Source organism: Trachemys scripta, chromosome 3 (genome assembly GCF_013100865.1).
Source record: "Trachemys scripta elegans isolate TJP31775 chromosome 3, CAS_Tse_1.0, whole genome shotgun sequence".
In the NCBI taxonomy this organism is placed as follows: domain Eukaryota; kingdom Metazoa; phylum Chordata; order Testudines; family Emydidae; genus Trachemys; species Trachemys scripta.
Genome location: NC_048300.1, coordinates 76,967,403 through 77,111,113, shown reverse-complemented (window position 1 = coordinate 77,111,113; position 143,711 = coordinate 76,967,403). Strand labels below are relative to the sequence as shown.

Below are 143,711 nucleotides of genomic sequence, written 5' to 3'. Positions count from 1 at the left end.
TATATCCACTTCTTCGGATGCATCCGAAGAAGTGGGCTGTAGTCCACGAAAGCTTATGCTCTAATAAATTTGTTAGTCTCTAAGGTGCCACAAGTACTCCTGTTCTTCTTTTTGCGGATACAGACTAACACGGCTGTTACTCTGAAACTTATAAAAATCTTCACATCCACACATAAAAACAGCTAACTCTGAAATGTTCAAATGCCAGTGTGAATATGAGATTAGCAACATCTGGATTAACCACTAGTGCCTTTCTGCTGCTGCCTTGGATGCCTCGTGGTGGTTTCTCAAGAGTTCCAACAACCTTTCTTGTTGGGCAAGAAGCATGAGCTAGGTGTTCTGTTTGGGCTCCATGTTGCAACAACAGTTTGAAAATGATCAAGTGGACTTAATGGGAAACCAAGGGAAGGGAAGGGAAAGAGACCAGTCTCTGCACTTCAAGGACTGCCCATGCACTCCTGGCATAGCTTCCTCATGCACCATGGAGCCAGTCAGGAGTGCCAGGGACAGCACTGACTCCTTGGCACAGAATGAGTGGGCAACACATCTGGTGCAGAGCCATAATCTCCTCACATAGGACAATCTACAAACAGCCCTCCCTTTCCCTCTCTCCCACTTTAACATTGTCACTGAATCTCCCCCTCACAGAACCTTCTTCCTCCTTTCCCCTATCTCACTACACACCCCACTCACTCGTCTCATACCCCCTGCTGTCCAGTTTGCCTCCAGGCTTCATAGATATTATTCACTTTTTTAAAAAATTGAATATCTATTTCCTTTTCATTACAACAGCTACATCTCACACTTTCCTATCCAGGAAGTTTACTTGGTAGGTTTGCCTATATAGTTGATAGCTAAACCAAACAACAATTGCGAATTAAGGGCCAGATTCACCAGTGCTGTCCTGGTGATTCATAGCAACTGTAAATCCAGTTTAACTGGTCACTATGCTCTGGCTGCTTTGCGCTGCTCCTACAGTGGCAGAAAGCAGTTGAAGTATACTAGTGAATATGGTCCTAAAACATTTCATTTTAATGCTTTAAAGTTGGTACTACATATCTTACCTCATTAGAAACATTATATAGTTACGAGCCTCTTTGGGTTTCTTGTTTAGTGTTCATGTATGAAATTTTTAATATTTAAATCAAAAAGAAATTCCCAGACAAAAATCTTTGTTAAGATAGAGTTAAAACTGAGAGAACATATCAGTAATTTAATGTTAAAATACGTTACAGGGATGTTGTAATTATCCCCAGAACAAATATAATAAACTTTAGAAATTCAGAGTTAAGGTTAAACTTAAATGAAATCCAATCAAGTTGGAAATGTACAGTTAAGTCACCCGCTGAACCTTAATTCTGCCCTGTAGTGACATCATGAGAGAATTAAAAAACAAAATTAATATGTTTTTAAAAAATCAGTTTAATTTAAACTAGGATCACAAATATATTAATCATGATTGCATGGTGTTACTAAAGGGCAGAGTTAAGGCTGTTTGGGTGCCTTAACTTTGTTAGGTCATTAGGTAGGTGCTGGGAAAGAAAAGAAGGAATAGGAGGGAAGGGGGAGTAATCGGATACATTGGGAGTACTTGCATACCTTCCGGAGATGGCTCCATGAATGCCTCCCAGGCTCAAGGTGGGAGAAGCGTTTTTACCAACAGGAAGAGAAGGGAAGAGGGAATAAGTGGGACTGGCTGGGTCATGGATACCAAAGTATCTTATATTGGGCAACCAAAAACTAAGGCACCTCAAATTAATATCCTCATCCATAAGAGACTATATTATTCACAAGGGTGGAATTTCATTTCATGTTTATGAACATATCTGAAGATGAAAAGCTCCTGAACTAGAATCAGAATTTTGGAGAAATTCAGATTTACAGCCTAACTTTGTCACTTAGGCCTATCTCTAAAATGAGCTGACAAGAGTTAAAGACTTAGGGTATGTCTACACTGTCCACGTTTGTCAAGAAAAATAAAAAAATTCCCTTTTCGCTCAAAATTAGCTACAATTATTTTTCTGTTTGTCCATTGATCTGAAAAATCAATTATTCACTCAGTTCTAGATGTAAGCTAACCGCACATTATACAGTTACTGCTTTTGTTGCAAATATTGTGCATCTGCACTTGAGTTCCATATTAGCTATTTTGATGCCCTTACTATCCAATGGGAGCATGGGCAGCACACGAATGCTCCCATTGGGGAGGCTAGACCCCCAGCCCCTATTAAATAGTCCCTTCCACCACAGCCCTGCCCCCTCCGCCCCCCTTCACTCACCAATGCCATGAGCCCCACCCCCCCACAGCTGGAGGGGCCCCATCCCGGCCAAACCAACCCAACCCCCCCCGGCAGCTTTCTGACCCCTGGGCCACCAGCCCCCGAGTGCCAGCCCCAGAGCACCAGCCCAACTCCTGGGCCACCTTCTGGCCCCCAGTGCGCTTGCCCAACCCCCGGGCCACTGGCTAGCCTCCCTGACTCCCGGGCTGCCAGCCAGCCAGCCCTGAGCTACCCCCTGTCCTGAGCCGCCCGCCGACTGAGCCCCAGCTCCATGCCACCAGCCTCAGCTGAGCCCCCACTGGCTTCAGGAGAGGGGGAGCCAGGGCGGAGCCACGGCCTGGGCTAGAGGAGGCCTATGATACCCGCCGCCCATGAATGGGAGGTAATGTGTCTGTTGGCTAGAGGTTCCCAGACGTGAGCATGATGTTTCATCAAGTCACTTCACAACCATTAAGAAAGTGGTACATAAACCAATGAAGTTTGGGAAGCACTGAGCTAGAATACAAGTCTGGGAGTGAGGAGATCTTAATTCTCACCTTTGTAGAGTGCGCTGAAGTCCAGGGATGAAAGGTGTAGTGTAAGTGCAAAGAATTGTTAATCAATCATTTAATATAGGGTTGCCAGGCGTCTGGTTTTCAACTGGAACGCCCGGTCGAAAAGGGACCATGGCGGCTCCAGTCAGCACTGCTGATCGGGCTGCTGAAAGTCCAGTCAGTGGCGCAGTGGCCTCAGTTGGGAACTGAGGCCAATGAGAGCTGTGGAGGCAGCACCTGTGGCCGTGGGCAGCGCGCAGAGCTGCCTGGCTGCACCTCCACCTAGGAGCCAGACATGCAGGCCACTCTGGGAGCTGCCTAAGGTAAGCGCCACCCAGAGCCCGCACCCCAACCCACTGCCCCATGTCGGAACCCCTTCCCGCACCCTAACTCCCTCCCAGAGCCCACACCCCTTACCCCCTCCTGCACTCCAACCCCCTGTCCCAGCCCTGAGTGCCTTCCTGCACCTAAACTCCCTCCCAGAGCCCACACTCCCTCCCGCACCCCAACCCTCAGTTCCAGCCCTGAGCGCCCTCCCGCGCCCTCCCACACCCTCACTCCTTTCCAGAGCCCACACCCAACACCCCGTCCTGCACCCCATTCCTCTGTCCCAGCCCTAAGCCCTCTCCTGCACCCCAAACCCCTCATCCCCAGCCCCACCCCGAAGCCCGCAACCCCTGCCCCAGCCCAGTGAAAGTGAGTGAGGGTGGGTAGGGGCGGCTCTATGTTTTTTGCCGCCCCAAGCACAGCAGTCAGGCTGTCTTCGGTGGCATGCCTGCGGGAGGTCCACTGGTCAAGCGGATTCGGCAACGTTTCTGCGGGTGATCTGCCAGTCCCGCACCTTCAGCATACCCGCCACCGAATTGCCGCCGAACCCGCGGGACCGGCAGACCTCCAGCAGGCATACCGCCAAAGGCGGCCTGACTGCCGCCCTCACAGGGACCGGCACGCCGGCCCCCCGCGGCTTGCCGCCCCAGGCACGTGCTTGCTGCGCTGGTGCCTGGAGCCGCCCCTGAGGGTGGGGGAATAGAGTGAATGAGGGCGGTGCCTTGGGAATGGGGGGGCCTCAGGGAAGGAAAGGGGCCTTGGGGAAGGGTGGGACAAGGGTGTTCAGTTTTGTGCAATTAGAAAGTTGGCAATCCTAATTTAATATTGCTTTCAAATTATTTTCCACCACTCTTCCCTCCCACCAGCTCTCCATAGCAGAGACAATCGTGGGCAAGAATGTAATGCAAAATGCAGGATAAAAAAAAAATGCAACAGCTAACTAAAGAAGTTTTCCCAGGCCAGTCATCTGAAGGTTCCAAAGCCCAGAATCTGTTGAATATAAATATAGATTCATTAAAATGCATTACAGCTGCTTCCCCTAGTAAAAGTACAGTCATCAGGAACAGAGGATAAGCAGTTGGCTGTGCTAGAATGATAACTGAGCAAGTATCCAGACACTTTAAGGCATGAGTAAATTGAGTCCTCTGCCAGGACACGTGGCAAATCAGCAGAGAAGCCACATCATGGAAAATTGAGCTAAGTATCAGGGAAAGAAATTTCTTATCACAAGCTTGTGTAAATGGAAGTTTCATTGTGAAAGAGCCAGAGGAGTTTTCATTACAGGGAGGGAGGAAACGTTTTTTTGTCTTTTTAAAATGCTGATGTTTTTCATAGAAAAGGCTCATTTGAAATGCATTGAGCAAGGGCTTCAAAAGGGGGTTTGTTTGTTTCATTTTACTTAATTGTGCTGTGCTTGCAGGAATATCGCATGGTTTGTTCCATTCTACTGTCATCAGTGAAGATATGGCCTATTAAAACAGTATGGAACACAGCTGTGTTAATTAAACCTTCTAGTCTGATTTGGTATGAAATAGGACTCAGGGGAGAGCCAGAACTCAAGATCTAGGGCCTTCTGGAGGCTGATGTTCTCTTTAGTGGTTTCTCAGACTCCGTAAACTCCTGCTTTTTAAAAAGCAGCCTGCCTAAATTGCTTCCATGACAAACTTTCATTTTGCTTTTGTTTTTACTGTTTTCATTACTGCTAATTAACATAGCTAAAGAGGATGATGCCTAGATTTCTTCCTTCTTTTTAACAGTTTGTATAACGGAAGAAAAGCAGCTCTCTTATCCGTCTGCACAGGGCAAGGAACAGCCTCAGCAAGGGTAGCAAGGACAGAGACGGGCCAAAACCAAATTCCACATCCTTGTTAGGATCCAAGTTTGCAGCTCAAGCCTCTTTTTCTAATGGGCCAGATCTGTCCATGAGACATGCATGCCATGAACTCCAGGAAAGTTCAGTCTGTATCCCAACACTCCATTGCTAGTCCCAGGTGGTAGCAATAGCGGAAAAATATGAAGAGAAAAAAGGCTAGTGTAAGCCTACGGCCCACAGATTGGATCCATGTGGGTGTACGCTGTGTTCACTTAGAGCCCCATTGATGTGTGTGGGGCTCTGTGCAGACCTGAGATCCACCTGAGAAGAGTTCATTGCAGGGTCAGGGCTTAAATCACCACTCTCTGGACTTAAAAGAGGCATCTAGGAATTTGACTTGGAAAAGACAAAGAAATTCTGTAAGAGATTAAATCATGTTTCTCGGATCCTGAAGTGTGATATTCTTTATAAAAAACACTCCAAATACAAATGCATAACTTAATTGTTATAAAAAACTTGCAATACAATCTAAATTAAAACTGCTGACTTATTGTATATAATGCCGTGAACACCACGTGATGAGAATGGTATAAAAGCCCAGAGGGATCGACTTGCAACTTGAACGCTGATCAGCCAGTTACCCTAGACACAGAAGACATGAGCATGGATGATGGAATGTTTATGATGCTGAACTGCTGTCTATTACCTCGGCATAAAAACCTAAAGCAATACACAGTCCCAGGTGCTGAATGCCTTCAGTTCCCAGTGACTTTGGGCAGTCTCCTCCTGTGAACAAGTTGTACATAAATTCCTGAATTTTGGATTGTTATGGGCACTGAAGTCCAAAGGAAATATGGTCCAGTGGTTAGGGCACTAGTCTAGGCCTTCAGAGACCCAGTTCATTTCTCTGCTCTGCTACAGACTTCCTGTATGACCTTGGGCAAGTCACTTAGCCTCTCTTTGACTTATTTTCCAACCTGTAGAAGGGGGATAATAGTATTTTCGTACCTCACATTAAAGATTGTAATGTGATCAGATACTATGTAATAAAGGCCATATAAGTACCTAAGACAGAAGTCCAAAGCGTTTCAGCTAGTCTAATAGGAAACTGTGCTTCTGTATCTAAGGCTATGGCTACACTATGAGGCTTTTAGCGACACAGCCGTGCCACTAAAAGGCACGCAGTGTAGCTTCTGTTTGTGAGCAGGAGAGCTCTCCTGCTGACAAAAAACATCCACCCCCCATGAGTGGCAGTGGCTTTGTCGGCAGGAGAGCATTCCTGCCGACAAAGCACTGTTCACACCGGCGGTTTTTGTCGGTAAAACTTGTTGTTCAGGGGGGTTAACACTGTGACGGGTTGGATCACAGAAATTCCCTTGGGAGCTGCCACCCGATGTGCAAAGACTACCCCTGCTTCTGTTTTCCCTGCCAGCTCAGGACTCCAGCACCCTGTCTTGCTGAGCCAGACACTCCCGTCTGGCTCCAGACACAGACCCAGGGTCTGAATCACTTGTCCCAAAGCTGCAAGTTTACCTGAAAACAGCTCACAGAAGTGTGCTTGTCTTTATCACTCAGATGCCCAACTCCCAATGGGGTCTAAACCCAGATAAATCCGTTTTACCCTGCATAAAGCTTATGCAGGGCAAACTCATAAATTGTTCGCACTCTATAACACTGATAGAGAGATATGCCCAGTTGTTTGCTCCCTCAGGTATTAATACATACTCTGAGTAAATTACTAAATAAAAAGTGATTTTATTAAATACAGACAGTAGGATTTAAGTGGTTCCAAGTAGTAACAGACAGAACAAAGTAAGTCACCAAGCAAAATAAAATAAAATGCGCAAATCTATGTCTAATCAAACTGAATACAGATAATCTCACCCTCAGAGATGCTTCAGTAAGTTTTTTCTCAGACTGGACAGCTTCCAGGCCTGGGCACAATTCTTTCCCCTGGTACAGCTCTTGTTGCAGCTCAGGTGATAGCTAGGGGATTCTTCATGATGGCTCCTCCCTCCCTTGTTCTCTTCCACCCCTTTATATATCTTTTGCATAAGGCGGGAACCCTTTGTCCCTCTGGGTTTCCACCCCCCCTCACTGGAAAAGCACCAGGTTAAAGATGGATTCCAGTTCAGGTGACATGATCACATGTCACTGCAAGACTTCATTACTCACTTGCCAGCACACACATATACAGGAAGACTCACAGGTAAATACAGCCATCTGCAGACAATGGGAGTCATCAAGATTCCAAACCATCCTTAATGGCCCATCCTTTACATAATTACAATAGGCCCTCAGAGTTATGTTTTATATTTCTAATTTTAGATACAAGAGTGGTACATTTCTACAAATAGGATGATCACACTCAGTAGATTATGAGCTTTGTAATGATACCTTATAAGAGACCTTTTGCATAAAGCATATCCCAGTTACATTATATTCACTTATATTTTTATAAAACCATATAGACTGCACAACGTCACAAACACCCCGCCCTGAACAACAAAAGTTTTGCTGAAGAATTGCTGATGTAGACAAACCCTAAAACCAATTCCAGTTAGAAGCTCTCTGCCTTTGCCCTAGGTGCATTAGCTCAACAGCATCTAATAATAATTAAAGCATTTTTGTCAGTAAATTAGCAGACATAACTTGAATGCAGCTATGCAAATCAGGTGATCCAATTTCTTTATGCAGTAAAGAGCCAATTCTGCAAACACTTAAGGCCATGCTTCACTGTAAGCACACATGTTTGCAGGATCCAGGCCTAACTTCTCTGAGTACAACTACACTTTAAACAAAATGCCCAAATAAATCTGTTAGTCTTTAAAGTGCCACCGGACTCCTCGTTGTTTTTGTGGATACAGACTAACACGGCTACCCCTCTGATACAAAATACACGTCTGTACTTCTTGTGCCTCAAAGGCTAGATGACAATAATAAATGGAGCTGTCTAAGCAAGATTTAGTCATACTTTTTCCTCTGCGCTACACTAAGACAAATAGAAGTAACATGGAAGGTGCTTAAAGATCAAAAGACCTGCTAAAGCATATTCCATGCACAAAAGTCCAATAATTGATGGGGTGGTGGGAGCGTGGGTTGTGGATTTGTTGCAATGGAGCCATCAGTGTGACTGGCTGAAATATCAGTCATCAACTGCTATGGGAGCCCATACAGAAAAGTAACAACTACCAGAATATGAAAATATTCCTTTGACTACAGCCATTGAACAGTCAGTGACTTTTTTTTTTTTTTTTTAAGTTTTAATCAGTCTTAGCTTCATGCTTGGCTAGCAAAGCACAAACTGATCATTAACTACATGTAATGAATGACTGATTTCTAAAGGATTTCTGTTTAATGTTATATATTTCCAAATGGCTTTATATCTATGTACCACCATTACACATACAACCTAGTGAATCCCATTTAAGAATTAGAGCCCAAACAAGGACAAACTTGTAGGTTATCTGCCCATAAACATGCTGCTCAGAGGAGTCAGAGCTGATAAACTGTCTGTAGCTGAATCCTGCGTTCTGATTGAACTCCTCACAATTTAACTACTAATAAACTGGAGTAACATCACTCCGGATCATAGTGGGTCGAAGCTTGTAGTCCTTAATCAACATTCCCAGTTAAGTCAGTGGGCGTTTGCCTGCATAAAGCCTGAGTCAGGATCTCCTGATTTCTCCCATATTCCCCAGGAGCATATTTTGACAGTTGCAACTCCCCCCTCTTTTTTTTTTTTTTTACAGTAACTGATTAATAACAACCCCAGAGTTCAATGTTGCTGCAGCGACAATATCAAATATCAGGTACATTTTCTTCAGCGGTTTAAAAATGTCTGCAGCTGGAATATGCCAGTGGGGATTCACTTGGCCTCTTTATAGACATCAGCTAATAAAAGGAAGGAATAGATTTCAAAACAATAAAGTCTCCTGACTCTCAGTGCTGTGCTTAGTCACAAGAGCATCCTTCCCCTCTGACTTAAGGCCCACAAGACGTAAGGAGTGGACACTGACTCAAAGGAGTGCGGTGATGGAACTATATTTACAGGACATAAGTATTTCCTAGGTGCCCTGCTGCCTTGCTAACGTGATTAAAAGCATGAATTGTAGAAAACACCCAATATTCTTCTAGGGTCTGATTCTTTCATGGAAGACACTGGGAGTTTGATGGCTAACTTCCATGGAAGCAAGCCTAGACAAATACTTTGCAAATGGCAGCTATACTGATAAGCACAAATATAAGAGACTATATATGTATTTACACAGCCTGGGTTCTTTGGAAATTGCCTTGTGAATGGGGACAAAATAAAAGCTGTGGATTCAAACCTTGTCACAAGACCTTTCAAGCAGGCAGAGAACTTCTAGGTTGTCCTAGTTAGGGAATTTTTCAGGAAACTGTTATGAGCTGGGTGAAACCTTGTTATGGGTTGAGCTAAAACCTCCTTCAAATTAATGTATGGACATGCCCGTAACTTAAGACAGTAGTGAGACAGTTAAGGAGCCACACCTAAAACAAAGCCTAATAGGTATGTCTACAAGGCAACTAGACACCTGCGGCTGGCCTGTGCCAGCCAGCTCAGGCTCGCAGGGCTCCGGCTGCGGGGCCGTTTCATTGCTATGTAGATGTCTGGGCTTGGGTTGGAGACCAGGTTCTAGGATCCTGGGAGGGAGGAGGATCTCAGAGCTCTGGCTCCAGCCTGAGCCTGAAAGTCTACACAGCAATAAAACAGCCCCAGGTTTTAATTTGCTGTGTAGACATACTCTTAGAATCTACCCAGACACCAGCACCCCGTGGACAGGAGGGGTTCCACTGGTTTTGTGAGCAGGTGTGTAGGAGATGGGTCTGTAAAAAAGACAAGCTGGAAACAGTGAGAGGGAGAGGAGAAAGAGAGCTAAGCAACAGCCTGTAAGGACAGCATGACCCTGGGAAAAGCTAGAGAGAGAGCTTTGGGATATTATGTTGACTAAAAGAACAGGAGTACTTGTGGCACCTTAGAGACTAACAAATTTATTAGAGCATAAGCTTTCGTGGACTACAGCCCACTTCTGCGGATGCATATAGAGTGGGAAGCTTGGGAAAGTAAGCTAAGAAACTGGTCCTTTTGTTCTGGGTTCCTCCTACCTTTGGAGAAGCAGGACTTTGTACATACAGTAAACAAGATTGCAAAGCAAATACCAGACTCTATCAATTTCTGCTTCCACGAGGAACGCTCAAAAAGGGGTAACATGGCTTTCCCATAAAAAATGTCAATGAATCAAAAGCATTATGGGAAATGACTGATTTTTGAAGGATTTCTCAACTCAAAAAAAGTTTTGAAATGGTCAAGCCAGGATTTTTTTGAGATTTCCCAGTTCAAAATCACTTTTTGTTTTTAAATTTGAACTAATTATATAGTAAAAAAAAAAAAGGGGGGGGGGATGAATAGCCAAATACAAAAAAATAATTGACCTGAACCAACTTTTTTTTTGCTTGTCAGTTTGCAAAAATTTGAGATTTTGATTTTTGTCCCATTTTGAGACAAGACGCTTTTTTGAAATTTGAATATTTTCTCGCTACAGGAAAAATGTTTCCCACTCAGCTCTACATCTAGCCTGCCTTTTGGAGGGGAGTTATTTTATCTGATGAAGTGTAATTGGTGACAGATTGCCTGCTTCCTGAGCAGGATTATTTTACAGGGGCAAGCTACACCAATACACCCAGGTTTAAATCCATATAACACTGTCCACACACAAAGCTGCACCAGGTTACTAAATCTGATTAATATCACACTTTTAGCTAAACTGGTGCAACTTCTACATTTAGACAAGACCTAAATTAATATGACTCCAATCCTGAGGCCATTGAAGTCAATAGGAAAACTCTTGTAGACTTCAGTGAGAGCAGGATCAGGCCCTAGCTAAGAAAGTGCCAAGGACACACACAAAAAAAACCAAAAAAACAACCCCAACCACCACCACCACCTAGGATGACCAGACAGCAAATGTGAAAAATCGAGACAAGGGTGGGGGGGTAATAGGAGCCTATATAAGAAAAAGACCTAAAAATCGAGACTGTCCCTATAAAATCGGGATATCTGGTCACCCTACCACCACCACCAAACAGTAAGCAGATGTTATCTGACTGAATGAGAAAGGATGGAAGAATCGGAATGAAGCCACGGTATACAGAGTCCAGATGTGAACATTAAATTAATTCCCATTAAGCGGGGCACCTGTTTCATAGTTGTATGTGTATAGCAGAGGTTGCCTTATTAATCAAGAGAAAGTGAGTGCGTCAGCAAAATCTAATATGTCATTGTGTGTGCATAGATTTCTTGTAGAGATAGCTTGGTAAACTTTCACAGCATGCTAAAAAAAAAAGTAGACACTAGAAGAAAAAGAAGTAGTAATTCTTGTTCAAGTCCTAATTTAATTTCATAGTAAGTAGAAAGAATATCCCACTACACTGAAAGCATCAAGTTACTGGTATCTGTTTCCAGTTATAAAACACTGAAGAAAATCTGTTAATATAATCAGGGAAGGACTGTGCTCTACTCGGACACACTGGCAGCTTAGAATCAGATCGTAACATTGCAGTCAGTAAAGCTACAGATATACTTGTACTTATACTGGCCACGGTTACAATACTTACCTTTTACTGTATACTTAAGTGTGATCAGTAAAGCCCTGTTAACTTGAGATTTTTCATACCACATAGTGAGAGACTGTTTTCTCAGACTGGGGCCAGGTATACACTGGAAAAGGTTGGCCCCCGATAAGGCCATATTGACAAAACCTCCTCAGGTAGACACAGCTTATACCAGCAAAAAAGTGTTTATTCTAGGAGAGCGTATACCAGTTTCCAGAACAAAATAAGCTACACTGGCCAAAGCACTTTTATGCCAGCATAACTGCATCTATACCGGGGCTTCTGTTAGAATTTAAAAAAAATAGCGACATTACAGTACCAGCAAAAGCTTCTAGCATAGACCTGGCCTGGAAAGTAATCATTATGTATTATGTGCTTGCTAATGATTTCAGACAGACAAGGCTGCCCTCTGCTGCATGGACTAGACAAGTGCACACCACACGATCCATTGTCTACAACCCAGCTTTACAACAGTGGTCCCCAACCTTTCTGTTGCAATAGCATATTCATGTTTCCAGAAAAGTGTGGTGGTCGCTGGATGACCAGCCGCCAAAATGCCACCGAGAAGCGGTGTCATCAAGAACTGTCGCCGCCGAAATGCCGCCGAGAAGCAGCATTGGCCATGTACACTGGCCAAACCGGACAGTCTCTACGCAAAAGGATAAATGGACACAAATCAGATGTCAAGAATTATAACATTCAAAAACCAGTTGGAGAACACTTCAGTCTCACTGGTCACTTGATTACAGACCTAAAAGTTGCAATATTACAACAAAAAAACTTCAAAAACAGACTCCGAGAGACTGATGAATTGGAATTAATTTCCAAATTGGACACCATTAAATTAGGCTTGAATAAAGACTGGGAGTGAATGGGTCATTACACAAAGTAAAACTATTTCCCCATGTTTATTTTTCCCCCCTACAGTTCCTCACACCTTCTTGTCAACTGCTGGAAATGGGCCATTTTGATTACCACTACAAAAAGTTTTTTTTCTCTCCTGCTGGTAATAGCTCACCTTAACTGTTCACTCTCATTATAGTCTGTATGGTAACACCCATTGTTTCATGTTCTCTGTGTACATATATATCTTCCTACTGTATTTTCCACTGCATGCATCCGATGAAGTGGGTTTTAGCCCACAAAAGCTTATGCTCAAATAAATTTGTTAGTCTCTTCGGTGCCACAAGTACTCCTGTTCTTTTTACAAGTGCTTCAGTTTCAATTAGCCCAGAGGTCCCCAAACTGGCATCTGTGAACCACTGATGGTTTGTGAAGCCCTTTCTGCTAGTCCAGGGAGAGCTACTGGTCATACAGTGCTGGCTTTCCTCCCTTCCAGCTAAAAGAGAAAAAATATTGGGAAGAAGATGAACTGAAGATCAATAGTGGACAGTCTGATTAACATTTTTTCACAAAGGACAAAACACTTCTAACACATTGTGCAGATAAAAATACATCAATCCTTTCATTTTCAGTGTAAGCAATTGCTGTAGTTGCCACTGGGTACTTATGTGATTGCAGATGGGATGGGACATGTCCATGAGACAGTCTCTATTAAGGTATGGAGCTGCATTGGCATTAGCAACAGTGGGAAATTTCAGGGGTAATCTAGTGTAGACAAGGCCTAAAAAGCTGGAGCACTATTTTTCAATCACTGTTCTGACACAGTTGGCCCTTGGTCACAATCACCAGGCAAACTGTGTTAGAAACCCATTTGTCCATAAATGAGCATAAGCAATCTCCAAAGGTGATGTGGCCCTCAATGATAAATCTCATAGTATTTTCTTAGGCCTTGATTCAGCAAAGCATGTGCTTAAGTCTCACTGATTTCAATGGGAATTAAGCATGGGCTGAAGATGAGGTATGTGTCTGAGTGCTTGACTGCCCTGGGGCCAAAGACAGAAACAAATGCCACAAAGTAACCTCACAAGAGAGTTTCTGATAGTTTGCTATTCCAATAGTAAAACAGGATACAAATGCAAATTGTCACTTAAATTCTACCTTCAGAGCTATTTTATTTGTTGCTAATAGATCAGTCAAAAAAGGAGTTTACAGTTTCCCTGCATGCCGTCCTCTGTCCCTATATCAGTTCGTTCAGGCATAGTACCAGTCACATCTCAGAGATCACACTACCACATGACATTAAGAAGTTACTCGTATTTCCATTGAAGTTAATGGGATTTTTGCCATTGACTTCAATGCAAGCAACAGAAGTCATGCAGATACAGCAGATGAAATCTATGTAAGGCAGTAATACCCATCAATGTCTACAGCATTATTATGAATGCTGGTAACAATGTCGTAGCAGTCTGAATTTCACAGTTGCCAGCCCAAAGTCGTTACAGGGACATGTACTACCCAGAGTCTTAAGTTCCAAACCATGTGTTCCTACTACTTGAGCAAGCAATTATCTTCATTAGCAGGAGATATATCTTATATATACACAACTATTGCAGCAGATCTGACATTCCTTCCAAGAGGGGGCAGCAGTACACATTGGCAAGTATACTGTATGCTTTCCAGCAGGGTGTGGATGGATTATAGTTTTTATTCCATTACCTATTCATAGACTAATAGATTTTAAGGCCAGAAGGGATAATTATGATCATCTGGTCTGACCTCTTGCATAACACAGGGCATAGAATTCCACCCAGTGTTTTTTCCATCAAACCTCCACCTGGTTGAGTTAAAGAATCTAACACATCCCTAGGTAATTCCATTGGTTAATTACCCTCCCTGTAAAAAAAATTGCCCTTCATTTCCTGCCTGAAGTTGTCTAGCTTCAGCTTTCACCCATTCAATCTTGTTATGTCTTTATTTGCTAGATTAAAGAGCCCTGTAACAGGTTGTGCTACTCACTGGTCAGACACCTCCTTGGGGCTTATGTGGGGATTAGCGCTCAACCAGTCTGACACCCCTTCCTTCAGTTGCTCACCCCATGCTCTCTCTCTGGACTCTGGTTGCTCCCTGTTTCTGGCTTGGCCTTCTGGCCAGGTCACTATAGTTTTCACCTTCTAGGGTATCAAAGTCCCACTGGACGAACCATCTCAGGCAGTCTTCAAATCCACTGCCCTGACTATGCTACTTCCCCAGTGACTGGTAGGAGAACTTGGGCCCAATCAGTAGTACAGGTTCCAGCCAGGGGACCCTACAATCAGCAGCCAACGTCTGCACAACCTCCAACCCTGCTGCTCTTTCCCTGGGCTGCTTCTTACTCTTTCTCCCACAGGTTTTCTTCTCCACCCTTCTGGGTAACTCTTCCCTCAAGGCCTAGATCCCAGGGTGTCTCTCTTTCCTGGGTTTTCCTCCTTTTCCCTCTTTAAGACCAGAGAGTGACTGCCAACTTCCGCATTGCAACCACCTCTTGCACTCTGCTTCCTGGATTAATACTTGCTCAGCCTGCCTCTGCCCAGATGGGTTTCACCATCAATTAGAGTTTATCAGCTGTGGCTCACCTCCAGGTGCAGCCTGCCACATGGTTAGTTGGCCTTTTTTTCCTACTCAGGCCTGGTATGCGGTAGACACCCCATTATAAGCCCTCTACTATAAGAAATCTCCCCATATAAGTACTGCTAGGCCATGATCCAGTCACCTCTTAATCTTCTCTTGGATAAACAAAATAGAATGAGCATCTTCAATCTCTCACTGTAAAGCAAGTTCTCCAGCCCTCACATCATTACGGTAGCTCTTTTCTGAACCCCTTTCCAGTTTGTCAAGATTTTTTTAAAAGCAGGACACCAGAACTGAACATAGTATTTCAGTAATGGTTTCACTCAGGTTGTATACAAAGGTAATACCATTTCCCCACTCCTCCTTGATATTCCCCCGTCTTATACAGCCAAAGATCGTGTTAGCTCTCTTAGCTACTGCATCACACTTTAAAGGCATACAAGGTAATAATCTTTTTCTTCATATATTATCATTTCTTAATCTTGGATGAACCAGACACACCCTTCCCACTCTATCTCACTGCTTTAGGACTGAAAGGTGAAATTCATTTGCGTGCAGAGAGCTACCACATGTCTATGCATCACTTACATCCCATTTAAGCCTTCAGGCCTTGCCCCGGCTCTCTTCACAGGGTGAATTTCACCAGGAACGAGGAAAGAATTCCTTTAAAAACATCCTTCCATTCTGGCTATCATGATCCAGATCAATTTAACAACTCTGTCTCCACTGCATTAGGTAAAGATTATGAAGCAAAACTAATTGATCTTCAATATCAGTTACTTTTGACAGAATGGTGAAGATCATTACTGTGTCTAAATCCCTGTCTTTTATACAATGAATATTATAATGCCAAAATTGTAGAGAGGTCACGAAAGAGACAGAGTAGAAATTAGGAGCCCTTTTTTTATTTATAATTTGTTTAAAATTCTTGCTGGTTTTTCCAACATTGTCAGAAGTATTGGAATTAATGAAACTGGTCTGAAGTAAAATATCTGATAAGCATCTTCTCCTCTGTAGAGAGGGTAAATGCATGTCATTTTCCAATTAACTCTTCCTCTAAGCCATTATGTTGATCAAATAAGTGAATAAGTAAAAGGAATGTAAATTCTAGAAAGAGCTAATTTAATTCATTCAGAGGCTATGGCTCTACTTCAATAAACACTTACAGTAGGCTGTGTAATTAAAATTGTAGTGTGACAAATAAATACAACTAGAATAATCAAACAAGGAGGAGTTGTGCGTGGAGAGAAAAGTTTCTTGGGCCCTGACTTTCAGACAGTAAATTATAGTAATAGAGGTCTAGTTATGAGTTTGTATTTTACAGGCGAGTATGTAGGACAGGATAGATGTGTGGCCTAGCTTGGGAAGTGAGACAGGGAAATGGTGTTTTGGGTCAGTTTTGAGGACAGTTACTTTACAGGGTATTTCTGGACTTTCTGACATTTAGGGTTTGTCGAAGCACAGCATTCTAACTGCCTGTCTTTCGTACATTTGATTTTAACTCTAACTGTGGGCTAGATTATCCCTAGCCCTTACAAGACCACAGAGGTGGGGAGGAGGGGAGTAAGGAGCCTTTCCACCTTACATGACCAAAGTAATGGATTTTTAGAACTGTGGTCCCTGAGCTCAAAGGAGTACATGGGATGCAGAGAAACTGCTCTTTGCTTGGGAGCAATTCTCCCAAAAGGGGATGGGGACTAGACCTATGGATCTGTCCCATATGCACTGGCTAGCAGAGCTAGTTGGCCTCATACAGGAGGGAGTGTGCAGCACCCTTTAAATCCCAACGGGACCACTGTGAACATCTAGTCTGACCTCATATATACCACAGGCCACAGAACTTCCCCAAAATGATTCCTAGAGGAGCTCTGTTAGAAAAACAGCCCATCTTGATTCAAAAATTATCAATGAAGCAGAATTCACCGTGACTCTTGATAAATTGCTCCAATGGTTAATTACTCCCACTGGTAAAAATTACCCCTTATTTCCAGTCTGAATTTGTCTAGCTTCAACTTCCAGCCATTGGATCATGCTAAACTTTCTCTGCTAGACTGAAGAGCCCATTATTAAATATTTGTTCCATAGGTAGGTGCTGATAGACTGTAATCAAGTCACTCCTTAACCTTCTCTTTGTTAAACTAAGTAGATTAAGCTCCGTGAGTTTATTAATATAACTCTTGTCTTTTAATCCTTTAATCATTCTGGTGGGTCTTCTCTGTACCCTCTGCAATTTCTCAACAGCCTTCTTGAATTGTGGACACCAGAACTGGACACAGGATTCCAGCATGGTTGCACCAGTGTCAAATACAGAGGTAAAATAACCTCTCTACTCCTATTTGAGATTCCCTTTTATGCATCCAAGGTTCACATTGGCAGCTCATGATAATCAGGGATATTCTGGGGTAAATGGGGATATTCTGGAGTGAATAGTTATTTAAATGATAACAGACTTTAAGCAAAAAGGAGTGGTTGTTCACAGCCACAGCAGGAGTGGCCATTGGGTGAGAATATACTAGGCAGCACCTACGTGCTGATTGTCTATTCACTTGCATCATTTAGATATGAGCAAATAAACTACAGCAAACTAAGGCCACTTTACTTCTAAATGAGAGTGTCCATACAGAGATTTAATGCACTTTAATTAATGCACTTTTACCTCACAACTTTAGTTATTTCATCTTGACTTTCCTGAGCAGCCCCATGTAGTCACACCCTGAGCATTGTCTACAGCCGCCACTAGTGGAGAAATAATCAGGAGTCCGGTGGCACTTTAAAGACTAACAGATTTATTTGGGCATAAATCTGTTAGTCTTTAAGGTGCCACCGGACTCCTCATTGTTCAGACTAATACAGCTACCCCTCTGATAGTGGAGAAATGTAAACATACCCCCATTGTTCCTTCTACTTTTTTTTTTTTTTTTTTTGGCTTATGACCTTATTTATACACTGAATAGTGTAGATCAGGTGTCACACATCCTCATTAGCATTTAGACACATCAGTCTTCTAACCAAATAGTCTTATTCAATTAGCACAGCTGAAATAGATTTCTTTCCATTAGCAGTTGTTGAATCACAATCCGCCTTTACCTCTGAATGACACCATCCACATAGGGATTTAATGCACTTTATCTAATGACTTTCATTTCATTTTCACTTTTCTGAATGTCTCCTCCTAGACAAGCTGTCAGGCATTTTGCCCATGGTGTTGTCTAGCCCCTTTTAGAGATGGGTTATACAAATGCCTGAATCCTGTTCACCCTCCAAACACAACTGTTATTGTTACTTCCTGTGAAGTTGCACTGGTGATGAATTATGGGTCCTAGTTTTCCTACCACAGATGAAGCCTAGAGGAAAGATTTTGCTGACACAGGGGTGAGGTCTGGTCTACACTTAAAATATAGGTCAATATAGCTATGCCACTCAGGTACATGAACAATCCACACTTCTGAGCACTGTGGCTATGCCATCTTGATCCCCAGTGTAGATGCAGCTAGGTCAACAGAAGAATGCTTCTGTTAGCTTCGCTACTGTCAATCAGGGAGGTAGTGGTGGTCCAACCCATGGAGAAACCCTTTCCCCTTCCACTGGCATAGGCTGTGGTGACACTATGGGCAGGTCTACACTACGGGACTAAGTCGACCCAAATTACGCAACTCCAGCTACGTGAATAACGTAGCTTAGGTTGACTTATTGCGGTGTCTACACCATACTAGGTTGACGGGAGAAACTCTCCTGTTGGCTTACCTTATGCTTCTCATTCCAGTGGAGTACCGGAGTCGATGGGAGAGTGATCAGTGGTCTAAGACCCGCTAAATCGATCCCTGGTGGATCGATTACCACACATCGATCTCCCGATAAGTGAAGACACTAGCATGTGACTACGCTAGCATAGCTACGGCTGTAAACTAAGCCAGCATAGCAGTATAGTGTAGAATAGACATACCCTGTGTCACACTAAACTAGAGGTGCCAAACAAAGGTACTCTTAATTTGCTAATGCAGTTGCTGCAGTTTTGCACACAAATCAGGTACTTGCAAAGAGTTCATTTTAAAAAGGCAGAAAAGCAGTGGTTCTGGAAGTGTCCCTGCATCATTTCTTCCCAGTGAGTTTTGCTGAATGCAACCGAAATTTACTAACTAAACCCCCAGTCCAGCCAAGCACTTCAACACAATTAACTCTGAGCCCACAAGTAGTCCTATAGACTTCAGTGGGATTATTTATGTGCTTAAATTTAAGCACACACTTAAGTGCTTTGCTGGATGGAGGCCTGAAAGATTATTACAAAATGGGCTGTCTTCTGTCTTTGATTTTTATGCAAACTTCTATTGTCATCTTTCCCCTTCAAAGCCAGCTGGAGAGAAGCGGCGCTTTGAAGGGGAAAGCGCCACTTCTCTCCGGCCGCTGGCTGCGCGGCTGCCCCTGCTCCTCCTGAGTCCTCCGGCCCATGCTCGCAGGGCTGCCTTCTGAAAGGGACTTAGAGCTGCAGGCCAGGGCCCCGGACCCCCTTAGCCCAGGGCCCTAAAGCCCCTGCATTCTGGGTGGGCCTGCCTGCGGAGGGGGAGGGGAGGGAGAGGGAGCTCCCAGAATTACAGCGATGGGGGCAGTGCCACGCTGTGCAGAGCCGCCTGCACACCCCCTGCACCAAACAAGAGCTGCCCCAGGTAAGTGTTCTGCACCTCCTGCCTGCCCCAGCCCTGAGCCTCCTCCCACACCCCCACCCTGAGCACCCTCCCGCACCCTAACTCCCTCCCAGATCCCACACCCTGAGCGCCCTCCCACACCCTAACTCCCTCCCAGACCCTGCACCACCAGCCCTGAGCCCCAGAGGTAAGCCAGGGGCACCTCCCCACCACAGTACAGTACAGCATATAATGCCTTTTGTCTGCCCCCCAAAAATTTCCTTGGAACCTAACCCCCCGCATTTACATTAAATCTTATGGGAAAATTGGATTAGTTTAACATCGTTTCACTTAAAGTTGCATTTTTCAGGAACATAACTACAATGTAAAGCGAGGCGTTACTGTACTGTCCTAAACAGTGCAACCATACTGTTCGCCACCTGGCCCAACCACTTCATTCTTAAGTTCCTTCAGAACTCTTGGTTGTATACCATGGTAGCCCTGGTGACTTGTTGCTCTTTATCTTACCAGTTTGTTCCTCTCCTCTTCTGACAATTCATTTCATCTAAAGTGTAGCACTGAGGTAGTAGGCATCTCTCCAATATCTTCTGTAGTGAAGACTGATATAAACAAATTATTTAGCTTCTCGGTAAGGATTTTATCTTCCTTAATGGAAGTAGTCCCTAGTAGTCCTATGCATTCACCAATTTTCTGGCAGAATTCCTGCTTCTGACATACATTAAAAATGTGTCTTTTTGATCTTCATTTGTTTGCTCTTTGCCTTCCTCATTTCTGTTACCCCCTATTGTTTATGCTTTCTATTGGCTTCACCGGGGTTGGTGTCACGGAGTATTGGGGAACTCAGGGCCCTGCACCCCCGGCTTCCTGCGATTCACCATGACTCTCAGCCAGCCAGTAAAGCAGAAGGTTTATTTGGATGACAGGAATACAGTCCAAGACAGGTCTTGCAGGCACAGACAACAGGGCCCCCCTCAGTTAGGTCCAGCTTGGGGTCCCAGGGCATCCCAGCCCACCCCCCTTTGGGGGGTCAGAGCCATCTCTGCCTCCCAGCCATCTCTCCAGCCCGCTTCCAGCCCTCTGCCTTCAGCGACCCCTCCCACCGCCTTTGTTCAGTTTCCCGGGCCAAGGTGTCACCTGGCCTCCAACCCCTTCCTGGGTTCTCATGTTACACGCTCAGGTATTCGCCTTCGGGCAGACTCCCAAACCCATCCCCCAATGCAGACTATCCTAGCCACACTCCCCTGTCAGCATTCACAGACCACAGTAAGAACAGGCCCAGTTCGTCACAGTTGGATTACCATTTTCTGAAAAATGCCTATTGAAATAACCTCTTGAAACTTATCACTTAATCATATTGGGTTTTATTTCCCAGCTTCCTTTTTGGTTTAAGGATTGTGTTTGCATTCTATGACTGTTATGGAATGGTTAAGAATAATAATTTTACATTCCTTAATATTGAGTTTAGAGCCCATTAGAGCAGCTTCTACTTTTTTTTTAAATCTCCCTTTCCAACATTTAGTGTCAGAGTCCTACATTTTCTTCTTGCAGGATGTTGAACATAATTACTTTGTGGTCACTATTATTTAGTGACACGACTACAGTTACTTCTTGAATCCATGCTTGTGCATAACTTAGAACTATGTTGAGAACAGCCTCTACTCAATTCTAGAACTAGCTGATCCAAGAAACAATCACTTACGATGCTGAGAAATTGTTTCTCTAAACTGTATCCTGTTATGTCAATTGCCTAGTCTGTATGCAAGTAACTGAAGTGATACATTATTTAGTTGCCTCTTTCATCTACCTCAAAAGTGTGATCCAAGGCCCGCTGAAATCACTGGAAGTCTTGCTATCCACATCAATAAGCTTTGGATAAGGTCCTCAATAGCTTTTTTCTGATCAGGAGGCTGGTTCAACATTTCTATTCCCCTACTACAACACTTCTATTCATATGACTAGGAATTTGTATCCATACAAAGTCTAGTATATGGTCTCTCCACTCAGAAATGTTACGGCATTAAAGTATCTGAAACACATCAACTCCCATGAGTAAAAATGTCTTGACTATATGCAGACATTCACAATTTTATCAAAGCAGCTAAAGGAATTATCGAATTTTACACACAATGGCCTCTCAAAATGAAAAAATTCTAACAACAGAAATATGATTACTCCACTCCAAACCACCAAAATTGCAAAATTAGTATATCACCTGAATAGTTAATCCAAATACTAAACTAAAAATTGAACAATACTCTTCCTACCTGCATTTTGTTTTAGGAAAAGAAAAGTGCTACCTAACAGTAGTGTAAGCAAATCTGAAATTTTATTTATTAAAAAGGGACTTTCAAAATATGTTTATTTTAATCATAACTATTTCAATTAGCGTACAAAGTGTGCATTCAATTTAATTTATACATCACTTTTCTCAGCCATAATTTATTTTGCCCTACATAAATTCTCAGTCGTGACTTAAACAGAATCACAAGGTACAAAATATCAATGATACCTAAAGTGGTTTAGACAGCCCAAACTCCATATGCAAAAATTAGTGTAAATTTATAGCAGCCAAGCAAATACAAGATTTGGTCAACAAAATCAAATGAAAGCCTGGACTTTCTGATCTGCTAAAGCCACTGGGCAGATTCTGCCTCTTATATCGGGTGCTTCCCAACCTCTGGCATAAAGAGGGAGCATATCAGGGGAAGGCTGGAGTCACATCAGGAACAGGAGAGGATGTGGCAGAGCTGAGGTCCACTACACTCAATCCTCTGCTGGCAGTAAGGAATTTACATCAGCAGCAACAACAGCATCAATTAGAAGAGGACACCCCTCCTACTCTATATTATTGGGAAGCTCTGAATCATGGTGCTGCAACCCAGCTCCTTACAGCAAGCCCTCAGATACAGTGAAGAATCAGAGCCTTAATATTTAGTCTGTTGAACTGCGACAAATTCAAATGAGCTTTAAGTCAATTATTCTGTACTCCTAAATGAAAGTGTTATCTTCAGGAGTGGGGTGGAAAAAAAGATACAGAATATTTACCATTAAAAATAATAACCATAAAGGATGCTCTTTGGTTCTCTTTTATAACCAATATGAAAATGTTTCCCAAACTCATTAAGGCTGATCATTTACCATGCACTGGTGTGTGTTTCAAAGAACATATCAGCTATAAAAATAAAAACCCCACCAAACTGCCCTGGTGGATTCTGCTTTTCAGGGTAATGCAATGAAATAACCCCAGAACATGGATTTAAGAGGAATATTTGCCTGAGCAGTAACTCTCATTGTCCTAATTTGGCATAAAAGAAATACAATTATTTTAGTGGCCTTCAATTGCTTTCAACTAACTTAGACCATGGAACTGGTTCTTAGAGTGCATTTTTACAGTGTGTTTTTCATGAGACTTCAGTGCTGTCCAAGAGTCACCAGTGTGAGAACGAGCCATTAAATAAAGAGATGGAAATGTAGAAAAAAGGCTGGCTCTATATAATCAGCTATTCACTTGCTTTTACTAGTTACATGTTTTGCTACTACATGCTTTTATAAGGTGTCTATCACCACAAGTTGCTGAAGTTTCACTTAAAAGAGACAAGTTTAAAAGTGCACAAGTATGATTCTCATTTATGCCCAGTAAGAGCCTATTACGATTCTAATACAAAATTATTTGTAACAATACTGTTTTCTCAAGATTAAGAAGATAGAAGGTTACAAGAAGAGGAAACTGAGAAAAATCAGAAGACTGGGCAATGGTTTGAGTCTATAGTAAATTGCAAATTATTTTCAGAGACCTATATAGAATGAGATAGTAGTCACTGTTCAGATCCAAGTGAAGGGGCATCTACATAAAATACCCATGAAACTGGCACTCTAGTTGGCAGTCTCTGTAGTGAAACCAAGTAGATCAAAAATCTTATTTCTGGCTGTGGTCCCTTCTACAACAGGGATAACGGACATTGGCAGGATAGTGTATCTGTGGGGTGGATAAAGGATTTCAGATTTTCAGTGTAATCAAGCACATGTACTATAATTTGGTGTTTGAAGAGGGGGAAGGTTGTAAAAAGAGTGAAACAGGTAATTTTTATAATGAATTACTGTACTGTAGAAAGCAACACTAACAAATTTGCAGTAACAGCCATGTGGTATCTGTTTTTAAGAACTACATAAGCGTCATTCTCTTTAAGAAAAACGTTTCTTCCTGTCTCTACCATCCATGCCCTTGCACAAGTGAAGCTGGAATGTAGTCTCATAAACATGAAGTAGTACTTTAATGATGACCTTCCTCCAATTCGCACAACTCAGTCTCATTTATGTTTTGAAACAAGAAGCCCTCTGTACTATGGTTTCTACAGGGACATAGGGGATAGAAATGTAGTTATACCCAGAGCTCAATAAACTAGGGGGTGGGAGGAGAGGTGTGTGTGCGTGTGTGTGTCCCACTCCTGCTCCCACTGAAGTCAGCAGAAAACCAAAGTAAATACATAACATTAAAAAATTATCTCAGTTGCAATCATCTTAGGTGTTCTTTCTAACAGTAGGTAGAGCATTTCTTCAGGGAGGTAGGATTTTTAAGTTGACAATGCCCTTTTGCTAAACTAGGTAAGGAAATATTTTCTTTTTTAATAACATCTTTAATCTGAGAATCTTTTTTTGAAGAGACTACGCGCTCTCTGTAGTGCTGATTGCCTGTCTTGTTGTCAAGCAAATCTCTGCTTAAAGACTACCAGAGCGTGAATTCTGCAAATCCATAGAATTTACTCATGTTTGAAAGGTGGATGAGCTTCACAAAGAACCACACTCATGGAATGCTTCAAGTAAACCTAGCAATTATACTCCTTCGGGAATATGTTAATTTTTTTAAATCACACAAATTCAAAATGTGATTAGAGATTATATTTTACTGCTATATGTAGTACAAGTATGTAGATATTTCACTAATATTTTATTTGACCCAAAACAGAATGTAAAACATCACAACAGAGGCCATTAATGGGGAAAGGAGACATGCAATATAAGATTATATGACCCCAATGCTTTTTCTCCTTAATTATTTGATTTTTCTTTCCCTTCCTTGTCTCCAGATTTGGTTCATGAGTCTTTAGCTAAAACAAGGCTGCAGGTGGAATTTTGCAGCTTTCAGGGATTTGGAAAAGATTTACAAAATATATCTTCATAGACAACATTATTGATAAGTACACTGTAGACTTTTGAAGAGAACACACAGGTTTCATTTATACTACAGAAGTTGTACTTTCAGGATTTACACGTATCAGTCTTGAAGCATTTCTCAGCTCCTGTAGTTGTTTAGCTGGCTTTCCAACCCCTTCCTCAAACCTTTTCTCCACAACAGGAAGGACAGTTTCATAAAGAAAAGATGCATTCTGCCTGATGAATGCTTTCTTCTCAGGGTCCTGTTCACACCGTAAACTGTAATCGACATGCTGGACAGCCACAAGGATGATCTCCACTAGGCTTTCCAGTAGAACCATGTGCAGCTCTGGAAAATACAGCTTGAGTGCTTCCTCCAAGAAGGCCATAGTCTGCTTGGTAAAAGCCACCACAGTGTAGCTAAGGTTCACCCAGCAGTCATCACCAGTGTATTGGTCAAAACTGCTCATCCCACAGCTCCTCATCTCCTCTCTGAGTTTCCCCAGAGCCTCTGGGGTCATCAGGTTCATCCTTCTCCACATCTCTTCAGAGTTGCGATGCTTGGTGGCTTCAATGATGATATCCTTGTAGCTCTGCAAAGCTCCTTTGATATCCTTCACCAACAGGGCATGAATGATGAAAGTGAGGTCCAGCCCAATCTCGCTGAGCTGCTTGCAGTGCTCCTTCGCTACCTTCAATAATAAAATTTATTAATATTTATCTGGATATCTTATACCCTAAATGTTTTACAGACTAATTTAGTTAATCACCATGTTACCCTCAAAAGTAACAGCCCTATTTTATAGATATGAAAAATAAGGCAGAGATTAAATGTGTCTTAAAAAAAAAAAAAAAAAAGAAACTGATTTTATATATTTATGTTAGAAATGCAGATCTTTTCTGCCACAGAACACTATGGACAACTAGAGCAGTAATAGAATCATGTCATAAGAGCCGGAAAGCTAGGCAATTAAGTAATAATGGATTTTTAGTATTTTTTAAAAAACTTTTGTTAATCCATATTAAAATCCAATCCAATAAACTCTTTGGAGAAAGGCATATTCATATTTTAACAAATAAACCTTATCCCTTTAATTAAGATGTGAACGAGCTGACAACCACTGCAATCTCCAATCAGTCTTTGGGCAAAACATAGGAAAACCAAACTTGGTATTGCTGATATTCACAGGATAAAAGACAAGCAGGGAAAAAAAAAAAAAAAAACACACACAACAAAAAAGCCTTTCACACATCATAAAGAAGGACACCTTTCAGACCAAAGCCACAGAGTTAATCAGCAAGCGAACAAGGATTAGAAATCAGAAGTTACTGGTTTCTTCTAGGAATGGGGTCAATTCAGCAGACCATACTACCTTCCTTACACACTTACCTTCACACATTCAGCAGCAGTGGACAAGCTCTCTTTACTGTCGAATACTTGCTTGCTAAAAGCATCTACAAACATCCTCATAGCCGAGCGGGCCCACACAATGAAGGCAGAGTAGCAGCCACTGTTGCCAGCAAAGTCTGTCTCAAACTCCCTGGCAGTCTCTAGCAGGCTGGTAAAAAAGACATGGCAAAGCTTGTGGATGTATAGCAGAGTGGCACCCTCAATGCGCAGTTGACGGATGGCTGTGTGTACCGCAGCTGCCCTGTTCTTCAAGAAAAGCTCACATGCCTTGGTGGACTGGCCCAAGCGAATGAGCTGGGACACAGCCCGGCGAGTGGCCCTAGGACCACCTCGTAATGACCGATCTGGAGATAGCTCAAACACCAGCACGTCAGTGAGCTGCCTGACTCGCTCTTCTACCTTGGCTCGAAGATCCCTCACTGGCTGGCTCACGGCCTTGTATCCCAAATACTCATTCAACTTATCCAACAGGTCCACTGCCCCCTCAAAATCTCTCTGGGCAATGCAGACATCTAGGTCTTCAGGCAACTCCTGGATCCACTCCAGGGACAAATCTACTGTCTCTTCCTCAGGTGGGGGTTCCTTTTCATCTTCTTGGTCAAAGGGATTGGCGGTCTCAGGAGGTGGGGGAGCAGCCCGTGGCGGGGCCTCCTGCTCCAACCTCAGCTTCTCACTGAGGGCGCGGTTCCGCTTGGTCTCCTCCAGCACCTCCAGCCACTCCTTCTTGATCTTGGCATTCTCGGCCTGGAATATGCGGCTCTCGGGAAACATGAGCAGCTTGAACATGTCCTTCATGGGCGGATTGTCCTTGACATTGATCACAGCCAACCCTTCCAGGGGGTAGAGGGCATCGTAGCGGTAGGCGCCACGCCGGTTGGGCAGCCAGGTGGCCACCAGCAGGCAGTCGTTCATGAGGAAGGCGTGCACCCGCTGGATCTGCGCCATGTGGTCGGCGTCATACTCCACCAGGTCCCCGTTGTAGACGAGGTACTTGCCGGGGCTCTCGGGGAGCAGGTCCCGGCAGCCCTCCACCTTCTCCAGCAGGGTGGTGAGCGTACGCTGCCGCCCCTCCTCGCTGGCGGCGGCCTCCTTGGCCGAGAGGGGAAGGAAGGGGTTGCTGTGGGGGTCGGCGGCGGCGCGGCGGGCGCCCAGGGCGGGGTCGTCGCGGTCGGCCTGCAGCAGCAGGGCCTGGGTGACGGCCTCCATGATGCCCTTCTGCTCGGTGAGGATGTGGCTGAGCTGGTACATCTCGCTCTCCAGGTAGCTGATCTCGCGCGCCGTCTCGATGAACTGGCGGTAGTTCTGGTAGACGTTGCGCTTGAGGCTCTGCGCCGTCTCCTCGCTCAGCGCCTGGATGCGCTGCCGGTGCTCCTGCAGGTCCCGGTCCCCGTCCGACTGCTGCGACAGCTGCTTCACGTACTCGCCCGCCGCGAAGCCCCCCGACTCCAGCTGCCGCCGCAGCCGGCTCCCGCCCACCCCCTCACCCAACGGCAGCGCCATCGGTACAGCCGGCAGGGAGGCCGCAAGCCCCGACCGAGAGCGGAAGACAGCGACAGCAGATACGGCACTGGTGCTACTGCGCCTGCGCTGGGAAAGGGCGCATGCGCCAGGATTGCGCGCCAGCTACTGCGGCATATTGCGCATGCGCCTGGAGAGCGACACGCTTTGAATGGCGTAATATTCCTGCGTCAGAAGCTGTACTGCGCAAGCGCTGATTGAGGGGGCTGTAGAGTTGAGTGTGGGACGCTATGGGCGCACGCGCAAAAGGAAAGTGGTAGAATACGCATGTGCTGAGAAGTGGGCAACAGGCGGGTGCCCAGCTGTATTGCGCATGCGCCAGAATCCGAGTCAACGGTTGCCGGTTGGGAGCCAGAAGAGCTTGCACAGCGCACTTCCCGCTCGCGCTCCTTCGGCAGCGGCCGAGCCAGCGCGGCGGGGCTGTTCAGGGAGCCGCTCCCCGATGGACGGAGACTTCCTGCTGGCGCTGCGGTTACAGGCGCAGTGGGAGGAAGAGGAGAAAGCGGCGGCGGCCTGTAGCGAGTCCCCGCCCGGCTCCGCAGCGCCGCCGCTCTCCGTGGTGGACGAGGCCTGGGAGCTGCTGGACCCGAGCCCCGACGTACGCGGCCTCTTCGTGCAGTTCAACGAGACGCTGTTCTGGGGGAAGCTGGCGGCTGTGGCGGTGACGTGGAGCCCGCGCATGACGCTGTACGGTAACGGCTGCGGAGCGGGCCGGCGGCGGGGCTCGGGCGCTGCCGGGGGCGGAGGGAGCAGGAGCGAGCGGCTCCGGTGAAAGCGCGATCGCCGCTGCCGGCCTGTAGACGGGAGGGGGTCTCGGGGACCCTTGGATCGCAACCTGGGGAAGTGGTTCAGGCTGTCAGGCTATGGCTACACTTGCCCATGTAGCGCTGGGAGTTAAACCCGCCCTCGGAGAGCGCAGCGGGGAGAGCGCTGCTCTGTGTTTACACTGTCAGCTGCAAGCGCCGTGGCGGGGCCATAGTAGCAGCTCTTGTAAGGCCACAGAGCAGTGCATTGTGGTAGCTATCCCAGTGTGCAAGTGGCTGCAGCGTGCTTTTCAAATGGGGAAGGGGTGGTGGAGTGTGACAGGGAGTGTGTTGTGTGCATGTGGGAGGAGCGGCTGTGTTTTGGGGGCAGAGTGTGTCAGCATGCTGTCTTGTAAGTTCAGATAGCGGTAGGGGGAAACCCCGACATCACCCCCCTTGCCCCTCTCTCACAGGCTGCCAGGCCGGGGGGCAGCAGCATTCCACAGTAATGGTTGCTTTGTGTCCCAGAGTAGATAAGCAAGCTGGTTGTCAGAAACAGAGCTTTGAAAGGGGATATCCGCATGCCTGCAGCCCAGTTCAAAACAATGCCAGAGTGGCCACTTGACTTCAGGAGATTATGGGATGTTTCCGGAGGCCATTCACAGCGCAGTAATGCAACATGTCGTCCACATTGACACCTGGGTGTTTCAGCCAGGGTGCAGCAAGCTCTATGCTTCTTGTGGAGGTGGATTACCGGGGCGCTCCAGCCATGGGGTCCAGATGCTCAAAGTGCCTTGCCAGTGTTAGGGCGCCCAGGGCTGCTTTAATGCGCTCTAACTTGCAAGTATAGCCAAGCTCTCAGAAACTGATTTGCTCCTGGAGGGGGCAATGTGGGGAGAAACCCGCCACGCGTCTGCAAAGGCAGAGGGTGCCTCCTGGGCCTACAGGCAGGTCACTGAGCCAGCAGAGAGAGATGTGCAGAGGATGTGCCTGGGTCTTTCAGACAGACTTCTGTCAGCAGCGCCCCACAAGGTGGTGTATAATGATGAGGTGCAAGGTCAGGTGCTGGTGTCTCTCTAGCAGCTCACTTGGGATAGTTAATTCCTATTACCTCTGCTCAGGACGTGACCTGTTCAGTGACATCATGTGTCACACTCTACTGACTGGACACTTACAAACTGAAAATCCCTCCTTGGCTTCACACCAGAAACGTGTTTCCCACTAGAGTAGATAAACCTGGCGGGGCATCATAACAGGCTGTACAGTAAGTACTGTTAGTCTGTGTGTGGTAAACTCAAGATGTGTATGTCTGCATATTACACTTACTATAAGATGTAGCTCTTCTGTTTCAGAAAAGGGAAACTCAAGTGAAAGCAGTAGCAATACTGTATACTCATATGTTTTGGGACTATTTTAGAAGGAATTTTTTTGCCATTTCCTAGTTTGTACTGTAAAATTATTGATTAAATTCTGGATAATTCTTGCTTTTTGGACTTTAGCAATGTTGTGTTCTTTGGAGAGTTGTTAAAAATTCTTGGTTTACTTGGCAATGTTAAGAGGATCAGTATTTGTGTATTTAATTCTCAGTTCTGCTCCACCAGCTACAAAAACAAATAGAAGTCTACCTTCTGCTTATTTTTCTTTTTAAGATGTGCTGGAGTGTGCAGCTATGAAGGAAGAGGTGGGATGTGTTCCATCCGCCTCAGTGAGCCACTCTTAAAGCTAAGACCAAGAAAGGATCTTGTAGAGGTATTTTAAGACATTTCATCTATGTGTAAACATACTGTAAGTCTCCTGAAGTGTATCCTATCTTAAATTTTGCACTGGAATTCATAATGCACAATGTCATCTAGATTATAAAATAGTCTTTGCTTTGATAAGAAACTTGTATTAATTGCTTACTGGTGGTTGTCTACCATAATTTTGCATACTTAATCTCAGTCATAATTTTTCTGAACTGACACCCTTATGGGTAAGGCCCAAAGTCATCCACCCATCTTACTCCCAAAAATAGGAAAAATATTTTTGAGGGATTTAAAATATCCCCTTCCTTAATGTTAAAAATGTAAAGTTGGCTTCAGAATGCCAAATAAAATTATTTCAATTCAATCTCTTGGCTGAGCAGCCCAGTAACACACAAACTAGGATGAAGGATTTGATCATACATGTAAGTTTCATGCTGTTCCTCAATTCTTTGCCAGTTCTGTTGTAGTGAGCTGGTTGGAAATTAAAGTTGGACAAGATTCCTATTCTGAAGTGCTCAGAATCTGCATCCCACTGCTGGCTCACAAGCATCACTTTTCTCTTGGGGAAATAATTTTTTAAAAAATTCCTAATTCAGGGGAGATCAGATTTTGAATATGTCATTCTTCATAGTAATGTCCCTTTGAATGCCCTTTAGGACATATGGAGAGAATGTGTGGATTTTGCAGTTTGAGACAGGATGATTTTTTAGCAGAAAGTTGTTATTGTATTCTTATGACCTATACAAATTTTATTTCCGTGCATTTGCAATCTCAGTATCAAGATGCATAGAAAGTAGTAAAGCCAAAACGAGCTATTAGCTATATTTTAAAATAATATATCATATGTTTTTCAGAAAACATCTAGCAATTAAATGATTTTTGTTTCAGACACTCTTACATGAAATGATTCATGCCCTATTATTTGTCACTAACAATGACAAAGACCGTGAATCCCATGGGCCAGAGTTTTGCAAACACATGTGTCGTATCAATCGCTTGACTGGAGCCAATGTTACAGTAAGTCATTTTTACTTAACAAAATACAATCTAGAAAATTTAAACTATATTTTCTATTCAGGTACTATGTAACTGGATATTTCAAATACAGTATGATAAATATGTTGGCATTTATTGTTAGCCAGTCCATAGCTGGTATGAACAGCTTTTGGTAGAGAGAGCTGTGTACCAGCTGCACTAGTTATGGGGGGCTGGGGAGCAAGCAGGTTGAGGAGAGTGCAGTAAAACCTGTTTGGGAATATGTAAGTCTTTTTTTATTTTATTAAAAATTTATATATATATATATGGAGCCATTTTGGTTGAATATTTGTTTTTAAACTTTTAGTGTTGTTATGAACTCTTAAAGGAAAAAGACTTCAACTTCAGGATACAATTTGGGAACTAAAAATCCAGTTTGCTTTTAAGACTTAATAAAAGAGAGACTGTTGGGTTAACCAAAAATTTTTTATTTTAAAGCTCACATCTATGTTATTACTAATGCCTTTGATAAATATGTTAAGTTTTGAATAAAACTCCAATTTACATTTTATTATGGTGTTTCCGCCTCCATATTTTTTCTTTTTAGAAAATGAAAACCAAATCATCAGTTTCTTTTGTTCATAGTCAGAACTTGGTATTTTACTTCCTGGTTTTCACATATTCTTACTGTAGTGCACTGATTGGGAGCAAACAGCAGTTGCAGATAGGGCTTTTTAATGAATTCAAACAAAATATCCAGCAAAAATTTCTATTGGTCTTAAGTTTTATAAAAGCCTTGTTTTTACAGTATCTAAATTTTGGGCCAAATTTGACCCAACAGTTTTCCTTTAGCTGAATAATAATAATAATAATAATTAATAGATAACATTAAAATTCAAGAAGGTTCTTTACTCCAGTTACTAACTTAACGATGCAAGGAGGGGAGTTGATTTATTCCTCAGCCTAGGTGCAGAATAAAGCTTCATGAAAGGGAAACAAGCATTGATCCATCATTGCTTAATATCTCTTAATGCACAGAGTGCTAGTTAATATTTAATGGTTATTAGTATGCAAGACTGTGTTCATATATCAGGCTTTTTTATTTTTGGAGGGAGGGAAAAATTATACTTATTTGAAAGTGGTTTCTATCCATACATATGCTCTCTGCTAGCAGGTAAATCATGTGCTATTTTCCTCCTGGCTCTCTGAGGATTTTCCCCATGAGTATCAGTAGTAAGTAGTTAAAGAATGCTAGCACATCTCAAACACGTAGAGTTGAATGATTAATATGAAATAGAAATGACACTTGTGTTTTTGTTTTACGCTTAGATTTATCACGACTTTCATGATGAGGTGGATTCATATCGCCAACATTGGTGGCGATGTAATGGCCCATGTCAGAGTAGAAAACCTTATTATGGATATGTGAAACGTGCAATGAATAGGGCACCCTCTGCACGAGACTTCTGGTGGTCTGACCATCAACAGACCTGTGGAGGCACATTCTCAAAAGTAAAGGAGCCAGAGAACTATTCTAAAAAAGGCAAGGAGAAAACCCAGCTAGCCAAGCTTTCAAATGCTGAGCCATCTGATACCAAAGGTATGTGTCTCTGTTTTCACTTTTCTTCCCTTCAGACCCACTCCTGCCCTATACAGTACTCCAACAAATGCAAATAGGTCAAATACTGGAGAAATTGAGTATTAAGATTTTCTGTAATGTTGGATTTGGTTCACATGTTTTTTTAATGCTGGTGTTCCATTAAAGTTATAGCATAGCTAAAGGTCTGTGCAGCACTATGTGGTCATCAATATTTTTGCTCTAAAAATATGAAGGACCAAATAAATAACTCAGATTTCTGGATTTACCTGTGATCTGTCTTACTATTAGCGAATCATAATTAAAATCACAGCACCTGGCCATTCAAAGGGACGCAGCTTATGAAAATATCATTCCATCAGTATTAACTTTCATCCCAGAATTTTAAGCAGAAAATTTGTTATGCAGCCATGGCCCTGTTGTATTTCAGGGCCACAGAACTTGTAGCAGAATCTTCACCCTGCACAGCAAAATCAAAGGCTTAGGTTCTACAATGCTATTAGAAGTTTCTTGTCCTTATCATTGTGAGGAGAGCCTGCTAAGCCATGTTATCTTTCTGAATCTGTAACCAGCCAGAATTAATATGAATTAACCACCTTATTTATCACAGGGGGTTGCTAATTCCTGAAAATGAGTGTAAAATTTCAGTATTCACTATTTCACAGGTGATGACTTTAGCTGAAACCTTTAGCTAATATGATTAACCCACAATCCCCACATCTCTCCCACCTGCCAAGTGGTACAACTGTCCTCTATCCAGCTTCCAAAATCAACATTTTCTCCCCAGCCCCACACTTGACAACTATTGATGCATTACTTCATTATCAATATGAAAATATACAATATATTAGATTGAAATATGGTGACAGCATAAAATTGAATATAAAAAACAGGAAGGGTACTGTATTGATCATATATATTTCCTGCTTATATTAATTAAAAAGCTCCTTTTTATTTAAATCAAGCTGCTGCAAAAGTTTGTCTGCCACACGAGTGTGTCAGAATTTGGGGGATCTTACCACAGAACTTAGCTCCAGCCTGCTGTGAAATAACAGGCTAGTATTCAAGTCCTATTTTAACTTCTTAAAAGTTTAAACAGCAAGTTGTTTAGTTAACAGACTTGATACTGAGCAAATGTAGTAGATTAGAACAAAGTTACTAATTAATCCTCTTTTGCAGGAAGGATACATGGAGGTGATATACGAAGCCTAATTCCTTTTAGTGGAAAAGGATATCAGCTTGGAGGAGCAGGCCTTTGGTCCTCCGAGAGACACAAAAGTTCCAACAACAGTATTAAGGGCAGAGAAATACCCAGTCCACAACGTTATTCAGCAGCTGGAACTGCAAGATCAGTTCCTAAAAATGAACTAAAATTTGAACCAAACATATTCAGTACCAGCATTTCCCATCCAGTTTTTACTGATAGCTCCAAGCATAAAAACAGCTTTGCTTTGAACCACAAGTTTCCTAAAATATCTGTTGCTAATACAAAAGCTTACAGGAATGTTGATGGGTCGCCTGTTAAAATTCCTCCTGTTAATGGAGGAAATTTGAACCAAAGTCCTACAAACGCTAAGTCGGTTTTTCCATCTTTTAATGAGACACCAAAACAAACTTCCTTTGGACAAGCTGAGACAACTCTAAGATCCTGGGTTTCATCCCAGGGAAATAGCAGCTTTGAAAGTGATGGTATACCACAGAAACGGCCAAAAATGGAAGACAAATCTGCCTTTGTAAACTACTTTATAAAGAGAGAGAGTACTGATAGCACTTTTAGAACTAGCACTCCTCTAAAAAGCAATGCTGAACCAACAGTGTTCTCTGAAAGTTGTAGTTCTGCTGTTAGTCCGGATAAAAAAGTTAGTTGTCCTGTTTGCCAGACCGAGGTTTTAGAAACCAAAATAAATGAACATCTAGACTCTTGTCTTGCATAACCTTTGAAATGCAATCGCACAATTAAGTGCTAAGAATTGTTTGAAATCTTCAAATTACAGTGCTCAGGGTTTATCCAATTATGATTGTTGTCATGTGCCTGTACACTGGCCTGTATTGTCCAAGCTGGAAACTTTCCTATATGTGTAAAGTGGAGTCTGAATTTCAGCATGAAGGGAGGGCAATTCTGATTTTTTGGAGTTACATGTTAGGATCTGATTTATATACTCTCACGGTGCTTGTGTCCCAAAGAGCCTAAGGCTATATGTACACTACCAAGCCTACATCAGCAAATATATATGCCAGCACAGGTGACAGAAGGAGGAATTCTGTTGGTGTGGGAAAAGCGCCTCCCTGAACGATTTTAGCTGTGCCAACAGAAACCCTATTCTGTCCATATAGCTGTGGTCTATGTCGGTGGTGTAGTTGGAATAAGTGTGTCGCTATGAGAGACGGTTTTTCTACACCCCGACCAACATAGCTATGTCGGTATAAAGTCAGAAGTGTAGACCAGGCCAGATACACTCCTGATTTTAGTAAATGCAATTGTGGTTGGGTTGCATTTTTACTGCAGAACCTAAGTATGTCTCCTCCCATGGTAATACTTACTAGATTCTGAAATCTTAGATGAGTTCTAAAAGCAGCTTAACATTTTTAACCATGTTTTGTCTTTTTGTACTTCTCCTTGGTCCCCAAAATGTTCTTTAACTTACCGCTGGCCACCTTTAAATTTAACTTCTAAACTGTCCCCTTCCACATACACTGATACCAACTTATCAGTTTACCACAATGAAAATGTGTTAAATGGTGGGCATTTTTTATATTATTATAACACCAAATATTGTGTTTTGGCCACAGCTACCAACTCTCCAGAGATCAGTTTCACCCAAAACTTTTTAAAGGGCAGGTAGGAATGAGGATGGAATTAGATTCAAATTATCGCTATGTCCACATTGCCAGCGAGGAGTGTGATTTCCCCTGCTCATGTACACATACTTGCTCTAGCTCTCTTCAATACATACCCACTAGTTTCAGGTGGGTAGGTACTCAGCTCAGCCATATCTCTGCTGCTGCTACCTGTGTTACTGCAGCTCCATTGCTATTTATATTTGCACTAGTTGGATGAGAGTGTAAGTACGTATACACAACCAGGGGAATCACACCTCTCGCTGGCAGTGTAGACATAGTTTAAGTCTTCATCAAAAATGGGGAGCAGCTTAGAAGTTTAAAAAAAAATACAAGAAGTCTATTTTAGTATAATCTTGAGTAAGTGAAAGCATGGGTAGAAAATTAGTGATATGGGAGGGATTCTAGATACTTAATACTGCTTGGTGCATTTGATGAAGCATTAGGCTGTAGACTTAAGGACCTATTAGAGATACATATTGGGTTTTGAAGCATTGGTTGTTAAGAGGGACAGGAATGGGAGCTGAAGAATTTAAACATCCTTATAGTGTTACGGCATAAGATTATTAATTTTTGTTTGGCCACTTTGGCTTGTTTTTAATGTGCATTGTTGGCATGCAGGCAGTAACAGCTAATTCATGGTCCAACAATTTCCACTTTTTTCCTTCTCTCCCTCGCACTGGCCTTGCTGCTTATATTGACACTTCAGTGGCTTTCACTCTTTAACTCCAGAAACGCATACTACGCATTCTTGTATATTTGAACCCTAAAGGCTAAAACCACCACGAGTAAAAATAGGGGTGAGTAAAAGTAGCAAAACTAGAAGACATTGTCATATCACTAGTCCTGCCACAGAATTCTAACTGAAGACCTGAATTTAAATGAAGATTTCCAATTGAATTCACATTCCAGAAAGGCATCAAATTGCAATCAGTGGCAGAGCTTTGCTTCGCTTCCTTACCAGCCTAATTAATAGTTCAGTCAGTATATGCTAATAGCATTGTATTACATGTTATGAATACCAAGTAAGATGTATAAAGCCTACTGAAATGTCTACAGTTCTGTTGGTGCACTAAAGGTATTTAACTGACTGGTTTGTAGGTGACTAGAGCAATACTTTCACAGTTTAAACTAGCTTTCCAGACAAACATATTATACACTAGGTTGATTTTTGTACTGCTGGTAGGTATATAGGGTGACTATGATGCAGACAAAAGTGTAAATACAGGTTGTCTTGTTATAAATGTAACGTGGTTTACAGTTAACTTCCTCTGAAATGAGGAATAAACAGATCAGACAGTTATGGAATTTGACCAGTGCTAACTAATATCAGGTTTCAAAGTATAGGGAAAAAAATCCCTAAGAATGCATAGAACGTACATGTTTTTTTGTAGAAACTGCATTTTAAAATACTGACATTACAAAAATGTTTTAATAACCTTAACAAAAATGTCTTGCATATTCTGAATAAATCATGATGTTGAACCTTGGGTGGTTAAGTCTGGTTTTCACATGGCTGTCAATGACCATCTTTTTTTGCTCTTTAGACACAATTGTACAATAGTCACTTTTAACAGTTTACTCCAACATCTGCACAACCTTCCCTTCTTAACTACCCCACAAACCCAAACCTTGCTATGGAATGATATTTACTCCTGGGGGGATTCTGTGCCACTGCACATGTACGCAGAGTTCATGTCCCCTGCAGCTTTCTTTGCTTCCCTGCAGAAAAATGATTTCTGAAGGCAAAGCAAAGGGAAGCCATAAGAGCGCTCATGCACCCCTCCATGGGTGTGTCAATTTGGGCATCCGGAGTAGCCGAGGGAGATGTAAATCACTGCCAGAGAAGTGGTGGTAGAGGAGGGGGAGTGGGAATATGCGAGCGAGCGACTCTGTCACTCGCTATTACAATGGTCCTGGTGTGGAGGGGCCAGGCTTCAGGGTGTTTCTGAGGAGGTAGGTGTAGGCTGGCCCTGGCCCCCTCAGGCAGAGCAGAATGTTAACACTGCCTACTTAGTGAATTGTTCCCATTGTTAGTGAATTCCCCCAGGAGTATAAAACAGGTGTAAAAGTTTTAAGGCTCCCTTACAGTGCCAGAGTGGTTCAAATGGCCAATTTGAAACTGACAAGAAAGCCGGGCAGCTACAGCCCAGCTTCCCCCGCTCTCTTGGAGAGCTGGGTGTCTGGACCCCATTCCTGAGGGGGAAAGGGGAGCCGAGAAGCCCTAGGCGGCCCACCAGGAGCCTGTGAGGTATCCAAGCTCCTGGCAGGAAGCTGCCAGCAGAGCTCTCAACACTGCCCCTCTTAGGTTGGTGAAAGCACTCCTGGTGAGGATGTGCACCGCTGACCTAAGGAAGGTATTGTGGACATGAGCACCACAGTAATTACTGTGGTGGCTCTAAGTTGACCTAATGTAGGTCCACTTCTCTTTGTAGTGTAGACATAATCTTAGTGATTAGAACTGGTCTAAATTTTTTGACTGAAAAATCTTCCTATTAAATGTTCTCCATGAACTGTTTACTACTGATTTTTCTGGAGATGGTCAGTAGGCAATATAAATTGTGAGTTTGATTCCACAGCTCTCACTTGGTCTTCAGTTGTCTATGATTTAATATTGAGCATATGGCTGCACATATTTGTTGACTAATAACTAGAAATAGTGTCAAACCTAGATACATTACTATTAGACAAAGGGATTTTGTCTCCAATGCGCCCCACTCCCATTCTCCAGCCATCTCAGCAGTTCACCTGAATCCCTGCCTGAGTCATTTCTTCTTCCAAAAGGATGCCAGTCATCTGCTGCAGGCACCATGAACTCTTGAACATGGCCCAGAATCCTCTGATGCTGCAAAGTAGATTATAGGCAGCCCTTAATCCTAGCTGCTTTTCTGTCATTTTCTCATTGCACTGGCTTCCCATTTGTTTTTGGGTGCAATTCCAAGTTTTATTTCTGATCTACAGTGCAAAGCATTACATGGTTTAGGACTTGGTCTCTTTTTCCCTGTGCACCATCAGAGAACAGCAAAGATCATGTGGAGGCACTTTTGTTAATAGCTTAACTTTATTGGCCCCTGAGTGGTACAGCCATCTTCTTGGTCAAGCACATGCTTGATTTAAACTCATCAATACATTATTTATGATTGGTAGGGAGTACAGGGAAGGGGGCTGTTATTCCAAAATATATCAGCTGGCGGGTCCACAGTGGGTCATCTTCAGTTAGGGAAGTGCATGAGTGTAGGGTGCTCTGACTGGGCTCCTTCCCCCACCCCTCCCTGTTTCATGTGTAGGGATTGGCATTGGACAGGAGTCAGGACTCTTTCATACCAAGGGAATTCTCAGCCAGGAAGGAGCTGTGTGTTTTCTGGCTCTTTTTCCTGTGCCAGAGTGGCACAATGGGGCTAGATTACAGCTCAGGATCTAGTTTACATATTGTGCTTTTTTTTCTGTATTGTCGTTTAAATAAATTACCAGAATAATTGAAATTGGTGTGATTGTATTGTTATTTTGACAAATAAAATATGCAGAATTTTAAAATACTTTGTGCAGATTTTTTTTTTTTGGGTACAGAATTCCCCCAGGTTAAACAATGTAGAGATGGTTAAAAACAGGCTGCACTGTCTTCCCTGGTCTCCATCTTTTACTTAACATAGAGTTATAGGGGGTATTTTGGATGTTTTGCCATTAATAGTGAGTTTAAAATGATTACACAACTACTGATCTTAGGACTTGATGTGACCTGTTCTTTATCATCAGTTTTGTTTAGATGGACATATATGTATTTTAGTTGTACAAATGCCTCCACAAAACTTAATATATAGTGAAAGAAAGCAAGTTTCCTGACTTACAGGACATTATCAACTTGAAATCCTAGTCGGTTAAAAAAAATAATTTAATAGTAGTTTCAAGTATGCACCTATACACTTCAAGTTCTGTCCTAACAATTACACAATCTTCCCCCTCACAATTTTTTCTCACCTAGTACAGCATAAAAGACCTACAGAAACAGGAGAAAGTGAAACTGCATTTGCCATCATTTTTTTGTATAGTGTCAAAGTAAACAAATTGAACACAGATTTTTTTTCTAAGCTGCTAAGTAATTTTAGGTGTTACCTATACTGTTGTCAGTAACAACAAATTTAACAAATGTTATTTTATGTACTACTGGTGTTCTTTCTTTACGGAATCAAAAAACTACCACATCAGTTATTTGGGGGATGTTTATAGGATAGTGAGTTTTTCTAAATTCTATCTTTGACAGTGTGAAAGCATTGTGAACAATCTTTTGGATTGGCCTGTCACACCTTCCAAAAAAAAAAAAATCAAATCAAAACTGGATTGCCTAAATAATTTGGCAATCATGGACAGCATTTTGAAAAAAAATCTGGCTTTCTGCCCATGCAAATCTATATGATTAAGTATAATGGTATAGTTGCCAGGCATTTCTTGTGCAACAGTTATATAAGAGTTTCAAAGCTCTTTAAGCTGCAGACTCTGTAGTTATTTTATACTGGACGGTATTAGCATGTCTCTAAGCTCCCATTTTAGTGTGTTGCTGTGGGTGCTTCTTGTAGAAAGGTAAGTTTTGCAGGTCTATCAGTGATTCAACTTTATGTATGAAGAATATAGTACCTCCTATGATGCTAGGTGATTAAAGATGACCATTTATATTACCACTGTTATACAATTACTATCAATCTTATACAAAGTGTATCATGTAAGGTGTCAATGGAAACGTTACAATCTAGCAAGTATGATTATCCTGGTTAAATCCCGTATCCTCTTTGTATCTGAAGTTATGAATATTGGCTATGTACTTGTATCAGAAACCTGTGTTGTATCCCTGGATTTACTTCAGGGCTAGACAGCTATGTATTGATGGCCCATCAAGGACACTCAGCTCTCACAATGGGCCAGTGAAGAAATTCATCCCACCCAGTAGCTCTTCCTGAGGATACCTGAGACAGTAAGAATCATCCCCTGTGATTCAGCAAAACATGCAAGGGCATGTGACATGCTCCCAAGACCCTGGACTCCATCTTGGGCCAGTAACTTTCCACGTACAGAGGCTGTGGGCTTTGTTTTGGACAGTAAACGTCCATGCACGCGGCCACAGGATATAAAAGCACACCTGAGACATCTCCATGTTGCCTCTTTCCTGCTCTGGTTCTCTGGACTGTGGCTTTACAACTAAAAGGAGCATTTTGAACTATGTATTGAGGAGCTTCCATTCTTTTGGAAGTTACCAGAGAGATTTTACAAGCCAACAGTCAGTCACTGCTACAAACCTGATATAAGGACTTTGCAATCTGTATGTATATGATCTATTAACCATTTATAATGCTTTTCTTTTCTTGTATGATTAAAACTTTAGTTTGACAGCACTGTGCATGCCTGCAACCCCGGCCGGAGCGCAGCCCGATTCCTGGGCTCTTTAAAGCTGGCCCTGGTCAGGGGACAGGGAGGGGGGGTTGGATGGGTCGGGAGTTTTGGGGGGCAGGCTGCCAGGGGGGCAAGGGTGTGGAGAGGGGTTGCGACAGTCATGGACAGGGAGTGGGGGGGTTAGATGGGTCTGGAGGGGCTGTCAGGGGGCCAGGGGTGTGGAGAGGGGTTGGGACAGTCAGGGACAGGGAGCAGGGGGGGTTAGATGGGTCTGGGGTTTTGGGAGGGCTGTCAGGGGGCAGGGGTGTGGAGAGTGGTCGAGGCAGGCAGGTAGCAGAGGTGGTTGGATGGGTCAGGAGTTCTGGTGGTCCTGTCGGGGGCAGGGAGCAGTTAGATAGGGCATGGGAGTCACTGGGGGTCTGTCTGGGGGCAGGGGTGTGAATATGGGGTGGGAGTGTGGATAAGGGTCGGGGCAGTCAGGGGACAGGTAGGGTCGTAGGGCATTTTCAGGAGGGGGCAGTCAGGGGACAAGAAGCAGGAGGGCTTAGATAAGCGGTAGGGTCCTAGGGGGCAGTTAGTGGCAGGGGTCCCAGGAGGGGGCAGTCAGGGGACAAGGAGCGGGGGGTTGGGGGTTCTGAGGGGGGCAATCAGGGGGTGGGAAGTGGGAGGGAGTGGATGGGGGTGGAGCAGCAGCAGGGCTAGAGCGGGGCTCCTCCCCCCCACCCCCCAGTGTCCTCTTTTTTGCTTGTAGAAATATGGTAACCCTACTGCAGCTGGTCACAACAATGGAGAGGATTGGCCACTTGACAAGGTGATTAGTACAGCGCTGCAAGCGTTTACACTCACACCCGTGAGTCATAGCCACTCCGCTGTACATCTACACTTACCGGAGGGTCTGGTGGCAGGCAATCGATGTTCTGGGATCGATCCCGGAAGTGCTCACCGTCGACGCCGGTACTCCAGCTTGGCGAGAGGAGTACGCGGCATCGACGGGGGAGCCTCCCTGCCGCGTCTGGACCCGCGGTAAGTTCGGACTAAGGTACTTCGAATTCTGCTACGTTATTAACGTAGCTGAATTTGTGTACCTTAGTCCGAAGTGGGGGCTTAGTGGAGACCAGGCCTTATGCTTCTCGGGGAGGTGGAGTACCTGCAGCAGTGTACCCAGGGAGATACAGCGCTGTAAGGGCCCTGCCAGTGTGGACAGGGAGAGAGTTACAGTGCTGGGGGAGGCTTTACAGCGCTGTAACTCGCAAGTGTAGCCAAGGCCTCAGACTAATATGGTTGTTGGATATAGGGTTACCATACGTCCTGTTTTTCCCCGGACATGTCCGGCTTTTTGGTAATCAAACCCCCTTCCGGGGGGAATTGCCAAAAAGCCGAACATGTCCGGGAAAAATACTGGCCGGGCACTTCCCCTCCCGGGCTCCAGCTGCTCAGCTCCTCCCCTGACTCTTCGGCTCTGTTTCAAAGAGCCGAGTGCTCCGGCTTTGGGCAGCCCCCTTGCCTCCAGACCCCGAGCCGCCGGCCGGGCACTTCCCCTCCTGGGTTCCAGCTGCTTTGCTCCGGCGGTGCAGGGTCCGGAGGCAGGGGGGCTGCCTGAAGCTGGTAGCGCTCGGGCAGCTCGGCTCTTAAACAGAGCCGAAGAGTCAGGGGAAGAGCACAGCAGCCGCGGGAGGGGAAGTGCCCGGCCGGGGGCGCAGGGTCCGGAGGCATGGGGGCTGCCCGAAGCCCGAGCGCTACCGGCTTCACGGTTTCCTGGGCAGCCTCCAGACCCTGCGCCCCCGGCTGGGCGCTTCCCCTCCCGGGCTCCAGCTGCGCTGGGGAAGCGCAGGCCGGGGACGCAGGGTCTGGAGGCTGCCCGGCAAACCATGAAGCCGGTAGCGCTCAGGCAGCCCTTTTCGCATGGCTGGGAGGGAGGAGGGGGAGTTAGGGCGGGGACTTTGGGGAAGGGGCGGGGAATGGGCGGAGTTGGGGGCAGGGAAGGGGCCCGTGGAGTGTCCTTTTTTAAAAATTTTTAAAGATGGTAACCCTCTTGGATAGCACAACAAGGGATGTAGTATAAGGCCTTGGCTACACTTGGGAATTCACAGCGCTGCCCCCTCTCCGAGGGGAGTAGCTTGCAGCACTGTGAGTGAGCGTGCAGCGCTGATTACACTGGCGCTTTACAGTACTGCACTCACTGCGCTCGGGCGGGGGGGGCGTTTTCACACCCCTGAGCGCAGCAAGTTGCAGCGCTGTACAGCACCAGTGTAGCCAAGGCCTAAGAGCCTGGAGAGGTAGACTGCTGGATAGACAGTCCAAGGGATAACGCTTCAAGGATAAGACAGCAGATCTGATGAGATCACATAAGGAGGCTTTAATAAGAGGATGAAAGGAAGAAAAAATGCTTGATGGCCAGGAGGCTCTTCCAAGGAGCATGAAAAGCATTCTAGGGAGCATTGAAGAAACAGCGAGCCAAGTTATCTACATTAAGGTTTCTCAGACTAAGTGCTTGTCTGCTCTATCTCTACCAATGTAGTTAAAAGCCCCATAGAGTGGGTGCAGTTATACTGGTATGGAAAAGTGCTTTAGTGGTATAGCTTATTGTGGTTTGGGAAGCAAAATAAGCTATATGGGTGTAAGGTAACGTTTATAGAGGTATACATTTATCTAGACCAGTGCTTATATTATTACTATATCCATTAAAAAAAAAATTTCCATACTCCAACTGAGAGTTATAGCAGTATAGCTTTTCTAGTGTAAACTTAGACCACACTTCATGGCTTAAAATACATAGAAGAATTTGACTTTTTCCCTCCTTTTAATTACCCCAAGACATTTTTAATAGAGAACAATAGGAAACGTAAAATACTTTTTTTTTTAAAATGATATACTTATTTTAAACACAACCACCAGAGGGACCCAGTTCCCTTGTCTCACTGTAGGACTTGGCAAAAACAGAAACATTTTCTAAGTATTCTACATACAATAGAGAGTTTGGGCAGCCTTTGCTGAGGCATAAGTGAATATGATAAAGAAAAACATCCCTGTTTCTCCCCTGGACTTGTATGAGCTTTATTTGCATTTTCTTGCTTTTGGGGATGGAAGTCAGATCTTTGTATTTTAATTATGTTGGATGTATTTCTATTTAAAAGCAAGCAGACAGCTTGCTGCCTACACTACTATCAAAAATTGGCACAGAAATGAAATCACACCTGACTCTAACCAACAGCAGTGACATTTATAGACAGGTCCAGAAGGGACACTGGATCCAGATCCTGAACTTTGGGGGAACAGAGCTAGATCTCAATTTCTCAGCTCACATGCTACTTGAAAGGAAGGATGGTCTTGGGTTAAGGCATTGGACTGGAGAAATGGGTTCAATTACCAGCTCCACTGCAGATTTCCTGTGACATGGGGCAAGTCACTTATTTAGTCCATCTGTAAAATGGGATTACTACCACTTCCTTTCTCCCATTCTATCACCTATTTAGATTATAATCTCTCTCTAGGTATTTGTACAGTGCCTAGTATAATGGGGCCTATCAGTTGTGGCTCAAGCATTACTGTAACAGTCTGTTGCCTGCCTCTCCCTCATTCCAGTCAGGTGAAGCTAATGCCAGAGTACTCCCACTCATCTTTGCAGCCATCTCCAAACCTAGCACAGCAGAATTTAACCAGCACCTTATTCTAGGTAGTGGACAAAGATCCCAGGAGCTCTATTGGTCCCTCCTTAAGCAAGAGACTCCAGAACTCCCAGCCCCACAAGCCGGGACTAAAAGATAGCTCTAAGCAGAGCCACTAGGAAGTTTAGTCACCAGACAGCTCGGAGAGGTTAGTAGACCTGAAACCCAACGAGACCTGAGGGCATCTGCTGCAGCTGTGAAGAGACACTGTTGAGAGATAATAGAAGTCTTGGGGGGCGGGGGGAAGGAATGGGTGAGGAGGAAGGAAAGTGATAAATTTATTGGGTGAAGAGAGAGAAGAATCAAATCAGAAGAGAAGATAGTTGACTAATTTGGGGGAAGGAGTTGATGAATTTGGGGCATGCAGAGAACTCGTGTCAAGGTGAAGAGTAAGCGAATGAAGAGGTGGTGGAGTTGGGGTGTGAACAGTGGGGGGCAGGATGAATGGGGTTGAGAACTGAGTGAGGCCGAGTGGGGGGTTGGTGCAGAAGACAGATGAGAGAAAGACTGGCATGAAATGTGTGTGAATGAGTTTAGTATGAAATGTGAATAAAAGCAGGTCTCTCCATGAGGAGTGAATATACAGGGAGAAGGTCATGAGAGTCCAGGTGTATGCTTGTGAGAGTCCATCTGCACTGTGCAGGTGTGCAAGAGAAGTGTGAATGTGTTACAGAGACAATCAGTCCATTTGTCCATGAATGTGTGTTTGAATGGGGAAAAAAAGAGATTGTTCTCTTCATGGTAAGAGTGGGCGATTTTTTTTTTTTTTTTTTTTTAAAGAATAGGTGTGGCAAGCGGCTATACGTCCCTTTTTTAATTTGGCTTTCTTGAACACATTAAATGATTTGGATCAGATACTTGCTTTTATTCGTATTTCAGGATTTTTGAAGATTGGTTTATAGTGACTGCAAGTGTACATGGATATTGATAAGTGCGTGTAACCCTTCCAACGCAACATTGCTATTAACCATGATAGTATTGCATACCAGATGACACCAATATTAATGGTAGTAACAATACTCATTTTCCCATTGCATGGGCCTAGGGAAGCCAAGCTCACAGAAGAACCTACTGCAGAGTGAACAGAGCTCCCTCTACAGTGACTATGTTGGTTGCAGTAGCAGTTCACATTTAAAGTTTTCTTCACAAGGACTAAGGAAAAAAAATTTTTTTTAATGGCAGCTGAGATTTGGCAGTAGTTAATGGCACTTGTAAGTCTCTTGAAAAATCTCCTACTGAGCTGGGGACACTGGAATTTTGCAAGGCTGATCTATATAGAAATAAAGACATTACTGTAAGATACACTTTAGAACAGTGGTGGGCAACCTGCGGCCCATCAGGGTAATCCACTGGCGGGCCGAAAGCCAATTTGTTTACAGTGACCGTCCGCAGGCACGGCCACCCACAGCTCCCAGTGGCAGCAGTTTGCCATTCCCGGCCAATGGGAGCTGCGGGAAGCGGCAGCCAGCACCTCCCCGTGGCCTGCAGCTCCCATTGGTCAGGAACGGCGAACCGCGGCCACTTGGTGCTGTGGGCGGCCATGCCTGCAGACAGTCAATGTAAACAAACTGTCTCGCAGCCTGTCAGAGAATTACTCTGACGTGGGCCGCAGGTTGCCCACCACTGCTTTAGAAGGTAAAGCCACGTCAATGTAAGCAAGACACACTGTTAGGTCACCTGGGCTCTTCACCCTCTGAGGTTCATGACCAACACACAGGACCAAGTGCAGATGGTAGACGGAAGTCCCAATAATGTCTTCATTAACTTAATCAGATAAATGGCTACCTCATTTCTAATAGCTGTTTTTCTAACTATTACCACTTTATAGCACTAAACTGTTTTTCCTCACATAGATTCTTTGTACAGAAGTTGTTTTCATTATATGTCTTTTGGGTTAAGCAAAAGTGGTAGGAAGTAATCTATATTCTATTAAAATAGAAATTTTAATACCAGCAAAAACTATGCAAATTTGTAGAACTAAAGCCAGACAACAGATCCCAATTAGCACCATGATTTCACTAGAAATATTAACACCATCAGAAAATTAGTTCAGACAAAACGTATTAGTGAGTGCCTACCTACAAAACAAACTAACCACTTCCCCCACCCAGATGACTAGTTTGTTTCATTGTGCAAACATAAGACAATTTTTTGTTTTGGTTCTGAGACTCCATTTTTGTATAATGTTACATGTTTACTTTCTGTACAAATACAAAAAAGAATAATGTTTCATTGTTTGGTACATCAGAACAAGACTCCATGTGTCTTTGAAGTTTTGGTCCTGAATTATATAGCCCGCAATTCTAATACACCACTACCTCAATATACGCGACCTGATATAACATGAATTCGGATATAACGCAGTAAAGCAGTGCTCCGGTGGGGCGGGGCTGCGCACCCCGGTGAATCAAAGCAAGTTCAATATAACGCGGTTTCACCTATAACGCGGTAAGATTTTTTTGGCTCCCGAGGAAAGTGTTATATCGAGGTAGAGGTGTATTGCAAAATACTAGTTAAGACTCCTATGGGAACCTTTGGAAAATGGAAACTAAAGATTAATCCCCTAGGAACAGTGGCATAAAAGACAGGGCAGCGTTAAGCTTGTCTGGTTGACTCAGTGCCTGATTTACTAGGGGAATTGACAATGTGTTTGAGAGTGTCTGCAGCTGTGTATGTGTGAGAAGGCCACGTACACGGATATTGCTTTAAACCATACTGCCTGGGTTTTGTGGTTAGTATTATAGTCCATTAGCAATCTTTGCTGTTTTTTGCAATTGTTTGTTTGAATAGATTGTTAAAATGTAATTTTTTTTTTTAGCCTGGTTTCAAGACACTAATGTGACTCAAGAGATGTGTGTGCATGCAAACATGGTCATTTCACTTCCCAGTCCCTGGACTAAATTACGGTAACCCGAAGTCTTGACTGCCTCAGGCTTCTGTTTGTAGTATTTCTGCTTGAAAGCACTCTGAACTGGCCTGCTACCAGGCTTACAGGTATCTTCCTTCCAAGCATCCAGAGACACTTCTCACCTTTCTTTAGTCCATTGTGTGACATCGATGGCAAATCTGATACCACTGCACATCATGGTCGACTCTACAATAAATATGTCAGTCCATCACAGACATGATCTGAAGCTGCCAAGAGGCCTTTTTCCTAATTAGACATATCTGATAGAAAGATCACACGAAGAACAAGTTACCTGGCACTGAACTACCGAGCAGACCTCAAAGCACTGAGGTGGTCTGCTGAAAAAGTGCTTTAACGTAGCCATCGACAAACTGATAAAAGAAAATGGAACAGGGCAAGATTGAGTCCAAGTGCCAGAAATACCATGGATGTGCCAAAGTACCAAAAAAAAACAGGTACTGGAGCAGTACAAACCGAACAGAGGCTGATAGGCCTAGAAAAATCAGGGCACTGTTACTGAACCAACTGCAAGGAAGACTAGTACATTTAAGAGAGTTTTTAAGAGCTGGAGTGATGCAGAAGAGCAAACAGAAACCTGTTCACCAAACAGTGGTCAGGAAAGGACTGACTAGAAGGCTTGGAGAACAGCATATATAACCTGCATGGATTGGTGAACAACATGTAGCTGGAAGCCTGGCTCACACTGTACCAGGCTACTGCTATCCTCAAGGGTCAAAATTCAGGGTTGGGCTTTTTTCCCCCCCACACCAGCGTAGCTACACTAATACAAACCACCCACCCTGTGTAGACTCATTGCACTGGTGTAAAACATGATTTGCATCAATACAGCTCACCCACTACATCTAAAAATTGACACCAAACTTTTCTCAACCTCCTCTCAATTAAAAAACCCCCACACATCCAGATAATTAAAAACAGAATTTACCAAGGAAACAAATGGCAGACCCTTGACTGTAGCTGTAGTGTCACTGAATGCTAAAAACAGACACCCCCCACCCATTTTATCAGATTATAAATTAGTTGCTGTGGAGTAGGCTTTAAAAAGTTACATAATTACAAATAACCACCACATTGTTTCCAAGAACCTTTATACATCTTTTTAATTAGATTAGCTTTACAAGCAACTTGAGAGCTCTTTATAATGAACACTGCTTTTCAAATTACATGACTTTATAGGCAATCTGTAAATGAATCCTGAATTTCTTTGCCTGTTATAGAAAAAGGTCTCGTGTTTTACAGCTGGCTAATGTCATGAATAAAAATAGTATTATGAAGCTTTATCTTTAACCAGGACTAAACACATACAGGTCATAAGACAGTTTAAAAAATAGTTTTAAACAGGGACCTGCTTTGTGACGCTCAAGATTGAAGATTTCAACTGACATGAAATGAACAGATTCTAAAAGGATACTGTTAAAGAAATGGCTGCTCTGATTTGTTGACCCTTTTGTAATGATTGACAAGAAATGATGAAGCAAAAAATTAAGCACTTTTTTTTTTAACCTGTCTGGCAAGCAGAAACCTATACAGTGATTAGAATTTGATACTTTGCATACCTGCAGCAATAGAAGTTTGAATTACAGAGGGACTAGAACAGAATTGAAAGGTTTATGCTGTACATTTTTGAAACAAAACCAATCAAATCTCCATTAAAATAATACAAAAGCAGATAAAATTAAAAGTGGTGGCTTTTTTATGTGTTTGTTTTGTTAAAGCTGGCCTAATGCAATGCACTGCACTGCAGACCATGTAATGAAGATTTACACTCCTTGGTCAGGCTGGCAGAGGCACTTACAGTAGAGGTGTCTTGTCTGATTTTCTGGGAAGGGAGGAAAGAGAAACTAAGCTGTAAAGAGTGAGAACTAATTAAGGTCTGAACAAAATGAGAATTTTTCCATAAGGTCTCCTCCATTGTATCACAATAATAAGTTTTCCCCTGCCCCCCCCCTCCCCCCCCCCCCCCCCGGTCAGTTTGTCACTAAATAAAATAAGGGTTGTTGGGTGGTTGTTGTTGTTTTTTCATGTTTTACATGAATAGTAATCTTTTTAATAAAAATTACTGAGCTTTCCATAGAAAAGGTTTCTGATTGAATACAAACTATACAGATGCTAAAATTGTTGAAAGTTGTAATATTATATACAGAAATATTTCTGTACACTCACATTGTTTTGGCTATGTAAGGAAATCAAGGACAGATAGAAAAATGGAAAAGGGTGAGCTCAAATACCAAAGACATTTGTAAATATGGATGCTGCCTTTTAGGATTTTCTTTGTTCTCTCAAACTTTAAAGCTCAAGACTAGAACATCCATCTCTTAAGTAACAGAATTTCAAAGCTTTTGGATGCCTCATCTTTATTTCTGTAAAGTCCGTTTTTCCTTTAAAAAAAATGAAAGTGTAAAAATAAAGTAATTTTTTTGCGCTAAACACTCAGGACTGATCAAAGGCCAGTGCCTTTTTGGGGAAATCCTTCAACAGAGTGACAATCTGAAAATGTATTACACATGAAGCCTGTAGTGATGCACTTCAGCCTCAATGTATTGAATGTTCCCTTGATACTATATAATAGACCAAGGAGCCAGCCTGCAGATCAGACGGGACACCAATATTCAGAAAAAACACAAAGTTTGTGAATTTCAATGTTCTATTAACTTATGTACAGTAAAAGAACAACTTTTAGAAAGGAAGAAAAAGGTGGAATTCTCCTGTCAAATACATAGGGAGGAGGTTCTGGGTACCTATAAAAGCCTAGGAAAGCCCTTATATATCCTAGGAACTTGACGGTATTTACCAGGTCCCCAAAGCCATCTACATGGATAGTGTCGAGTTCACTTAGTGCCAGTCACTTAAAAAAAAAAAAAAAAAAAAAAAAAAGATATAGAATCCTTCCCCTCTGTGGATTCAACATACAACACCATGAATTAGAAGTTGCTGATAGTAAGATAATGATTTGTTTCTGTTAACAAGTTTCAAAAAGGACAGTCAAAAACAATACAGCAGCAATCTTTAAAAGTTCAAATTAGTGTGAGATATGAATATAAAACAATCAGGTTTTTAGCTGGTAATTAAAGTGCTCCTTTTCTGACTTTAGATGTAAAGAAAATTAAAGTGATCATCAGTTACTGGCAATTCTTATATTAAATTAGGTCTTTCATGGCAGAGAACAGTATGAACAGATTTACAAAAATAGATCAATGATATTTTGGAGAATACTGTATTTTTTTTACTCAATTTTGATAAATTGTACCTGGTCATACAAAAATTACCCCAAATCCAAACTTTACCATATAAAAAAAAGGGAGAAATGAATTGGATGACAGGTCTGGCAAAATATAAGAATGGAAAAATTCTATGTAGGGCACTTATTTCATGTCCATATGTGTATGCTATTTCTTACTGATTGCTTATCTTCTTTACATAAGCAGTCACAGGTCTGGAGTCACAGTCACATAGCACAATGGTTCAGCAGTCAAAATCTTCTGTTTGATACAACATTGAAATGCTGTGTTTGTTTCTTTATTAAAACCTTGATTTCTTGTCAATTTTTCTTTATCCCATTATTCACATTCAAAAGTTAATAGTTTACTGGGGGAAGTCGCAAGGAAAGTTGCTAGATGAAATCCTTTATAAAACGTCTTTCCCAATTGAGTCAGAAGGTTTATTGAGTTCAACCCTCACACCTTTTTCACCTGCAGGAAAAAAAAACAAAACAAAACATCAGCATAATGTTTAAGTATTTGCTAAAGAGTGTGCTATAATAAAACTACTGTGACACTTCTATGCCTTCCTGTTGAAAGTTTGGTACCATGCAAAATAGGTATTTTCAACTGGTATTCCACACGCTTCAGAAAATAAAATACAAATTCATATACTTGTTATCTCCTTATGGGCCAAATTCTGAGCAGCTATTTTTATATTCAGGAGAAAATTTTCAAACTTTGGTGCTTAAAGTTTGGAACCTAGGTGTCAACTGACTGAATTATGGCTGAAAATCGAGTCAATTGTTTAGCTGTTCAAATATGGAGTTAAGAGCCTAACTTCAGACAGTCCATTTTGAAAGTGTAGGGCTCAGTCCTTACACAGGCAAACTCGCAAAGAAGTCAAGTGAACCTCAGAATTTGGTCCATCATCATTTTACTTTTGTGAAGAGAATTACTGAAGAGAAGAGTTTGTTATATATTAAAAAGGATAAAGATTTAACATCCTAGATGAGGTATATCCTAAATTGCCATCTTTCCTGCCCTTTTCGTTAGAAGTGAACTGTAATACTTTAAAGTAAAATAGAACTGTTTAAGTCTCCAAATCATTAACAAATCAAGTATTTAGTTTTGTGATTTTTAAATCTATACATATCAATGGTAAACCAAAAGAAAGACCCATCAGCTACCAAGACCAGAGTTGAACTGCTCAGATCTCTGCATTCCTTGGAAAACTGACACCTAAAGCAGAGAAGGAGCTACATTCCTCATACTGCTTTAGTAGTCCGTGATGTCATCAACTGTACCAGGGAAGATAGGAATCGTAAGCAGTGTGTGCATCTGCTCCCACATTTGGCTCCCATTTAAATCAGTGTCAAAACCCTCATTGACTCAGAGGAAGTCAGATTAGAACCAGATTCTCAAGGTGGTGAAAGTCACTACAGAGCCACTGACTTCATTAGTGCTATTCTAATTCCCAGCAGCTGGGAATCTGGCCCTATAACTATATATGCAAAAATATTTAAATTGACCTTTACTGCCAATGCCATCAATTACTTCACATTAATTTCATGTAGGACAACAGAACTAAGCTGCTCATTCTGATAAAGCCTGCTTATTTGCACAGGAAAATTAAATCAACTTCCTCTTGAAGGGCAATCCACAAGAGGAAGGCAGATTTTAGCTAAGTGTGCTTAGGGCAGCCTTGCAGAAGAAGCGACTATCACAAAAATCAACATTTGTAAATGAATACATTCTCAATTCTTTTATTCCAGATATTCAGTTTTAGCTTTCTTTGCTTTTCAATACACACACTCCATTCAAGCTGATTTATCAAGTCCTGTCCAATTGTTAAAATTATCTTCTATTTTAGGTACTTGCATGGCCCCCATTACTCTCCAATGTATTTATCCTAGGTATTAGGGATGGGGAGAAGTAATATCCCAGTTTTACAGACCAGGAACAGACACACAGAGGCTAAGTGATTTGCCCAAGGTCATGCAGAAAGCATGTGGCAGAGCAGGGTACTGAATTTGGGTCTCCCAAGTTACAGGCTACCTACAGCTCTAACCATTTGACAACCTTTCTTCTAAAACATAACTACACAAATCATGTTAACCCTCTCGTTACAAAGTAGCACCCTCTCTTGGTGGCTGGTATTGACTATTTAGATTTTTTTCCCAGAAAACCAAGAATACATATATAATATACAAAAGTGATTATTACCAGTTAGATATTTTACTTTAGCTCGTGCTCTTTCATCTGCATCAAAATACCACACTGTTATTGCGTACCTATAAAATGGATGAAAATACAACAAATGAATTCCTGAAGTCTGGAAAACAAAGAGTGATGTTTATTTACATAATACAACCCATTTAATTGTTAGTTTTTTTTTCAGTACATTTGATAGAATAGGATTAGGGGGAATGGCGGGGGGGGGGGAGAGAAGATTTTGTTAATTTCTACTATTTTAATATCATTTATATGAAGGAAATTGTTATTTGAAAAGAAAGTGGGTTTGCCATTGATGCTATGAATCTGCATTTTCCAGTAAATGCTATAAAATTATTACCCAAATCACATTCAAGAAACTGTATTGTATAGTCTGCAGCCAGACCATCTTAGGTTGTGGTCTCACATTTCATAAATTAAGCAGGTTCAAGGTAGCATCATGCTGCAGGAAGTCATGCTGATCATTCACTGTGAGGGAGAAGTAATTATCCCTTCCAGACAGATCGACCAGCATTCTATAGCCCATGTATAGTGCATGATAGGCACTTCAGAAATATTTTAGTAGTTTCAGTAAGTGGCACCCTTCCATCTGAATCAGTACTGAACCAATGCCCCAACAAAGCTTCTGGGAGTATTGTGCCTTTGGAAATACAATGTTTCAAACAAGACAGAATAAAGAGGAGGTCCTGCACACACGTATTTAAAAATCCCATGGTACATTTTGCAAAGGAAGTGGGGTGTTGAACTAAATAGGCTAGAGCATAAAGGTTATTACATTCTGCCTAATCAAAAACCCATGAATTTTCAACAAGCTGCCTGTCCTGCGCTGTTGTGTAGTGTTGCTGTACATTGTTAAACAGTAACATGCTTCAACCAGGAGCAGCTGATTTCTGTACATTTAAATATGTAGATTGCTTTATGACTCAGATTAAAAAAGTGTTCCATAAATGGAAGCTATTTATGCTTCTAGTTTACAGTCTTAGCATGTAGAGAAACATGAATTATCCAATTCCTGTTGCTTGCATTAGTCACTAAGGTTTTCTTTCAGACAAACAAAATACAGCCAGAGTATTTCTGCTTGACTTGAAAATTTAATGTTTAAATATACATTGATTTATTTAAAGTATTAGAAGTAGCAAATAATTTGAAGTCCAAAGTCTCAAAATGATGTAAAGGGGAATTCCCCTTTATTATGCACCACAGCTTAAGTATAGTGGAAAATTGAAGTTAAAATCAGGTCCAGATAAATTGTGAGCAAATTTTTGTGTTAGAATTTTTTTCTACTCCACACTTCACATAAAAACAGACACATCTGATTACATAAGATAAAATTATATTTTCTGTATGATCCAGGTACTTGGTTCTGGATGCGAGATTCTCCACAAAATAGATTTTTAGGGAGTAGCAGCAATGTCATTAGACTTTCATCATTCTTGTTCTAGAGTTGAAATACAGTAACCTTTGCTGCCACGAGTAATAATGGGTAACATTGACCTTGATATTTCCTAACTTTTGAGTACTTAACTGTGCAATCAGAATATTCACTCTCTGAACAGGTTTAGACTTTTTTTTTTTTAAATGGACTTTCCCCCTCTCCCTGCCCCCATTTTTTTAATATATGAAATTTCATAGTCTGGAATTTTTCTATTTCGCTAGTTACCACCAGAATGCCCTGTTCTGTGCAAGGTGCACAGTAAATCTGCCAAGGGCTCCTCCTCCTCACACACTTCACCTGATGTGCATCTTGCTCGAGTGCACACCTTAGAAGGTGCATATTGAGTGAGGTGTTGGTCTTACAATGCAATTCATCCCATGCACTCCCTACAAGATCAAACACATGCACTGCGCACCCAAGTTAGTCTGACACACATATACCTACATTCCTTTGGGGTGTTGCTTTAAAAAGTGCTTTTGTTCTGATTACTTGCACACCCAAAGTGGGATAATCCTAAACGCTGCCAAACAGTATGTAATAATCATCATCTAGCTTTTATAAGGAGCTTTTCATCAGTAGAATCTCAAAGCACTTTACAAAGGACAATATCATTACCCCATCTTGCAGATGAGGAAACTGATGCACAGAAGTGATCTGCCCAAGGTCACCCAGCAGGCCAGTGGCAGAGCCAGGAACAGAACTGACATCTCCTGATTCCCAGCCCTCTATTGTATCCTTTAGGCCACACTGCCTCACCAAATCAATGTAACCAAAACAGTCAAAAGGTTCAATGGGGGCTATTTCATCTTTTTTTTCCCCCTCCTACCTAATTTCAACTTTCTGCTCCCAGCAGTTTTGACTATAGCCACTCAAAAAAAAGATAGCAAGAATTTAAAAACAGGAAAACACATTTTCTACCTATGATCCTTGTCCTCAAAAAAGCCTGAAACAGTTTGGCTCAAGTTAATTATCCTTTATGCAAAGAGCAAGGACTTAAAATTAAAATGCTGGGCAACATTAAGTATGGGTGTCACTACTAGCATCCCAGCTTTTACATCTTGACATATCAAAATGTTATGTGCAACATGAAATGTGGATTCTACAGAATTAATAATTACAATGATTTAGTAGTTAAAGTCACCACCCCAGTGGATTGGCAGATAGCATCTGGTAATGCCACATTGGAGACACAGGTTTGGCAGTGACTGCAGATATGTTCACCACCATTACCACTCTGCCGTAGAATTAGTAGCACATTGGCGAGAGCGAAGTTCTGTTTGCGATTCAGACAAGGAGCAACATAGTACTCCCTATCCATGTAATAGAGAGAGCGGAGTACAGAGGAGCACCTCATCCTTTCCCCAGCCACAGCCACTTTTGTGGTGTAAAACTGGCAGGGGAAAACGAAGGAAATTTTAAAATAAAAAAAGACAGTAACATCCCCAAATTAAAAGAACGCCAAAGAAAATTGCTATGGCTAGCCATCTTAAACACATGTCGTCTAACTAGGAGCAAGGAGGAAAATTAATACAATATAGGCCTAATAAAAAGCCAGTTGTAATCAGTGAGAAGACATCACTGACTATGAGTAGGACCCTACCAAATTAACGGCCGTGAAAAACACGTCACGGACTGTGAAATCTGGCTATTATAGGGGAGGGGCAAAGCTGGGGGCACCCCAGCTAGGGACTCATATTGTGCACCAACCTCCATCTGCTAGTCCTGGCCTGGGCTAGGGAGGGACGGGACTTCCTCTTCCCCTGTACGGGCTGCTCCTGGAGCCGAGTCAGACCCACCTCCAGGAACCTCCCCCAGCTGCAGGAAGCTCTGTGGCTCCTGGCTGGGTGCCCAGCTCTGAAGGCAGCACGGAAGTGAGGTTGGCTGTCAGCCCCCAACCCGAGCAGAAGGCTGCAGCTCCAGCTGTCTGTCCTGGGCACGAGGCTGCCAGGAAAACCCAGACATATGGTAAAGCACCCCCACATACTCTGTGACCCTCACTTCTGCTGGCTTTAGAGCTGGGTGCCCAGTCAGCAGCTGCTGCTCTCCGGCTGCCCAGCTCTCCAGGCAGCACCCCAGCAGCAGCACAGAAGTAAGGGTGGCAATCCCACGACCCCTTACAATAGCCTTGCGCCCCCCCCCCCCCCACGACACCCCCCTTTGGGTCAGGACCTACACAGTTACACCGCTGTGAAAGTTCAGATGTAAATATCTGAAACCATGAAATTTACTTTAACTCCCATGACCATGAAATTGACTAAAATGGACAGTGAATTTGGTAGGGCCCTAACAATGAGCTCTGTATCCGGCCCTTTATGAGACTGATATAGCTTTGTGAAATCAAAATTACCAGTGGTGTCCTTTTTTGAGTATTTATGTACCAAAAAGGATTTTCCGAATACCCAAAATTGTACCCAGAACTAGATTTTCTAGAAAGAGGAGAAATTGCATAGGAAGACTACAGTACGATGGCACTCTGACATCAAGCATCAATAGTATATTTGCAAAGGAGCCTCAAATTGTACAAGAAATGGGCTGTTTCAGGCCATACTATATTAAAATTTCCTCCTTGCTCTTAGTTTGTCATATGTTCTTCTACCTCTAACAGAAGCTTTATGAAATACATTCCTACATCTCATTCATCTTACCTTGTAGCAAATGCTGGCTGCACTTCATGAGGGTTGCGGCGGTCAGACCAGAAAAACAGCAATCTATCAAATTTGGGTTCAATATCAGCAAATTGAGCTTTGCCTTCTGGGAATATTCGAAGAATACCTCCACTTACCTAAGTGATTTAAAAAAAACAGTCTTAAATATTTATTTACTCTTCATCCAGTGATTTCAAGGTGCTTTACAAATAGCAACTCTCAACCCCTGTTTTACAATAAAAGGGTTTTTTGTTTTTGTTTTTTAACCACTATGCATTTGAGGAAGTGAAACAGATGTTAAGGTGGTGACCGAAACCACAAAGCAAAAAATCAACACAGCCCAGTATAGCAGAGTTCTAATTCTGAGTCCCACTAGTTTCGCTCTCTCCAAGGGCAATTATTGATTTGCTAATGATACATTTAAAAAATCATGAACCTGTAATTTAAAATAAGAAAAAGTTGACAACTCTTTTTTTAAGCTTTTGGGGAATCATTGTTCTTTGGATGTCATGTCACTGTCCATTTATTTCAAGCCCATCCAAACTTGGAGCTCTTAAATAGGTGGGTGAGTATGCATATCTACAGAATACCAACATCAGAAAAAGGAGAGAGTTACTCACAATGAATATATTTCTAAAGATCCTGGTCGTCTTTGGTCACATTGCGCCTCCCTCCAGCCGGCTGCTCTGAGGGTATCATATCCCTAGTTTTTTAGCAATACATAGCCATTCTAGTACTTTAGTACATACGCTAGCGTGGCATCTCTAGAACTATGACATTGTTTTCAATGAGCCTTCATTTTCTCCAGAGGAAGACAGTAGTTTGTTGATTATGGGGAGGCTATGGTTCTTTTTTCCCCCTCCTTCTGTCCCTTCTCCACCCAATGATGCCTCCCTTCTACGTCACAAGAGCCTGCCCATTCTTTATCCCTGTAATCCGTTCACCCCTCTCCTTGGAAGACTGCTGCTACTGTCAAGGATATGGGGTGGACTGGCTCTATTCTGCTCCTCCACCAATTTGTGCCTCTCCTTGGGGCCAGAAATCATACTGGTAATTCAGGTGAGGCAGGTCAGCTACAGGTAGTTTAATCAGTGAACAGGAAAGAACTCACCACATCTAGTGAAAGCCTCCCCAAAGCCATGAGCTAATCTTTGCCCCTTCTCTGTGGCATAAACCCCCCCAATAAAATTAAAGTCATAAGTGCTCCAAATGCCAGTCTGGGCAGCTGCTGCTAAGACCCTGGAGTAAACCACGATTTTTAAAGGAAAAAATCATCAAAATGTTCAGCCCTACCAATCTCTTTACAGTTTGAAGGATGCAGCCATGCCAGAATGGGCTAGTAACTTACTTTTTAAATGAAAGCGGTTTACCATTTTGCATAGAGGGGTCAGAGGTGTAGGCTTTGTGGGCTCCCCCTGACCTGGTTACTTACACTCACTCCAACTCAGTTTTCAGATCTTCAAATTGTACACAAGTATACCATCTACTCCACAGGGCTGTAGAGTGAAGTAGACAGTGTCATGAAAACCTTTGAACATGAAAATCACCATCACTGAACTCAGCTGTGGCCAGCTAAGCACAGGGATTTGCAGATCAGATCGATTAATATTCCTCACCATTTCAGTTCTCTCACTTTTAAGGTGCTAAGCAACAGAAATGTATTGATAAATCACATGACTTTTCAGACAATCATGAGTGAGCTTTCCTTCTGTACATAATAATAGGGAATAATCTCTGCATAACTGATTGCTCCTTAGTCTCTCAGCAATGCAATCTTTGCAATCTGAATTCATGTTATAGCTCTGCATATCTTGTTCAGCTGTACTGAACCAGGATTAGCTACCAACACTTCCATAGTGTTAACTGCATTTAGACATGTTAGTCAAGCCCCAAATCCTAGAGAGTAACTAGAAAACTACTGGCTAAAAGCCAAATGGAGATTTCTATTAGATCCTGCACACAGAATGATCAGAACAGTGATCGCTACAGCCATGGTACCCATTTAGTAGTCTGTGGGCTAGTTTATATCACAAAGGCTTTGCCAGTATATCAACAATATAGTGAAGACATTATCTTATACTGCCAACAAGATTCCAGTCAAGGGAAACATCCTTCAGAACTTGAATTTATTAATTCTGCCATGAAGTACATTAGACTTTTGGGGAGCTCATAAAAGATCTTTTCTAAGTCTTAGGCCTGGTCTATAAGCTATTTTTGTACTGGTATGACTATTTTGATTGGCGGTGATTTAAAACAACCCAACACAATAGTTACGCTGGTACAACCCCCTAGAATGGTTGCAGTTATGCAACTATAAAGGTGCTTTACTGGTATAGCTTATTCCTCTTCCTGTATGAGTATATATAGCATCTTAATGTTGGTATAATTGAGTCCACACTAGACGGGGTTGTATTGCTTTAAACTCTACTGATATAGTTAAAATGGTACAACTGGTGTTTTTAAAAGAACTCCTTAACCTCCAGCTTCTCCCTTCAGGCAGAATGGGTGTTGGCTACGGTAACGCCAGCTTGACTCAAAATTTAAAAAAATTAAAAACCCACACGCACTACAAAGTTGAAGCAAATGTAGTATCTTTCATTTGTACTTTCATACTAATCTCATTAATACATTCCCTCTTCAGTTACTTTTTGTTTAATATCAATTGGGAAAGAGGTTTGTTCTGTTTATATTACATTAATGCAGTGGTTCTCAAACTTTTGTACTGGTGACCCCTTCCACATAGCAAGCCTCTGAGTGTGACCCCCCGATAAATATATAAAAAAAGTGTTTTTAATTTAACACCATTATAAATGCTGGAGGCAAAGCAGGTTTGGGATGGAGGCTGACAGCTCACAACCCCCCATGTAATAACCTTGTGACCCCCTGAGAGGTCCCGACCCCCAGTTTGAGAACCCCCGCATTAATGTGTATTCATACATATGCATATCATAATTTTTAGGTATCTGGGGTGCTCAGATACTAGTGTAATTGGCTTATTTTATGTCAAATAAGACATACAAAAAGTATATACCATATTAAGCTTATTAGCCCTTTCCAGACTTCCACTCCAGGGACGTTCTATCAATATCCTTCAAAACCCTGAAGCAATAATGCTTACTATTTGGTACACCTCACCAAGGTGTACAAGGAATTCTCTTATTTTATTTAAATTAAAATATAAAGTAAGTGATATGGAGCTCAATGAAAAGCTTCAGGAGCAGGAATCCTAAACACACACACACACACACAGTGGAAAAAAAATTGTTAATTTCTCTCATATAGGAAGAGAAACTACATACCTTGGCATCCCAGTCTTTATTAAGATAATATATACATGTGACACATCTTCCGTCTCCATTTGGATTATCAACATGACGCACATATCCTGTTCCATTGCCTGGATAACAAGCCACCATTGCCTGCAATCAAAGAATCACCATATGAACCAAACGGACATTTCTCCTACCTGTAAAAATGGATTTCTGCACTTCATCTATGTCAGTTCACAATTAAAGCTTTTACTCCAACTCACACCTGTTAATAGGCATCAGCATCCATTGAAAGCTCCCTGAACTGGTGTAGCTATGGAAACAATTTACAAGAACAAAAAACATTCTCTTTACTTTCAGCTCCACAAGACCTGACTCACTGAAAGACTCTGAACAAAAATCCTCGAGACAGAAGTTCTGCTTGATATTTCCTTACTCCCTACCTGTTTGAATGACTCCACAATGAAAGGCAGATCTGCAAATGAAAACTTAAAGCCTACATTTTAAAAGTCATTCCTTCAAAATGTTTTTATATATAAAACAAACCTCCCACAGAAGAATCCCTAGTATGCTTTCTAAGTGATAGTTTGTCAAGGTGGGTATGGACAAGTGGCAGATTCCATTTTTTGTGAATTAAGTCAATCTGAATTATTTCCCATGATAAGCAATTTCACATGAAAATTTAAGGATTTTATACTGCCACCCATCATCATAATACCCGAGTACCTATAATCATACACAATATTTTTTATTTTCCTTTTAAACTAAAATTATGACTTTTGCATTTTTGCAAAGAGTATGATGGCTTCCTCTCCGCACTCTCCTCCCCCCAAACTAGATTTAAATGAAGGCCCATTGTCTACAGATCCTTTCTAAGCCTAGGCATCACTGATTGAGTTAAAGTTAGACTAACAAATTTAGCTCAGAATTTCAAACCCTAACCCTAAATTTTCAAATGGCTGAGCAAAGTTTCAGTCATGCTAATCCTCTTATAATCAACAAGAATTGTACAGCTTATGCCTTGCTTAACATTTTAAAAACATGCCCCTCCCAATTTGAAATCTTTCAGTGCATGCTTTGCTGGCACTACGTTTTGATATTGTGGTTGGGAGAGGATTTCTGGAGACAAAGCTTTTTTTAAAATATTTCTTTCTATAATATATACAAACATAGGGTATTATAGAGTTTATTCCAAATGCAAGAAATTGCTGCTTGGCACATAGATGGGAGGATATTTTAATAGCAGGTTTTAAAAGCATTTAAGGTTCATTCAGTAAAGACTATTATTACAGCCTGAAGTTTCCATGCCTTAATTATAAATAGGAAAGAAGATCTTGCTACAAGAGTAAAAGCTAACCTACATATTTTAACATTTAAACACAAATATAGTCCTACGTAGAGAAATTAGAATATACCCTTTGTTAAAGATGGTGTCAGTAAATACAAGTTTAAAATTTGGTAAATGGACATATAGTTACATTAATGCAAAAAACTAAGTTAATATGACATTACGGCAGAAGTCTCAAAGCCACAAAACCCACAAAATTCAGAGTTTGCTTAATCCCTTAAATGCATGCACTGTTACAGGATCTTACATTAAGTAAACATATTACACAGAGAAACATGACCTAATATTTGGCAAGGTCAACATTTATCACTGTTGCCACAGGAAGATTAATTCAGTATTGTTTAGATTTTGTGGGTTTATGATACCAAACAATGTCATATTAGTGTTCTGTAACTTCCTGTTTTTTATACACAGGAATTAATGAATGAAAAATGAAGCTAGTTTTGAAAAGGAAGACATTGGCTGCCGTAGAAAGACAACCTCTCTTTTGAAAAAATGTCAGACTACCACAGAACCAGTATCTGGTATTCTAGAACTTGCACTGCTTTGAAAGCTGAGTCCAGTTTTTGCTGGATCCAGCCTCACCCACACCTATCCCCAGCTGTTATAATTTCATCTGCACCTCCATCCAAATTTAAAGGAATACTAAAATATATACAATAAGTTATTTGAGATGTTTGGATGAGACGCGCCACATACGTCCATTACAGATATTAATCCTTAACACCCAGATGAAACAGGTACTACTAAACTCATGTAACAGAGCCTCTCTTTCTCAATTTTCTCCTAATGACTTGAAGATCATTCACTGAGTCAGTGAGAATCAAGAGTAAAACCTATGAATCCTGCTTCCCATACCAGGCCCTTCTAACCACGAGAAAATACTCCCTCAAAGACACTTACATGCATCCAGGGAAAAAAAGTTAGGGAAGAAAAGTTACATAGTTAGAAAAACATAGCTTCCACAAATTTGTAAATCTGGAAGGAAACCAAATGAGTAAGTTACAGGAAGATTCTCTTAATTTACTGTTTCTTAACTTAATCCTGGAGGCTGGATCGTACAATTTAAATTCTGCCTATTGAATCTATTAAAGCCATCTGAAGACGCAGATCCACCAGCCCTTTTTAAGATAGTACAATGAAAACCCCATTATCACCATCTAATCCTTTAATGTAGAATTTCCAATAAATATGTTTAAAGTTAGTTGTCAGTAATGCTTGAGAGTGTTTTCTATGATTCATGTGAATCTAAAATACTGTCAATGCTTAGAAACTAGCTTTATTTATTTTTACTTTAGAGTCTATTAGTAGCAGAAGCAAATACTAAAAGAAAATAGCTAGATAAAGTGTCACAGCAAAACTAATATATATTGGTCATATCAGTAACAGTGACTGCAAAATGAAAAGCAAACTGCAATAAACCGATATTGCACACTATATTTACATATATTGCTTTATTATTCATCCCCCCCTCGCCCCAACTGAGTTACTCTAAAGGAAAATTAGAAAGCTTACAGTTTCCATAGTGTCTGTGAAATGTATTTTTTTCTTTGCCCAAAACAATATAAATATGTTCTCATGTACTGCAAAGTTATTCATATTTAAGAGTTTTCATTTTGCTTTTTAAGGATACAGCAGTTATACATATGTACAATGAAATCACACTATGTTCTTCCATTATATATATGTGTGTGTGTATGTGTATATATATATATATATATGTGTGTGTGTGTATATAGACAGATAAAATTAAGGTGTAATACCTTTATTTTTATTTCTATCTAACCCTCTGGAAGGCAATACTGAAAATAATGCAGAAGTAAATGCGCAGCAGAAAGACATACTATTTATTTTTGGTGCTCACTAACTCCAAGCAAATCTCCAAACCTTCTGCGGATACACTTTCTTTGTCAAAATTGGCAGACGTTAAAAGCTTTTTAAAGAGAATGACTATAGGTGTGTCCCTATCTTTTTATTAATTTATATATATTGTTGATGTAGGAAGCTTATGTATTTCTTACTTTGGACTTTCCCTCTCCTTCCTCATACAGCTAGGACACAGACAAAGTTCTATTTATTTATAGTACCTCAAAAATTTGTAATTACCAGAAATAAGGTGTTCTATACCATAACAGTCACAACCCCCCCCCCAAAAATAACATGAGCATAGGGCATTTGTTAAATGTTCATCTATAATCTGTAACAAACGTTTTAGTGTTTTACTTTGTACTAGAAAAACTGGAAACATTTTCCATAGAAAAACAGACCCCGCTCCTAAAGCTATTCCTGCATTTATTAACTTGGAGCTTTTCCCCACCCAAGACTTTGAAACAGAATTTACAGTATAGATTTCAGGAGACTAAGTTAAGTGCTTGTATAAACAGAGAGTGTATAAAAGTGTTCCTCTTCCTTCAAAACCCGCATCTGGTACCAATGTCCCCTATAGGTCCAAATAAGCATGTTTCCTTCCCTGTAATGCAGAACTGCAAGGCCTTTTCCTGACAAACAATCATAATACAGAGTAGATGTTTAAGATTTAACCAAATTTAATCTCTCTGCAATAATCAACAGTGTGTGGTTGAAAGACTAGCAGTGTCGAGTCATGCATTTATGTCAAGTCATGCAATCTATACTAGACCCCTTATGAGTACCATCCTTGAATAATACATTACAAATTTCATATAGGGAGTTATGTTTAAAATTAATGATTTCCCCTCCCCACCCAATGTTATAAAAGATTAGAAGGATAATTCATTATTTCCTAGTACCAGGAGACACTTCATGAATAAAAGGAATCACTAATACTGGCTTTAGTCATAGGATTGCCAATTTTGGTTGAATGCATTCCTGGAGATTTCATCACACGACAATCTTTAAAGATTAATCTTTAATTCCTGGAGACTCCTGGCCAATCCTGGAGAGTTGGCAACCCTATATAGCTAACTGCTTCATTCTTTGTTTAAAATTTATCTTATTTCTAATTAAAGGCACAACAGGAACTTGAATACTGAAATTTAGCTTACAAGTTAGCTTTCTTGACTTAAATAAGTTTTGTGCAAAGAGGGTTAGTAGAATTGGACCCACTTTAATAGGAAGGTTAACATATTAGTATATGTTTGTTTTAACACTGTTGAGGTACACAGTGTATGTTTGAAAACAGATTAAGATTACACAATCTATGATTAGTGCTCAAGTCAAAGTCTCAGTGACTAACTAAAATTCTTAATGAACAGAAAGGCTTGCTGCTATAATCACACCTCTTTAAAACAGGTATTCAGCACAAATGTGTAAGAAGCACATTTTAAAGTGGACAATTTGTACATATTGTATAGCATTTAATGCTGCCAACATCTGTTCTCCAGTCTAGGTATGACATTCTACCCTTTATTTACTCTGATTATCTGGGTAGCATCTTGGTGCTTATAAAATTTTTGAATGAAAACTAGATAAAAATGTAAACAGTAGTTGATTACATGGAAAGGTCAGGATGGATAAAAAACAATGTTTGTTAAAAATCTCAAAAATCAGATTTTTTTAAAAAAATTTAAATTAAATACAGTTTAAAAAAAAAACAGATATTTGAAATTATGATCGCCTATGTTAAGGCTTCAACTTACTATAATTATAGAATTTACTACCCACCTTTTAAGTAGATGCAGGACCAGCACCAAACCTAGAGAAGTCACAAAATCATAGGCTTTAAGGTCAGAAGGGAACATTATCATCATCTAGTCTGACCTCCTGCACAACACAGGCCACAGAATCTCACCCACCACCCACTCCTGTAACAAACCCCTAACCTATGCCTGAGTTATTGAAGTCCTCAAATCGTGGTTTAAAGACCTCAAGGTGCAGAGAATCCTCCAGCAAGTGACCCGTGCCCCATGCTGCAGAGGAAGGCAAAAAACCTCCTGGGCCTCTGCCAACCTGCCCTGGAGGAAAATTCCTTCCCGACCCCAAATATGGCGATCAATTAAACCCTGAGCATGTGGGCAAGACTCACCAGCCAACCCGAAAAACTATCAGTTCTACCATAGATTCAACTGAAGCAGTTTGTAAGAATTTGTATTTGTTGTGATTCCCTAGTGTATACACCACTTCAGAGTGCAGAAGCTCTCGGGCTTTGTTACAAGGATAGGTTCCTGGGTCAATGTTTTTGTTCAGTGATGTGTGGTTGCTGGTGAGTATTTGCGTTAGGTTGGGGGGTTGTCTGTAAGCGAGGATAGGTCTGTCTCCCAAGATGCCAACTCTGTCCACATATCTATTAAAGTGACATCATCATAGGACCTAATCACATCAGCCATACCATCAGGGGCTCGTTCACCTGCACATCTACCAATGTGATATATGCCATCATGTGCCAGCAATGCCCCTCTGCCATGTACATTGGCCAAACCGGACAGTCTCTATGCAAAAGAATTAATGGACACAAATCTGACATCAGGAATCATAATACTCAAAAACCAGTGGGAGAACACTTTAACCTGTATGGCCATTCAATGACAGACCTGCGGGTGGCTATCTTACAACAGAAAAACTTCAAAAACAGACTCCAACGAGAGACTGCTGAGCTGGAATTGATATACAAACTAGATACAATCAACTCAGGATTGAATAAGGACTGGGAATGGCTGAGCCATTACAAACATTGAATATCTCTCTCTTCTTGTAAGTATTCTCACACTTCTTATCAAACGGGCTGTACTGGGCTAGCTTGATTATCACTTCAAAAAAAAATTTCTCTCTTACTTAATTGGCCTCTCAGAGTTGGTAAGACAACTCCCACCTGTTCATGCTTTCTGTATGTGTGTGTATATATATCTCCTCAATATATGTTCCACTCTATATGCATCCGAAGAAGTGGGCAGTAGCCCACGAAAGCTTATGCTCTAATAAATTTGTTAGTCTCTAAGGTGCCACAAGTACTCCTGTTCTTTTTGCGGATACAGACTAACACGGCTGCTACTCTGAAAAAAGTCTACTAGGCTGCCCTTTACCATTATAGTGACTATAATGAAAAAAGAAAGGATATCCCTTCATAAAGATTTGCTCTTCCTATTACAATGGGGGATAGGATTCCACAAGGCTGACAATCTTTCACAGCAAGTAATTATTAAGTTTATTGACTAGAGTTCTGTCACACGAGTCAATCATAATTGCTGTGGACAACACTGGGTAAGTGCTACCGTGTGAGGGACAAAAGTGAGAAAACAAGTTAAGGAAACGGAGCCAAATAGACACCATTCAAGACAAGAATGAACCAAGGAGAAAGACTAGTTAGCAGGAACTGAAAGCTAAAAAAATTCCTCTGAAATAAAATTTAAGTAAAAACAGTTTTTATCCTCTTCCACCCATTTGAAATAATAGTAGGGGGAAATCCCCCACCAGACAAAGAACAAGGAGACTGAGTACTTGGCAACCTTACAAAACAGTAGATGCTCATTCTTAAGCCATCTTACAAGTCTTGCATTTGGAAGAAAGAGCAACACAATGATCTGGACACAAGAATGATTTCAAGATAGCAAATATGCACCTCCATCCTCTCAGATGTATTCCTGCAAGATGAGAGTTCTTATATACATGCCACCACAAGTCCAATTAGCAGCAACCTTCTCAGCAAACTGGAGGATAGTCAGGCTTTTCAATATACCATACTTCCTAGAAAAAGACTAGTTATAATACTTCAGATCAAAGATGTCATACACACAGCCCATGGGTAGGATCTGGCCCATACAATATATTTGTGAACAACATGGGAGATTCAGAATTTGCAGAATCTAAGTTTTCATTTTAAAAAATGTTTCTAGTAGTTGTAACACAAGTCTTCCAAATGTCAGAGCATAAACCAATGAAGTGTCAGCCCAAGGCTGCAGAAACCTTGAAACAATGGCTCAAAGGTGTGAACTCCCCATTCCACTAATTTCACTGGCATGTTGATTCTAAATCCTAATGATATTTCAAAGTGTAAACTAACTATTTCACAACTTATTTTAAGCAGTCAATGAGGAAGAGTTGGGAGTTGCTGCAAGGAAGGAAATGCAAAAAGGACAAGACACAGGGAAGCAAAAAAGAAGGGGAAGGGAAGAGAAGCAAAACGCCAGAAATAGAAGTGTTCCTAAATGAGAGCACATTTTCCCCATTCAGTAATAATACTGAATGCAATGATAAAGTATTGAACAAATTAAATAATAAATCAGTTTAGTTACTACATACCACACTTGATCTCTGGGCAAACCTCCCATTGAAATTAATAGGAGATATGCTATGGATTGAGGCGAGTATGTAGTCCCAAATTTTTACTGCAACTCAAGGACTATAATTAAAAAATGGAAATTAGCCCTCCACGGAGAATGGCCACACACAGTCTTTCACATTCCTTTAAGAATTATGTGTCACTGCTGTGTCATCCCCACACTGTGAATGCTAGTCTCTTAATGGCAGATGAAACTTCAGAAACACTACCTGTTGGTCAGCAAATTGAGATACTGAAGTAGTAATTTTTAACTGATGGGTTTTAGTATAGTACAATTAAGAACATACTGATCCCAAAACTTAAACACTAGTACCATTCATAAGCCTTCACTGACTTAAGATATCCAACAAACAAGACAAAAAAATATTGAAACAAGAATCTGACTTAAGGGAGATGCGGGGGAAAAAATAGACTTACAGCAGGATCCAAAGCTTGCCAAACGCAGGCTTTGATGATCGAGGGAACAAGTTCCAAAAGCATGGTTTTTTAATTGTGAATGCCCTGCTACTGACCCCATGAAACCAAGTGCCAAGCACTGAACAACTGAACCACCCCACTGTGCCTTAACTATAATTGCACAACATAGGAAAGAAGGCAATCTTTTAAAGAAATGAATTACAAAAGATCTCAGATTTGGGAGCGTATCAGTAGCACCTAGAAATGCTCCTGGAAGTAAACAGGAAACCAGTACAGAGCATATAGCTGAAGTACTGTGTGCTTGTGCCTATCCAGCACACTCAGAAAGCAGGCCATGGAGTTCTGCACCAGCTAATGTCTACACTACAGAGATTTCTCAAAGGCCACCCCACATAGAGCACATGACAATAATCCAGTCTGGAAGTGACAAAAGCATGGATAACTCTGGTCAGATCCAGATCAAAGAAAGACTGCAACTTCTTGATCAATCACAGATGGAAAAAATACTATGAGCTACTGCTGGTAACTCCACATTAAGATACAGCCAAGGATACAAAAGTACCCTAAGTTTGCAAACCATACTAGAAAGGGGCAGCCCTAAACCCTCAATTGAAGCTGATGACAGTTTCCCCTCTAAATGAATGACCGTAGTCCTCTAAATGAATCCTGTAACCCACCAGCTTTACTTCCATCTTCTACCGAATTTGTCACATCTAGTTGGTTCCTATCCAGGTTCAACTTCAATAATCAAAGACACAAAGTCCAAGTTCTATTAACAGAAGCAATATCTCACTAGCTGCTTTAAAATTTTGAAAATTTAAATTTAATCTAAAAAATGCAGAATCCTGTTATACAGTAGCTTTTCTTTAAAAGCTGTGTTACCAGCTTATTTCCTATATTTACTTAAATTTTTCAAATTTTGTTTTTTCAAGTCCATGAGGTGAGATTAGACTGCTAAACATAGATAAAATAATGGGACATCAATTCCTTCATCTATAGGTCTTTTCTTTTGTAGTTCTGTTTACTGACAGATCAACAGTTCAAATCTGGCCCAGGTTAGCAACACTTAAGAGCAGGTACTATCTGATCATCATACCCTAGATGAATGGGGTAGCCACAGATCGGCTCCAAGTGGAAAGTTCACCATAATTAACACCTTTGTTAGCAGTCTCCAGATAATATAACAATGACAGAATGGGCATGGACAATGCTCCCCCAAAACATGCTCCCCCTAAACACGGCTGAAACACAGTGTCAGAAGAGCAGGGGACGCTCGCATTGGTATTGCCTGAAAAGGCTCTATATTCTATGGTTAAAAGGATTGCTTCCGTTTCTGTGCTTTAAGTTTGGCACCCCTTAGAACAGAGGGGGGCAAACTATGGCCCGCGAGCCACATCTGGCCCGCAGGACCCTTCCCTCTGGCCCCTGAGCTCCTGCCAGGGAGCGGGCTCAGGACAGGCTTGCGGAGGAGCCAGCCCAACTCTCCAGCAGCAGCGTGGTGAGTGGGGCTCCCCTCCCTTCCAGGTGGCTCAGCTATAGCACCACCAGATCTGATGCTCCAGGGCAGCACGGTCAGAGGGCATTGCAGGGGGGCGGTCAAGGGGCCTGGGCCCTGCTGCTGGGGCCAGTGGCAGAAGAAGCCAGAGCCCCCTTCCACCCCCCACATGCTTGGCCCCTGTCCCCAGCAGCCAAGCCCAGACAGGGGGCGAGCCCTGCCCGACTGCCAGGGAGAGCAGCCAAACAAGCAAGGGAAATGCACAGGGAAAGGACTGAGCCCCCTTTTCCACCACCCCACAGGTAACGTGGGGCGGGGAGAGCAGGGGGGGTTGGATAGGGCATGGGGGGCCCCAGTGGGGCAGTCACGGGGTGGGGAGCAGGGGGGATTGGATAGGGGACAGGCATCCACAGGTGATGGTCAAGGGGCAGAGAGCAGGGGTGTTTGGATAGGACGCTGGAGTCCCCAGGGGAGGGGGCAATCAGGGGTGTGGAGGGGGTGTGTGTTGGATGGGGTGAGGATTCCAGGGGGCTGGATACAGGGTGGGGGACAGGCCACACCTCACTGTTTAGGGAGGCACAGCCTCCCCCAGCCCTCCATATAATTTCTGTACCCGACGTGGCCCTAGGGACAAAAAGTTTGCCCACTCCTGTCTTAAAGCACAAATTTAAATTTACCACACACACGCCCTCTAGTTTACACTGACTTTTTTCTAATTTAACAGCAGCAGCAAAGAACAGAAAGCTATCTCCAGAACTATTTTAAGTCAGGACTTCACTTACATTACTTACCTAGACTGTAAGCTTTTCAGACCAGAGGCTGTTTTTGTTATGTTTGCACATGCCTAGCAAAACAGTCTTGGACCTCTAGACAGTACCACAATATAAATAACAATGGTCTCCAAAAAATAATGCTTTCCAGTTAAGTTCACAGATTTGAAACAAAAACTATTTACCTTAAAGAATTGTTGACAAGCTTTTTAAAGGGTATTAAAAAGATGAAATGTTAAAGAGAAGTGAGAATAGAGTACTTGACCATGTTCCTTTCACTACGGAATCAAAGAGGAGTTGCACACTGTTTCATGCAGTGCGGGGGGGGAAAATGAAGGTGCCTAAATTTAAGTGAAATAAACACATTTTTGGAGAAAAATAGTCCCTTTTGTAACCTATTTAAAGAAGCCCTGATTCATCTTTTCCTTTGAAGCTAATCTCCAGACTCTAGCATGTACCTACACGGCAAAAATTTGTGTTTTTCTGCAACAGTACAGAAAAACTTATTAGTGGGGTCAAGACCCAGTAATGCTTTGGTTGGTCATTTTCAAAGGGATACCATCAACTGGAAACATTGTCAATTATAAAGTAAGTTAAATGTATCTTCAAGTACTACCCCTACTCCCAAGTCCCCTCTGCAAATTTTGTAGTTTTACCTCACCCTTTCCTATATTAGTATTAACTATATCTCTTCCTTGCTGATGTGTGAAAGATTCAAGACAGGGGAGATTGAATGATTAGATAACACAATCGAGGAAACTGTTGATACACAGAGACCTGTCAAATGCACAAAGAAAACTGACAAGAAAAGTATGTATTTTCTCCTATTACAACAGTAGGTCAAACTTAGTCAAAAAAATGTGTTTTAACTTTGTGTCCTTTTAACACAAGAGCTTTGAATTCCCAAATCATCCCATACTTTTTTATTTTAACTTAAGTATTAATATTATGAATAAAACTAAGCATATCCTATGCAGGTACACCTCTACCCCGATATAACGTGGTCGTGGGGAGCCAAAAATCCCTACCATGTTATAGGTGAAACGCCATTATATCGGGGTAGGGGCGGCAGGGTTCCAGCGGTGATTTAAAGAGCTCCGGGATCCGGGGAGCCCGAGCCCTTTAAATCGCTGGCCGAGCCCCTCTGCCACAACCCCAGGGTAGCAGCGGCAGGGCTCTAGCGGTGATTTAAAGGGCCTGGGGCTCCCCGCAGCAGCCAGATCCCCAGACCCTTTAAAGCGCCGCCCGAGCCCCACTGCTACCGCGCTATATGCGAACCTGTGTTATATCGGGTCACGTTATAGAGGGATAGAGGTGTAATTCTAAATCAATAACTGACAACTAATTGGTAAAATTACTCAGTTATGATAGGTTCTTTTATTTTCCCCCCAAGCACACTAAATGGAATGGAAAGCTAACATGTTGTTCTACCTCCAGAAACAGTTACCATTTGTGCTTGTATAAACTGTTATAGCAGATTGTTATAATACTGGCTCACTTTGACAGAATTGCAATATTATGACCAAATGGTGATCTGCTGCTCAAAGATAAGTGCAGAAACAATTTGAGTGTACATTTGCTAAAAATAGGTATAAAATTAGATTTATATTTTTCAAGTACCAGGCTAGTCCATTAACAATGTTTCATTCCCATAAATTCATTACTATTATAGGAAAAAGTAATTAACACCAAGCCCACCAAAGTGACTGAGGCCTGTTACCAGGCTCCAACATTCTTAAAAAAAAAAAAAAAAGAGTAATTTTCTAGCCTTTGTGATTACTAAGAAAGTCTTCTGAATGCAACATAGCCTTCATCAGTCGGTAGACATACGAACTGAAACAACAGCTTTAATGGCCAGATTATCCATTACAGTGGTCAAAGCCACAAGAGAAGACTTGTTGAGAGGGAGTTTCTGAGAGAATCTCTTCAGATTCCCATGCATCATCCCATCAGAGGAAGGGTCTGGTCTCCAACCAGACAGGTCCTCTGGGAAATTCCACTTCCTTCCTGCTGTACATGGACAACTTAGGGTATGTCTACACTACGAAATTAGTTCGAATTTATAGAAGCCGGTTTTATTGAAATCGGTTGTATACAGCCGATTGTGTATGTCCACACAATAAAATGCTCTAGGTGCTCTAGTCGGCAGACCGCGTCCACAGTACGAGGCTAGCGTCGACTTCCGGAGCATTGCACTATGGGTAGCTATCCCACAGCTATCCCACAGTTCCCGCAGTCTCTGCCGCCCCTTGGAATTCTGGGTTGAGATCCCAATGCCCGGATGATGCAAAACAGTGTCGCGGGCGGTTCTGGGTACATGTCGTCAGGCCCCTCCCTCCCCCGTCACAGCAACGGCAGACAATAGATTCGCGCCTTTTTATCTGGGTTACCTGGGTTACCTGTGCAGACAACATGGAGCCCGCTCAGCACAGCTGAGCTCACCATCACCATATGTCCTCTGGGTGCCGGCAGACGTGGGACTGCATTGCTACACAGCAGCAGCTGCTAACTGCCTTTTGGCGGTAGACGGTGCAGTAGACTGGTAGCCTTCATCGGCGATCTGGGTGCTGGCAGCCGTGGGGCTTGCCTTTTGGCAGTAAATGGTGTATTATGACTGTTAGCCGGCCTATTACAAGTCGGGTCATCGCACGTTAGCAGAGTCTTCCCTGAGCAGCAGCTCGTGCAATAGGCCTGAAGACCATCGTCATACACCGCCCAGTATTTGCTGCCAAGCACCCAGAAAGATGCCGAGGGCTATCAGTCACGCTGCACCGTCGTCTTAAGATGTAAAAAATAGATTTTCTCTGTATTCATTTGCTTCCCCCTCCCTCCGTCAACAGAGTTTTCAGTTTAATCTTTGGGGGGGACCAGTCTGTGACAGTTGTTTGTGTCTCTCCCTGATGCACAGCCACCGTTCTTTATTTTAATTCCCTGTGCCTGTACGCCATGTCGTCACTCGGCCCCCCTCCCTCCTTCCCCTAGGCCGTCAGATACTACGTTTGCGCCACAGCTCGAGCCGAGAAGCGGTTCGCGCCTTTTCTTTGAATTCTGGGTTGAGATCCCAATGCCCGGATGATGCAAAACAGTGTCGCGGGCGGTTCTGGGTACATGTCGTCAGGCCCCTCCCCCCTCGTCACAGCAACGGCAGACAATAGATTCGCGCCTTTTTACCTGGGTTACCTGTGCAGACAACATACCACGGCAAGCATGGAGCCCGCTCAGCTCAGCTGAGCTCACCGTCACCATATGTCCTCTGGGTGCCGGCAGCCGTGGGACTGCATTGCTACACAGCAGCAGCTGCTAACTGCCTTTTGGCGGTAGACGGTGTAGCATGAGTGATAGCCGTGGGGCTGGCAGCCGTAGTGCTGCATTGCACCAGCCCCTTGCAGGCGATGGTATATTATGACTGGTACCCGTCGTCGTCGTACTGGTATGGCTGTCAATCATGGCCACCTGGGCAGACATGCTACTGTTTCGATGATGACGGTTACCAGTCATAATATACTATTTTCTGCCAATTGCCCAATATTGTCTGCTAAGCACCCAGAAGAGGCCGAGGGCGATGCTGGGTGCTGGCGGACGTGGGGCTGGCAGACGTGGGGCTGCATTGCTACACAGCAGCAGCCCCTTGCCTTTTGGCAGATGATGGCATATTATGATTGGTATCCGTCATCGTCATACTGGTATGGCTGTCACTCATGCTGCAGCGTCGGCTGCCACCTTAAGATGTAAAAAATAGATTTGTTCTGTGTTCATTTGCTTCCCCTTCCTCCGTGAAATCAACGGCCTGCTAAGCCCAGGGTTTCCAGTTTAATCTTTGGGGGGACCATTCTGTGTGACAGTTGTTTGTGTTTCTCCCTGTTCCTGTACCTGTACGCCATGTCGTCACTCGGCCCTCCCTCCCTCCTTCTCCTGGTCCATCAGATACTACTTTCGCGCCTTTTTTCTGACCAGGCGCCATAGCTAGCACTGGGATCATGGAGCCCGCTCAGATCACCGCGGCAATTATGAGCACTATGAACACCACGCGCATTGTCCTGGAGTACATGCAGAGCCAGAACATGCCAAGGCGAAACCCGGACCAGGCGAGGAGGCGATTGCAGCGCGGCGACGAGAGTGATGAGGAAATTGACATGGCCATAGACCTCTCACAAGGCACAGGCCCCAGCAATGTGGAAATCATGGTGTTACTGGGGCAGGTTGATACCGTGGAACGCCGATTCTGGGCCCGGGAAACAAGCACAGACTGGTGGGACCGCATCGTGCTGCAGGTATGGGACGATTCCCAGTGGCTGCGAAACTTTCGCATGCGTAAGGGCACTTTCATGGAACTTTGTGACTTGCTTTCCCCTGCCCTGAAACGCCAGGATACCAAGATGAGAGCAGCCCTCACAGTTGAGAAGCGAGTGGCAATAGCCCTGTGGAAGCTTGCAACGCCAGACAGCTACCGGTCAGTCGGGAATCAATTTGGAGTGGGCAAATCTACTGTGGGGGCTGCTGTGATCCAATTTGCCAGGGCAATGAAAGACCTGGTGATAGCAAGGGTAGTGACTCTGGGCAACGTGCAGTCAATAGTGGATGGTTTTGCTGAAATGGGATTCCCAAACTGTGGCGGGGCCATAGACGGAACCCATATCCCTATCTTGTCACCGGAGCACCAAGCCACCGACTACATAAACCGCAAGGGGTACTTTTCAATGCTGCTGCAAGCCCTGGTGGATCACAAGGGACGTTTCACCAACATCAACGTGGGATGGCCGGGAAAGGTACATGATGCTCGCGTCTTCAGGAACTCTGCTCTGTTTCGAAAGCTGGAGGAAGGGACTTTCTTCCCGGACCAGAAAGTGACCATTGGGGATGTTGAAATGCCTATCGTGATCCTTGGGGACCCAGCCTACCCCTTAATGCCATGGCTCATGAAGCCATACACAGGCAGCCTGGACAGGAGTCAGGACCTGTTCAACTACAGGCTGAGCAAGTGCCGAATGGTGGTGGAATGTGCATTTGGACGTTTAAAAGCGCGCTGGTGCAGCTTACTGACTCGCTCAGACCTCAGCGAAAAGAATATCCCCATTGTTATTGCTGCTTGCTGTGCGCTCCACAATATCTGTGAGAGTAAGGGGGAGACATTTATGGCGGGGTGGGAGGTTGAGGCAACTCGCCTGGCCGCTGATTACGCGCAGCCAGACACCAGGGCGGTTAGAGGAGCACAGCAGGGCGCGGTGCGCATCAGAGAAGCTTTGAAAACGAGTTTTGTGACTGGCCAGGCTACTGTGTGAAACTTCTGTTTGTTTCTCCTTGATGAACCCTCCAACCCCCCCCCCCGACCCGGTTCACTCTACTTCCCTGTAAACCAACCACCCCACCCTCCCCTCCCCTCCCGCTTGCAGAGGCAATAAAGTCATTGTTTTTTCACATTCATGCATTCTTTATTAGTTCCTTACAGAGGTAGGGGGATAATTGCCAAGGTAGCAGGGATGGGTGGGGGAGGAGGGATGGAAAAGGACACACTGCATTTTAAAACTTTAACTCTTATTGAAGCCCAGCCTTCTGATGCTTGGGCGATCATCTGGGGTGGAGTGACTGGGTGGACGGAGGCCCCCCCACCGTGTTCTTGGGCGTCTGGGTGACGAGGCTATGAAACTTGGGGAGGAGGGCTGTTGGTTACACAGGGGCTGTAGCGGCGGTCTCTGCTCCTGCTGCCTTTCCTGCAACTCAACCATACGCTCGAGCATATCACTTTGATGCTCCAGCAGACGGAGCATTGCCTCTTGCCGTCTGTCTGCAAGCTGACGCCACCTATCGTCTTCAGCCCGCCACCTCTCCTCTCGTTCATGTTGGACTTTTCTCATCTCCGACATTGACTGCCTCCACGCATTCTGCTGTGCTCTATCAGCGTGGGAGGACATCTGCAGCTCCGTGAACATCTCGTCCCTCGTCTTACGTTTTCTCTTTCTAATGTTCACGAGCCTCTGCGAAGGAGAAACATTTGCAGCTGGTGGAGGAGAAGGGAGAGGTGGTTAAAAAAGACACATTTTAGGGAACAATGGGTACACTCTTTCATTACAAGGTCGCATATTTCGGCTTGCAGGCAGCCATCGTAGGCCACAGTGTTTTGGCTTATTTAACCTTCTTAACATGCGGGAAAGGTTGCAAACAGCAGCGCATTTCCCATATCAAGGATGAATTGGGTTGTCCATTTAAAATGGGGTTTCAATGTAAAAGGAGGGGGCTGCGGTTTCCCGGTTAACATGCGGCACAAACACAAGTAAACCACCCCCCCCCCACACACACACACACGATTCTCTGGGATGATCACTTCACCCCTCCCCCCCCACCGCGTGGTTAACAGCGGGGAACATTTCTGGTCCGAATAGCAGGAACGGGCGCCTCTGAATGTCCCCCTTAATAAAATCACCCCATTTCAACCAGGTGACCGTGAATGATATCACTCTCCTGAGGATAACAAAGAGAGACAAGGAATGGATATTGTCTGCATGCCAGCAAACACCGGGACCATACGCTGCCATGCTTTGTTATGCAATGATTCCAGACTACGTGCTACTGGCCTGGCGTGGTAAAGTGTCCTACCATGGCGGACGGGATAAGGCAGCCCTCCCCAGAAACCTTTTGCAAAGGCTTTGGGAGTACATAAAGGAGAGCTTTCTGGAGATGTCCCTGGAGGATTTCCGCTCCATCCCCATACACGTTAACAGACTTTTCCAGTAGATGTACTGGCCGCGATTGCCAGGGCAAATTAATCATTAAACACGCTTGCTTTTAAACCATGTGTAATGTTTACAAATATTTACAAAGGTACACTCACCAGAGGTCTCCTGTGTGCCCTGAGGGTCTTGGGTGAGTTCGGAGGTTACTGGTTCCAGGTCCAGGGTAACAAACAGATCCTGGCTGTTGGGGAAACCGGTTTCTCCGCTTCCTTGCTGCTGTGAGCTACCTACAGTACCTCCATCGTCATCTTCCTCGTTCCCCGAACCGTCTTCCCTGTGTGTTTCTCCAGTGAGAGAGTCATAGCACACGGTTGGGGTAGAGGTGGCTGCACCCCCTAGGATCGCATGCAGCTCCGCGTAGTAGCGGCAAGTTTGCGGCTCTGCCCCGGACCTTCCGTTTGCTTCTCTGGCTTTGTGGTAGGCTTGCCTTAGCTCCTTAATTTTCACGCGGCACTGCTGTGTGTCCCTGTTATGGCCTCGGTCCTTCATGGCCTTGGAGATCTTTTCTAATACTTTTCCATTTCTTTTACTGCTACGGAGTTCAGCTATCACTGCTTCATCTCCCCATATGGCGAGCAGATCTCGTACCTCCCGTTCGGTCCATGCTGGAGCTCTTTTGCGATCCTGGGAGGACTCCATGACGGTTACCTGTGCTGATGAGCTCTGCGTGGTCACCTGTGCTCTCCACGCTGGGCAAACAGGAAATGAAATTCAAACCTTCGCGGGTCTTTTCCTGTCTACCTGGTCAGTGCATCTGAGTTGAGAGCGCTGTCCAGAGCGGTCACAATGAAGCACTGTGGGATAGCTCCCGGAGGCCAATAACATCGAATTCCGTCCACACTACCCCAATTCCGACCCGCAAAGGCCGGTTTTATCGCTAATCCCCTCGTCGGAGGTGGTGTAAAGAAACCGGTTTAAAGGGCCCTTTAAGTCGAAAGAAAGGGCCTCGTTGTGTGGACATGTCCAGGCTTAATTCGGTTTAACGCTGCTAAAGTCGACCTAAACCCGTAGTGTAGACCAGGCCTTAGATCAGTTGGGATACTCACCCACGCCCTCCTAAACCACCAGTTTTGTACAGAGTCCTCCACTGTGGAGTCTGCTCATCCCATTGGTATCATGGAGCACATAGGAGACCTATCCACTTTCACTGCATTTTCTCCACTGAAGCCTATTCGAACATATCAGTTTTTACTTAAGTTCCTTCTCATCCCTATCCTTTTGGTTTGAATTTCAATGAATAGGAGTGATTAAAAATCAGCATGCTTGGGAACGTAATGCAAAAACTTCCCGACATTACTCAATCCTAACCTGAAACATTCCTCTGGTTCCATTCCTGGCTTCTCTCAAAGAACGGCTACCAAACGTTAGCCATGTAATGAGGACAAATGTCCACTAAAGTTTAAAGTGATTCCATGATGCTCATTTGCATGGAATGTAAACCAAGCATCCAAAAGTGACAGTGAATTAATGTACAGAGTGCCACCTTTCCTTATATAAAGGTACAGTATCAAGTTACTAACTGTGTTTCCCTATGTTGCCTATACCCAAGATTTAAAAATATTTTAAAATTATTTTTCCACTACTGATACTAGTCTATTTTTTTAAATTTCTCTCAGCTCGAGCAAGATAAATGAAGTCAGTTTTAGTCTTGTTTATAATCAGTTTCATTTTCAAGCTCTCAATGCTGCAGTGTTTGAGGTGCAAATAATGCAGATAAATGTTTAACAAGAAACATTTTTTACTTAAATATTGATTGAAACATTTCAGTTTATTGTGGGCTTTAAAAGAGCTTGATTTTGTAAATTATAAGGTAGGACTCTGGGGGGGAACACTCCTATGTGAAGATGTTTTATCTAGTCTTACAAGTAATACCTAAGTTTACTGTTAAAACAAAAACAAAAACACGAGAGGTTTGGGGAGATTGGGCCATTCTCCCCCCACATTTTGTGCATTTGAAAGTTTGGGGAGGGGGGGTTGTATCATTTCATTGTAGTCAGCTTTCCCTTTTCAGTGGGTCTTTCACACACCAATAGAAAAGGAATATTTTTTTTAAAAATAGGAAAAAATATAGCTTTACAACCACAAAAACTGGCAAAAGTACTCATGGCAGGTTTAATGTTGGAGACTCTTTAAATTAATCAGATTTCAAGTTGACAGCACACCTTTAAAAGGTAAGAAGTAATCAGACTTTCGGCCAACTCACTCTGGCAGCATTGCAGTACAGCAACAAATACTCACTGTGCCTTTACTGAAAAGATGCATACTGACTTGCCATAAGATTAGCTTCTTCTGTTTCCACCAATCAAAATGACAGTACTTTAAAAAAAAATACAAAATAAAAAAAAAGATGGATTTACTTTTATGAATAAGAGGGTTTCAAAACTGGCTGATGCTCCACCCCCCATTCAGACCATAAGTAAGGTTAAGCCATCCAACAGTATGACTGACCATTTATTTCACTGGGCATAATATAACATGCCAGCTGAAATTTAATTAGCTCAAGATTCCCTTATCAACTGGCCACAGTTTCCTTTCTCACAATGCCAAGGCTATGCGCCAGCTATCTTAACAGCAATGGAACAACTTCAACTGAAATGAATAAGAGCCTGATACCCTTTACCAAAAACAGATCAAATGTTCTAATGAAGCACAAGCTGTTTGTTGAGTTTCACTGTTGTGGTGAATATTAGCTGAATGGATGTTTAAAATGAGACCATAAAGAATTAACTCAGGATTTAGTAAAACTGAACAAGAACAGCTCTGAAAACTTTTCTTGCCAGTACATCATCTCCTCTTTCCACATTACAGGATCTTTAAGAAAGCAGAGAAGTCTATTGGAATTTGAGAGGAAGATTCTTGTCAGTATGGGGGTATGGAGAGTTTTAAGACCTACAGAATTAAAGTTCTACATTACATAACTTCCAAGCACATTCAACTCCTGAATACTATCAACTTAAATTATTCATTTTTATACCAATTAAAAAAGCTGATCTAGACAAAAATATCCGCAGCCTCCTGAACTGCAGAAGTACTGGAAGGTCACAGATCTTGGCTCTACAACAGGTCAACCTAGTAGTCACAGGAAAGGCATGTCAATATAGAAATCTCCATCCTCCATCCCGTTGCTAAGAACCCCAAACTATTAATCTGACAACTGAAAATGACAAGTGGAGGGCTGTGGGATGGGATCCCTCAGTAGCTGGGTTTAAAAAAATATATTTATACTTAAATTGAAATCTTTGGTCCATGTATTGCTTATTAGAAACTCTACTCCGGCTAAGCACCCACTCCCCGTAAAACATAGTAGGGGTCCCTAAAATGGTTCATTGCACTCATCTGACATTGTTTTAAAGATCCTGACTGACATTTACTGAAATGCAGGATAGCGTCAGACTCTGGTTTTGGGAAAGAAATGGTGCAGACATTCTATGGGTCCTCAAAATTCTGAATAGCCTCTGCTGTAGAGGTTAGAACAGTCGCCATAAAAAGTAGCCTTTAGCTCGATCATGCCCTAATTGTGTTTGGACTATATTAACTGAACTATAAAAATAATCCTCAGTCTTAAAGAGTTGTTGTTAGTGCCCACTAGAAATTTGAGATGTTAGGCTGTAGAGTTTTGTAATAATGGGATTTTATATTATTTATAGTGAAATTCCTATAAAAATATTAATTTTGAGTTAAAATTGCTCAAGTATTTCTTCCCACTGTGAATAGTGAAAAGTAACGAAAGCCTAACTTAAAGCACTGGTTAAGCATGTAATGGTTACTGAGTTTGTCTGCAGTCACTGCACTTGAGTGTCCAGTTCAGCAGCTTTCAACCCGACATTATGATCCCAATTTACCAGCAGTTTTTGCAGGGTCATGAGCCAACTAATTCTGATCTTCTACTGAAGATTTGCTCAGCAAAATGCAACCAGTCATCCTCAGAATCCAGGGGTACGTCTATACTTACCTGCTGGTTCGGCGGCAAGCAATCGATCTTCTGGGATCGATTTATCGCGTCTCGTCTAGACGCGATAAATTGATCCCGGAAGTGCTTGCCGTCGACGCGGTAATCCTGCCCGCGAGAGGAGTAAGCAGAGTCGACGGGGGAGCCTGCCTGCTGCGCGTGGACCCGCGGTAAGTACCTTTAAGTTCGAACTAAGATACTTCGACTTCAGTTACGTTATTCACATAGCTGAAGTTGCGTATCTTAGTTTGAACTGGGGGCTTACTGTGGACCAACCCCAGGAGAGGTATCTTAAATGACTAAGCAATTAGCACTGCAGTGCCTCCTTTAAAGAGCCATGAAAAACTATGCAAAAAGGAACGGAATTTGAAAAGGTCCATTGAAAGTGAATATTGAGTCCCTGGAGGGGGCCGGGGGGGGGGGGGGAAGAGAAAGAAAAAGAAAAGAAAAAAAGAGGCTGTTAAATTCATATGTAACCCATTGCTTTCTATACTATTTTTACCATCTAAAGGAAATCTATATTCTAATAATTTGGCATTCTGCATCACCAAAACCCATCCCTATAGGAATAAATATTCTCTACATCTCTCCCCCACTTCCAAAATGGACCTTATTTCATCCTCTCGTTTCTTCACATGCAAATGAAAAATGGCTATAGTTGCCAAAGAAACAATGTTAACAAGATGCATTCAGAATTATTATGGATTAGAATATAATATCCAGTATATTCATAAGTAGCAGAAGCTGGGGAATTCACATAACTTTCTTTGTCCATTCATTGAAAAGGTCGGTTCATTTGCTAGTCTGTTAATTTAATATGTTACTTTATTAGCATTAATATACAGTAATCTGTAAATCTCTTTCTGGTATTACCAAGCGCTTCCAATCATGGTTTGAGAAACTCCAAGAACCGTTCATCTGATTACATATTAGTTATTTCCCAAACAGCACAAGAGGTAGAGGAGCCTTGATTAGAGTATTAAGGGACACGAGTTAAATCAGTGGTTCTCAACCAGGGGTACATGTACCCCTGGGGGTACACAGAGGGTACATCAGCTCATCTAGATATTTGCCTAGTTTTACAACAGGCTATATAAAAAGCACTAGCAAAGTTAGTACAAACTAAAATTCCATACAAACAATGACTTGTTTAGACTGCTCTATTTACTATACACTGAAATGTAAGTACAAGATTTATATTCCAATTGATTTATTTTATAATTACATGGTAAAAGTGAGAAAGTAAGCAATTTTTCAGTAATAGTGTGCTGTGACACTTCAGTATTTGTATGTTTGATTTTGTAAGCAAGTTGTTTTTAAGTGAGGTGAAACTTGGGGATACACAAGACAAATCAGACTCCTGAAAGGTGTACAGTAGTCTGGAGAGGTTGAGAGCAACTGCCTTAGGTTACAAAACCTACTTAAAGCCTTCTTTTCAGTCAGAGTTATCTGAAATGTTATTTCTTTGCGGATAAAATATATGTTTGGCCTTCACCCTAAGGAAAGATTTTCCAAATAGTTTTAGGAAAGCCTATTTAGCTGGTTTTTGAATTATTAGTGAGAGAAGAGATAACTATTCACCTGAAATGCTGCTTCTCTAAAGGTATGTTTGCTTGGATTCCTACTCTTGCATATTGACTCCTGGCCTTCATAACATTAGGAACAACCTTAGCTTTCAAAAATTTCAGGCCCTTTGAGGCACTGGCAAAGAGAAATTACTTATCTGCACAGTAACTTGAGTTTGAGATGTGTTGTACACACACCATGCTCTCGCGTAGACTGGAATCTTTTGGCCAGCAGTGTCCGTTAGGGCCAAGCATGCACCAAGTGTCTTTGTGCTTTGCACTGAAGGCATAAAGGGAGGTCTGACCCAACCACCCCTCAGTTCCTTCTCCACCGCAAAATCCAGATGCTATAGAATTCCATAACAGAAGGGATCGAGGGTGGGTCTTGGAATATATATTTATATGGAGAACAAATCTCTAAAAACTCCAGTTACAAATGTTTACAAACGTTTAGGCTGGAAATTAGAAGGTTTCTAATTATCAGACAGGAGTGATGTTCTAGAACAGCCTTCCAATATGAGTAGTGGGGGAAAACCAACCTAACTAGTTTTAAGATGTAGCTTGATAAATTTAGTGACTAGGTTGCCTGCAATAGCAGGAGGCTGGACTTTCTGATCCAGGAGGTCCCTTCCAGATCAGGAGTAATCAATTATTTTTTGTCAAGGTCCAAATTTCTTGGTCAAGGTCCAGTCTCCAGAGAAAAATAATATAAAAAAACAACAATAATGATGATAATAATAATAAGTAAATAAAAAGACTTCACAGTCTGTTCAAAAGCTTTTGGCAGTCCAGATTTGGCCCACAGTCTGCCTACTGACTACCCCTGCTTCCAGTCCTGCGTTCCTACACAGGTAAGCAATTGCTTTTTCTTCAAGTGCTATATATAGTCCACTCTTAGTGACTCAGAAGCCATGACCCATTCTAACAAGGTATGTACTTCATTCAACCCTGCATGCAACATAGGTGTAGTCTGGCATGCAACATAACAGAAATGGAATAAACTATCTGGTCCAGTATACTGTGACAAGTCCTAGCTGTTCTTTGAGGAACTGTCTGAAGTTGAGTGATGAGCATGGACATGGTCTCCAATTTTCCCTGAGGCAGGCAACTTCTGGCTGTCTTAGGATATGTCTATACTGCAATTAAACACCTGTGGCTGACCCATGCCAGCTGACTCAGGCTAAGGACCTGTTTAACTGTGGTGCAGACTTTCAATCTAGGACCCTCCCACCAAACATTCATGCTGAGCATTCTGAGGTCTGGAATAGGTCCCCAACCACCATTCTTCTTAGATATGAAGTAGTATTCGGAACAGAAATCTTTTCTTCTGTGTTGTGGAGGAACCTCTTTAGCTCAGAGAGGAGGGCGCTCAGCCAAGAAGTGACTAGTCTCATGTGAGAGGGATACCTGACTAAGGACAGGGAAGCTGGGTTGGGGATAGGTGTAGTGCAGAACTGAACTGTATAATTAGACGTAATGATCTCTCAGACCCACATCTGTTATAATTAAGGCTAAGATTTTGTCACTATTATTTTTAGTAAAAGTCACTGACGGGTCAGGAGCAACAAACAAAAATTCATGGAGCCCGGGACTTTTACTAAAAAGTATGGTACAAGCTGCGGAGCAGGAGTGCATGGCCCCAGCAGCGGCCCCTGCCGTGGGGCTATGTGGGGAGCGTTGCCTCAGCTTCAGCCCCGACAGCTGAAGAAGTCAGAGAGGTCCAGTAAAATTACGGAATCAGTGACTGCCGTGACTAAATCGTAGCCTTAGTTATAATGTTCCATAACCCCCAAAATAGGAAGAACTGGTTTCCAAAATATTTTAGAGAAGGAGGAAGAGGAGTTAGAGTCAGGGTCAGTTTGTAGCTCTCACTCAACAAATCAGAAGGATTGTTTACTGGAAAATTTTGACTGTGAGGTGATAGTTGCTGTTGATCTTTTTTCCTGCCCCTCTCAATCTGTGCCACTTCTTAAGAAGCTCTGAGGGTTTCTGGTAGCAGAAGGAGCTTGGGGGGTTGTTCTCAGCCTTGAGTAAGTCTGGGACTTATCATGCTTCCTTTTCACTTCAGATGTGTATGGCACTCAAAGGTAGTGCAGAAATCCTTAAAGAGTGCGGAGGGCATCATCTGTCTTTCTACTGAATAAACTGGGGCCCTCGAGCAGAAGATCCTCTACTGTGGATTGGACCTCGCTAAGTGACGCTGCATCACCACTGATCCTGCCATGGAGCATGAAGCAGTATCTGCAGCAGCCAGAGATGCTCATAGACACTCACTATTAACTGACCATCAGTAATTACAGAAACTGTTCTCTATGATCTTGTGGCAATTTCTTAATAAAGTCTGCAAATTCAATGTAGTTGAGAAAAAAAAAAACATACTATACTACGAGTGCTCGATAATTACAGATTCTCAACTGCAAACTTGGAGTTAAATAATTTTTTGAGCAAATAGGTCCAAACATTTTGGATCCCTTTGAGTCAGGGCTATTTTAGAGTGATGTTGTCTGCTCTTTTTGTTTGCAGCTGCTACTACAAGAAAGCCTTACTACAAGAGAAGAATACAGATATACAGCTCCCCCAGAAGATACAAAATACCTTTTGTCAGCTTTCTTGGCTATTGGGGCTATAGTAGCTGGCATCTGCCAGACAGTTTTTTTAGGTTCTAAAGGGGCCTCATTTATTGGGAGAGTAACCCATCCTGGCACAGACTGATGTCCTCCTCCTCGTGACGTTGTTCCTCCTCAGAGGGTTCTTCGGGATGTTCCTTCTCAAGAGGGGTTTCTTAAGGCTGAGCCGTTTTCTGCCTCCAAATAAACACACTCTCTCTGGAATGGTGTATGTGAAGTGTGTTTCCAATAAGGAACCCCAGAGCTCCAGTATGGCTATGAAAGGGCATTATAAAAGAATGAGAGAGGGCCTTAGTGGGATGGATACCAAGGTACATGGAGGAAGTAGACTCTTACAATGTCTAGAATAGGACACCACTCTGGAATCACTCTCCAAGTCAAAATCTGGAGAGGGGTCTTTAGGAGAATAGGTGGACAACTCGCCTTCACTGTTGGGATTCTGAAGTAAGATATTTTCATCACCAAAGGAGAAGCTGCAGAAGAAGCAGTGGTTGGTCATAACCCTCACAGTCCTTCAAAACCAGGAACCTCATTGGTACTTATGCTGAGGGGGACTAATGTAAAACAGGTATTTTTAAAAGGGTAATGCCGAGACACTGGCAGTTGGTCTCAAAAGGAGGCAGGCCCATTTGGGTCTCCAAGTGAAAGGGTCAAGAATCTTTTCAGACCTAGAGGAATTCTGGCCTGACTCAAGCCAGGAGCAAAGACCTAGTCACTATGCCATCTTTAAGAGAGGAAAAATAAGTTTGCATCTAAAAGAAGTGTATAACTTGTTTCTCCACCAATAATTCAAACATGAACTAGATGCCAGAAGGGGGCTGCACATCACAACCTTTGTGGGAAGGAGCAGCCAGAGAACAGAAGAAAGTAGGTCGTACTTTGAATGTTGAACAAAGCATGGATTGAGAACAAGGGACAAGAAAAAGAAGAGGGCAAGGAGAGGCTGAGAAAGGAAACAATGGGACTGAGATGTAGTGTTTCTGTTCATTCTTAAAAAAAATCTTTAACATTACATTAAGGTTACAAAAGTTAAAAACAATGAAGTAAGGCTATGCAAAAGTATATATTCTTATAACTAACCGACATTGCCTTTATTGTATATTAAATACACATTATCAATTTAACTACATACAAAAATATTACACAGGTGTACAATGTGGTTATGTCAGTACTCAGGTTACACAGTAAAATGCAGTTTTTTAATTGCTAAACCATTGTTCACAAAAATGAGGGAAAGCAAATGGCCAAACATTCTTTTTCTAAAGAACTGGGCAGTGAGTACACATGTAACAGAGAGGGCCATTTGAGGACCCTATATTTAAAAATAAAAAGGCTCTTTACCTATATAATCACCTTTCGTAAAAGCAAGGATCAGGGTGAATAAAGGATGAGTGAAGGATGGAATAAAACATTCACTTCAATGCTGAATTAGCACTTTTTTGTGCTTAACATATAAACCAGCCTCATCACCCACTGTAATTCAACCACTGAAGGTGGAAGTAGACACTATGAGAACCTATAAGTTTAGGCCACATCTATGCTATGGGGACTACACTAGCACAGCTATGGTGCTGTAGCTATGCTAGCATAACCCTGTAGAGCAGACACAGCCTATAGTAATGGAAGGGGTTTTTCATTCTCTGTTAGACCACCACCTTCCCAAGCAATGGTAGCTAGGCTGACAGAAGCATTCTCCCATCAACCTAGCTACACCTACAGCAGGAGTTTAGGTTGGCATAGCTACATCACTCAGGGAAGTGGATTTTTCTCACCCCTGAGCACCAGAACTATGTCAACCTAAATTTTACGTGTAAACCAAGATTTAACCATCTGTGATAGGATGAAATAACTGTGGTGGTTGTGTTCAACCCCTTGCCCTACCAAAAGGCAGGAGAGTAAAGATCCAGCTAGTCCAGCCACATCACATACTGGAATATGCTTTCAATGAACCACCACACAGGGAAAAAGGTTTCTCCATAGCTTTGGATAAGTAAAATTTTACCAGAAAGGACTACTAGCAATCTGACAGCAGGAGATTAAATTATGATTGAGTAGACAATATAAAAGCTGAATAAAGTAGGGAGAGACTTTGGGGGCATATGTACTATAAGAGTTAGGACATAGATGCTGGAGCTCTCATAAGATTAGATTGGATTTACTAACTTTCTAGAAATAATTTTGACTTCTTAGAAACTAACTTTCCAACAGTAATATTATTATGTAATCATACTAATGTAACCAAGTTCTACAGACTAGGAACAGAAAAGACCTTTTATGCAAAGCCTGCTCTGTGTAATGGTTGGGAAAGACCAGAATCATAGCCAGAAATTATACTGCCAAAAAAAGAAAATCCCCAACATGCCAGGAATACCTATACCAGGAAAAACAGTGCGGAGAGTACTATGACACATTATCAGAATCTCATATGGTGTAATTTAGAGGGAAAACATATGAGAAGGAGTCCAAAACAGCATTTTGTCCAGAATGCAACTTGGCTACAGACTCGGAATTAAATCCAGTGATGCATGCTCTATCACTGGATTTAATTCCCCATAATACTTAATTTAGCAAGATAATGGTTATTTTAGAAATCAGTACATTGTTATACTTAAGGGTTCAAAACCAATAGTCCAGAATCTCCAGTCCACAAAGTTCACTTTCCACTATTTTTGTGGTGAAAAGTGAATTTATACGGTGCAAAGCACCCAGGAGATTGTCTCTAGAGAATTCCCCCTGTGTAAGGGGAATCTCCACCCCCAGCTCAGAAGCCTTCTCTGCCAACTCTACTGCACCATGTGTTGGAGCTTTACTCTAGTGTAAAGAGAAGAAGGAGACACTTGGGCAGGTAAGGGGCATGCCAGAGTGCGGCTCTAATACACCCAATTCTCCACTGGACTAAGGACCCTGAGAGACCTTACATCAACGGTGTAAATTATACTTGCTCACCTTGCAGTTTTAACTTAAGCCAGGACAAAATAGCTGAGAGACCACCTTTTTGTTCCATGTTTGTATAGGGCCTAGCACAATGTGGTCCTGCTCTCTGAATAGAGCCCCTAGGGGCAGCAGAAATACCTGACTTCCTCCCAGTCTCCCCTCCCCATTGCTTCTAAGCAGAACCCAAGTGCAGTGGAGATCAAGCACAATTTGTTTTGTTTTAAATGTGCTACCCACTTTTTAGTCACTGCTCTAGGAATACATTCTTTCTGATTTTAAAAAGGGCATGCTTTGAAAAGAATGGTCACATTTGTACCTTATCTTTGCAAAAGAGTACACAGTGAAGTTCTGACTACCTGAAGGTCATCTGAGACACCTGAAACTTTCACACAGTGATGTTAAATGTGATCAGGAATGCAAATACAGCAGATTTTAATGTCACTGTGGTTTGAGGAAATTGATTTTAAATTGATCTACTTAAACCAGCGCAAGCCCCTAATGTAAATAAACTCTTGTTTACGTTTAAGTCATTTTAGTTTGCATTGCTAACAATCTATTTAAACTGACTGAATTAAACCTAGCCTATTAACTAGCATAAGAAATATTTTTGTAGTGATGTCCACAAAGCCACACTCCCTGCAATGTAAAAAGAGTACAACAGATGAGTATTGCATTTAATTGTAACATATTATCACCTTTATTCAATAAACCTTAAAAAATACAACTTACTACACCTCTTGCTTTTGTTCTATAGTCTTTTCCCTTCCTGGACTGCACTTCACTTTTTTTATTTTCCCTGTAATAGATCATAACTCTCTCTCTTCCTGGGTCATCAATGTCGGTCTCTTTCTCGGTCCCTCCACTTGCTTATGCATCTTTCCCTATGTTGTGTTCTCTACCACCTCTATATTTCCTTTCTTCTTCCTCTCTCCCAAAATATCAGTCTACTCTCCCAAAGAGAGACGATTCCTCAGGCTAGTAGATGTTGGATAAATATTTCAAGGCCCAGCTACTACTCCTTTTCATACACTTAGGGCTTGTCTACACTGGCTGTTTACAGTGCTGCAACTTTCTTGCTCAGGGGTGTGAAAAAGCAACAAGTTTCAGCGCTGTAAAGCGCCAGCGTAGACAGTGCACCAGCGCTGGTGGCCGCGCTCCCAGCGCTGATAGCTACGCCCCTCGTGGAGGTGGGTTTTTTAGAGCGCTGTGCCACGACCACACAAGGCACATTTAAGTGCTGCCAGGGCAGCACTTTAGCGTTGCCAGCGTAGACTAGCCCTTACTAAATAGCCTTCTAATGGTAATGACCCCCTCTCCAACCACTATATAAGCCTTGATTAAATCTGAACGGACGATCTTGTGAATGATCATGTCTCAACTGCTTACTGAGGAAAAACTTTCAGTACTGAAATCAATTACTTAAGGTTTTGGATGTTTTTCAATAGTATTAGCCATTAAAATGGCATTTTGTCCTTTTATCAGCAATCCACTCACTTCTGTAAAGACACCCAGCTATCACCTAAAGCAGAGAGAGTTTTTGCTTTTGCATCTCTAGAAAAAAGAAGGTAGAAGATTGAAAAAGGTGTAAAATATTACAGTTGTTTTCAACCAATGAAACATTTATGAAACAACATAATTCCTACCCTTTTATTACAGCAGGCTATGGACTGGAGTCATTTATGATTCATTCCTTCTCCTAACAGAACAAGTTTGTTTACAGGGCTTGGACCAGTGCTGGTAAAAGGTCAAATATTCAATAAAAATGCTGTGGTGACTTCTGTGCCAATACTCACCCTCGCCACACCCTCAACAACAACAAAAAAATCTATTTTCTAGACACAAGTACAAAAGGCCAGACAAGAGATTTTACTGAATCAGGTTGTAAGGACTGTTTTGATTAGGTGTATAAACATCAAGGTTAGAGTCAGAAAAATGTAAAGAAATCTGCTGAGAGATAAGTGTGTGCATTAAAAGTACATGCATGCTTTTTTACCAATACAAAAAAATACCTTCACTATTGAAGAAACAATTCTGAAGGCCAACTTTTAATTTTGTATTTCAAATTTTTTTACAAAAATCCTATTTAGGGACATCACTTAGTAGGACTACTTAGGCCTGGTCTACACGGGGGGAGAGGGAGAGGGGGAAATCGATCTAAGATACGCAACGTCAGCTACGAGAACAGCGTAGCTGAAGTCGATGTATCTTAGATCAAATTAAAATTACTTACTTCGCGTCCTCGTGGCGATGGATCGACAGCCGCGGCTCCCCCTTCGACTTTGCTTCCGCCTCTCGCACTGCTGGAGTTCAGCAGTCGACGGGAGAGCGATCGGGGATTGATTTATCGCGTCTACACTACATGCGATAAATCGATCCCCGATAGATCGAGCGCTACCCGCCGATCCAGCAGGTAGTGTAGACATACCCTTAGAGTGCTTGTGCTATGGGAGTATACTGCACCAGACCTTGCTGGTAAAGCTAAGCATTCTTGTCCTGCCAGAGCAAAGGCCAACTCTAAAATGATCCCTGTAGCCCATAGTATTTTATGCTGATTTACCTACTATCCTGTTAAAGTACTTTGTTGTCATGAATATCAAACATTATAAGGCTTCTTTTACATTCTCCATACATCCATACTAAGCAATCCAAAACATTACAGACACAAATATAAAAAACAATGTTTGGAAGGCAAGATTGCAACTGTCCCTATAACAAGCCAAATGTACTTAATACAGTAAAAATATGTAAGCTATAGCACAGCAAAGTGCATTATACCAGATACCTATGTATGTTGGGGCTTACACAAAGCTGGATCAGTAGTTATAGACGGGAATCTAATATAATCACACTTCTTCTAGTGTGCCATTGTTTGTTTTAAAAAAGAAAAGCAGTTTTTGCTACCATAGAAAAGCAAACTTTTGGTGTAAGGACTGTTCAGAACAGGGCTTGAAAATTTACTAGACTACACAGTACCCAGAACTAAGCCTGTTAACCAAAGGTCAAAATGAAAGGTGTCCCACCAGCAAGGCCAAATGGCAGTGACCCAATGTGGTTCCCCACCTCTTATCCCTCTGATCTGCCAGGAATGTGGATGCTCAGACTCTTAACATACTGCAATTCCCTCAACCCTGGGACAAAAAGAAGGGGGAAGGAAGAAAGACATTTTTCATAACAGTTTTTATATAACAGTTGTATAATAAATGTGGAGCTTTCTTTCCCTCCTCCTATCAAGCAGCCAGTGGTTGGAAAGTCTCCACTACTCTACTCCTCCCCCACCCTTTACTTTTTGGGTTCTCCCCTACCATGAATAGTATTTATTATACTGCTGCTGGCGCACAGCCAGTCCCCTGCTGTTCAGGTGTCTCAATCATTCTCACACCTTCACCTCTTTGTCTCTGTCCTATCCACCTTGTGTGTGTTCAATCTCTACTATTTTCCTCCCCAGAACTGTACTACTCAATCAGGTGATCACGATTAGTTTCACTATGCTACTCTTGCCAAACAGAGAAAGCACTCTGAGGCCTGGTCTATACTACCCGCCTGAATCGGCGGGTAGAAATCGACCTCTCGGGGATCGATTTATCGCGTTCCGTCGGGACGCGACAATCGATCCCCGAATCGGCGCTCTAACTCCACCAGCGGAGGTGGTAGTAAGCGCCGCCGACAAAAAGCGGCAGAAGTCGATTTTGCCGCCGTCCTCACAACGGGGTAAGTCGGCTGTAATACGTCGAATTCAGCTACGCTATTCACGTAGCTGAATTTGCGTATCTTAAATCGACTCCCCGCTGTAGTGTAGATGTACCCTCAAGGAGTGGCACAAGGTGCAATTCTGTACAGTTGGTGGAAGCTGAGGTAGGAAGAAATAAATATTCGTTTTCATAGCACTGCTAGTCCCAGTTAGCTGTGGGAGTAAGTGAATAAGCTTGGTTCAGAAATATACACTAGACCAGGGGTAGGCAACCTATGGCACACATGCTGAAAGCGGCACATGAGCTGATTTTCAGTGGCACTCAAACTGCCCGGGTCCTGGACACCAGGGGGCTCTGCATTTTAATTTAATTTTAAATGAAGCTTCTTAAACATTGTAAAAACCTTATTTACTTTACATACAATAGTTTAGTTATATATTATAGACTTATAGAAAGAGACCTTCTAAAAACATTAAAATGTATTATTGGCATGCGAAACCTTAAATCAGAGTGAATAAATGAAGACTCGGCACACCACTTCTGAAAGGCTGCCGACCCCTGCACTAGACCGAATACCTTGGCAATTTTAACCTTCCTTTTCCCTCTTCTTTCCTTTTGTCTATCTCCTAACCCACTCAAGAGAACGATTCTTGTCAGTTCACTGACTTCCACTTTGTCCCTGCTGAAGTTGCTGAGGAAGTAAGTTTACCCCCAGCAGCACAAGCATTAGCCTCAGAAAAGCAACATCTCTCTAAACCTCTCTCTCTCTCGGAGGGATCTTGTCCCTAACACAACCCCAGAGATTTCAGAAGGTACAGACTGCATCCAAGTAGGACTAACCACATTCCATCAATCTTATTCTTACTCCATGTAGAACTAACTGCAGGAAGGAATTCTCTCCTGCCCATTTACATCATTTCACAATTAGCCAGGTGGTTTCTGAGGTGGAGGTGTAACCACCTTTGACGCATCAGGTATCTGCCACTGCCAGAAGCTGGTAGGATACCAGACTAAATGAACTAATAGTTTGATGCTGTATGTCAACTCCAATAGTCCTTCTTCTAAGCCCCAGTCTTGCTATCTATCGTAAACTGCAGGATTGGGGTCTGAATTACAAAAAGGCAGAGGCCATGGAAAATGCAGGATTATGATTCAAATAGTACTACTCCAATTTTAAAATCTAACAATACTACAGATTTTAGGAGGCTGTTTTGTAATATTTTAACTTTGAGGTTTTTTTTGAGTGGAATACTTACTGGAAGGATGAATTGGCTAACAAATGCCACACCATGGAGTTATGCAAGAAACCCACACAATCATAGCATGTCAGCCAGCAGTTTCCAACATAATAGCCTTTCAAATTAAGTGTCAGTACACCAAGGTACACAAACAAAATTCCACACACACTCTCCATCAGCAGGGAAATCTATTTAATTTACTATATCCCAAAGGAGGCCAGGGCTACCCCCCTTCCAGTTTCTCCCTCTCCCCCATAGCTTCCTACTAGCTGATGCTCTGCAGCAACAAGAATCTGTCACAGTGCAACAGACACACATTGCTTCTTAGCAGTTCACACTAGCATTCTTATGTTGCAACAGAAGTAGCAAGTTGTCAGAGATGTCTGAAAATGATGTTTCAACTTTTCTGCAAAAGTTTAAAATGTTTGATTTTTTTCTTATTACTAGTCCTTTATTAAACTTAGAGATGTCCTATACAGTCTCCTGTAAAGGCTGTGATTTTTTTCTTTAAGAACCCAAAGAAAACAGTTGCAAGTCAGGATGACTATGACATGAAACTTTGAATTCCCAGTAAAGAGGGCTAGTGTCTCCAAAAAACCCACTAAGGAAAATATGAATGTACTCATTTTTGGCAAAACTGGCAAAGAAAACATCTCACAAACAATCACACCTTTCCTCTCCTCACCACTTACATTTTACAGTAGGTTATAAATACAGCACTGCCTGATGACTCCACTACAGGTCAACAAGTTACAAACTTTAAAAACACACACGCACACACACACACACCTGGATACTTACCCAATAATTTCCATTTTGTTGTATTCATAAGTGTACCAAATATTGCAATCTGACATATTATAGTCACTCTGTAAGCCATAGTCCCATATCTAGCAGTTTTATGCAAACACCTATTTACAGCACTTTCTGTATTACTACACCAATGCAACTCATGGTAATTTAATAGACTACATACATGCTAAAGCCTCCATTGCCAAGAGCATGTTCATAAGCAAACACCCACTAAGTAATTCTAGAAGTATTCATAACAAGAATTATTATTTCAGAATTTATAAACTCAAGTAATCATGAGAAACTGATCAAACACTATTGTAGCATGAGATCTCCGAAGTGGTCAAATTACTTAAGATCAAAAGGGGAACACTACAGACAGAGATCATCACATTCCAAATTTTCAGGGACCACCAGTTCAAACAGAATTTAAAGGAGGATCATTTTCACCCTTGTGTAGAGTGTGAGAGTTTCCACAGCAGATACTGTATATCTTCAGACCTGTCTATTTCCCCACCTGTACAATATGAGTTTTCTGTCATGTTCAGAACAAAAAACTGCTGTGCACATAAGAGGATAGAGAAGAGGAAAATTAGAACTAACAAGTCCTCTAACAACCTCGACATTACAGACCTGCCTCATCTTTCTCACGAGGAGAGAGACCTCTATTTGAAGCTGTGTTTCTGAAGCGGTGTTTCTTGTACTTTCACAAACAAGGATTGTGCTGTATGAGTTGAGACATTTAATACAGTATTACAGTTTTGCATATGGGATGTAGCATTCATGAAAGCATGCCCACTGACTGTCCTAGAAATGGAAGTCAGAATCAGCACAGCACTGACAGCAGCAATCACTGTTGTATGCAGTGTAGTTTTAGCCATGTGGGTCCCAGGATATTAAGAGACAAGATGGGTGAGATATCTTTTTTTTTTATTTTATTTCGAGCCACACAAAACTCTTCTTCGGGTCTGATTTTTCCCCAGAGCTCTGTGTGGCTCAAATGCTTGTCTCTCTAACCAACAGAAGCTAGTCCAATAAAAGATATTACCTCACTCACCAGCAATACACATTACCCCACCCTGACATTTAGGGACAACCCTCTAGGAATGAGAAGCTGTTCAGTTCCCAGGACTATCCAATCCTTGGCCCCTGCCAAGCCTATGATTACACTTGCAATGAGAATTTTAGAGCGTTCTAAACAGGGTTAGACAACACAGCAGTTAAAACGCTGTTCATGTAATCCTCCTGTTGCTATTTCTAGCAGAGTTTCTTTGGTGCTGCACAGTGACAACATTGACTAAGATGCTCAATATTGGCATCAGTGGAGCTCGCCTGTCAGTGGCGTTTTTTACAAGAGGACACAAACTAAACTATTTTATTTTTCAGTTCTCACTTGAGTTGCCCCTTCGACGTGAGACAGAAGGGCAGCGAGAGATGATGATCTAACTGATTAACCCTGCTTGGCCTTAGAGGAGCTGCTAGAAAGGTGGACAGGATCATAGACTATTAGGGTTGGAAGAGACCTCAGGAGGTCATCTAGTCCAATCCCCTTGCTCAAAGCTGGGCCAACCCCAACTAAATCATCCCAGCCAGGGTTTTGTCAAGCCGGCCCTTAAAAACCTCTAAGGATGGAGATTCCACCACCTCCCTAGATAACCCATTCTAGTGTTTCACCAACCTCCTAGTGAAATAGTGTTTCCTAATATCCAACCTAGACCTCCCCCACTGCAACTTGAGACTATTGCTCCTTGTTCTGTCATCTGCCACCACTGAGAACAGCCTAGCTCCATCCTCTTTTGAACTCCCCTTCAGGTAGTTGAAGGCTGCTATCAAATCCCCCATCACTCGTCTCTTCTGCAGACTAAATAAGCCCAGTTCCCTCAGCCTCTCCTCATAAATCATGTGCTCCAGCCCTCTAATAATTTTTGTTGCCCTCCGCTGGACTCTCTTCAATTTGTCCACATCCCTTCTGTAGTGGGGGGGTTACCAAAACTGGATGCAATACTCCAGATGTGGCCTCACCAGTGCCAAATAGAGGGGAATAATCACTTCCCTTGATCTGCTGGCAATGCTCCTACTAACACAGCCCAATATGCCATTGGCCTTCTTGGCAACAAGGGCATACTGCTGACTCTCATCCAGTTTCTTGTCCACTGTAAACCCCAGGTCCTTTTCTGCAAAACTGCTGCTTAGCCAGTTGGTCCCCAGCCTGTAGCAGTGCATGGGATTCTTCCTTCCTAAGTACAAAACTCTGCACTTATCCTTCTTGAACCTCATCAGATTTCTTTTAGCCCAATCCTCCAATTTGTCTAGGTCACTCTGGACTCTATCCCTACCCTCTAGTGTATTGATCTCTCCCCCGAGCTTAGTGCCAACTGTGAACTTGCGGAGGTTACCATTCATCCCATCATCCAGATCACTAATCAAGATGTTGAACAAAACCATGCGCAGGAGGAGGAAATGGGCAAGGAGAGAAGCCCCAGGTATTGGGGAACTTGGGGTGGAGGCCGAGCCGCAGGTGTGTGCGCGAGATGAATGGGGGGAAGGGAGGGTCACTCACTTTCGTCCTGCCGTTGATTTTGTAGTTGCCCAGCTTGCCATTGCAATGGCGGATGAGATCGTCCATGCTGTTCATGAGGAGCCCGATGGTCTGGCAGCCCGGCTCCTTGCCCTCCACCCAGGTGATCTTGTCCCCGCGGATGTCCTTGGAGGAGTCGCTCTTCTGGCTGACCAGCTGCCCGTCGGTGAAGCGGCCGGTGTGGTGCAGGGCCCGCACCTCCCGGGCGATGCGCCCACCCACCTCCTTGCCCAGGAACTCGTCCACCACGCAGATGCCGTGCTTGTTCATGCAGGGCACGATGTACTCCAGCGCCAGCCGCTGCGGCACCAACGACTTGGTCTGCCCGTTCGGCCGCAGCGCGCCCCCGCCGGCCCCGGCCTGGCCCCCGCCCGGGTACAGGTTGGATTTGTCCCGGTACACGAGCCCCGCCTCGCCGCCCGGAGCTGCCGCCGCCGCAGCCTCCTCTTCGGCGGGGGCCGCCGCCTCAGACAGCGCAGCAGCGGCCGTGGGAACGTGGTTGTTTGTCAGAGGCGCCGCAGCCGCAGCCTCCTCCTCAGCGCCGAGGCCCGCGCCGGGCGGCACCTTCTTAGCTACGGCTCCGGCCTCCCCGCCGCCGCCTCCTGCTCCCGCGGCGGCCCCGGCGTGGTGCTCGGCAGCGCCCCCTGCCGCCGCCGCGCCGCCACCGCTGCGGCAGATGAGCTTGTGCTTCTTCCAGTCCTGGCGCTGGTGCTCCTTGCTGCAGTAGAAAGAGCTGCGGCAGCGGCCGCACCGCAGCAGGTTCTCCATCTTCCCACACAGCTCGCAGTACTGCCGGTCCCGCTCGCTGCCGCCACCCCCGCCGGCCCCGCTGCCCCCACCGCTGTCATTGGCCATGGCGCCGCCGCCCCTAGTGCTCCGGGGGGTCGTGGGGGCCAGCAGCGCTCAGGCGGTCCGCGCTGGGAGGGAGCCTGGGAGGGCGGGCAGCTCTCACTGCATCATGGCCGTCCCTGCTCCGCGGCGGCCTCCGCTCCCCTGCCTGCCTCCCGCGACGGAGCCCGGGCCTCCTCCTGGGTGGGGAGTGGGCACCCGCGGGAGCCGAGGCCGCTCTGATCTCCCCAGGGGCTCAGGCTCGCCACCGCCTCATCGCTGCTCCGGCGAGGGAAGCAGCGGGGAGTGCCGGAGCCGCCGCCGCCTCTCCCCTTTGCGACGGGAACTAGGGTCTCCTCCTCTTCCCGGTGCGGGTCGGCGTCTCCTCCCTTCGCCTCGCCGCTGCCTGAGTCGGGGGGGTTGCGGGGGCGAGGAGGAGGCGCCACTATCTCTGCCCGCTTTGCACGTACGCCACTTCCAGCCAGCCTGCGCGGCCGGGGCGGGGCCGCAGAGCAGGGGGAGTGCGGGCCAGCTCAGCACTGCTGCAGCGTTGGGGGTGGGGCTGTAACACCCCTCCTGAGGGAGGTTTTAGTTCGTCAGCCACCTTAAAGGCCGTGATTTGTTTGTATTAGAGCAGATGGGGTGGATTTTGCCCTCAGTCACTTTAAGCAGCCCTGCCAGGACATGAGTAGACACCCCTTTGCTCTCTCTCCGGAGCCCAGTTGGAGCTGAGGCCAAACCAAAACCTTGGAACCAAGCACCCACATTTTACAAAAATCTGTTCTGACCTCCTCGCCCCGCCCCCCCTCAGTGCTTTGCACTGCTGTGTGCTAAATGAACTACAGTTATTTATCTAATAGCAGCCATGTGCTCAGTGCTGTACAAACATAAGAAGTGGTGTGTCTGGTACATAGTAGGACACTCGATTTATAGTCCCAAATGCTGCCACTGATCTACTTAGTGGCCTTGGACAAGTCACTTAAAGAGAAACAGCTTGAATTCACACTGCTGTCTGATAATTATTTATTTACTATAGTTATAAGACCTAAGGTTACTATAATGGAAATATTAGCAAAATTGTGCATTTGACAACACTTTCTGCATAGTCAATTACACTATGGTTTCTCATGTACACATTTTCCACTCATTTATTTATTTAGGATGGAGGGGGGTGTTTTGCAGAGCAACCGTGGAGAGGAAAACACTTTCCCCCTCCCCCAAGAAAGACAATTTGGTTGTTAAATGACAACAGCTACCAGGGGGATAGAAACTACTTTTTAAAAAAATCAGATTATAGATTAATGGCATCCCTTTAATTTATTGGTGTCTCAGTACCTTCATCCATAAAAGAATGTTAATAATACATATCCACATTAGTAAAGTGCACCAGGCTCCTCCACTGAAAAGCGATACACATAAATAGAGCCCTACCAAATTCACAGTCCATTTTGGTCAATTTCTTGGTCATAAGATTTTTAAAATTGTAAATTTCATTATTTCAGCTATTTAAATCTGAAATTTCATGGTATAACTGTCCAGGTCCTGACCCCAAAAGGAGTTGTGCAGGGGTCGCAAGGTTACTGAGGGGGGGTTGCATTATTGCTACCCTTATTTCTGCGCTGCTGCTGGTAGCGGTGCTGCCTTCAGAGCTGGGCAGCTGGAGAGTGGTGGCTGCTGGCCAGGAGCCCAGTTCTGAAGGCAGAGCCACCACCGGCAGCAGTGCAGAAATAAGGATGGCATGGCATGGCATGGCATTGCTACTTTTACTTCTGCGATGCTGCCTGCAGAGCTGGGCCCTCAGTCAGCAGCCACCACTCTCTGGCTGCCCAGCTCTGAAGGCAGCAGCACAGAAGTAAAGATGGCATGGTATGCTATTGCTACCCTTACTTCTGCTCTGCTCCTGGCAGGTCACTGCCTTCAGAACGGGGCACCCTGCCAACAGCCACCGCCCTCTGGCTACCCAGCTCTGAAGGCAGTGCAGAGGGTGACCCCTCTGCAACTCCCTTTTTGGTCAGGATCCCCAATTTGAGAATTGCTGGTCTCTCCCGAGGGTAAAAACACAAAAGACCAGATTTCACGATCCATGATGAGTTTTTCATGGCCATGAATTTAGTAGGGCCCTACACACAAGTACAAAATATTATAAAAATGACAGGCAAGAAAAGCCAAGATTTAGATCAACAGCATGGATGTTTTGAGATAAGGAGAGCAAATCAAAGATGACATCTGCATTCTGGGCTTTAGTGACAGGGATGATTCCTAGTGGTGTTATTGACACTGATGGAGAAAGGAGGAAGTGGAGAGGGCAGAGTAGGTGGTCAGTTTTCGCCATTTCAAGCTGATGATGTGAAAGTCAAAAGATGTCAGCTAAATGGACCAAGATGTAGGTATGGTTGGAGGTAGCCCAGCCAGGGCGGCTGATCTAGTAAGTAGCCTAGGACTTGAGAGACCCGGGTTTGAGTTTCTGCTGTGCAGAGCCATCCTGTCTATTGGACAGACTGGGACAACCACCCCAGGCCATGTGTTTTGGGGGGGCCCTGCGCTTTGGGACATGAGATCCAGGGCGGCTTGGGGGGTTAGCGGGAGGCCTGGTGCCAGCAGCAGCAAGCAACCCGGCCCCAGCGCACCCCGCTCCGCCGGATCCTGGCATCACTCGGGAGGAGACAGAAGCCAGAAAGAGGTGGGGCGGGGGTTTGGGGAAAGGGGTGGAATGGGACCGGGAGGGAGTGGAGCAGGGTGGGAAGAGGCAGGGCAGATGCTTGGGGGAAGGGGTGGAGTGGGGGTAGGGCCTGGGGCAAAGTGGGGGGGGGTTGTCCTTGGCCATTGACCTTAAGCAAGTCATTTTGGGTGGGATTCACACAGAGATTTAGGCACCTAACTCCCACTGATTTCAATGGTAGGTGCCTAAATACCTTTGTGAATCCCACCTTTATCCTCTCTGTGCCTCTGTTCCCTATCTGTAAAATGGGGATAATAGTACTTCCCTACTACAAAGGGGTGCTGTGAGGATTAAGATTGTGAGGCAGTCAGATACTATGGTAATGCAGGCTGTATAGGTAACTAATACAGATAGGAAAGGTAGCTTTGAGAGTTATTTGCATAGAAATGGTGATTAGTGGAACGTGAGCAGATGCAGTCACCTAGATAAAGGATGTAAAGGGAGGAGAGAAGTGTGCCAAGTGAGGGATACTCCCAGAAAGTGGGAGGAGGGAGGATTAAGTAAATTATTAGAGTCAGAAGGAGAATTAAAAGAGGACAGGATCATGAAAGCACAAAGGACAAGATTTCAAGGGGAGTGTGACCAGTGGTGTCTAAGGCAGCAAATAGAATAAAGGCCCTGAGATTTTGCCACGAGGTTGTTGAAAACCTTGGAGTTTGAGAAGGGTGGGAATCAGATTGGAGGAAACCAAGAACACAGTTGTAGGAAAGGAACTTGAGGCAATGCTTGGGTACAGGATTTTTAATGGCTTTAAAGATGAAGGAAGATGCGGTGGTAGTTGGGAAGGAAGGTGGGTCAAAGTGGGTTTTTTAGACCATTGTATAAAGTGGGAAGATGTTATAACCTGGGTTTTCATAATTCGTCTGCCAGTGAGAGATGTTCTTTAACTACAAGCAGAGGAAACTGAATTTCTGAAATTTTGGGCCTGATTCTCCCTGCACTGGATTTAAGTCAAGAATAACTCAGTTGAAGTCAGTGGCTTTACAATGTTGTAAAACTGGCACAAGTGAGAGGAGAATCCATTATTTTCTGAATTTTAAGAAATGATTGTAATGATGCTATATTCTGCCAGAGAAAAACTCTACTATTAAAGATGAATGCATTTGTTGCCTTCTGCTTCAACGAATATAACTCACTATATCTAGGCATGAAGCTGAAGGCCACAGAAACTCCAATTGTTGCAATGCTCAACAGCTCATCTTTTAAGCAAGAAAAAGCACCATGGTGCAAATTTATCTCTGGGGTAACTAGTAATACTCATTAAGCCAGGAACTAATTTGGTTCTAAGAGGCCACAGTCCACTGGTTCCACCACATTTGTTAAAGGAGACAGTTCACGGTCCTGGTCCTAATTTTTAAGGTTCCTAATTATCTACAACTCCCCCCAAAACAACAGTACTACACAGAAACACTAAAGCTGATAGAGTCAAGCTTCATACTTGTAAAGGGTCAGATATTTTTCATGACTATACAACTCACTACAAGGGGAGATTAGCTTCAGCACAAGCCCTAATGTGTTTAGAGTACAAAACAAAACTGCTTAATAAAAATCTTCCTGTAATTACAAAAGCTGAAGAAAGAAGGTAAGAGAACTGACTGGAAAGAAATGTATTATTTATATTGCTATAGTGCCTCCAATGTGCTAAGTGCTTTCTTAGCACATTGGAGGCACTATAGCACTTATAAAGACCCTGTTTTTGCCCCAAAGAGCTTGTCTGAAACAATGGATGGAAATGATGGGGGAAAGGGATACAATATAGAAGCATAGTGTGCAAGGTGATAGCTGGCACAAATTGAAAATTCAACATTTTTGTGGAGGGTTTAGTTTAGTTTTTTTTTTTTCCCCCTTCATAAATTATTCCCCACTCTCTTACCTAAAAATTATTAGGTGCCTGATTTCTTGTAGTTATCGTGACAGAAGTCAGTATTGAAAAGAGATTTGAAAGATGACAGGATAGTAGTCAGATGTATCATCTTGGGAGAAATACAAACAAAAGATAAAAAACAAGTAAATAACTTGTCCTGGGCAGGATTTTTTAGCATACACTTAATGCAAGTTAATAGTTTTTGTAATATTTTAGATTCTAATGTGATGGGAACATTAGAAATACTTAAAATGGATAGATGATTGAGCCAGATTTCTCTTTTCAGAGTCTAGTAATAATAACTTGGCATTTATATAATTGCTTTATATATAAACACTATGAAGACACTATAAAGTATTACTAGATGCAGAGGCTATATAGGTATCCAGAAAGAAAGTTCAAAGTCTCTGGGAGGTAGATCAATAAGTATTGTCCCTATTTTGTAGATGGAGAAGTGGAGACAAAAGGTTAAGCCATTGTTCAAGAAAAAACATGGAACAAATCAACCTTTTAAAAAATTAATAAAAGACCCCAAAACCCTACTCCAAGCATACTTTTTACCCAGAGTATGTCTACACTGAAAATGCTACAGTATAGCTGCTGCTGTAGCACTTCCATGTGTACACTACATACTCCGAAAGGAGCGGTTCTACCATCAGCATAAGTAATCCACCTTCCCTAGAAGTGGTAGCTAGGTTGATGGAAAAACTCTTCCTATTGTCCTAGCACTGTCTACATGTGGGGTTAGTCACCATAGCTATGTCTCTTAGGGGTGTGGATTTTTCATGCTCCGGAGAGACATAGCTATGGTGATGTAAGTTCCCAGTGTAGACCAGCCCCCAGAAAAGGCAGAAGTGTCAGACGCCATGAAGTCCAGTAGGGGTTTTGCTATTGCTATTGGTTTTACACAGAAGATACTCAGATATTATGATGATGGGAGGCAATATAAAATCCTAAAATAGATTAGATAGATAAAAGGACAGAGGTCACTGACAAAGCCAAGATTAGAATTCAGGATTCCCTGATTCCAAGACTTGTTCTCATTCCTCCAGACCTCACTGTCATCTATCTCTCAGCTAGACTGGTTTCATTCTGCTAAAAGAGTTGAATCACTGACATAAATAGCGGCAATTTTCAAGCTTGCTTTTCATCCTAATGAGTGAACTGCAGTGAGTTTGCAGCTCTTCCAGGTAAAACTAAAGGATTGTTTTTCTGAGTTTCATTCTCTGTTAAGCTCACATCATTTCTAATCAGGAGATACTGTACAAAGTACAGCCACAAGTCTATGCAAGTGCTCTTTTGATGACTGCATGTTGTTGTCCTCATCTATTCAAAGGGTTAGTGCAGTTTGTCCATTCAGTAATACCTACTACTTCCTTTCTGCAAAGCTAGGAAATGTTCTTACACAGGAGTTTAACACCACCACTTTGGGTTGCTTTTTTAAAATTAAGAAAAGTCAGCTTAATAATCATAATGCTCTTATGTCTTCTTACTTTGTACAGAAAATAGAGAACCTTATCCTATGAGTTGCTGAGACACTTCAATTCCCTTTGAGGTGAATAGGAATTCATGAAACTCAGCAGCTTTCAGGATCAGGTTCATAGTTCTCAAAAATACAGCGGGCCTGCTTCCCCACTGTCTTGCACCTTATGTGTGCAAGGGGTGTGTAAAATGGTACCAAATCAGAATGGTAGCATTTCATAACCACTTTTTAAAGGTGTAAATTACTGCACAAGATTCAAGATAATGGAGAATCAGAGACAAAATCTAGTTAAGATTTCAAAATGCCTTGGGCCAAATTCTGCCCTTGAAGGCATGACACATAGGGATTTGAACTTGGCTCTATAAGATTCATGGGTGCATCTACACTCCAACCCCGCATGTAGCAAACTGCGGACATGGGCTTACCTAGGACCCATGTTGCCCAGCTCCAGTTTGAGGCTCTGCCCCAGTCCTATTGGGAGAGTCCCATTGGCCCTACTTAAGCCAGCCGGTGTCCCTGTCCTTTTCGTAATAAAAGACAGCAGCCTCGGGCTCTGTGTCAATTACTGAGCCCTAAATTAGATGATAATCTGGAACTGCTACTCACTACCTCTAATCCATGAGTTGTTGGACCACGAGGTGGCCCCCTGCATATTCATCAGACTGGATCTTCAGGGAGCTTACAACATTCCAGCAATTCATTAATGATGTGCTACAATACCTACTGGACCAGTTTGTAGTAATATACTTAGATGACACATTGATTTCCTCAGATTACTTGGATCAGTACACCACACACATCTGCACAGTGATGGAGGGACTACGACAACACAGTTCCTAAACTGAACTTGAGAAGTGTGCATTTGATCAGACCTCAGCTTAGTTCCTCAGTTTCATTCTGTCTCCAAAAAGGAATCAAGATGGATCTTTGCAAGGTCCAGGCTGTCTGTAACTGGGCAGCTCCCGGCAATGTGTGTAATCTACAACATTTTTTAGGCTTTGCAAACTTTTACTGGATGTTCATCTTGAATTTTTCAAAACAAGCCAAGCCCCTCACTACCCTACTCCATAAAAATGCCCAGTTGCATTGATTGCCAGATGCCCAGCATGTATTTGAGCAGCTAAAGCTTGCCTTCACCATTGCTCCAGTATTAGTCCATCCAGATATGATGCAAGTTTTCATTGTGGAAGTCAACAACTCTAGCACTGTGATCAAGGCCATCCTCTCCCAGAAGCATGGACCCAAGAAAATACTGCATCCCATCACCTGCTACTCAAGGAAGCTTACCCCTGCTGAGAAGAGCTATGAGACCTTGGACAAAGAGCTCTTGGCAATTAAGACCACCTTCGAAAAATAGCGACATTACTTGGAAGAGGCCTGGCATCCAATCCAAATGTTTACTGATCACAACAACCTGGAGTACAGTGCAAGGCCAAGGCCCTAAATCAGCAACAGCTCTAGTGGTCTCTATTCTTCTTCCAGTTCAATCTTACCTTGACCTGCTGCCCTAGAACTAGAAGTGGCAAGGCTGACGCCTTGTTCCAAAGACATGGCTCTTAGCAATGAGAGCCCAATTCGGAACCACATTCTCAAGTCCTATAATTTCCTTAATGCAACCCACTGCCAGTACCTGCTCATGCTCATCTTCTCTCCCTCTGTCTTTGGAATTCCACCTGATGAGTTGGCCATTATCAACCAAGAACCACATGACACCCGGGAGGGGATCACACTTATAAGGGACTGCATGCATGTTCACCCCCAAGACCTCCAAGAATGGTGGTTCTTCAACTGTGCCATGACACCACCCTGATAGACACTTGGTGCAACATAAAACAGGATAATTAATGTCCCGATACTTCTAGTGGCCTCGTATGCGCTCCACAATAGAGACCTTTGTCACTTCCTTCCAGGTGTGTGCCTGCACCAAGATGCCATGCTAGATACCCTGCAGTCTCCACCAATCTCTAGACACCCCATCTCAGCCCTAGAAGGCCATTTCCCTGGTCTTTATGGTGGACCTACCAGAATCCCCACAGGGAAAACTGCCCAGCTCTGGATAAACAATGTGGTCCATCTTCATGGCTTTCTAGATCAGGTCACCTCCGACTAGGGGCCCACTTCTGGCATGACACCCTACATCTATTAGGGTTCCATGCACACCTGTCTTCTGCCTACCATCCTCAGTCAAATGGCCAAATTGAAAGAATCAACCAGATCCTAGAAAAAAAAAATTATGGTGATACATCAACCATCACCAGGATGGCTGGTCCTCACTGTCACCATACACTGAGTTCTCATATACTAATGCAGACCATGAATCCACAGGCCACGGTCTGTTCTTTGCCAACTATGGGTACCATCTCCCCCTCTCCCCCGCCCCCGATTTCACTCACAACTATCCAACCTCCTTCCCCCCAACCCATTGACCTCAGATCTAGTACAATACATCCATCACATCCAAGAGGAGGTGAAGGGACACCCTGGGAAGGCAAAGGAAGACTACAAAAAGCATGCAGATAAACATAGACAATAAGGCCCCACCTACACCGTGGGACAAAAGGTATAGCTTTCTACACAACACCTCCACATGGACAGACCTTCTTGGAAACTAGACCACCATTTCCTTGGCCTGTACCAGATTCAGCGACCAATCAACCTGGTCACCTTTGAACTGCAGGTCCCTTGATCCCTTAGAGTCCACCCCATACTCCATGTCTCACTTTTAATACCCTATTCTGAGAACACTTTCCCCATAAAGTCCAATCACCACCAGTGCACTACCATTGCAAGTACAAGGTCAGGATGAATATATTATCCAAAAAGTCCTCAATTCTAAGATCAAGCAGGGCAAATTACAGTACCTAATTGACTGGGAAGGTTATAGTCCAGAAGAACACACTTGGGAGCCAGCTGAAAACATTCTCACACTCACCCTGGTATGGGACTTCCACAGGCACCACTATGAGAAACGTGGACCCACATCACCCAGAAGGTACTGGTAAGGGAGTGGGGGTGCTGTCATGACCCATGAGTCTCAAAACTGGGTCCATAGGAGCAGCCACACTCCATCCCTCCATGTGGCAGCCTGCTGACAACTGCTTATCTAGGATGCATGAAGCCGAGCCCCAGTTTGAGGCTCTGCCCCCTAAGGTCCTAGTGGTGGTGTCCCAGAACAGCTGATTGGCCCACTGGCCATACTTAAGCCAGCAGCAGGAACAGGAAGCTGTCTGACAAAAGGGCTCCTCCCTGTTCTGGAGTGTGTGCCTTTTGGCTCCAGCTCGATTTCCTGACATCCTGACCCGGTGTGATTCCTGGCATCTGATTCAGGGTTCTAATCTTTAGTTTGTCTCCTGCCTCTGATCTCCCAGTATCCTGACCCAGCAGATTCTTGACTCCTGTGTCATGAGTGTTGACTCTGGCTCAGACCACTAGGTCTGACTGCCCATGACCCAGTTCTGACATGTGCGTATTCTGAGTTTACACTAGTCTGAAGTCCATTCAGTTTCTTCAGATTTAACCCCATGTAACAGAAGAATTGGGCTGCTAATCATTGAATTTCATAATATTGACCAACTTTGAATTTTAAAGGAAAAACTGTCATAATCTCACTCATTTAGTCCAATCCTCTTGACAAGTGAGAATGGTTCTACAATATTCTCTCTATAAACTCATTTAGCCTTGCCTTAAATATTGCAGGATTCCTTCAGGCTCTTCAGTTAAAATTGCCCCACCCTCTGTAACTTTAATGCATTGCCCTTCCCAGAATACAAGTTGATCTTGTACTGAAAATGTAGTGGCCTGATCTAGGGGAGGGGTTGATACACATTTATATGGAGCGTCATTAAAATGCATTTATGACCGCTGTAAGAAATTGTTTACTCAGTATGTTTAGATTTTGATAAGGAAGAATAGATTGTATGTTACAGAACAACATGTTTTTGAATTTGGGGATACTGCTGACAGTGATCCGTAGCTGTCAGTCTATGAAAACGTAACCAGATTTTACAAGAAGTTCAAGACCATCTCATTCTGGTTTTTGTCTTCATTTTAAACTTTGTATTGTGAAAAGCCAAAGGCATATAGTGGGCTGCATATACAGCTCTCTGTGTTACGTGGGCTGCATCCACACAATATAAATATACACACACACACACAGGCCGCAGCTGTGCTGATTTGACTGTAGGCAGCCTGTGGCCTGCGGGTTGAGAACCACTGCTCTAGAGGGAGGGTCATTAACCATTGATTTTTCTAGAAAAAGAACTCCCTCTCTAACAGTCATACATATTTTTTCCCCTCTGGTTCAAGCAAGCTGTCAAGCTTTGTGGGTGCTTAAAGTCTGATTATGGCCAGAAAAAATACCTTTTAAAAACATTTTCCTGAAATTTACTGTTTGAAATGAATGTGTTTATCAGCATATTTAACAAATAAACAGCTCTGTAAACAAAAGTCCTTTTGTATAAAACAGGTCAGAAGAGGCAGCATCAAGGCAAGCTTCTGTACTGGCCACAGCAATGTTCCTCAAACCTGCTGTCAAGGGACACTTAGAATTAGAGTAGTAACACAAATCTAAAGTGAATCCCTTCAGCATTGAATGGAGTTACAGAGTGCCACAAAGTAATCATAACACAACTTTTTTACTTTGCATTGTGATGTTTGTTTCATGTCCTTGTGTCAGCATGATTCAGCATCATAAAATACTGAAAAAACATCAAGGTGAAAACAATTCAAAGTAATGCTAGGATTCCATGCCAGGCTATAATTATTTTGCATTTATCTTTAATCTATTTGATGCTATCTTCCCATTCCTCCTCTTTCAGCTACTGGGGGACCAGCACTCTCTCTCTTTCTCTCTCTCTCCCCTGTGTTTCCTGCTACCCAGAGGGGATAGGAGGGGTCCTGATTACTCTGGTGACTTTCACTTCCCCTGCAACCTCACAAGAAAATGTGTAGTAGAAAGGTTCTGATCCTACCCAGGGAATCCTTGGGAGCCGCATGCAGGGCCTCAAAGAAACATGTGGCTTTATAGCTGAGAGTTGTATCTCACTGAATTACAGGGTAGTTCAGTCCCCATGCTCATTCAGTCCTTGATCTTTCAGACATTGCCAGCAAGGAAGCCAAGCATAGTGCTAGTCTTCATCTCCTAGACGTTGGATGGAGCCCATTCACCAACTTCATATAGACAGCCAAAGAGCAATCAGTTAGCAATGGCTTTCAGTCACTACCAGACTGGGACAGATTCTAACCAGTGAACTGGAGGTGAAAGGCTCTGTATCTTATCACCAACTTCCTCTTTGGGCTTGTCTACATTGGGAAGGTTTTTTAATTAAACTGCCTTGCATTCACACACAGAATTTTTTTTTCAAATTATCTGGCGACATTGTGAATTGGAGAATCCATTTTTAAAGTGAATTCATTTCAGGATGAGTTATTTCAGAAAAAGGTTCATTCGGACACATCTGTACTTTGGATTAACTTTCTGCCTCTGGCAGTCCTCCCACTGCTATCCCGCAATGCATTGCGTTCCACCTGGATCAACCTGTCTATCAGACTAGCAGCACTGCAGGGGTTGAAAAAATTGTAAGGCAGGCTTGTTTATGGAAACAGCATATAGAAAGAAAAAACAAGATAGAAAAATACTTTGCTTCCCAGCATGAACAATGCCCTAGGCTTTTAGCTATCTTGGCATTAAAACAAGGTATATTTCCAACATGAGACATTTCACAATGCGTAGAGATTATAAGGCACTCATGGCTATTATTAATAAGCCTCTCATCATTGTTAATCCCTTGGGTTCAGAACTTATTTTGCAGGGCACTTTGTGCTGATCTGCGGGTGTTATAAAAGGTAATTTAAGGTAGAGATAGTGCTCTATTTTGGCACAAACATTGCAAGACGATGCAGCAGTCTCGGGGCTGCCTGTACAAACAGCACTGCCTTTCCAGTCCTGCATCACCTCTAGGGGATCCTTCTGGTGAATAACATCACTGCACCTCTTGCTGGTTTGCCCACTGCCATTTCAAACAAGAGCCTTCTTCTCTTCCTCTTGGTGACACCCCTCAGGGTAACATCCTCCAAAGTAAAGGCAGCCTGATGAGGTGCACATGCAATTACTAACTTGTCCCTACTTCCCCAAACCCTTCCAGCCCACCACAAACTCAGGCTTGGCACATGGGTCCTATACAAAAGGGAGGTAAAGCAGAAAAGTATCTCCAAGTTCACCCAGGAATGGGAAGAGGCTTCTCATTTATTTATTTCTGAAGTTGAGGAACAAGCAACATTTTGTCCTTGTCTCTATGACAACAAATGATTGGTATAACTACTTCTGTTTCTCACCTCCCCCAGTTCCTGCACCTGAAGCAATGCAGCCCCCACAGACTGGAGTATTATCATCCTCTGGAAGTTTGACAAATCTCTGGATGAAGAAAAAGAGGACAAGGGAGGAACTATTTGCATGTCTGCATTCCAGAAAAAGGATAAGAGGACAGAAAAGTGAAGGGAAAGGTCTTTTTGCAGAGAGAGAACAGAAAATTGACAAGGGAGAGCATGGAGAAAGATAGCAACATGCAGTAACAGCTGGTGGAGTTGATACAGAAGCAGACAGTCCTGCTGGAGAACATTTTGGTACAATGTTCCCACCCAGCAACCTCACTCCAAGCCCAACCCTGCCATGTCCTGAAGCCCATGGAGAACAATGCCTACTGGGAGCAGCACTACACTACAGTGAAAACTGGGGCCATCTTCACTCCTATAACTACAAGTGCTTGTTTCTTCCCTCACTATTTGAAATGGGGTGCATAGACCCCACACTTCAGCTGCCAGGAAAGGTTTAATAGATTGATCTATTACTTTTCCAGCTGCGACCAAGTGACCAATTAGCAACAGTTGACATAAAAGGCTGCAGGTCTGGCAGAAGGGTGGTCACAACCTCGCGGGGTCCTAGAATCCAGGCTGCAGCCTGAGCCCAAATGTCCACAGCAATTAAACAGACCCTTAGCCCAATCCCTGAGAGCCTGAGCCAGCTGGCATGGGCTAACCATGGATTTTTAATTGCACTGTAAACATACCCTAAGTGACCTGGCCAGAGGGCTGAGTCACAAGAAGGGACAGATCACCCTTTGGTCCAAGGTGCTGTTGGCAGGACATGACTGAAATAGAGGAGGTGCTACACTATGCCCAGCCATGAGGAGGCACACAAATCACTGATTGAAGTTTTGACACCATCCTACATCCCAAGCATAGGGCAGCAGTCAGAAGCCCTGCACCTACACACATTTGTGACCAGGACAGCACTTTAAGCATGTGTGCCACATCTGCACTATGTTCCATAAAGGTTGCACTATTCTTTGTTGTGGTTTATATTCCACTAGTCTAACTTGGTGTTATATTCAGTTAAGGTTTTTATTAACCTCACTACTTTACATTCACTATATTATTGACAGAGGTTCAATACAATTTCATCAAATCACATGTGCTAGACAGCATAACAAAATGTCCTTTCATGGAATCATTGTGCAAAGCATAACAAAATTGCATTTCATCAAATTTTACAGACAGACTAATGAAATCCTTACATAATGCATAATAAAATTTCATTTTAGTTTCTAGCTTCCAAGTGGAAGCACAGGGCATTCCTGATTGTTTGCTGCAGTCTGCAGGGGCAGCCTTTCCCTGACGTTCTTCTTGTTGCTAACATACCTGTAGAAACCCTTCTTGTTACCCTTCACATCCCTTGCTAGCTGCAACTCCAATTGTGCTTTGGCCTTCCTGATTACACCCCTGTGTTGGCCAAATAGGGCCCGTTTCCCCCCGGAGCTTACCTAATTACACCAAGGAGGCACGGAGAGACAAGAAGACGGGTACCAGGACCTTTATTTGTCAGTCAGCTGAGAGGGTGCTCCCATCGGCTCATGCCAGAGGAGACACACCTTACATGGCCGAACAGGCCCTTTTTATAACCAGTAACAAACAACTCAGTTCTCATCCTTTTTACGTCATTATGCTGACCTATAGATAACAGGTTACACAGAATACATATATTATTTTGGGGAAGGGGATACAAGAGACATCTGTTGCGGATACATTTGTCATTTTGAAGGGAGAACAAGGTACATCCCTTGACCCTTTGCACTAAATACCTTGGGGATATATGGGAAAGCGGCTACAAACTAACTATTTCTCTCTGTTCCCTCCTTATCTCTATTATTTCTGCTAATATGAGTGAAACTACAGCCATCTGCCAGAAACGCTGACCAATACATTTCTGCTTCAGCCTACTTCAGAGCATGTAAGCAGTTAGCATAGAAGTAGGTGAGAGTTCCCAAGATGGAGTCACTGTGGTTCACAGATAGGCCCAGAGCAAAAGAGCTTCATCGGCACTTTTGGCCTTCCACTCTCCCGAGTTACCTGGTAGCTATGCCTAGTGGATCCCAACACCCTGCATGCTTGAACAATATTTTTATACTCCTCCCTAGTCATCTGTCCAAGTTTTCACTTCTTGTAAGCTTCCTTTTTGTGTTTAAGCACACCAAAGATTTCTCTGTTAAGCCAAGTTGGTTGCCTGCCATATTTGCTATTCTTTCTGCACATCGGGATAGTTTGTTCCTGCACCCTCAATAAGGATTCTTTAAAATACAGCCAGCTCTCCTGGACTCCTTTCCCCTCATATTAGCCTCACAGGGGATCCTGCCCATCAGTTCCCTGAGGAGGTCAAAGTCTGCTTTTCTGAAGTCCAGGATCTGCATTCTGCTGCTCTCCTTTCTTCCTTTTGTCAGGATCCTGAACTCTACTATTTCATGGTCACTGCTGCCCAGGTTCCCACCCACTTCTACTTTCTCTACCAATTCTTCCCTGTTGGTGAGCAGCGGGTCAAGAGGAGCACAGCCCTTAGTTGGTTCCTCCAGCACTTGCACCAGGAAGTTGTCCCAAACACTCTCCAAAAACTTCCTGGATTGTCTGTGCACTGCTGTATTGCTCTCCCAGCAGATGTCAGGGTGATTGAAGTCCCCCATTTGAAGGGAAGTAGGTTAAAACCAGCAATTGAGGTTCACTTATTTCCAATTAGTTATTTCATAAATATTTATATGCAAAAAACATATTCCAAAAAAAATTCCCCATGTAGACAAACCCTTAGCATTTCATATTCTTCATCAATAGTTTTCATACCACATTTAGGGACTAAACTTGCTCCCATCAGAGACAGTGGGAGTTCTTCCATGGGGTGCGTGAGCAGGTCTTTAATTAGCAATCCTGCCAGGCGCTGATCATCTCCTGTGTAGTAGCAAACCGTCAATTCCCAGAAAGTCAATGAGAGATGAACATGCTCAGCACCATCCCTAAGACTAATGCAGAGGCTCCTTGAGAATATATAATATACAAACAGAAGTCAGAGGGAATTGAGAGCTTCTCTAAGAAGGCTCTTGGCAACTTGCAGGATTGAGCATTTGAAGTGGACTTGATTTTGTAGCATTTTATGCAGACACCTCAAGTTGCTGTACACAATTTAATTAATGCTGCTTCAAAGACACAGTCTCTTTAAACCTTGGCAGTCTATAAGAAGGTAGAGGGTTAACACCCAACTGATTTTTTTCTCCAATGTCAGATCATAATGATGACTTTTATTGTTAACAATACTGCAGGAGCAGGGGGTTCCCACTCCACCCCATCCAAAGCTCTGGAGAGGATTTCAAAAGCAATTAAGGAAATGGTGGAGACTCCTCTGCTAGAAGAGCTAGAATCTTTGGATGAATGCACAGTTCTTCTCTTTTCTTCTGTTGGGCAGCTAATCAATTTTAATTTATCTCCTTTTACATTCTTCACTTCTAGTGAGGACAGTCATCTACCATAAGTAATAGAAATTCCAAGACAAGAAAGATCTTAACATTTGCGGCTATGAAAGGGGAAACTTGTCTGTGTGTTTCAGTAATCTAAGAGAGGAAGGAAAAGACAATAGTCAGAGTTTTTGTACTGATAAACCTAACTGAGGAATTTGTTATTTCTCAGTAAATGTAGATCTCATGATGGGCCAACTTCTAGACAAGAATGGGTGTGAACTTAGTTTTGTTTGTTTGTTGGGTGAGCAGTGGTCTTTCCCTTCTTTCTTGGAAAATGGAATTACAATATCATTTATGTAATGCTGCAAGCATGTACAATGCTTTGTAAAAACAAACCAGACACAATATTTACCCTGAAGAGCTTACAAATGAAAATAGAGAACCCCTGTGTAGCAAGGTCGAGACTCACCGGTGCAGCACCTCCTGCTGGTTATCTGGGAATTAGCTCTTTTCCACCCTCAGAGCACCCTCTGCTGGCCAGTGTCTCACCTGCCTCAGGCCCCATGTCCCTCCCAAACCGCAGTGCCCCTTTACCTCAGGGTTCTGCTCCAGCAGTACCCTCAGTCTCTCGGTCTCCCCTCCCAGTGGAACCCCCAAACCCTCTATCCCCACCTTGCCTCAGTGGCTACTGCCAGTCATCATCTAGTCTACGCTCACTGGGGCACACTACAGTCTGTAAAGGCCACTCATCATTGGCAAGGGGGTCAGACCTGCTGCCTCTGCCTATCCCCAGGCTACCCCTCTGCAGCCCCAGTACCTGTGTGCTCCTCCTTTCCCTCTATCCCCATGCCTGGGTCTCTGTGTGTGCCCTCATACCTCCACACCACCTTCTCATTTCTTTCTTTCTGACTGGGAGAGAAGTCTTTCAGGGTGTCAATGTTTTAAACTGTACTGGGCTGGGAAGATCAGCAGTATAGGTAAAATGTGGGATGTTGTTATGTTGGAATGTGATACTGGCTGCCTGCCATCAACGGGTTCTTTGATCTATAGTTAATTACAGAGGTGGTAGAAACTGCTGCCTCTGCTAGCCAAATGCAAGTGGCTTTGTGTGTCCCCCATTTCCTCCTCCTGTTTTTTTCAATGTAGTTCACCAAAATCAATAAGATTCTGGCAATTGATGCCTATAACATTTCCTGAAATTTTGAAATTGATTGGATGAGGTGTTCAAAAGTTATTACATTACAGACAGAGAAATGCATTGAATTAAATATAAGTACTCACTTCTCTCAGCCAACCAGTATAACCGCTGTGTAGATGCTCTTATTCCAGTATAAAATGACTGTGACGGGGCAGATCAGTCCTGCACTGGTACGGCAGGCATTAATCCTTCCCTCCTTGCAGAGGAAGCCCCACCCCTGGGGCTCTGCTGGGCATGCTCCACCTGGAAGTCAGGTATAAAAGCTGCAGAGCTGCTCAGTCAGGGAGAACCACTAGAGGAGAAGAGTGGTTGTGCTCTCCAGCAGAAGTGAGGCCTGCACCCTAGGATGCAGAGGCCAGATGTGCTGCAGAGGGGATGTAGAGGATGCCATGGATCTGGCTGAATCTGAGGAATGGGTAGGAAGTGACCCAGGGAGGGCTTAAAGCGGAATGGTGCTGAGACTGTTTGGGCTGGCGTGTTTGGGGAGAATCCCTGTCAGACCACTGGTGAGGAGAACTTGCCACCAACAGGGCCCTGGATTAGGACCTGGTGGAGGGAGTTCACCTACCTTGGCCACTCATCTGTGAGAGGGGTGGCCCACCCAGTGAGTTGGTTGGATTCTGGCCACTAGGCTGCACTGCCCTAGTGGGGCATTGTATGGACCCCAGCCACTAGGATGCATTATCCCACTAGGAAAGTGAAAGTAGATGGACTCTGGCCATTGGGTCACAGTGTGATAATTAGAGGGGTTTAGAACATGGACTTGGGTGTAGAGAGGTGGTGTTACCCCCTTGACTTATGGGGCTGATGAGGTACTAACACTACCACAGTGACTTTTTTGAGTTTAGTTTAAGCCATTCCCAAGCTACCACTTTACAAGTACTCCTCTATTGTGCTGAAACATTTCTGATGGCATACTGTTTTACCTGAACAATGTTGTTAGGGTTTCTTCAAGAGCACCCCAATGCTATAGACTCTGGCCGCTAGGCCACGCTGCCCTGCACCAAAGGGTGATGCTATAGACTCTGGCCGCTAGGCCACACTGACCTGACCCCAGGAGCGTGGACTGTCACAAGCCCACTCATCTCAATGAGATGTCCTCAGCTGAAAGAGAATACCTCAGGGAGATGAATACAGCCTGAAACATCAGCTCTGTTCCATTCACAGACCTGTGTGTTCCCTCCCACCCTGCCTACTGCTGGAAAGATTCTGATATGTGTAAAGCGTACCTATTCTCAGCTCCTTACCCCTCTCCCTCACATGAGCTCCACAACTCCTCTCACCTCTCCTATAACTAGGGCTCTACAAAATTCACGGCCATGAAAAATGCATCACAGACCATGAAATCTGGTCTTCCTCCATGAAATCTGTTTTTTTATGTGCTTTTACCCTATCCTATACAGATTTAATGGGGGGGACCAGTGTTTTGCAAACTGGGGGTCCTGACCCAAAAGGGATTTGCAGGGAGGTTGCAAGGTTATTTTAGGGGTGTCACTGTATTGCAACCCTAACTTATGGATGGTAATACCATACCATGCCACCCTTACTTCTGCCTTCAGAGCTGGGTGGCTGGAGAGGGGTGGCTGCTGACTGAGGGCCCAGCTTTGAAGGCAGCAGCGCAGAAATAAGGGTGGCAATACTATACCATGCCATCCTTATTTCTGTGCTGCTGCTGGCAGCGGCTCTGCCTTCAGAGCTGGGCTCCTGGGCAGTAGCTGCCACTCTCCGGCCACCCAGCTCTAGAGGCAGCACTGCAGAAATAATGGTAGCAGTACCGCAACCCTCCCTACAATATCATTGTGACCCCTACACCCCACAACTCCTTTTTGGGTCAGGACCCCTACAATTACAACACCATGAAATTTCAGATATAAATATCTGAAATCATGAAATTTACGATTTTTAAAATCCTAAGTTACGCAACTTCAGCTATGTGAATAATGTAGCTGAAGTCAACATACTTAGATTGACTTGCCATGGTGTCTTCACCGCAGTGAGTCGACTGCTGCCACTCCCCCATCAACTCCTCCTGTGCCTCTCACGGTGGTAGAGTACAGGAGTCGAGAGGAGAGCGCTCGGGGGTTGATTTATCATGTCTAGACTAGATGTGATAAATCAATCCCCTCTGGATCGATCGCTGCCCGCCGATCCGGTGAGTAGTGAAGACATACAAATAACAATATGTTAATTCCTTAGTCCATGCATCATCAGTATAATCTATGACAGCGCTTCTCAACCAGTGGTCTGTGGCAAGCAGGTTTCAAGGGGGCTGCCAAGCAGGGCTGGCATTAGACTTGCTGAAGCCCAGGGCAGAAAGCCAAAGCCCCACCACATGGGGCTGAAGCCCAGGGCTCCGAGGCCTGCCACCTGGGGCTGAAGCTGAAGCCTGAGCAACTTAGCTTCACAGGACCCTCTGTGGCGTGGGGCCCTAGGTAATTGCCCAGCTTGCTACCCCCTAACACAGGGGTAGGCAACCTATGACACACGTGCCGAAGGCAGCACACGAGCTGATTGTCAGTGGCACTCACACTGTCCGGGTCCTGGCCACTGGTCTGGGGGGCTCTGCATTTTAATTTAATTTTAAATGAAGTTTCTTAAACATTTAAAAACCTTATTTACTTTATATACAACAATAGTTTAGTTATATATTATAGACTTATAGAAAGAGACCTAAAAACGTTAAAATGTACTACTGGCACGCGAAACCTTAAATTAGAGTGAATAAATGAAGACTCGGCACACCACTTCTGAAAGGTTGCCGACCCCTGCCCTAACGCAAGTCCTGGCTTTTATATGCAGAAAAACAGTTGTTGTAGCACAGGTGGGCCATGGAGTTTTTATAGCATGGGGGGGAGGACGGGATCCTCAGAAATAAAAAGGTTGAGAATCCCTGATCTATGAGGCATGAAAGGATCTTGGGTTTATTCTAATGCTTATCTGGAGAAGTAAACTCTTGTCTTTTTGAAAGAGCATTTTAATTTGATTTCCCCCAAAGGGCTGGTGTTTGCAAGACACTCTGTTGGGGTAACCCTTGCTTTTTGGAAACTCTAGTGTGATTATTTGAGCCCTGGTTTGAGCTCTCTCTCTGTTAGCAAATAGGTTGCCAAAATCTGTCAACTTTAAGAAAAGCATTTTTTGTGGGGGGCTGTATCTTGGGAACTACTTGGTCAAATAGCGCCAAATTTGGATCATTAACAGAACCATGCACCCCCCAGAGGCATACCAAATTTCAAGGCAATACAAATAGCCACGTAGCTTTAAGAGCAATTATAAGAGTCAAGCTTTAAATAAAAAGAATAAATATTAATAAAATAAATATAAAATAAAAAAATAAAAAGTTTTAACCTGAACTATAGGAAAGTGAATCTGGATTTTTAACACTTTGGGACTGCTCTGAGAGCTGGAATGTGTGGTATATTAGGTATATTAGCTGTAATTAGGGTTGGGTGGTTTCTGAATCTTACATATTTACTCCTCATCAGAACTAGCTAACTATTGTCCCAGAGATAAGATGTAGTCATGGGTGATAAAAGAAACAGGTTTTCATTTCGATATACTGTATAAACAAAAAACAGGTCAGGCAGCAATTTGCACTCTCTTCATCTACCCACTCTGCAGTGAAAGATGATAGTATTTATCTTTTCAGGAGGATTTCACTTTTAGTTTCTTTCTTTCGGTGTGCTCTAATTTTCTCCAGGGCACTGTTGGTTTTTTCAACTGGCTTCTGTCTCTAATGTCACTGTGCTTCTTATATCAGGGGGTAGCCGTGTTAGTTTGTATCTACAAAAACAACAAGGAGTCTTGTGGCACCTTAAAGACTAACAGATTTATTTGGGCATAAGCTTTCGTGAGTAAAAACCTCACTTCATCTGAAGAAGTGAGGTTTTTACCCACAAAAGCTTATGCCCAAATAAATCTGTTAGTCTTTAAGGTGCCACCAGACTCTTTGTTGTGCTTCTTAGAAACTCTCTTTAAAAACAGATTATTAAAAGGGTTTCGCTGAGCAGTTTCATCCCCCTGCGGGCAGGGCATAGTGTGATTAAAATATTTTTTTGAAAACTTGTCAAGACTAGAGACCAACCATGCCTGGCCCCTGTGTGGGTGAGAGGAAGGGGTGTGGTAATCACAAAGATCATTCCCCCCTCCTAGAAAGGGCCAGGCAGACACCTGGCCCTTGCACATGAGGTTGTGTGTGTGTGTGTTTGTGTGTGTGATGGAGGGGAAGGCTGGTGAGGAGGCAGGCCTGTGGTCCTGCTTTTCAGCCCCACTCTGCACCAGTCAAGGACAGGGGGCAACAACACTGGACCAGTCTTTAGGAACATTATTTCCTACTCCTGTGTGCATGTGGGCAGGCATGGGGAGTTATGTCTCTGACTGGAGCTGTCACAGTGAGATCACAGAATCATAGAATATCAGGGTTGGAAGGGACCTCAGGAGATCATCTAGTCCAACCCCCGGCTCAAACAAATCTTTGCCCCATATCCCTAAATGGCCCCCTCAAGGATTGAACTCTAAACCCTAGGTTTAGCAGGCCAATGCTCAAACCACTGAGCTATCCCTCCCCCCCCCCCCCAGTGTGGAGTGGCTCTGCCCTGCCTCCCAGGTTAGCCTGTGTGTTAATTACATTGTGGCCCTCGGTCACTGCCTACAGGGCCAGCTTTAGTAAGTGCAGGGACTGATTTGAATACCCAGCGGCGGTCCGGGTCTTCGGAGGCACTTCGGTGGCGGGTCCTTTACTCGCTCTGGGTCTTCCGTGGCACTGAAGGACCCGCCGCCGAAATGCCTCCGAAGACCCAGAGCGAGTGAAGGACCCACCGCCGCTGTGCCGCTGAAGACCCGGACCGCCGCTGGGTGAGTAAAAAAATTCAAAAGGCGCCTAAGTTAGGTGCTCTTCTTTAGGGTGCGGGGCCCTCTTAGGCGAGGGGCCCGATTCAGGGGAATTGGTCTAAAGCCGGCCCTGACTGCCTAGACCTGGAACAGGGAGGGTATAGGGTATATAGGACAGGCGCCGATCCATCCCCACCCCTCCCTTGCTCCTGTTCATTCCTCCCCACCTCTAGAAGGTTCTGCTGCTGCCACTGCACTTTCCACCCCCATCCAACTGCCCTGCTCCAACTGTCATTCCCAACCTCCATGGAACCTTCTGGCCCCAACATTCTGTTCTTTCACACAGAACATTCTGTGCCAGCTTGTGCCCAGCCCCTCATGGGCATGAGGTGCTGTGGTGTGTGTGTGTGTCTGGTATCATGAATGTAGCACTCTGTTTCCAACTCCAACAGACGCTTCTATGCACAGAGTCCCTTCAATGTACACATCCAAGGGAAAGTGTCCATTACCAACAAATGAGAGATCTGACCAGATACTTTCCCTGGTTCAGAATACTGGAAGCTAAACCTAGCCAATTGATGTAGCTTAATCTCATGTAGCATCATCTGTGTTTAATATTTTATGTAAATATTCTGTTCTGGGGTTCAATTCCCTGCTCTGCCACAGACTTCCTGTGTGACTTTGGGTAAGTCCCTTATGGCTTGTCTATACAAACATTTAGTTCACAGTAAGCTGGTATGTAAATCTACCCCTCATTAGCCCTGCACTATTGGCCGGAATGGGTAGGGATGGTGTCCCTAGCCTCTGTTTGCCAGAAGCTGAATGGGCGATGGGATGGATCACTTGATGATTACCTGTTCTGTTCGTTCCCTCCGAAGGACCTAGCATTGGCCACTGTCAGAAGACAGGATACTGGGCTAGATGGACCTTTGGTCTAACCCAATATGGCCATGCTTATGTTCTGCTGCACACTAAGGTCATATCTGCATTGTTTTTTAGTGTTTGACTGATGTGTCAGTCAGTGTTTGGTTGACGCAAGTCATGCTGAACATAAGCCTGCAACTTTGAAGTTTGAAACCTACCTGGGTTGAAATCTGAGAATGAACTGTAAACATTTGAGAAAAATCTGCCTCTGTCAGTGTTTGCTTATTAGTCTTTGGTTGACGCATCAGTGTTTGGTTGACGCAAGTCACAATGGCAGAAAGCCACCGCAGTTAGTATATCACTTGTGCACGTACATACTTGGCTCCTTGCATCGACACTATGTATACTCACCAGGAGTTGTTTCAATGCACAGTGTGGCAGTGGCAGATTTAGAGTTAGTGGGGCCTTGTGCGCAGCTTCATTTTTGGGGGCCACCCCTTGGGACCCAGCCAAGAAAAAGAACATTATCTCTTATCTCCCCACGTTTTTCATTCTTTTTTCTTCATCCTCGTCCTATAAGTAATGGAAGTAAATGAAAATAAAGTGGGGTACCTTGATTGGGGCAGGAGGTTGGGGTGCAGGAGGGGGTGTGGCAGTAGGGCTCTGGGAGGGAGTTTGGGTTCTGGGTGTAGGCTCTGGGCTGGGGCAGGGGGTTGGGGTGCGGGAGGAGGTCAGGGGGTGGCACTTACCTCGGGCGGCACGGCTCCCCTCTGGCAGTGACTTGTAGGCAGGGAGGGCCAGGAGGTCTCTGCACACCGCTGCTTGCAGGTGCTGCCCGCACAGCTCCCATTGGCTGCAGTTCCTGGCCAATGGGAGCTGCGTAGTTGGCACTTGGGGCAGGGGCAGTGCGCGGAGACACCCCCACCAGGGACACACAGAGACGTGCCAGCAGCTGGCTGCTTCTGGGAGCAGCGGGGGCCACCAGCCGGGAACACAGGCAGCCTGCCTCTCTGAGCTCTGCTGCGCTGCAGGCTGGGACTCAGGGGCAGGTTGTCAGATGAGATTTGTCCTGCATTTTGGGGGGCCCCCTGTCATTGGGTGTCCCGTACTACTGCACGGTTTGTTTCATGGTAAATCTGCTTCTGCAGTGTGGTGCATCATGGCGAGGTATCCCAGTGTGAAACCCACCACCATCCCGGGCACTGTCTTTTAGGAATTCTTAGCAATGCATAGTGGGATGGAAACGAGTTGTGCAGGGGTCACTGGGAGCAAGGGGTCAACATCCCAGCATGAAACTTTCTCCATCCTGTAATGTCATCTATATCCCATAATTTTCATGCCTTTTTAAAAAATCCCACAGAACCATACCATCTATGTCAGAAGCATGGAGTCTGCATAGCTCTGCACTATTGTCATAAGCATTACAAGCAATCCTATGGTATTCGCAGAGCTGTAAGAAGAACTTCAGGGGGATGTGGGGTCCAGAGTGGCCTGGGGGATTAGTGGGGGTTTGGTGGAAGGGGTGGAGTGGAGGGGGGGGGTCAGAGCAGGTGTGGGAAGAGGCAGGGCAGGGGTGGTGGCTTGAGGGAAGCGGTGGAAGGGACGGGGGGTGGGGCGGAAAGAGGCGGGACAGGGCCTGGGGTGGAAGGGGGGGTTATCCCAGGCTCCGAACCCCCCTAGGGACGGCCCTGGAAACAAGTACTGACTAGTGGCATTGAATCGTAATGCAGGTTTGGGACAAGGATCAGTGGCTACAGAATTTCTGGATGTGCAAGGCCACATTCCTAGATCTGTATGCTAAGCTTGCCCCAGCCCTCCAGTGCAGGGACACCAAAAGAAGAGCTGCACTGATAGTGGACAAGTTAGTGGTGATCACACTGTGGAAACTTGCTGTGACGTTGCACTCCATATGCTTTATGAAAATATGCTTATGAATGTGAATATGATGTAACTGGAATATGCTTTATGCAAAAGGTCTCTTGTAAGGTATTATTACAAAGCTTATAATCTACTGATTGCATAGTTGCCAGCTCCGTCGGTGCTCTGGGGCTGGAGCACCCACGGGGAAAAATTAGTGGGTGCTCTGCACCCACCAGCAGCCAAGCTTCCCTCCGCACCCCACTCGCCTCTGCTTCCTCCCCTGAGTGTGCCTTGTTCCCACTTCTCCCCCTACCTCCCAGCGCTTGCCGTGTTTGGCAGCGTAGCAAGCTCCAGGAGGGAGGAGGGAGGAGTGGGAATGCAGCATGTTCAAGGGAAGTGGCGGGGCTGGAGTGGGGATTTGAGGAAAGAGTTGGAATGGGGGCAGAATTGGGGCCGGGACTGCGGGGCCGGGGTTGGAATGGGGGCGGGGCCGGGGGCGGGGGGGGTGTCGATCACCCACTGGTGCGAGCAGACATTGGTGCCTATAACTGTGTTCATCCTATATGTTTGCATGTATTTCTATGTCTGGAGTCAGGAGAATAAGATATAAACTTGTATTACTGATGTAAACATATTAAGTGGAAGCCATTAAGGGTACTTCAGAATCAATGAACTGTAAATGGCTTCTGTTTACTTCCTGAAGAATGGAGGCTGGGGTCTCACAGGACATGTGACCATGTCACATGATACTGGAATCCATCTTAAATCTGGTACTTTTCCATTTAGAAGGAGGGGTGGGGATCCAGAAAGACAAAAGATTCTCACCTTGTGCCAAAGCTATACAAGGGGGTGGAACAGAACAAAGGAGGCTTCCAGTCATGTGAAAACCCCGTGTTAACACCTAAGATGTCTGCTGGAACTAACAAGGACTGTACCAGGGAAAGGATTGGGGCCCAGACTAGGAAGAAGTCTAGTCTGTGAAAGAAGCTTATTGGAACATCTCTGAGGGTGAGATATTACCTGTAATCAGTTTCTTATGTATTAGGCTTAGACGTGCATATGTTTGCTTTATTTTGCTTGGTGGCTTACTTTGTTCTGTCTGTTACTTGAAACCACTTAAATCCTACCTTTTATACTTAATAAAATCACTTCTGTTTATTAATAAATCCAGAATAAGTGATTAATACCTGGGGGAGCAAACAGCTGTGCATATCTCTCTATCAGTGTTATAGAGGGTGGATAATTTATGAATTTACCCTGTATAAGCTTTATACAGAGTAAAACGGATTTATTTGGGGATTGGATCCCATTGGGAGCTGGGTGTCTGGGTGCTGGAGGCAGGGAACCTGTGGGGCGTTTTTTAATTAAAGTCTGCAACTTTGGGGGCATGGACCAGACCTAAGTCTGTGTTGCAGCAGGCTATCATGTCTGGCTCAACAAGGCAAGGTTCCGGAGTCCCAAGCTGACAGGGAAAACTGGCTTAGAGGTAACTTCAGCACATCAGGTGACAGTCCCAAGAGGATCTCTGTGACCGAACCCATCATCCTTGCAATGCTGGATTGCTACCAATTAGTGGGAAATCATTTTGGAGTTGGAAAATCCACTGTGGGGGCCGTTGCCATGCAAGTGCGCAGAGCTAATAATCATCTCCTGCTACACAGGAAATGTGGACTCTTGGAAACATGCAGGACATAGTAGATGCATTTGCAGCAATGGGGTTCCTTAACTGTGGTGGAGCAATAGATGACACACACAACCCTATTTTAGCACCAGCTCACCTTGCCACAGAGTACATCAACAGAATGGGCTGCTTTTCTGTGGTTATGAAAGCGTTGGTGGATCACTGGGGATGCTTCACTGACATCAGTGTTAGCTGGTCAGGGAAGATGCATGATGGAGGTGCTGGATGAGAGAGGGAGAAGAGTGAGGCTGCAGCGCGCTCAAAGGAGGGGGCAGAACTGGGTGGGAGGAGGTAGGGCGGGGGCTGGGGAAAAGGGGTAGGGATGGGGGCAGGGCCTGGGGCAGAGTGGGGGTTTGAGTACCCCTGGGGCCCAGAGGAAGCTGGTGCCTGTGCCAGCCATGAAGGAAATTAGGAGGGAATTGCTTGGTTGCAATAACTATGAGCATAGGGCAATGGCACTGAATACTCACACTATTTTCCCCATGGGGTAGTGGTTTTAGCTGATATTTCACTCCTGATGATAACATAGGCACAGAGAGAACAGCTGCTGTTGGTGTCCCAAGGCCACCCAGGCCTGTATGCAGCTAGGCTGTGTGCTTCAATAGTCCCTGCCAAAGTTATCACTGACTGGCATGGGAAAGTGTCCTACTGTGGAGGAAGAAATGAGGCTGCCATCCTATAGAACCCTTTGGGAGGGGATTGCAGAGTACTTCCATGAAAATTTCATCAAGATCTGTCAAGAAGATTCAAGGGACATCCCTGTGTCCATAAACAAACTTCTCTGCATGGCCCATCCTGCCTAATGGTACAGTGGAATGAAAAGCAGATAACACTACCTTTCTCTGTTGTACCACTACCTCTTCTAGTACGAGTAAATTAATGAAAAGTTGACATCTGTGTCCTGCTAAGTTGGGAGTGGCCTCAGTACATCATTGTAATAGGAAATACAATCCACACTTCCCTGAGTTTCTTCCCCTGCATCAGGCTCACCTGTGCTTGAATGCCGGGACTCAGTGGAATGCACGGGAGTCTCAAACAGGACCCGGCTTGCAGCATAGCTGAACCCCCGGTCCCATAGCCCCCATTCTCTTCCTCCTCCTTGTCCTAACTGTTCATGCCTGGGCCTAGGACTTGGGCTCCTCAGAGGTATCCACAGTGTTCTGGGGTGGTGGTGGGGTCTTCACCGAGTATGGTATGCAGCTTTTTATAAAAGCAGCAGGTCTGCAACTTTGCACCAGATTGGCATGTGAATTGGCTTCCCTGGCCTTTTAGTGTGCTTGACACAGTTCCTTGGCTTTCACATGGCACTGCTGCTGATCCCTGTCATACTCCTTCTCCTGAATCCCAGTGCAATCTGCTTATAGATATCAATGTTTCTACCACTGGTCCATAGCTGTGCTTGTACAGCTTCTTCTTTCCGCAAGCCCAGGAGATCCAATATCTCCTGCCTACTCCAAGACAGAGCATGTCTGGACCATGTAGCTAGTGTGGTTGGCTGGGGAGTTGTATATTTAAGTGTAGACACATGCAGAACTAGGTTGACGCAAGGCAGCCTATGGCAACCTAACTTTGTAGTGTAGACCAGGCCTAAGAGTGTGCAGCAGCTGGGTCCACAAGCCCAAACACTTCCCTAGTGTGCTTTGATCTACTCCCACATCAAAAGCCCAGCACCAGCTCTATTGCCAACTGAAACTCCAGCTACTGTCCAACCTCCATGAGCTCAGTCCCTTCCATACTACCATGTCCTTCAGTCTATGCAACCAATAGATAATTATGGGACTGGCTGACCCGAGGCAATGAACAATTTTGTACCCACTGTAAGTCCACCCCTGTGCAACCAAGGCCCACAAGTGCAAAGCTCTCCAGAAGGGGCAAGGAGAAACAGGAGACATACAGTTCCAGTATCTGTGATACTGTAGTGGTTGCACACTACATAGTTTGGAAATTTTGAACTTTTGTTGCTTAGGTGGTTCATTCTGCACTTTTTTTTTTGTTTTGTTTTAATGGCTTTTGTCTCTTTTTTGAAGCTGGTCTGCCTATAAAGTTTGTTAGTTATTTAAATACAGGTACATGTTTCAAATCAAGTGTTTTGCAAACAAGAACAAACAAGAACAAGTCCCAAGGTTACATGAATAAATTTTATTGACGTCATACAAAATAAAACACCAGCATAGCACTGTATAAGCTGAATAGATGGAGCTTCATGAACAATTTTTATTAAATTTCATAAACTGCATTGGCCCCTAAATTTGTGGGATAATTTAAGTGTGAGAAAACTGTACTATACTACACTACTTCATTCCTTCTTATCCATAGCACCCAGTAAACCCCTCATGCAGGCGCACAAGGATCCCTGATTTCCATTGTGGATGGGGATCCCACCCCAGTAAGGATAGGTGCACTTTCTGGTTTCATGTAACTTTTCTGTAATCCAGCAGTATCTTGCATTCACTCCTGGTGAAATGGCTCTCCTTTCACCTCACAAACATTGTGCAGTCTGACCACAATCATCATGATCCCTTGGAGTTTGAGGATGATAGTCCTCCATAAAATGATAGCCAGATATTGCTGGTGGATCCATAGGTGACTAATGAGATCAATCCAGGATCCACAGATCTTGTCACAATTGGGGCAGACATTTCCCAATGGAAGGGGCGGATCTGGATTGTTGAGTCACAAGAACGGCCTTACTGGGTCAGACCAAAGTCGCATCTAGCCCAGTATCCTGTCTTCCAACAGATGCCAATGCTAGATGCTTCAGAAGGAATGAACAGAACAGGTAATCATCAAGTGATCCATCTCCTGTCACCCATTCCTAGCTTCTAGCAAACAGAGGCTAGGGACACAATCTCTGCCCATCCTGGCTAATAGCCATTGATGGACATTTCCTCCATGAACTTATCTAGTTCTTTTCTGAACCTGTTATAGTCAGGCTGTGCCATACGCAGCATGCACAGCCAATTTGAGCACTTTCCAGTGGTCTTTGGGGCTCTCCATCTCAGTTTTGATATTCATAAGTTTCTTGGTGAGGCACTGCTGGAAAAGGTCATGTTTAATTGGGTCCTTAAGAGTCCTGATGTTGATCTTCTGTCTGGCTGATTTGTTCGGCATTTGTCATTTTGGTGCAAGTTTGATGGAAGTGATGGAGCGGATAAGGCGACCGTCTGCCCAACAATCATCGGCATCAGTCTTCGCTTTGGCAACATAAATATCTTCATGATCACGAGCACAGACTATGACATAGTAGATAAGATGCCGATTGTGCGTGTTCCCATGATGTCTTATTCTTTCAGCAGAACATGGTGTTCATGATAATTAGGTCATGTTCCACACATTTGGTCAGGAGAAGAATTCTGTTGGAATTGGTCTGGCACATTCCTCCCCATTACAAAGCTCCAAGGTACATCCAACTCTTGCAAAATTGCCAAGGAGTATGAACTTGTCCTCTTTGGGGATGGTGGAGAGAATTTGGTCAAGGTTGGCATAAAATCCTTCTTTGGTTTCATCATCAGCATCAAGGTTTTGGAGCATTTGCACTGATGAGTATTGCATGCTGATTCTTGGCAAGTTTAAGGCAGAGGGACAGGAATCATTCACTGATACTAACTGGTAATTCACAGAGTTGGCTGATCATTTCATTTTTGATAGTGACACCAAGACCGTAGATTTGTCATTCATTGTCACCTGCTCCTTTCCAGAAAAAAGTGAAACTATAAGTAGGAGGTCTTCCAGTGGTGCTGGATCCATGACCTGACTCTGGTAGCAGGGGGCATGCAGACAGCTGTATGTTTTGGCAGGCTAAGGGTACTTCTAATCAAGTGCTGCAGGATGGAGAGACAATTTCTCCAACAATTTACCGGTGGTGGTGGTGGTGGCTGTAGCACCCTTCCGGGACCACGCTTAGTAGAGCAGGGGTCCCTGCCTTAGTCCGCAAGTTTTGGGCTGCCTCCCTAAAGCAGGGTGGCCCAAGCCATAAGCTCTGTCAGTCTCTAAACAGTTAAATAACAAACTCGGAGTTTGGCTGACTGTGCATTTAAATAAACAAAACCTCAAAGGCAATGAGTTGCAATGCTAGAGTTCTTTCAGGAATTACAGTGCTAGGGCAGAAGCAATTATAACCTGATGGACTCAATGGTGTGCCCAAAAGCTGCAACTTTCTTTGTGTACTGTTGAGTGGCACTCGGGGAAAAAATGGGCACCTTTTCTACCTTTGCAAACAAAATACATAATTTCTAATTGAACATCTAATCTCCCATTTTCACTGCGGTTTGTCTATACTAGGGACTTTTTCTAAAAAATTCTCACCATTGCTAGCACTGATTCAGCTCCACCGTGTCAGCAACACGGAGAACCCTTGTGCTGAAGGATTGCTACAGGCATTTTGAACATTGTATTGCTTGAACCTGCTCTGAGTCAGTTTACATGACACAGTACTGAAAATGGCTAGGACACCCAATATTCCTAACTGCCTTGCAACTCATGTAGTTGTTTACACCTGTATTCACTTGCACCATTCCTATTTGCTCTCACTCTGCACAGAAATAAATGACTACACAGAGCACAACGTGGGGGAGGTAATATCTTTTATTGGACCAACTTCTGTTGGTGTGAGAGACAAGCTTTTGAGTCACACAGAGCTCTTCTTCAGGTCTGTGTAGCTCAAAAACTTGTCTCTCTCACCAACAGAAGTTGGTTCAATAAAAGATATTACCACACCTACCTCGTCTCTCTAATAGCCCGGGACTGACATGGTTACAACTACACTACATACACAGAGCACAAGGCAGTGGAGGATCAAACCTTTTTCATTACCCTACCATGATGGAATAGGGCTATTCAGGCAAATATAGTCTATTGCTGCAAAATAGTGCAAGGCCTACCTGAGTCAGAAACCTTGCCCCATGCACACATTACCCACCACCTAAGTTCCCTGTAAGCTGTGTGGCCACGCAGCAGGCTATCAAGGGCCGCAGAGGCGGGGAGAGGCACCCCTCGCCCAGCCCCACTGAGGCTGCCAGGGAGAGGAGCCCCTCCCACAGCCTGGCCCAGGCCCACTGGAGTTGCCACCGCTGGGGAGAGGAGCCCCTCACCCAGCCCAGCCCTGCCCCGCCCTACCAGAGCTGCTGGGGAGAGGTGCCCCTCCCGCAGCCAGGCCCGGCCCAGCCCAGCCCCGCTGGAACTGCTGTGGCCCAGGAGAGGCGCCTCTCACCCGGCCCCAAGCTGCTGCAGCAAGAGAGGGTTGGGGAGAGTCCTCTCTCCCGGGGCAGCCTGCACCCCAAAACCCTTATCCCCAGTCCCACCCCAGAGTCTGCACCCTCAGCCAGAGCCTTCATTCCCCCCGCACTCCAACCCTCTGCCCAAGCCCTGAGCCCCCTCCCACACTCCGAATCCCTGAGCCCCACCCCCACCACACATCACCTCCATATTGGTGCACATAACAAAATTCATTCCGCACATGGATGTAAAAAATTAGAGGAAACACTGCCCACCACTATTAGAAAACTTCTGGATGCACCCCTTCATTACCCTCGCCTCAGAACTAGGGTTGCCAATTTTGGTTGGGCATATTCCTGGAGGTTTCATCACATGACATAATCTTTAATTAAAGATTAATCTTTAATTCCTGGATACTCCAGGACACTCCTGGAGGGTTGGCAACTGTACTCAGAACAAGTGTCCTAGTTATGCATTTTGAAACTCCCATTACTCTCTTTACATTAATAAAGGGTGAAGCCAACAAAGGAGGAAGTAAAGTTGATCACATTTATTCCATATGGGTAGATTACTTGTTCTTTTTCTATGGAACAACTGTGTTGGCTTTTTTTAAAGCAAAATCTGGCTAGGTACCAACTTCAGCTAAACCACTATATGACAGATATATCCAGCTGCACACTGGCTGCTAAATGATCCATCCACGGAACTGACCACATGCTGGTCACTTAGTTCTTTGGGATTAACTGTCCCTTCCATCAAGTTGGTTTAGACTAATGTTGCTGTTCATCATGTAATGCAAATCTTCCCAAGAAAGACACTTATGCTATTGATTACAAAGGATGTCCATTTCGACAGCCATTATATAACAAAGGTCAAACCTTGTGTGCAGCACATTTGCTGCATAAGCTTGTGAAATATCAGTGTCATGAGATAATTCTCAAGTGTCACAAACTATTTAAATGTGCACCCTTTATACTAAATGACATTAAATATCTAGCTTAGCACCATTAAGGGCTCATTTATGCCACTTAAGAAGATCTGAGCTGGGAGTGTGAGGGTACGCACTGCCTGAATGTCCACCTGAGACATAATGTCTGAGAAATGCCCAGGGAGAGAGGACATGCCATCGGTGCATTGATTTGAAACATAATGGCTGAGAAGCAGTAGGTGTAGCTGTAGGGAGGGCAGATATGCTGCCTTATATCAAAGGTCAGATCCTGGGCCATGCTATGCCCTCCTTGTGCTATTCCTGTGCTGGAAACAAGCCACCAAGCTGCCGTAAATGAGCAGTTTAGGATTCCCCGGGTGTGGGGGAATCCCCAGCCAGCAGAGAACCTGCGTAGCCAGCTCTACACCTTCTTCTGTTCTCCCCAGCATAGGGGCATGTCTGTGGTAGGAGAAGATTTGACCGGAGCATGCTACATTCAGGCCTGGTGTACACTAGGAAATTAGGTCGGTACAACTACGTCGCTCAAGGGTGTGAAAAATCCATACCCCTGAGCAATGCAGTTAAACGTACCTAACCCTTGGTGTAGACAACACTAGGTCAATAGGAGAATTCTCCCGTTGAGCTAGCTACCACCTCTCAGGGAGGTGGAGTACCTATGCTGACAGGAGAACCCCTCATGTTGGTGTAGGTAGTGTCTTCACTAAAGCATTAGTGTGGAGCAGCTGCAGCATTTTACGTTCACAGACAATCCCCAATGTGGTAACAATCCCTAGGGATACATTGCAAACCAGCATAAGTGAGAGCAGCCCTGAAGCTGAGGATTGAGGCCAAAGTCTAGAAGCTCTATGAGGAGCACAGTGAGAGCCATCTTTGCTACACCTTTAGGAAGATGTAGTCAGTAATCACTAGTGCAACAATTCTGCACTATAATTTGGCTACAATGAGATCTCTGCACCCTGAGCAGCTCCAGATCATGGAGCAATTGCAGGTGTCCTCTGCCCAGAGGCTTACACCATGCTTAGTCATTTTCTAGACAGGATGTAGAGCAGAGTTATACAGCATTAAGGACTATTGTATGGTCAGGATTTGGTCCTTTGGTTTGAAATGCTTCCTTCTAAATGCAAATTAGCTGTAGGGACATGTGGGAGTTTTTCCACTCTTTTTCAAGAAAAAAGACAAATCAAAACTGAATTAAACCACAGAAGAATATTTAGTGCCCACAAAAGATCTCATGGGGCCTGACTCACCAATGCATTACCCCTATTTTACTGTGGTGCCACTCCATTCACATTGGTGAGTCGGATCCATGGTCTATAAACTGCTTGTGTGCCCAGGAGAATTATCAGTCACCCTGACTTTCAAAACAGAGTTAGCAGCTGTACCCAATGTATTATTATTATTATTAGTTATCTGTATTGTGGTAGTGTCTAGGAGCCTCAGTCATTAACCAAGGCGCCTCTATGCAAACACAGAATAAAAAGACCAGTCCCTGCTCCAAAAGAATTTGTTCTAAACCTACCCTATCAGTAATGCTTTCTAGGTATATTTGAGTCTGATTCTCTCCTCACTTGTAGCAGTGTAAATCGGGAATGAACTCAATGAAATTAGTGGAGTTACACTGGCATAAAATTAATAACCCACAGTGGTTCACCAGCCTGGGAAGCAGTCTAATAAGTGGCACTGTGGTTCACCAGCAGATATAAACCCAATCTGACAAGCCAGAGAAGGCATGTCATACTGGCAGCGTCAGCAGGAATCTGAAACACACTTCTTGAGCTGAAGAGAGTACTAAGGGGGCTGAGTCTCATATATTCCCCATCATCACATGTGTAGCCAGTTTACATGTGTCAGCCATAAAAATATTAGTGTTGCTGAGGCTAGACGTTAAGGTTTTGCGTTATGGCGAGTTAATGAATGTGTTGTTTAGCATGTATCTTTATCTATTGCAAATGGCGGGGAGTTCCGTGTGGGGTGTTTATGTATGGTAAACAAGGCTTTCCTAACCTGTCAGCTCCCTGTGTGGAGCGCATCTGTAGCTGGCATGATCAGTTGGGCAGTTGCATATAACAATGGAGAGTGGCTAGGTGTGCTCACCAAGCTGGACAATCATTTGAAAAAATATGTGGACTTTTTAAAGGGGGGAATTGGCTTCCTGTGCATGTGATCCCTGGGAAGTGGTATTCATAATTGTGATCAGAGTGGTCCTTGTGGGACAGCTGCTGGAGGAATGGCAGGGTCGACATAGGTGATGCAATGTCTATACTCACACTGAATCAACCACAGTAGGTTCGACCCTGGCTCAACACCAGGCGGGGAGGTGAAGTTACTGTGTCAGTATAATGAGGCACCTACATCAGCAGAAGACAAATCTGAGTGTAGACACATGCACAATTAGGCTGATACAAGGTAACTTATGTTGCCCTAACTTTGCAGACCTTAATCTACACTACAAAGTTTTGCCAGCATAACGATGTCCTTTAGAAGTGTGAAAAAAAATCACACCCCCAGCTGACATAGCTATGCTAGCAAAAACCCTGCTGTAGACACAATTACACTATGAGAAGAATGGTTCTGTCATCTTAGCTAATGTTGTTTGGCGAAGTGATGTAGCTATGTAGACAGAAATCCTGTCAGATTATCCTATGTCTCCAATAGGGGGCTCTGCCAGGATAGCTATGCTGGCAAAGGCCCTGTCATGTAAACAAGGCCTGCATTAACCACATTTTTGAGCAGTTCATTTCCCTTGTTTCTTGAGGAAGAGGTGTTAGTGAGGGGGCATGATTGGAGGGCACCTGTGGGAGGGGAATGATCTGCCACTTTAGCCTCCAGCTCTTTCCTCCTCCTGCCCCCGTGCCCCCGGTAGGGCTGGAAGGTCCATGGGAAGAAAGGAAGATGGTAACTGATGGGCTGTGAGGAGTACATCTACCAGCTGGAGGCAGCAAAGGGAATAGCAGGGAGCCCCAGGTGTCCTATCCAGTTCAGGGAGCCACTGCCAAAGAAGGAGCTCTATACTGCCCTCTGCATTACAGGAGTACTGTAGATGTGTGGAATGGCCCATTCACCTCAATGGGGTGTGCTCAGATGAATTAGGACACCCCAAAGAGATTAATAGTCTCACACAATAGCTCCAGGTGGTGTGAAATGACCCATTCACCTCAATTGGAGTTCCCTTCTATCTCAGTTTCAGTTGTGGAATACTATTATTCAAGGTAATCTCACTATGCATGTTGGTTTTAGAGCAACTGGAATATTAAAATCTTCTTACTGGGGCGGGGGTGGACAGTATCTGAGCAACACCTGAACCAAATTACTCCAAACTTGCACCATTGCCTCTGTTGTGGCATACCACTATGCTAGATAACCTCATTATGCATGTGGATTTTAGAATACTTTGAAAATTAAAAGACGCTCATAATGCAGGGGGAGGACATATATTGGGAACCTCTTGACTTGATCAAATGACCTAAATTTGCAGCATACGTTCTATCCCAGTCCTTGAATAGCTTTTGAATCATTGCTTCCCCAAAAGGGAAGTGAGTGGTGAAGATTATCCACGATTGATCCTGAGAGAGTAATATCAGGATCAGAACCATAGTTTGAGCCCCAAGTAAGTTTTTTTGTTTTGTTTTGTTTTTTTTTTTTTTTTTTACACACAATCAGTGTAAAATTTGGATGCCGCATGATTTTTTTTAGTGGGACTGTATCTCACTCAAACGATTTCAAAAATCTCGACTATTAAACCAACCCTATGGCTATTTTCAAGACAAGGGTTTTTTGAGGGCCTCTTTCCCCTAATGGACTTTCTCTTACCCTAACCTATTTTTCTGTTGTGCCCTCAGCACTCTGTTGTCTATGTATGGTACATGCAACGGTAGAAAGGGAGAAATTTTCACACCCAGATCCAGTCTTTCAGCCCCACAAAGTCAGCGGTTACCCTGATTTTGGGGAAATGAGGAATGTAGAGGATAATTTCATTTTTAAAGGTGATCTGTAAACGGGCAATAACTGAGACTGTGCCTTTGTTTCATTTTTTCGGATGTGTAAAGAATACATGAAGATTTGAGGGCCTAGATATTTTATGTTTGTGTGTTTGTTTGTCTGGCGTTTTTTGGGGAGGGAAGATATATTTATGGGGCCTCTTTTTATATTAAAAATCCATATCCTGTCTAGCCTGAGGGATTTATGCTTTGTCTTTGTCTAGACTAGAGTTGGTGGTCCTGTTATAATTTGAGCTAATTGATCGTAAATGCTAATTATGTTGATAACTGAAGCTCTCCACAAATGTTTGTTCTGGAGCACAAAGTTTTGTGGTTTGTCTGAGGCTGAGCCTCCATGTCCTGATACAAACATTTGCAGAGTGTCTAGATTAGCATTTACAATCATTTAACAAGCAATTGGCAATCAATTACAACAGGAGGACAAACACTAGTCTAGACAAAGCCTATGATAACAGGAGAACTAGTGAAATGATGACATGTCAAGAGACAGAAAATTGAGCAATGGAGAGAGGGGAAGGGATTTTAAATCACACTATGAAAAACTCTGTTTTGTCTGATTTTAACAACGGCGATTTAACGTCAGTGCCAAATGAATATTTTGGATAAAGGGTGCATGGGTGCAATTACTGGGAGGGATGAGAGAGACCAATATGCCTCCAGATTTTTACTATCCTGGAGATGTCAATGTAGATGCAGGGTTAATGTTGTATTCTCATTCCTGATTCCACTGTAGCATTTTTTAATGTAGACTGAAGGGTTATCTTTGTTAGACAGCCAGCACCACCCAGCCATTCACAAGTCAAACACTAGTTACTTGGGCCTAGGAAGAAACTTCCCATATGGGTAGGTTATTTATAACTGATCACTTTGCCAAAACTGTCTTGAAAGTGTAAGCCAATAACAAAGATTGAAAAGAATGAATTGGGTCTATTTCTGCAGCAGGAGATTGCAGGAAACCTAAAGGTTCTCCCTCTTTGAGGCTATGTCTACACTACAGCTTATGCCAGCATAATTTATGTTGCTATAGGGTGTGAATAAACCATCCCCTTGAGTGACATAAATTACACCAGCATAAGTGCTCGAGTACACTGCTATATTGATGAGAGACCCCTCACACCCCCAATATAGTGTCTGCTGCTCGCAGGGGTGATTTTGTTATGCCGATGGGAGAGTTCTCTCCCCTCCCATCGGCATAGAGCTTCTTCACCACACGCGCTGCAGCAGTATTGGTACACACACACGCACAAACAGTTTGGCTATAAATCAGCTAAGTCTAGGGTGTATAGCAAAAATCATTTTGCTAACCCTCCCCAGAAGCTATTTGCACAGTGTTGTAACAATGGAGGGTGGGAATTCATGGCTTCCAAGGGAAGTCCCTACTTCAACTGACTGAAAAAGTTTTGTAATTTTCAAAAACTATACCAGTTAAAGAGAGAGGCAAAAAAAAAAAACCAAAAAAACAAACACCCCCTTCTCCCCCCCCGCAAACCAAACCTCTGGTTGCAACTGCCAACAGGCTCTGGGCATCACAATTGCCTGAAAAACATAACAGGTTGTTGTTATAACAACCAGAGACCAGCTGACTGACCTCCCATTTCCTTTTGTTAACCAGCTGCAAGGCTTCTAGGTCAAGCAACAGCCTTGAATTGCACATTGACCACAGTTTACATGATTCCCTTGTGACAGCGTCATACACTTTTTGCCATTTCACTTTACTCAATTATTTGTTTAAACATCCGAAGTTACACTGCCTGATGTGAACATTTCAGTAGTATGATAGATAGCCTTATGCTTACACTTTCCATCTCCAAGGCAACATCACATCATCACTCTCTGTGCGTACGGTGCAGTGAGATAAAAAGAAAAAAAAAAGATACAGTAAATTTCAAATCTAGCTACCTAATGGGTGCTAAACCATGAGAGCAGCAACTTTAATAAAAACTTCAGATTTGCATAAGGGTGATTCAACCATGCGAGTGTGTTACAAATCTGTTTAAGCCTATGCAAACTCTGCACGTCCATTTACAGTGGACTAAACCCTGCAAGTTCACTTGGGGCATGTCTATACTGCCATTAAAAACCTGCAGTTGACCCGTGCCAGTTTACTTGGGCTCATGGGGCACGGGCTAAGGGGCAGTTTTGATATAGATGTTCAGGCTTGGGCTGGAGCCCAGGCTCTAGGACCCTGCGAAGGGGAAGGTGGAGCCTGAGTCAACTGGCATGGGCCAGCTGCAGATGTCTAATTGCAGGGTAGACATACTCTTGGCAGTTCTGGTTCTAATGAACCCTCAACCTCCACAGGACTGGATTAAGGCAATCTGAGGGCATAAACACACCATACATGGAAACCCCATGGCCCTGCCTGTACACAATGGCCCTTCCCTCATACAGTGGCCCCACCCCTTCTTGGAGTTGCAGATGTTGAAGTCACCCATGCAAGAGCTGTCTCTTGGGGGACCTGTCACCACTCCTCTTCGGGCAAGCTTTGTCTGCTCCTCTGCTATCTTCAGTCAGACAGAAGTCTGGTCTTTCAGAGAGAAGGGAGGACTCCTTTCATACTCACCTGAGAAGGGCACTTTGTGAGGTAGCCTCTGTTGACACCTCCCCATCAGAGCTATGATAGGATGGCAGCAAGAAGGTCTCCCCATCCCCCATGAGCCCTTTGTTGGGATGTTATTGGTATGGCACTCTTTAGAGCAGCAGGTTTCAGGGTTACGATGAATGGGGCACGTCACACCCCTGGGAGCCATTGTTTCAAGCAGTGTGCACACTCAGAAAGGTATCAGTTATATTTGGTCCATGTTTTCAAGCTTTCATTCATACTCATGAGAGTTGGAAACAATTTTTTTTTTAAATGAAAGTTGAGACTCTGATCTCATCATGAGACTCCAGGAGCTGGGGTCTTAGACACAGACCTACAGAATTTATGTCTTAATCTGGCCCTGAATCCCCAAGGAAACTCTGTTGTACCCCACCCTCAAAACAACAACAACTCTGCACCACTATCAATACTCCCTCTTAGCTATCACCTACTGCCCCAGGTCCTGTTATCCCTCAGTTCCTACAATGGTAAGTGAATATGCCATACTCATCAGTTATAAGAAAAGAAAACCTGCTCGAGATATAACAGGAGGTAATGTAATACTTACAGCTAGGAGAGAGAGAGACCGATGTCTAGCAGCCAGCTGCAAACTAGAGGGTTGTAGTTTGTCTCCACCGCATTTAAAGGACCAGCCCTAGATAGGCAGTCCTTACTCAGGCAAACCTCCCAACGAAGTCATGCAAGGTTGAACAGCTCTTAGCTGAGTGCCTTTGATGCTCTCAGAAGTCAGTGGGAGATGAAGGTGCTTAGCACTTCCCAGGATCAAAACTCCACTGTCTAGGGCAGCGTTTCTCAAATGCAGCCACCAGGGGCTTTTCTTGGGGCCACAGCCTCCTGGGAAGTGACTGGGGCAGGAGCGCAAAGCAGTATCTCTCACCCAGGGCTACCAGAAGGGGTTGTGTCCTCTCCCAATCTGGAGCCACAAACACCATATGAGCATGCAGCCAATGAGTTTCCCAACTTCCCAGGGGTGGTGAGGCTTGGGCTTCGGGTTTCAGTTGAAGGCGGCGGGTGGCAGGTTCCAGTCATGGGACTTTGGGCTCTGGCCCTGGACCCCAGCCACACGGTGGCAGGTGCCGGCTCTGGGCTCAACCCCACCATTGTCCCTGGCCCCCGCAGCCTTCTTCAGCTCCAGTTGTGCGGTGGCAGGCTCTGGCCCTGGACCCTGGGTTCACTGCCCCCCCCCCCATTGCCCCAGCCCTCATTGTCTCCCTACCACCTCCCCATCCAGGGCTTAATTTGTCCCCTGGCTTGCCAGGGCTGAGTAAGTTTGCTATGAAAATTGATATTTGTACGATTGTTAATATCACTTTTCACAGCCTCCCAGCTTGCTAGGAAGTCTGCTATGAAAAGTGATATTAACAAACATACAATTATTACTTTTTGCAGCAGCAGACTTACTAGCTAGCAAGTCTTTAAAAATAAAGGCAACCAAAAACAAAAGAAACAACAACAAAAGACAAGAATAGGCAAAGCACCTCATTTCTGTTTCTATTCTGTTTAAGTCCAGTAAAGAATAGAGAACTGTACATTATTTTTATTATTGAGTCTGCAAAAAAACCAACACCCTACATAAATAAATTATAATGATTTGCACATGTATAGGTGCATATTTATTTGTTTTTCCTAAAATTAATTATTTTAAGAAAAATTGTCAGAGCGGCCACCAGCAAGAGTTGATGGCCACACTCTGAGGCCACCAAAAAATGTATTGTGAGAACCCTTGGTCTAAGGCCAACTGAAAATTTCCGAGTGCCACAAAATATTCTAATTCCAACATTTTTCCCATTCTCCTGGTGAAGGAACATCACATAAAACATTCTGGTTTTGGTCTGAACAGCTGTAGAGAACAGGGAAACAGAATGGTAAAAAGAGAAGGCATTTGTTTCTGAAAGCAATTTTGTACTTCTTCCAAACCAGAAGGTCATGCTTAAACGTCTGTAGCAATAACAAGATGAACACACTTATTCCACATTTGATTGTTACTATATATAGTGTTACTATATATAGTTAGCTCCTCAGTAGATGGCACTCCAGGGATTAAAACTGCTGAATAGCCCAATATGCAAATCAGGGCTGGGGAAGATCTGCTGCTGGGATTTACTTTATATTTGTTACATGTTATTAATGTTATTTTTCATAGCTTAGGCATTTGGGAAAGGTTTTGTTAGGTTTTTGGAGCAGTTCTGAAAAGCACTGGAGTCAAGCATCACAAGTGTAACTTGATCAGCTAGGTAGGATGGGTGGCTGCTGGCAGTAAAATGACAGATTTGTATATCTGTTCCAGACAATTGGAGAGATCAGTCTTTGGCAACTCCTGTTTAACTGTTTAAGAGACTTTCCATAGGGTTTTATATCATAGCTTTGCTACTGTTTCCATCTTAATCTGGCCAAGCTATTTTCTTTCTGATGTTATAACTGGGTAGTCTCACAGAGCATGGAAGTTTGCTATTATTTATATTACTTATTTTTTATTCATACATCACCCAAAGGCCCAGACAGGATTGGGCCCCATTGTGCTAAATGCTGTACAAACATAGCAAGAGCAGGCTCTGTCTCAAAGAATTTACCATCTAAAAACTCAGGCCTGTAACTTGTTTCATGCAGGTGGACTTCCAACTTCAATGGGGTTCTACTCAGGCACAGGATCCAGCTATTTGGAACAAATTGCAGAATCAGGGTCTAAGTAGACAAAGGACATAAAAAAGAGATGCAACATACAAGCAGAGTGATCAGGTTGATGATTTGCAAACAAACATATGTTACACATTTTATGATTTTTAACATTTTTGTTTGTGTTTTTTCCCTTACATAAATGTGTGTGTATTTGGGGGCGGGGGTGAAGGACAGGCAGGGATAATTTAATGGTGTAACTGATCCTACTGAAGAATATCGCTGTGACTGTTGTGGAACACCAATCTCTTCTGGATGCTCTGTGTACCACAATCATGGAGGCACTTGCCATAGGCACTTTGAGCTCTGTGAGCTCCAGCCATTGGTGGGTTCCCATAATTACTCTTACGTTTCAAATCAGTAACAGAGGAGAGGATTGCTCTGTAGGGCTGGCAAAATAAAGAGTGCAAATAAAGGCACAAGGACTTCACCACTTACAGTAAAGATCAAAACAATAGTTCCTAACTCAGCCCCCAAAGGTAGTCCAGTAACAGGGGTAACAAGGTAAAATATCATAATCCCTCTTTACCCTACCAACCCCTTCCCTGCTGGGCACTGGTCTGTATCCTCCTACTATGGCTACAGCTGGCCCCTTGCCAGCAGCATGAGTTTGGGTATGTCTACACTATGAAATTAGGTCGATTTTATAGAAGTCGATTTTATACAGTCGACTGTGTATGTCCCCACTAAGCACATTAAGTCGGCGGAGTGTGTCCTCACTACCGTGGCTAGCAGCGACTCAGAAAGCAGTGCACTGTGGGAAGCTTGTCGAGGAGGGCAGGCAGTTGTACAGTGGATGCAGCTGCGGTCTGTGTTCTTGTTGGCTTTCCTGCAGCTCCACCAGATGCCTGAGCATGTCCGTTTGCTCCCCCATTAGCCTCAGCATTGCATCCTGCCTCTTCTCATTGTGCTCACTTAATGCTTTCCTGGACTCTGCCACTGGATGCCTCCATGCATTCAGCTGTGCCCTATCAGTGCGGGAGGACTGCATGAGCTTGGAAAACGTGCCCCACCATGGAGGATGAAATAAGGCAGCCCACCCCAGAAACCTTCGCAAAGGCTTTCAGAGTACCTTCATGAAGATGTGTCTGGGGATGGAGCGGGAATCCTCCAGGGACATTAACAGACTTTCCCAGTAGCTGTACTGGCCGTGAATGCATCCCAAGTCTTCAGGGCAAATCAAACATTAAACACTATTGCTTTTAAACTCTGTAGTGTAGTTACAAATGTGCACTCACCAGAGGTGCCTTCTCCGCCTTCAGGGTCGGGGATCCCGCCTTGGGAGGGTATTGTCTCCAAGGTGATGAAAAGGTCCTGGCTGCCGGGGAGAACGGATTCACCACTTGCCTGCTGTGCATTCTCCTCCTCCTCCTCCTCCACAAAATCCTCCTCTGTGTTGCGTGAGACTCCCCCCTTGCAGGTGACTACGGACAGTGGTGGGGTACTGGTAGGGTCCCCCCTCTAGAATGCCATGCAGCTGATCATAGAAGTGGCATGTATGGGGCTCTGACCCAGAGCGACTGTTTGCCTCCTTTGTCTTTTGGTAGGCTTGCCTTAGCTCCTTGACTTTCACGTAGCACCGCTGTGTGTCCCTGTTGTAGGCTCTGTCCATCATGCCCTGTGTGATTTTGGCATATATATTAGCATTTCTTCTTTTTGATCAGAGTTCTGCCTGCAGAAATTCTTCTCCCCATACAGCAATCAAATCCAGTGTCTCCCGTTCGGTCCATGCTGGAGCTCGTTTGCGATTCTGGGGGGACTGCATGGTCACCTGTGCTGCTGAGCTCACCACACTGACCTGCATCCGAAGAAGTGGGCTGTAGTCCACGAAAACTTATGCTCTAATAAATTTGTTAGTCTCTAAGGTGCCACAAGTACTCCTGTTCTTTCTTCAAACAGGAAATGAAATTCCCAGGGCTTTTCCTGTGTACCTGGCTAGTGCATTGGAGTTGAAAGTGCTGTCTAGAGCGGTCACATTGGAGCACTCTGGAATAGCTCCCGGAGGCCAATAATGTTGATTTGCATCCGTACTACCCCAAATTCGACCCAGCAAGGTTGATTTTAATGCTACCTCCCTCGCCGGGGAGGAGTACAGAAGTCGATTTTAAGAGCCCTTTAGGTCGACGGAACAGGGTTGCTTGTGTAGACGTATTAATTATAAAATCGACCTAACACGGCTAAATTTGACCTAAACCTGTAGTGTAGACCAGGGCTTTGAGAGTTGGAAGTGAAAGATGAGATCGGAGCAAACTGCTTTGTTACTCACTCCCACAAGCCAGCTTTCAGGCTGCTGCCTCCAACCTGCTTCTCCTCCTCGCACCCTGGTTCTCTGCCAAAGCCAGTCTCCTGTGATCTGCAGGATGTGCTTTCTCTAGGGATTATGGAGCCCTCTACTGGCTGGGTGTTGAACACACAGTGCCCTGCACCAGCTAGATCCTCTCCTTCCAGCTCAGCTAGTCTGGAAGGAAGGAGCCAGAACATTCATTACACTTGGTGCAAAGGAGTGGAACGGAGAAAGAGAGGGGTATGGAAGAATAGGGAAAGCGGCAAATAGAGATGGATTAAGGTTTCCTAAGGCCCTGGGCCAGAGCAAGTGGGGGGCCCCTCCCCATCCCTTTTGCCTGCGGCCCCGCCCACAGCCCCACCCCATTCTGCCCCTTACCGCCCACAGCCCTACCCCTGTTCCAGCCCCGGTCCTGCCCCATTCCATGCCCCACGCAACCTGTTTGCTCCTTTCTCCCCAAACATCTAATCACACACCCAACACACATGTATTTAATATACTGTGTACAATAAAAAACTTGAGGGTCTAAAGGATGGTATAAGAGCAGCTAAGCACTGTACTGGGTCTCCAGGTCAATTCTTGGTTGAGCCACAAACTTTCTGTGTGACATTGGGCAAGTAATTTAATTAGGGCTGTCAATTAATTGCAGTTAACTCACACAATTAACTCAAAAAAATTAATCATGATTTAAAAAATTAATTGTGATTAATCACCATTTTAATTGCACTGTTAAACAATAGAATACCAATTGAAATTTATTAAATATTTGTGGATGTTTTTCTACATTTTCAAATACACCTCCACGCCGATATAACGCTGTCCTGGGGAGCCAAAACATCTTACCGCGTTATAGGTGAAACCGCGTTATATTGAACTTGCTTTGATCCACCGGAGTACACAGCCCTGCCCCCCCCCGGAGCACTGCTTTACCACGTTATATCCAAATTCGTGTTATATCGGGTCACATTATATCGGGGTAGAGGTGTATATTGATTTCAATTACAACACAGTAGACAATGCTTGCTTTATACTGTTATTTATTACAAATATTTGCACTCTAAACATGGCAAACAAAATAAATAGTATTTTTCAATTCCCCTCATACAAGTACTGTAGTGTAATCTCAAACAAGAAGCGGGCAGCATTATCGCCCATTAATGTAAACAAACTTGTTTGTCTTAGCGATTGCCTGAACAAGAAGTAGGACTGTAGGCGCTAAAGTTTTACATTGTTTTGTTTTTGAGTGCTGTTATGTAACCAAAAAAAAAAAAAAATCTACATTTATAAGTTGCACTTTGATGATAAAGAGATTGCACTACTGTACTTGTATTAGGTGAATTGAAAAATACTATTTCTTTTGTTTTTTACAGTGCAAATATTTGTAATAAAAATAAATATAGTGAGCATTGTATACTTTGTATTCTGTGTTGTAAGTGAAATCAATATATTTGAAAACATCCAAAACTATTTAAATAAATGGGTATCCTATTATTGTTTAACAGTGCAATTAATCATGATTAATTTTTTTAATCACGTAATTAATCACGATAAATTTTTTAATGGCTTGATAGCCCTAAATTTAATCTATCCTGTGCCTCTGCTCCCCATCTGTAAAATAGGGATCAAATCCATTAATAACTGCAAGATGCTCAGCTATTTCAGTGATGAGATCCAGATAAGCACATAGATAGATAGCAGATGTACCACTGAACACAATTTCAGGACTTCTTCTTTTGCAAAGCAAACTTACAAAGCAATATTAAAGGTCGACATCCCAGTTTATCATCCACTCTATGGCTTTCAGTGAAGCAAAATGATAAGGCTGTCATTCTGGAGAAGAATCTTAGAGGGTAGCAGTTCACTAGATGTTCCATGGTTTGGATGTCTTCTCCACATTTACATATCAGGCTGTCCTTCATTTTCCATTTGGGTAAATGGAATTTTAGATAATTCAGTGCCCATCTGAGGTTCTGATGCAGTTCACTGTGATCCATATCTTACGTGGCATGATGAAGCCACATGGTTGGTCTGTAGGATCCGTGATCAGATCTTGATTCTTGACCCCACTGCTTTCCCACAGCCTCTGCCACTTGTCTTTTAGTGATAG

At 43.7% G+C, this 143,711-nt stretch overlaps 3 protein-coding genes across 5 annotated transcripts; 1 reads left to right on the top strand and 2 right to left on the bottom strand.

The window, feature by feature from the left end:
• Positions 1-22,017: 22,017 nt before the first annotated feature.
• Positions 22,018-27,836, bottom strand: EXOC8 (exocyst complex component 8). Its single transcript, XM_034765118.1, has 2 exons — positions 26,217-27,836; positions 22,018-25,518 (listed from the first exon to the last, which is right to left on the bottom strand). The coding sequence occupies exons 1-2, from the start codon at positions 27,735-27,737 to the stop codon at positions 24,910-24,912; spliced, it is 2,130 nt and encodes a 709-aa protein (XP_034621009.1). The 5' UTR covers positions 27,738-27,836; the 3' UTR covers positions 22,018-24,909.
• Positions 27,837-27,932: 96 nt separating this feature from the next.
• On the top strand, positions 27,933-39,189 carry SPRTN (SprT-like N-terminal domain). 2 transcript variants are annotated; one of them, XM_034765119.1, is made up of 5 exons: positions 27,933-28,442; positions 30,148-30,247; positions 31,132-31,260; positions 32,548-32,818; positions 33,995-39,189. In XM_034765119.1, exons 1-5 carry the CDS (start codon positions 28,069-28,071, stop codon positions 34,747-34,749), a joined length of 1,629 nt encoding a protein of 542 aa, XP_034621010.1. In that variant the 5' UTR covers positions 27,933-28,068; the 3' UTR covers positions 34,750-39,189. The 2 variants fall into 2 exon arrangements, with proteins under 2 accessions (XP_034621010.1, XP_034621011.1); XM_034765120.1 differs by lacking the exon at positions 33,995-39,189 and adding an exon at positions 33,781-33,965.
• Positions 39,190-48,697: 9,508 nt separating this feature from the next.
• EGLN1 (egl-9 family hypoxia inducible factor 1) lies at positions 48,698-98,134 on the bottom strand. Of its 2 annotated transcripts, XM_034765116.1 has the most exons (5): positions 96,773-98,130; positions 60,438-60,557; positions 57,139-57,275; positions 53,050-53,117; positions 48,698-51,315 (listed from the first exon to the last, which is right to left on the bottom strand). In XM_034765116.1, the coding sequence occupies exons 1-5, from the start codon at positions 97,643-97,645 to the stop codon at positions 51,251-51,253; spliced, it is 1,263 nt and encodes a 420-aa protein (XP_034621007.1). In that variant the 5' UTR covers positions 97,646-98,130; the 3' UTR covers positions 48,698-51,250. The 2 variants fall into 2 exon arrangements, with proteins under 2 accessions (XP_034621007.1, XP_034621008.1); XM_034765117.1 differs by lacking the exon at positions 60,438-60,557 and having other exon boundaries at positions 96,773-98,134.
• Positions 98,135-143,711: the final 45,577 nt, after the last annotated feature.

What these genes read in the sequence shown, in the direction of transcription:
- EXOC8 (XM_034765118.1), bottom strand. Translation starts at nt 27,737, where the DNA reads ATGGCGCTGCCGTTGGGTGAGGGGGTGGGCGGGAGCCGGCTGCGGCGG. An exon ending in CTGCTGCTGAATGTGTGAAG is followed by an intron (nt 25,519 to 26,216) that starts GTAAGTGTGTAA and finishes TTATTATTGAAG; the next exon opens with GTAGCGAAGGAGCACTGCAA.
- SPRTN (XM_034765119.1), top strand. Translation starts at nt 28,069, where the DNA reads ATGCGCCAGAATCCGAGTCAACGGTTGCCGGTTGGGAGCCAGAAGAGC. An exon ending in TGGAGCCCGCGCATGACGCT is followed by an intron (nt 28,443 to 30,147) that starts GTACGGTAACGG and finishes TTTCTTTTTAAG; the next exon opens with ATGTGCTGGAGTGTGCAGCT. An exon ending in CAAGAAAGGATCTTGTAGAG is followed by an intron (nt 30,248 to 31,131) that starts GTATTTTAAGAC and finishes TTTTTGTTTCAG; the next exon opens with ACACTCTTACATGAAATGAT.
- EGLN1 (XM_034765116.1), bottom strand. Translation starts at nt 97,645, where the DNA reads ATGGCCAATGACAGCGGTGGGGGCAGCGGGGCCGGCGGGGGTGGCGGC. An exon ending in AAATCAACGGCAGGACGAAA is followed by an intron (nt 60,558 to 96,772) that starts GTGAGTGACCCT and finishes CTTTGATTGCAG; the next exon opens with GCAATGGTGGCTTGTTATCC. An exon ending in CAGCCAGCATTTGCTACAAG is followed by an intron (nt 53,118 to 57,138) that starts GTAAGATGAATG and finishes TCCATTTTATAG; the next exon opens with GTACGCAATAACAGTGTGGT.